The sequence below is a fragment of the Solanum verrucosum genome, unplaced genomic scaffold (genome assembly GCF_900185275.1).
Source record: "Solanum verrucosum unplaced genomic scaffold, falcon-dt-bn FXZP01000261.1, whole genome shotgun sequence".
Lineage (NCBI taxonomy): Eukaryota > Viridiplantae > Streptophyta > Magnoliopsida > Solanales > Solanaceae > Solanum > Solanum verrucosum.
This window is the reverse complement of record NW_026019969.1, coordinates 15811037-15955215: the sequence shown is the minus strand read 5'-3', so window position 1 is coordinate 15955215 and position 144179 is coordinate 15811037. Positions and strand designations below refer to the sequence as shown.

At 32.7% G+C, this 144179-nt stretch overlaps 10 protein-coding genes and 1 pseudogene across 13 annotated transcripts in view; 10 read left to right on the top strand and 1 right to left on the bottom strand.

Moving 5' to 3' along the window:
• LOC125815407 (transcriptional elongation regulator MINIYO) overlaps positions 1-11800 on the top strand; it is an 11856-nt gene extending 56 nt beyond the window's left edge. The window contains exons 1-10 of the mRNA XM_049494868.1: positions 1-159; positions 725-1724; positions 3000-3118; positions 3231-3415; positions 6050-6155; positions 6233-6490; positions 6639-6827; positions 6932-9136; positions 10257-10466; positions 11476-11800. The exon at positions 1-159 is cut by the window's left edge and continues 56 nt beyond it. Of these exons, the coding sequence (XP_049350825.1) occupies positions 1-159; positions 725-1724; positions 3000-3118; positions 3231-3415; positions 6050-6155; positions 6233-6490; positions 6639-6827; positions 6932-9136; positions 10257-10466; positions 11476-11679 (4635 nt within the window). The 3' untranslated portion in view covers positions 11680-11800. The remainder of the gene's footprint in view (positions 160-724; positions 1725-2999; positions 3119-3230; positions 3416-6049; positions 6156-6232; positions 6491-6638; positions 6828-6931; positions 9137-10256; positions 10467-11475) is intronic.
• A 1653-nt stretch (positions 11801-13453) lies between these two features.
• On the top strand, positions 13454-14719 carry LOC125815844 (acetylserotonin O-methyltransferase-like). The gene is made up of 3 exons (XM_049495401.1): positions 13454-13880; positions 13952-14304; positions 14417-14719. The coding sequence occupies exons 1-3, from the start codon at positions 13454-13456 to the stop codon at positions 14717-14719; spliced, it is 1083 nt and encodes a 360-aa protein (XP_049351358.1).
• Positions 14720-21203: 6484 nt separating this feature from the next.
• On the top strand, positions 21204-24051 carry LOC125815117 (sugar carrier protein C-like; annotated as a pseudogene).
• Positions 24052-33995: 9944 nt separating this feature from the next.
• LOC125815845 (acetylserotonin O-methyltransferase-like) lies at positions 33996-35241 on the top strand. Its single transcript, XM_049495402.1, has 3 exons — positions 33996-34404; positions 34467-34819; positions 34939-35241. Exons 1-3 carry the CDS (start codon positions 33996-33998, stop codon positions 35239-35241), a joined length of 1065 nt encoding a protein of 354 aa, XP_049351359.1.
• Positions 35242-47966: 12725 nt separating this feature from the next.
• Positions 47967-53909, top strand: LOC125815598 (F-box/LRR-repeat protein 10). The gene is made up of 4 exons (XM_049495105.1): positions 47967-48168; positions 48663-48868; positions 49077-49170; positions 52229-53909. The coding sequence occupies exons 1-4, from the start codon at positions 47983-47985 to the stop codon at positions 53672-53674; spliced, it is 1932 nt and encodes a 643-aa protein (XP_049351062.1). The 5' UTR covers positions 47967-47982; the 3' UTR covers positions 53675-53909.
• A 7034-nt stretch (positions 53910-60943) lies between these two features.
• On the top strand, positions 60944-69077 carry LOC125815583 (serine/threonine-protein kinase STY46-like). The gene is made up of 16 exons (XM_049495087.1): positions 60944-61413; positions 61844-61958; positions 62237-62310; positions 62443-62559; positions 63066-63120; positions 63594-63704; positions 63908-63958; positions 64954-65120; positions 65199-65306; positions 65500-65573; positions 65716-65891; positions 67347-67442; positions 68122-68202; positions 68297-68350; positions 68477-68611; positions 68987-69077. The coding sequence occupies exons 1-16, from the start codon at positions 61214-61216 to the stop codon at positions 69065-69067; spliced, it is 1695 nt and encodes a 564-aa protein (XP_049351044.1). The 5' UTR covers positions 60944-61213; the 3' UTR covers positions 69068-69077.
• A 6003-nt stretch (positions 69078-75080) lies between these two features.
• On the top strand, positions 75081-90974 carry LOC125815623 (serine/threonine-protein kinase ATR). 2 transcript variants are annotated; one of them, XM_049495142.1, is made up of 15 exons: positions 75081-75248; positions 75344-75488; positions 76213-76325; positions 76828-77165; positions 77295-77419; positions 78615-78759; positions 78902-79462; positions 79538-79613; positions 80439-80751; positions 81023-82285; positions 83777-87164; positions 87246-87812; positions 88910-89533; positions 89674-89868; positions 90716-90974. In XM_049495142.1, exons 1-15 carry the CDS (start codon positions 75092-75094, stop codon positions 90881-90883), a joined length of 8178 nt encoding a protein of 2725 aa, XP_049351099.1. In that variant the 5' UTR covers positions 75081-75091; the 3' UTR covers positions 90884-90974. The 2 variants fall into 2 exon arrangements, with proteins under 2 accessions (XP_049351099.1, XP_049351100.1); XM_049495143.1 differs by lacking the exon at positions 75081-75248 and having other exon boundaries at positions 75342-75488; positions 76219-76325.
• Positions 90975-93650: 2676 nt separating this feature from the next.
• LOC125815830 (uncharacterized) lies at positions 93651-101503 on the top strand. Of its 3 annotated transcripts, none has more exons than XM_049495388.1 (5): positions 93651-93982; positions 95290-95541; positions 95794-95937; positions 96897-97646; positions 101190-101503. In XM_049495388.1, exons 1-5 carry the CDS (start codon positions 93872-93874, stop codon positions 101334-101336), a joined length of 1404 nt encoding a protein of 467 aa, XP_049351345.1. In that variant the 5' UTR covers positions 93651-93871; the 3' UTR covers positions 101337-101503. The 3 variants fall into 3 exon arrangements, with proteins under 3 accessions (XP_049351345.1, XP_049351344.1, XP_049351343.1); XM_049495387.1 differs by having other exon boundaries at positions 100747-101308; XM_049495386.1 differs by having other exon boundaries at positions 93653-93982; positions 100698-101362.
• A 1479-nt stretch (positions 101504-102982) lies between these two features.
• Positions 102983-103966, top strand: LOC125816202 (protein ASPARTIC PROTEASE IN GUARD CELL 1-like). The gene has a single exon (XM_049495787.1). The coding sequence runs from the start codon at positions 102983-102985 to the stop codon at positions 103964-103966; it is 984 nt and encodes a 327-aa protein (XP_049351744.1).
• Positions 103967-105073: 1107 nt separating this feature from the next.
• Positions 105074-108800, bottom strand: LOC125816613 (uncharacterized). The gene is made up of 12 exons (XM_049496227.1): positions 108636-108800; positions 108441-108552; positions 108214-108326; positions 108025-108147; positions 107740-107951; positions 106478-106553; positions 106296-106382; positions 106089-106169; positions 105843-105875; positions 105680-105733; positions 105546-105587; positions 105074-105148 (listed from the first exon to the last, which is right to left on the bottom strand). Exons 1-12 carry the CDS (start codon positions 108798-108800, stop codon positions 105074-105076), a joined length of 1173 nt encoding a protein of 390 aa, XP_049352184.1.
• A 13286-nt stretch (positions 108801-122086) lies between these two features.
• Positions 122087-123461, top strand: LOC125816611 (24-methylenesterol C-methyltransferase 2-like). The gene has a single exon (XM_049496224.1). The coding sequence runs from the start codon at positions 122185-122187 to the stop codon at positions 123259-123261; it is 1077 nt and encodes a 358-aa protein (XP_049352181.1). The 5' UTR covers positions 122087-122184; the 3' UTR covers positions 123262-123461.
• Positions 123462-144179: the final 20718 nt, after the last annotated feature.

The window sequence follows — 144179 nt, the reverse complement described above, 5'->3', positions numbered from 1 at the left end:
GGAACTGTTATCAATGAAGATGATGCCTCCCACCTGGTGGGCGGCATAGTTGAAAAGGGGTTTTCAGAACAACCATTAAAACCACCTACAAGTTGGTCTTCTGCACCTCGTCCTACTGTTCTTCCTTTTCCTGTGGCCCGTCACCGCGCTCATGGTCCAGTAAGTTCCTCCTCCTCGTTAATTTGAGACAAATCGTTATTGTCATTACAAGAGTTGGTGAATCTTTCTCCTTTGTATTTGAGTAATTTCTATTTAGCAGTAACAGCAACAACAACTAATTATGGCGCCCTATGAAAATTGAAAAATATAATTCTTGTTTTCAAAGTGAAATATGATATTTGGAAATTGAAAATGGAAGTAAATGTACTAACGATCCTAAAACATGCTACCAACTGGAGTATCTGGTATCTCCCATATAAAGCCAAGCCAAGAGAGATACAAATATGGAAGCATTAGACATTGAATGTGTTACATACTCGTATGCATTAATAGAAAAATACGCTTTTGTTTTGGCACATCATAGTATTAAAGTAACATTTGTTCTTTTTAGTTATATATTGTGATGTTATGGATCCGTGTGAAGTTAGGATAGGATCTTGATGAACACGTTCAAAACTACTTTTTGATAGTCATATGTGTAGAAGAAACCATGAACCTTTTTGTTTATCTGGGTGTAGTTTTGTTACTTGTACTAATATGTGCATCTCTCTGCATATTTGTATAGCATTGGACCCCAAAAGTTGGAGTCGTTCGTGGTAACAATGATTGCGATGGTGAAGAGAATGAGGAAGATTTCACTGGAATGGACCAGATTGGAGCTTTTGCTAAGCCTATGGAAAGAAAAGAGAATAAAGGGCTGGATTTTAGTCGGTGGCGGGAGATAGTGGCTAGTGATAATAGTTCTGTACCATCCAAGAGGGAAGAAAGTGCTCGCAAGTTGACGTCAACATCAAAAGAGCGAAAGGCTGTTGCCAAAGTATCTCGAAACAAAAGCAACTTAGATGAATGTACTCCGGATAAATATGGAAAGGGTGCTATTTTATCTGTAGAAGATGGTGCAAAATCTCAGGATATCAGCATGGAGGATGAGCATATGGTTCAAGAGCAAGAGGAAGACATGGCAATGGACATCGAGCAGGGAGGCATGGAACAGAGTGCTTACCGTTCTGTCTTACCAGAGCAGAGATGTGGAAATGGTATCACTGAGCAGGCGGAAGAAATAATTGAGGATATGCATCCTACCTTACAGGTTAACGCACAGAAACATAACATTTCTGCAAACAAAACTGATGCTAGCTTTGACTCCCAGGAAGTGGAAGGAAGGCAGAATGCCAGCAGTCTTGAGAGTCAAATTGATGCTGAGAATCAAGCTCAATTAGCGAGAATGTCAGCTGATGAAATTGCTGAAGCGCAGGCAGAATTAATGGCAAAATTTAGTCCAGCAATGTTGGCAGCACTGAAGAGGAAAGGCCAAGAGAAGTTGAAAAGAGGAAAATCGAGTAAATCTGGTTCTCATCACAGTGGCGAAAAGGGTAATTTGCTGGGTCAGATGAACAATGCAACCTCACAAGGCACATTGAAAAATGTAAAAGATGATACACCAAAGTTGAGTGCATGCACCAGTGTGTGGGATGATTGGAGTAAAAGAGTTGAGAGTGTCCGTGAATTAAGATTTTCCTTGGATGGCAATATTGTGAAGAGAGAATTTGATGTCTCAAAGCGTGGTAAGCCTAATTTTGTTTATACCTTAAAAGCTCTTACTTTCCAGTACTGCAGGTTCTTTTTTTTAATCTTTTCCTTCTAGTGTATGATTCATCTGAGGAAGAAATAAATTTACCAAGCATCATTAGTGAACAGTGGAAATCACGAGTTCACTGGCAGGCGTACTTAAGCTGGTCGAAACAGTAAAAAATGCCTAGTTAGATCAATCTTATGTCTAGTATGAGCTACATTTCTGTGGTTTGCTCAGTTGCATCCACTGATAAGTTCTGATTTGTATGCTCAATCACCAGTTTAGTGGCAGGCGTACTTGAGCTGGTCGAAGCAGTCAAAGATGACTAGTTAGATCAATCTTTTGTCTAATATAAGTTATATTTATGTGGTTTTGCTCAGTTGCAGCCACTGATAAGTTCTGATTCATATGCTTATGTGTATTTCCTTTTATAATTCTAGTTTGTAGCAAGGATAAGGGTGCTGAACTTCTCTGGTATAGTTGAAGATACACTTTGTGCGCACATTTATTACTTTGTCATATACCAATAGAAATAAGACAGGTCAATTCCAAGAGCGATAGGAGCTCTTCAAGTTTTTCACTAAGTAGAGATAGATGTGCCTGGACTATCTTCATGATGGATACTACTTTGTTGTAGTGGTATCTTATTATTATTTTTATTTTCTTATTTTTGGCAAAATCTGTTTCTTTGTACTACTGGAGAATTTCCAAAGGAACTTCCTTTTACAGGTCAATTCTTTCTGCTTTCATTGCTCGCCAGTTGCCAAGTTGTCAAATATATTTTTCCGCAGGAAATCTTATCCAGTTTAACATGTCTATTGGGATTGATTTTATGTGGGATCGGACACATCTTAGTTTCTTAGATCCCGTGATGTTTTTGTTTTAGGGAGGATAGTGTTGCTCTTGTCAACTGTCAAAGTTGAGAACTGACCTTGTGTATTTGTACCCTAACTAGACATGTATCAAGAAATGAAAAATAAACTGACCTTCCCTTTGTAGATTAGGCAGGTTTTTTCCTCCCCGAGCACTCTCCCATTCTCATTTCCTCATATCCATTTAGCAATCTGGTCATCGAGTGGGTTGATAATACGACATAACATCTGATTATTCTACTTAATAGGTGATGCTCTAAATCAACTTCCTATAGGTTCGTAGAGTGCCTCTCGTGTTTGTGTCTCACCTGATTTGGCATTTTCTGAATCTTCCACTTGTTAGGAATGCCTCAACCAATGAAATATTTTGATGGATATGCCTCATTTTGTTGCAGGTAATACATCATCTTATGCTGAGAAAAATCTTTCCGAGCGTGACTATCTACGAACTGAAGGTGATCCTGGCGCGGCTGGTTACACCATCAAAGAAGCAGTTGCTCTTGCAAGAAGTATGGTTAGTATATTTAATTTTGAATCCTTTGGATATTCAGTTTCATGCTTTTTTGTGACTGAATTCCGTGCTAGTCTAATTGTGTTTTTTAAGTATTTGAGCTCCTTGTCTACAGGTACCTGGACAACGGACATTTGCGTTCCATCTTATTGCATCTGTGCTTGATAGAGCAATGCACAATATTCAGCAGAATCAGCTGGGGTGTATCTTAAGATCTCAGGACAGAGATGGACTTACTGACTGGGAGGCCATTTGGGCTTTTACACTAGGCCCAGAACCCGAGCTTGCCCTATTATTGAGGTAAGTGTTTCCTCTTTGTTTTTTCTTTGCCTTCTCTTGTGATATGCTAAATAATGGTTTGTCCATGAGATAGTGCCATGTTTGTTCATTTCGGTGAAATAGATAATGCCTGTTTTTTGTCCCCAAAAATGTTCTCCTTCAAGATGTAATGGTTTTTTTGTTTGTTTGATATAGACATCAGTAATACTGCATTTATGTTCATGCATAGCCAATTATTCATTTTTTTCTCCATTTGTCCACAATCTTCTTTGTATTTAGATTTCCTTTCACTTGTTTCTTTTGCGCCTCCACTTGGAGTGGAAGTAGGGAGGCTGTTGTGGTGGAAGGGAAAGTTGTTACCTGCATTAGAAGGCAAAAACATTAAACAAAGTGTTAGTCTTATTTCCTAGGTGTAAGGGAAAAACCTTTGGGTAATTGAATTTGTTTACTCCTCAAAATTATTTGGAAAAACAACTAAAAAAGAATATAGTGGGGAAATAGGTGGAAATTGTGAAGTACTTTTGAGAAAAGGAGGATAGTTGGGTTAAAACTATTAAGTGTATAGTTTTTTTTTTTGAAAATGGTAACGATGTATTATATCACAAGAGTACATGGGTTGTACTCAAACCTTATATACAGATGCACTCTAGACACTCCTACTCTATTTCTATATTGAGTCTAAAACATCAACTATAGAGGCAGTGTCATTTGAGTATAATTGATTACACCAAAAACATAACAACAAAATGCAGTTTAGTTTAACATCCTGCACACTATTTTCTATGCCTTCAAAACATCTGGAATTCCTTTCTTTCCAGATTGCCCACCATATTGAAGCAGGGATAATTCTCCATCTAGTTCTGTCTTTTGCAAGGGCACCTGCCTCCTCCCAGCTGTACAATGCCTCAGTAACTCTCCTAGGCATAGTCCAGGATATGCCTTCAAGACTCAAGAAAATCCTCCAAAGCTGCCGAGTGTATTTGCAGTGTAGAAATAGATGGTTTACAGTTTCTAAGGTTTCCCCACATAGGAAACACCTAGAGCATAAGGTTATCCCCCTTTTCATTACATTATCCTGAGTCAGGGCAGCTTCCTTAGCTAGCAGCCAAATAAAGCATGAGACTTTGTGTGGGATTCTACACTTCCATATTTGTTTCCAGGGCCAGATGGGACTCTGCTGGCTTGATTGATCCATCCGCCTGTAAGCTGAATGCACTTTGAACTCTCCTTTATTGTTGCCTTTCCACCAAAGCATATCCTCATATGCTTGAAGTCCAGTAAAGTTTCCAACCAAGTTGAGGAATTCTGCCAACCTCATCACTTCCCAGTCATTTGGTTCTCTCCTGAAGATGAAATTCCACCCTTGTGGTGTCCATAGTTCTGCAATAGTTCTTTGTTGGAACATTGCCAGATTGTAAATATCAGGGAAAAGAGTTTCCAGGTTACCTTTCTCATGCCATTCATCCTTCCAGAATTTGATCTTGTTCCCATTCCCCACTTTCATCTTGAATTTGGGTTTAACTTCCTCCCATAATGCTCTTATGGACCTCCATAAACTGATCCCATAAGGTGTGGTCACAATCTTAATCATCCAACTATCTTCATTCTCATATTTGGCACCTATCACTCTTCTCCAAAGTGTTTGGTTTTCATAATGCACAACCACTTCATTAAGAGTGTTTTGCCATGTAGCTCCATATTCTTTATTCCCAGACCACCATTCTTCTTTCCAGTTGTCACTGCATTCCATTTAACTAGATGAAAGCCTCTATTCTCTTTGTTTCCTTGCCACAAGAACTTCCTTCTTATGCTGTCTAGTCTTTTAGTGATCCCTGGTGGGATGGGGAATAGAGATAGCATGTAAGTTGGGAGAGCATCCAGGACTGAGTTAATGAGGGTCAGTCTGCCCCCTCTTGACAAGTACTGAGTTTTCCATCTGGCCAGCTTCTTCTCACACTTCACTATCACACCATTCCAAATTTCTAAGGACTTGGATTTTGCTCCCAATGGCATACCCAAATATGTTGTAGGTAGAGTACCTACTTCACCCCCTAGAATTGAAGCTAACAAGTCTATGTTGTTGACCTCATTGATAGTATACATAGAACTGCGGAACTTGCAAGTAACAAAATTATTTCTCTCAGTTTTTGTTTTTCTTGAATGTCTTTGTAGAGATTCTCAGTTTCTGCAGTACTAGATTCCTCTCCCCATCCCACCCGCCCACCTTGGACTTATCACTTCACAAGAATTTGAGATATACTCTGATCTCTTTACTGCTTTGCGACCTGAACTACTCAGCTTAGTAGTTGGGTCAAAACCTTGGGTTTGTAGACTAAACTACATGCATATCTCTTTGTTTCTGTCCCTTAATAAAATATGAAACCCGAAATGATTGTGGTTTGTTTCAAGTAAATAAAATTGATTGCATTTGCCTTATTTGTAATTCCGACCTTATAGTTAAAGGATATGGACCAGGACTAGTTGGATGACAGCACTTCAATCTGAAAATAATGTACTTCAGTATCTCTTGTGTTAAATTAGGATTCCTGGAAATGCTGAACTTTGCTATGCATGGAACAAGATCAATTTTCTTTGAGACAACAGTTTTGCATTCTTTCCTACTCAAAAGAAGTGTTATGCATTTTTTACTTGTAGGATGTATCTGGATGACAACCACAATTCCGTAGTTCTGGCGTGTGCTAGAGCCATTCAGTGTGCTCTTACCTTTGAGATCAATGAGGAGTTTTTTGAAATTGTGGAGGTAAGACTATAATTTTGCTGTCTCTATGAGCTGTATATTGGGAGATGGTTTATTCTTGACCTCTGTGTTTTTATCAGAGGATACCAACTCTTCAGAGGGAGGCACCCACTGCTCCTGTCTTTAGAAGTCGACCTGAAATCGAAGATGGTTTTCTCCATGGTGGTTTCTGGAAATACAATGCAAAACCTTCCAATATACTTCCTTTTGCCCGGGATTATCTGGATAATGACGAAAGTGGACACACTATTCAGGATGATGTTGTTGTTGCTGGCCAAGATATAGCTGCAGGATTGATTAGGATGGGGATTCTTCAAAGGATTCAATATCTCTTGGAGGTATGTTTCTTCTGATGGACCATGTTTCTTTTGTATTCTAGCTTGTGATTGTGAGCAACTTGTCCAATATATAACTCTGACTCATAAATGATGACTGCTGGTTGTGTACTGTAGCATGACATGTTATCTTCTTCTTTTTTTCTGCCAGACTGAGCCTTCAACAGCTTTGGAAGAATGCCTGATTTCCATATTAATTGCGATAGCTAGGCATTCGCCAACATGTGCAGCTGCAGTTATGAAGTGTCAACAGCTGGTTGAAACAATCATCAACAGATTCACCAGTAAGGATCAAATGGAGATTAGTACCTCAAAGATCAAGTCAGTTACACTCCTGAAAGTAAGCGCATCAAGAATCCATGCTTGAAACACTTGTGCCTGTAATAAATCTATCCAAATTTTAAGTTCATTCCCGTGTTTAAATTTTGTTCTTTAATGTGACAGCTTTTGGCTCGATTTGACAAGAAGAACTGCCTAGAATTTGTCAAGACTGGAATTGTTCAAAAGATGACTTGGCACTTGTATCGGTATACCTCTTTTGACCATTGGGTAAAGTCTGGAAAAGAGGCTTGTAAGCTTTCATCAGCCCTTCTGGTTGAACAGTTACGGTTGTGGAAGGTCTGTGTGCAACATGGATACTGTGTGTCATTCTTTGATGATCTATTTCCTGCCTTATGCATTTGGTTGAATGTGCCTGCATTTGGAAAGCTGATTGAGAACAGTGTCCTCAGCGAATATACTGCCATTGCCAAGGAAGCATACCTTGTACTGGGTGCTTTAACTAGAAGATTGCCAACTTTTTATTCCCACATGCAACATTTGGATGGGGGTACTACAAAAGAAGCAGAGAGCTGGTGTTGGGCCCAGGTTGGTCCTATGATTGATTCCGCCCTAGAGTCTATTAGGATCAAGGAGATTCCACTCCTATCTCGTCTATTTGAGGGGGAAAATGAGGAGAAATTGAATGGTGATATGCAGGATACAGCAGTTCCTCCTTTGTTGTGGTTGATATCTTCAATTATGGACATGCTTTCTGCAGTGCTTGAAGCTGTAATCCCAGAAGATAATGCAGAGTTGTGCCATGGGACTCTTCCATGGCTGCCAGACTTTGTCCCTAAGATTGGACTAGCAATTTTGAAAAATGGACTTATGAGTTTTTCAAGTATAAGTAGTACAAGCCACGATGCTGCTTCTGGCAGCAGTTCGTTCCTTGAGAGGTTGTGTTATTTGAGAAAAATAAACCAACAAGAAACATCAATAGCATCCAATAGTTGCCTTCAGGGATTGTTGCGAGTTGCTTGGTGTGTTGATAAGCTGATCTTACTAGCTAACAATGAACCTCGGAATCCATTGCCATACCAGGGTTCCACAAGAGAGGAAAAAACTCTTGCTGCTGGGATTCTCCACTCTTCTCTTCCTGAACTAAGAGCTTTGATGACAAGTGTAATGGAATCAAATAGTTCTGAATGGCGTCATATGCAATCAATTGAGACGTTTGGTAGAGGTGGTCCAGCACCAGGAATTGGTGTAGGCTGGGGTGCCCCTGGTGGGGGATTTTGGTCTAAAAATATTTTATCAGCGCAAGTAGCTGCACGATTATTCATTTACTTGCTTGATGTGCTTCCCATTGTATCTGTCAAAGATCAGTTTACAGCTGAACGGATGAACTCTATAATACAAAAAATAAATTCTGTCATGGGAGCATGTTTATTGCTGGGGCCAATGGATAGTTCTGCTGTAGATAAGCTGCTTGATTTCTTGTTTCAAGTTCCCACTCTAAAGTACATTGATTTCAGTATCCGCCAATTTCTTAATCTTAATCAAGGTTTTCAGTCTTTCGAGCTGGTGTATCAAGAAGAGGACTATTTACTGTTGAGTGATGTCTTAGCTTCTCACTTTAAGAAGAAATGGTTGTCTGCAAAACAGAAGCGTAAATCTGCTGCTGGAAATGAGCAAGCATTCCATAAGAACTCTAAAAAAAGAACTGTCTTACTGGACACCATTCCTGAGGAAAATTCTGAATCAAACCCTGCCAGCCAAGAGCCTAAATGTTTGGTGGCTGAGTGGGCTCACCAAAGATTGCCTCTTCCCTTGCATTGGTTTCTCAGTCCACTCTCAGTTCTTTGTTCTACCAGTCATGAGTCTCTGGATTTTCTCAAAGTTGCAAAAGGTGGACTCTTCTTTCTCTTGGGGATTGAATTGATGTCCACATTCCTTCCTGCTGAGTTGCAAACACCAGTTCGAAATGTGCCTGTAGTATGGAAATTGCACGCATTGTCTGCGACTTTACTTTCTGGAATGAGCATTTTTGAGGAGGACAATAGCAGGGATCTCTACAAAGCTTTGCAAGATGTCTATGGACAGCTTCTTGATAGGGAAGAAAAAGTTAATGCAAAGAGCCTGAAATTTAAGACGGACATACATGAGAACTACTCCACATTCATTGACAATCTAGTAGAGCAATTTGCTGCTGTTTCTTATGGTGACATGATATTTGGTCGTCAAGTAGGAGTCTATCTGCATCAATTTGTTGAAGCTCCTGTAAGGCTTGCTGCATGGAATGCACTGTCTAACGCTTGTGCTCTCGAGCTTTTGCCTCCTTTGGAGAAGTGCATTGCTGCAACTTATGGATATCTTGAACCTGTTGAGGTATTGCTTACTTAAACACTATCAGTAAATACACTTACACTTGACAATCACATAATTATTAGGTTGACCTTTAATATAGAGAAAGCTATATGAATTCCTTTGGGTAAACCAGGATTCTGGAAAGTTGCCCATAGCCCCATACTGGAAAATTTGTTTTCTGTTTAAGGATAATAATATAATTTCGTTTTGATCCAAAAACAATGGGGTATCCAATACCAGTTGAAAAATATCCTCTCACCATTCTAAATTAAGTTTGATGTGTTTCTCTTAGATGGATGTTCTGAGGAACTTACTGATGGTATTGAAGACTCACTTGAGAATACTTAAGTTTGACACTGGTCTAGATCTGTCATTGTCTACGAGTGTGCTTACAGGGGCGGTGCAGCTAAAATGAGATATATTTCATGTTGTTTGTCCACTTCATGTTTTGTTTGGAATTTGGGAGGAAAAAGAATAGCCCAGACTTCTCTGTGCTTTGCCTCCCTCTTGCACTTCATATTCTTAAACAAAAAGAAAATGGGAAAGAAAGACACAGGAAAAAGGAAAGGGAAATGAAAATTGCTGTTTGAGGGGAGGGGCTGCATCTGTCCATGTTACAGTTTTAAAATAACGTGTAAGTTCTGGAGGTACACTGGGTATGTTGTTGTTGTTATGGATGGTTAATCAGGTTAACACAAGATTTATTGGTACTTTTTGAGCCGAGGGTCTATCCGAAACAACCTCTCTACCCCACAAGGGTAGGGGTAAGGTCTGTGTACATCTTAACCTTAACAGACCCTGGGCGTGTTGTTGTTGTATTAGTTGTTCAGGATGTCATATATAAATAGTGATAATTAATCTTGTTCAGTATCCTGCCTTGTACTACAAGACACTGCCGCCTAAGAGCAAGGTATTATGGCAACAAAAAGTTACAAGGTAAAAGGGAAGGATATTGGAAATATGATGATAACTATGGCATTACTAAACATTGTTTGGAAAAGAGTGAATTGAGAGAATGATTGCTTGTGTTGTCCGATTTTTGGCCAAGTCAAGTTGAGGAAAGCTCTTTTAATTTTTTTTTCTGTAAGCAAAGACATAATTATACTTTGCTTACTTGTGGGTGATTAATACTTTGATGCAGGATGATGAGAGGATATTGGAAGCTTACTGTAAATCATGGGTTTCAGGAGCTCTAGACAAAGCAGCACGTCGAGGATCTGCTTCGTTCACTTTGGCCTTGCACCATCTATCATCATTTATTTTCCAGACTTGCTCTGGGAATATGATTCCTTTGCGAAACAAGCTTGTCAAATCTCTGCTACGAGACTACTCCCGTAAGAAGCAACATGAGGTATGCAAATTTGTTACTTAACTGCTTAGTGAATCCCTTTTTTTGTTGTAAAAGGCCCCCTCTTGAGGTGTGCTTTAAGGTCTGAAGCCAATGCATATAGCAGGATGTGTGCTTTGCAGTTTGCGCTGCTTACATGCACATTAGTGAATATGTCAAAGGCTCTAAGACGTGTGCCTCAGCAAATTCCTGCCAACCAATAGTTTTTAAAAAAAATATTTACTAGTTAGGTTAATCTCTAAGGCTTATGGTTTCTATCTTGAAGAGGACGCCGCTAACAGATTGATATAGCCGGATATATCACTAATTATTAAGAAGACACATACATTATAATTAGGAAATAGAAACTAGAAATCTAAATTAAGCATACTAATTCATCTTGATTTAAAAACTTAAATGCTCTCTGTATTTGATTCAAAATTTAAAATGGGTTCTGAACTCGATTTACATGGATTTTCTCCATATAAACTTAATCTCAGTTCTTCTGTATTTTTTTTCTTAATTTTGTGTCATTATTCACCAATGCTTGATTGAGCTTGTCTGTAAGCCGAGAAAGAAGTCGACACTTTCATGTCTTTTCGCATTTAACAATGCTCCCTTTTGCTGATTTAATTTGCCCGTTCAGAAATTTGTTGTCATGCACATTAACAATGAATTAGAGCAAATGATTTTGAGATTGGGCAATTTTATTGTCATGTTTGTTCTCTCCATGACTCGGTTATGTAATCTGGTAGTTTGAGAAAACAATTGACAGTATCACAGAGAGAAAATGACAAAAATGGTCCCTTATGTTTTGAGGGGTTGGTCCAAAAAAGTCTTTTAAGTATCTAGTTTTAGTCATTTACGTTTGCCACAAATTAACAAAACTGGTCCTGCAAGCATGCACTTAACAGTTTAGATCCTTTTAAGTTTGCAAAAAGTTCACACTTTTCAGTCCCCAGCAAAATATTATCTGGAAATTTTGTGTCTTGTTCTGTAATTCTCATTCGTACTTTTTTTTATCTAATTACAGGTCTTTTTTATTAACTTACTCGAGTACCAAAGGCCGGATACCAGATCTGAGCCATTCCATAAGGAATGTATGCCCCTTCAAAGTTGTGATGTGGTAAATAGATTACAGATTTTGAACGAAGCATGTGAAGGAAATTCTTCATTGTTGAATGAGGTTGAGAAGCTCAACTCTGTGATTACTAGGAAACAACATGTAGACAGCTAAAATTTTCTACATGGTGGGATCTTATACCAGATATGTATATATGAACTCATTTGATCTATTACGAAGTTCTGTACATCTAACTTATCTCACTCTGTTGTTTAAGGCGCATTTAAGCCTTGGTAAAGTCCTGGTTGAGCGTTTTGCCTCTCTTTATATGCGTTCTTCCGATGTCTGGTTAATTTTCTAGATGAATATTTGCTCTTTTTTTTAATGCTTCATCTGGCCGTTGTGATCTGTATCTTTTGTTGCCACTCTTCATGGTAGTGATTGATTTTTTTCTTTTGGTTGAAATTATAGGGTATGTGACAATACAATATAAGTAGCAATTTGACGTACTTATCGATAACTGACACTGTGCCTCATTGGCATCCTATCATGTATCTGGCTTTTTGGAAGCAAACAATAAACTTTTTCTATTGAGAATCTTATTAGAGAAAATTAAAACGTACCAAATGAAAATAAGGTTATCATCTTGATCATGTATTGTCCTGTTGATTTTCCAAGTAGACCATAATTCACGACATTAATGTCTCCATCAATCCATTTCCAATTTTCCAAGTAGACCATAATTCACGACATTAATGTCTCCATCAATCCATTTCCAACTACTAAATAAATGTCATTAGTTGGAAGGAGACAAAATATCCTTGCTGAGGTTGCCTCGATAATGGAGAATAAATTATTGAACATGTAATGCACACCAGAAACAAATTAGGAATTTTAAGTTATATATGAGAATTAAAAATTAAAAAAAAACTCATCCAACTTAATTTAAAAATAGTTGATGGATATATATCCTATAATATATGCATAATTAATATATACCTGCTAATAAGAGCAATCAAGGACCACCAGACCTATTATTTGTGTAAAGATCGGGAATTAAACGGTTATAGAAGTTTGTTTCCATTGCTTGTTATTCTTCTTGCACGTCAAAAGTTAACTCAAGGCTACAAACAACTATTCTCTGTCAATGAACTTGAAATTAAACTCAAATGTTGGAATATATAGAGACGTATTCAAGACTTTGAGAGGATAAGTGTATTATTATGAAAAGGTGAATTTAACATATAAATTTTATCTTTAGATTTTTATCATTGAACCCGTTAAAATTTTAAAGTTATAGGTCTAAAATTAATTCTTATTAATACAAATAAACTTATATATATAGTTATAGTTATATTCTATATTGAAGGTATTGAGGTCGATTCAATCCATTGACTATATGTTATATCACTACTATTTTTTAAAATACATATTTGGTTTAATTATATAAAATATTTACAGTGCTAAATTTTCTTTTAGGAATTTCCAATGTGACAGACTTGAAATATTTTGAAAGATTAAAGCAAAAATAAAATAATATATCAATTAAAACGTCAAAAAGTTTTATCAATAACCACATAGAGCTAGAGGGGTATTAACCAATTTTAGAAGAAGAAAAAAAGATATAGATTTAAATTTATAACTTTACTCATAGTTACAACCAATCATCATCGTATTATATATTTATATTATACTTTGAAGGTAGGTTGACACATCTATGTATTATTTTTAAAAATATAACACTACAGTATATGATATAGAATAAGCATTCGTTTATGTGAACCGAGCATGGTTGGGGACATACACCTTTGTGCTTACTATTCCAACTTCTGGCCAGTGTAAGATGTAATTCTATAAATAGCTGAATCACTTAATTATCTAACACCACTTAATAATAATAGCAAATTAAACTCTTTTAGCTTTCTCACGTACAGCCATTGGTATATATATGGCGAAAGAAACAAATGGATTTGCAAGATTAAACCATGTAGGAGAGGATGAAGAGTCTCAAGTTCAAGCGGACATATGGAGATGCATATCTGGTTTCTCTGAAATGGCTGTCGCCAAATGTGCTATTGAATTGGGGATTTCTGATTTCTTGGAAACCCATCAAGAACCTGTTCCCTTAAACCAATTGTCCTCTGCACTAGGCTGCTCTGCTTCTTCCCTGCATCGGATCCTGAGGTTTTTGATAAACAGGGGAATATTCAAATTGGTGCCAATTGAAAATGGCGAAATGGGTTATGTACAAACACCTGTTTCTCGTCTGCTGAAAAGAGATGGAGAAAATAGCATGGCTGCACTTGTCTTACTTGAAAGTAGCCCAATTATGCTTGCCCCATGGCACTACCTCAGTGCCCGCGTTTTGTCAAATGGTACGTTGTTGAATTGTGTGATCACCTTATTTATAATTTTTAATTATTTAATTATATTATATCTCGGACAGAAAATAGTGGAGCATTTAGTGCGGCTCACGGAAAGGACTTGTGGGAGTATGCGAAAACCAATCCGGAGCATAGCAAGCTGATCAACGACGCACTGGCATGTCATGCGAGGGTGACAATGCATGCGATTATCAATAATTGTGTGGAGATATTCAAAGGGATAGAGTCACTGGTGGATGTTGGTGGAGGTAATGGAACAACTCTTGGTATGTTGGTAAAGGCATTTCCATGGATAAATGGGATTAACTTTGATCTCCCTCATGTTGCGTCTGTTGCTCCTCCTTGTCATGGTGTTGTACATGTTGAAGGGGATATGTTTCATTCTGTTCCCAAAGCTCAGGCTGTTTTCCTCATGGTAAGTTGGGTAAATTAATTAAAATATTTATCTTATAATAAGCTGATCAAACTAACTTATAACATATTTCGATTTTTTTTTTTTTTTTCTTGGGGTGGTTGGTGAATATTAGTCGGTCTTACATGATTGGGGTGATGAGGAATGCATTCAAATCTTGAAAAAGTGCATGGAGGCTATTCCAAAAGACTCAGGAAAAGTTATAATTGTGGAGGCAGTTCTTGATGAAAAAATAGACAAAGGAAAAAGCCTCAAGGATGTTGGTATCATGTTAGATATGATAATGATGGCTCACACAACTAATGGAAAAGAGAGAACTGCAAAAGAATGGGATCATATTCTGAGTGCGGCTGGATTCAGTAGGCACACTATTCTGCAAATTCCTGCTATTGAACCTGTTATTGTGGCTTATCCTTGAGTTGGATCTTCTCTTTTGTTTTATTGTTATTTTGTGTTGTTGTTGAATATTGTCGTGTCAGTCAATCTATCAAATTGCTTGTCCAATGTTATTATTTGAACCAATCTCCATTTTTAATATCCGAACCCAAAATCTCATGAAAAATCTTGTTATTATAATAATCAAAATGCTTAACAAACATGTCAAAGAAAAAGCATACAAGGTTCTTTTTGAGTCACTTACTATTTACTAATGAAACAAAAATAGCGATGTATATGTAAACCCTTAGGGTGTGTTTGGTACAAAGAAAAACATTTCTAATTTTCTTATTTTGGTTGGGTAAAATGTTTTGGAAAATATTTTCCAAATCAGTCATTTTCCTCAAATTTAAGGAAAATGACGTCCCTTCAAAAATTAAGGAAACCATTTTCCAAAATTTTCCTCCAACTTCAAATTACAATGTTTTTGTTGAAAAAATAAATTTAAAGCTTGTTTTAAAAAATATTTTTCAACTTTAATTTTTTTTACCCCACCCTCGACCCGCCCCCCACCCCCACCCAAAAAATAATAATTTAAGTTTGATTTTAAAAATTATTTCCAATTTCAAATTTTTATTTTTTCACCCCACCTCCCCCCCGCCCCACCCTCAACCCCCCCCCCCCACCCAAAAAAATAATAATTAAAAGTTTGTTTATAAAAACACCTCAAAAAAAATTTCGACTTGCACCAATAACTTTAAAATATCAAAAATAATGGTTTTCGAAAAAAAAATCAAAGTTTTATTTTTTTTCGTAAATGACCGAAAAATATAAAAAAAATTCCGACTTGCACCAATGACTTTAAAATATCAAAAATAATGGTCCCCCCCTCCCCCCCCCCCCCCCCCAAAAAAATAAAAATAAATAAATTAAGTTTATCTTTAAAACGAATTGTAATAGAAGTGTAGTTTCAAATTGAACTTCATCACTCTAGTATGTTGGTTTTATAAAAACATCCAACAAACTGAATAGTTTTGTGTAATATTTTTCCCTTTCAAGTATATATAAATTTAGGGTTGTTCATGGTTATGGTTATAAAACCAAATCGAACCGCAATCCGAACAAAATCGATTAAAAAGATTGATATTTGGTTTGGTTTGGTTAGGTTTGGTTTTAAATTATGAAAAACCAATATTATTTGGTTTGGTTTTACTAAAGATTAATTGCAAAAATAACCAAACCGAACCGAAAAGTTACATGTATAAATTTTATAATTATTTATAAATAAAATATAAGTATTTTGATAAATTTTAATTAACTTAAGTCTTTAATTTTACTATTTTCTGAAGCCCGACACTTAAATTTTAGCCCAACTATTAAAACCTTAAGTCTAAATCTCTCAATATTCATTACTTTAAAGATCACACTTTCTCTGTCTTTATAAAATTTTCTAACTCGACATTAAATTATTTAAAGCTCAAGCTAAAGAAGATGGTAATTGATTAGTTTTGACTATGAATTATTGGTTGTTTTTTTAGAAGTAATTTCTCAATATTTCAAGGTGTAATTTTATTGAAAAATCTATTGATAAGATGTTGAGATCTCTACAATATTAAACCAACTTTATGCTATTAATAATGGGTTTTTTAGTTTCTGAAACTTGGTACATTGGATGAATCCTTTTGTTTGTGTAATAGCTTATTTGTGAATTATTCATGTACTAAGTGTTTGTGTCTATTGAGATGCGTATGTCCTCAACAAACTTAGTACTTTCGAACCGGAAAAACCTAACCAAACTGACGATAACCAAACGACGGTTATTTTTTTTATTTGGTTTGGTTTGATTTTAGAAATTTAAAAATCGATTTCAATTGGTTTGGTTTTGATTTTAACTAATAACCGATCCAAACCGAACCATGAACACCCCTATATATAATAAGTTGAATTGTTGTCCAAGATGATACATTTTCCCTTTAATTTTCCATTTTAATAATTACTTATGATACATTTAAATAGAGAACTTTAAAATGATATATGTAAAGCAAAGGTTAGGGTTAAACTTTCTATACGTTAGAATTAGAATATTTGTTCACCTTTTTCAGCCTTTTAAAATTTATTTATCCCTGCACCAACGATTATTTATTTATTAGAAAATTTAATATCTCATATTGTTGATGTTCGTTTGATTCCCCAAAAATATCAAATAGTAAACACTTCCTGGAAGCAAAAGGATAAATTATAAAATCAAATGAAAGATGATTGATTGAAGGATAAATGATAATCTGCTATAATTATCATTTTCCTTTACATTATTAATGTTCATTACTATGTAATCTTTTATGTAAGATAATATAGTGTTTTAGTTTTAATGACTGATATGTTTTAAGTATTATTTTATAAATTATGTGATATTAAATTCTCACGCGAGGAGCAGGTAATTTTACTAGTAGCAATGTACTCCCTCTGTCCCTAATTACTTGTTCACTTTTGAATTGACACAACTATTAAGAAAACAATGATTGATATAGTGAGTTTACTATTTTACCCCTATTAATTATGAAGTAGATGAATTAAAAACTTAAGATTTCAAAAAATTCTACCTTTTTCAAAGTAATTAATTGAGGGTATAATAGGTAAAAAGAATTATCATTTCTTCATTTGTCAAAATGGACAAGTAATTAGAAACAACTAAAAATGAAAAATGAACGAGATATAGGGACAGAGGGAATACATGTAAACCCTTAAGCATGAATTTTACTCGTCGGCGGGTCCAATACGACTGATTACAAATTTTAGATTAATTATTTGCATATAGAGAAAATTAAGTTTTCATTACTATTTTGCTTATTTTCTTTTAAAAAAATATTTACAAGAATATTATATAGCATTTTGACCAAACATTTTGTTTGTCTCAACTAAATATTTTGCATAAATAAAATACTCTAATAAAGTTACTTTAACTCAGAAATATTTTCAAATATTATTTTTATCATTCGTGGGGATATTCTTTTTTTTGTAAGTTGTAAGACAATTGAGATCTAATATTTGATTTATTTTCCACTATGGTATGATGGCATAAATTTATTAGGATTCATATATACTTTATTTGTTTGATCGAATTGAACCAAGTGGAATACTCATTTTTTAAGGGAGTTAGAAATCATATCGTACCTCTTGTATGTTTTTTTTTTTTTTCAATCTCTTCTTAACCCAAGTAATTCAAAGTTACAATCACTCTTGTACATCTAATTAAGGAACTGTTTCCAACAGTCCCTGTCTCTATCATTGTGTCTACTCTTTTTCAATGAATCTACATTCTACTGCATCAATTTAGTTTCGTTACAACACAAAGTAACACCCACTATAATCAACTAAGAACGTAAAAATCTTGTACTGAAATCACGCAAATAAACTAACTATTATATATAACTTAAGAACGGTATAGATAAGCTACGAAAGTCCAACATATATATATATTTTTTCTATTATATAGAAATGTGAAGATGTGACGATCAAGGGTAGAGTAGTAATTTCACACTATTGAAATTTTTTTTACTGAGCAACCCAGACAAGGACATATCTTGACTAGACTAGAAACATCCATACCTCTGTTCTCTCTTTTCTTACTCTCAACCTCAAGCCCAACTCTCAAAAATGGTCTCTTACTCTTCACAACGGATTACACTTCATGTTTGCCCAATTCTTCATTTGTTTTTTACTTCGGTTCATCTCAAAAAACTTTATTCTTTATTCAAAGTTCAGGTTTGCCCAATTCAAGATTTAGTAATAAAATGAAAAATATAGAAACATCCATATGTAGCCGCTTCTTCTTGCTTTATTTGTTCAGAATATCAAAAAATACTCACTTTTCTTCATACGTTCAACTTCTTACAAGTCGGATATTCTCCTCTTAATTTCGTTCACTAAACGTTCTGTTTGATTTTTTCCTATCATTTTCTGCATTTTTTTAATTATTTATTCCGTCTTTTTAAGTTCTCTTTGAATTTTTCAATTTTGGAGCTGAATTTCATGGTTGCTCGGGTTGAATTGAACTCTTAGTGAAAACATATTATGATTGTAATTTCACTTGTTTTAGAATTCTTTTCAAATTCTAAATTATGTGTGTTGATGTTCATGTCCAATCTGATTGCTCTTTTTTTTTCAGCCACAAAAAAAATCACTTTTCGTTTCCATCTCCTGTCAAGTTTTTCTATTTTCATCATTTGCACTTATTTGTGGAGGTATACTGTGTTAATACTTGAGTTCTTGAACTAATTTTTATGTCGACTCATTCTTAAGTTCATTGAGAGTTTCTATGCCTATTGTAGATCTCTAACTCATTTGATTCATGATTGGAGTTAAGGTTTGGAGGACAATTATTTTATTCTCTAGCATTCATTTTCTACTCTCAACTTCAAAATTCAGCACAAGACTATCAAAGAATTGAGTTGAAGGTTTGAAGAAAAAAATCCTAAGAGGCAAAAGGTAAGGTCAATCAACTCAATGAATCTTTCAATTCTGTTTATATTTTCCAAATATAATAAATTTTAATGTTCTTTTAAGAACCTAATAATAGCATAAGTATACTGTCATCAGGGTGATTAGTTTTCCTTAATTGAACATCGATCGATGATTCATGTATTAAGATATTGGTACAATTTTCTCATCCTAACTCCTCTCTCTTTTACGTTTCTTATGGTTGCATATAAATGATTTTTATATCCATGGGTGTGTAAAGAACTCTAAATACATAATTTTGGATCTTGACCTTACTATTTTAAAACTTTACAAGCAACTTAATTAATACGTACTAAATAATATACACTTATACTTGTTGATGTGTGGAGGTCATGAAAGTTTCCTACAAAAGATTGAGATTTTTCTTTTTTGCTCAGTGAACTATACATACAAATATAGTTCATAACTTCAACATCTCCATTCTAAGTTATCAAAAACTTGACGGGGTGATGCTTTCAGAATTGAGACGCAAATGTCTAACTCTATAAATGCATGTAACAAAGTATAGTATGTATGGAGTAGTCAGCCTTTTGCGAACCTCGCCTCTTTTAGAGTCACTCAACATACACATCAAATTCGAGTTCTACGAACCCCTTGCCAGCTTGAGCTAAGATATTTCACCAAAGTAGATAATATCATTTTGCCGAGTTGAATTCCAAACACTATTATCCAATTTCAAGAATGTTAAGATTGTCGGCTTTCAAATGACACGTTTGAAGACGTTTGTAAGATTTTCAAACCTTTGAAGAAGTAAATACATCACATGATAGTACCAAGCAAACAATTGGTATGTAGTAGACATATCCTTTTTCTGTTGTTTTGTGTGATAAGTTTTTATTAACTGTGCCTCTAAAATTGAAGATAAAATTTTGATCAAATGCTAGCTTAATCTAAAGTTTTTTTGAGCATGGGACATGTCATTACTGGTGGCCACCACAAGAGATAAATTTCCTTACTTGATTATCTTAAAACATCATTTGGAACTTGTTACTCTCCGACACAACTTCTCTAATTCTTCTTTGGATCTCTTCTTCTATTTGTCGTCTTCTCTTCCAGCTTGCATGAAGGACCAATTTCATTTATATTTTATCACCATGCCAACTAAAGAAATTAAGAGATCCGGCATCGATCAATGTTTGGCGTACTAAATAATTTGATAGTTTGGAACATGTGATTCTTTTGTTATTTTAAGTCCTCATCTTTTGGTGATACATTTGACAATCAGAGCCTTTTTCTTGCACTATAGTTCTACCAAATATAAGCTATAGATTGTAGTAGAGAGGTTGATTTTGATAGAACATCGACTTAATAAAAAAATAAAAAATTCAAAGCAGATTGAAAAAGGAAGGGCTATATTAATTAAAATTTTCTTCTTTCACTATTTCATCACCTAAGATTGTCACAACTACTAAAATGCCAATATATTTTTTTTGTTTATGGGTATTTGAATTTTGGACAAATTTATTGGAAAAGGAAGACAGTTCAGTGAATACTCACTATGAATTGTGATAGTGTAAATTTTGAGTTCTCGAGGAGTGTACGTTATTTTGATTGAAAATATTTTTATTTGATCGTGAAGGCACTTAGTTGTGGAGAAGAACAGGACAATTTTCCAGGACAATTTTGTTTGGCCAATTGAAGTTTCCTTAATTGGAAGATTTTGTCTACCAAAGAGTCGTTGCATTGTAGAGACAGTAAGAAAATGTCAGCTTGTCTATTATGCCTACAATTACAAGAAAGTAGATGAACAAGGTTTCAAGGTGAGTGCTTTACCTCCGTTAAGCTTTTTATGTTTACTTTGAATATATAATATGTGCTTGAGTATATATTTGTGCTGCAAGAATAATTACTATTGATAAGAGAAGGCATAAGCTAAAGAAATATCTTGTATCTTGTAGCACAATGATACAAATTCATAGTTTTGACTATTATCGGAGAGGAAAGAGTTGGAAGAAAGAACTAGAGAAGCTAATGTGAAAACAAGTCATTCATAAGTTCTCGCTTCGGTCATGGAGGTACTTCTATTTTGAAAAGTTTTTGAACTTTTAGTAATTTTGAATATTTCAGTACATTTATGTTATTTTTCAAAATTTTATTACACTTCTGCGCATAGGCCTTAATGTACATGTGTTTTATTGTAGTACAAATGAAAATTGAAGCAATTCTGATTTTCATCTGACAATGAATTCATAAACTCCTCTATCAGGATGTCACTTTGTAGTATGGGCTAAGCAAATACCAAATCGAACTACCACTAAAATCTATGAGCTATTTCAGCAAATGAATATCATCTTATGACTGTTGTGTATGACTGCCGAGTATGACTTTATAATATAGCTTATATACATTTTTGATTTGTAGCTCACTCTCTTGCAAGTGCTCATGTATCAACCTCGCCTTGATCTCAAATTCTACCAGGGAGCATCGTCAGTTGAGCATAAGAGAAATTAAGACAAAGAAAATATAAATTTGATATGAATTCTAGAAAAAACTATTAACTCTATATCATTCTACACGAGAAAAGAATATAAAGAAAATAGTGTGTCATACTAATTACTAATCATTTTTCTGTTATTATTTAAGATAAATTACACGTTGAACTTCATGTAATAATGAGATGCGCTTCTTAATTCTAATTTTTACTTGTGAACAGTAAATTAAAAATATAGGCATTTAAGAAAATAACATATAACAATTTAATATAAAAATAAATTATTTTTAAAATCTATAAATTTATATCAGTATGCAATAGTAAAAAGAAAATTTATTTTATATCATGAGTATTACCAAAATAACAAATATTCCCAAAATTAATACCGACAATACCTGAAATTTGTTTTTGAATTAATCTATGTTATTACATTATTTTATTTATGCAAAGAGTTTGATTGGGGAAAAAAATATTGATCAAATTCGATTTAATATTTTTGTCAACAAATTTATTCTTTAAAACTAATAAAAAAATAATAGTAAACACTTAAAATTTCTCTATGAAGAATTGATATTAAATTTGTAAGTGATTATATTGGGCCCGTATACGGGCCTTCAGTTATCTAGTATTTTGTTATAGAAAGATGAAGAGCAGGACGACCACAACATAGTTTGATTGTACATTGTGTAGCCAAAGTTGGACATAGGTCTATTCTTTGTTATTTAGAACAAAACCAAGGGTATTTTCGTATTTTTCACATGTTCTTTCTTCAATTACTCTGCTTCTCGATGATTCTCCAATTTTCTTTAACCATCCCTTTCAGTCTCCCCTATTTTTCCAAACCAAATCATTTGATTAGCTTTCAAAATTCAGGAGAAGCTTCTCAAATAGCTTATCAACCATACTTTGAAACACCCACTCGAATTAATCAGCAAAAAATTCATCCCTATATCGAAGATTCAAGTTTTCTTTACTAGGTGGTACATACATTCGACTTGTAAAAAGTTAAGAGAAAAAGACAAATAGTTCTGGAAAAAATTGATATATTCCACCAGTAATGCGCAAAAAGACCTTGCAGAATCTTTGCTCCTTAGTTTTCTGTTTTAGTAAACCTAATTCAATTAATTCTACAACTTTGAAGATGTGTAGGAAGTTTAGAAACAAGAAGATTCAGATTTTCTCAAGTATCCAACGCCACCCGCGTTAGAGGTAATTAACGGCTAGACCCTTTTCTGTAATTATTTCTTTGTGTGCATTTTTCTGAAATAGTAAGATGTTATTTCATAAAGGAGAAACAATTTTGGATGTCAGATGAAGAGTTTGTAAGAAAGATGTTAGCTGGATTAACTTCTGAGTGCATTTTGTGCTTATTTTTATTTAAGCAACAAAAAATCTAAATTTTGGTTCAACATATTGTTCAAATGCCTCAATTGTCTTATTTGGCCAAGTTTGAGAAGTACTGATTTTTATAACAATAAATTTGTGATATGCATACTACAAGTCTAACAAACTGTTACAGTTGAACATACATCTTAAATTAAAGATGTGTATAATGTATCAAAATACTATCTTAATCTTGACGTATTAAACATGTTAGGTAGAATGTTAAAATTAGAGAGTCATCCTATGTAGAAAGAAAGAGACATTCTCTTTTAATCAGAGCAAAAACGATGACAATAAGACACTAAAAAATTGAAATAGAGGACTAATTATTTGTCGTTTTCTTCTTTTAGTTTCAGTTAAGCTTGATATCTTTGTTGCATGGTGATTAACATTGTTTTTGTTTCATTGAATTGGAGTTTGTTCCACTATAACTATCTGTAATGGCTCCATAAAAGTACATAGGAGCACTCAACATTGGTTTTCAACTGTCCATCATAATTGGTATACTTGGAGCCCATGTCTCTATTTCTTTGCCAAGATTCATGGGGGGTGAGATTGAGCTTAGGAGGTACCATGGTACCTGTATTAATCATCACAGTAGGCTCATTATTCCTCCCCGAGACCTAAATTCCATGATAGAACGTGGTAATCACAACAAAGCCAAGTTTAAGCTGAAGAGAATCAGGGGAATTGAAGATATAGATGAAGAGTTCAATGATTTAGTTGTGGCAAATGAAATCTCTAGGAAAATAGAACACCCTTGGAGGAATTTGTTGCAAAAGAAATATACGCCACATCTCACCATGGCAATTATGATTCCATTTTTCTAGCAACTTACTAGAATCAATGTGATTATGTTTTCTATGAATCAGTGTTGTTTAAGGCTATTGGTTTTGGTGCTGATACTTCAGCTTTGTCTATTGTTATCACTGGTGGAGTCAATATCATTGCCATTGTAGTTTCTATTTACTACTATATATGTTGATAAATTGGGAAGGAGATTCTTGTTTCTTCAAGTGGGATTTCAAATGCACTTTTTCTAAGTAAGTTAATTTTATTCATTTCATGTTCTTGGAATTTTTCATAGTGAAACTTTCGTTGGTTCTATTACATGACTGATCCCCTCTATTTGACATATCGTAAGAATGGATTCTACTTAGAATGACTCTATTCCGTCGTAGTTAGCCAAATATATTTAGATCCATAAGGATATAGTTGACTAAAAACTATGAGGTATTTTGAGGACAACATTAATTTGTGACTGAGATACCGACATTGATGAATCGAACCTAGAGATCTCAAGCTCAAGTCGATGTGGAATTCACGGCAAAATAATAAGAAATAGAAGAAGCAAGTTATGTACACAATTAATGTTTGGTTAAAGGTTGTACCTTTACCTTCTATAGTTTTGCACTCATCTTGATCAAAGACTGTACTTTATTAACTCAATTGACTTCTCCCAAACTCATAAAAAGAAGAATTTTTAGCTTAGAACTAAATCACTATGAAGTTGGACTAATGGAAAATAGTATAATTTGAGGGACACAATTGGGATCCATTTAGAATCTGTAAAGGTCAAGCTTAGTTGTTCCCTTTTTGTCTTCTTTGTCTCTTTGCTATTCCACTATATTAATCTTTAAAATTCTTTTTTTCTTTAGTCATTATTTATTCTCCCCCCCCCCTTTTGGCTTACTACCAGTCTACCACTACTCTATTTCTTCTACAATAAATTTTGAGAACAAAAACGAAGATCGAAACTTTCTTGAAGATATTATTAACGAATTTGACAAAACTTTTACAAAGACAACTTTTTTAACGATTTTTAGGTTTATATTGAAAGGCAGTTTGATTTTTTTATGTTGTTTTTGCACCCTCTTGTCCAACTATAAAGATTCACAAACCAAACTTGTTTGTCCTTTTTTTGAGAAGAGAAATCTTTATTACTGCTGAGTAACTCCAATTTAAAATGGTTAAGAAAATACTTTTTCTATACCTCTTGAGTTTTGAATATATAGTGACTGGCTCGACCACTTTTGAGTTTCCTTTCTCTAATCGAATTCATTCCTCTAAAGGTACTATCCTTTCTACTTTGGATCCATCAATTTACTGTTTTTAGACTTGTTAGTGTTAATGACTACTTTCATATGATTTTAGTTTTTGTCAAGAATTGTTTATTTTTTCACCAATGACAATATTGCAGTCTGATATAGTTAAAGCCTAAAAGTGTGAAGTTAAATTTGTGATTTTAGTGACAATTGAGTTTTAAGTGTTCTTGATTTACAGGTATAACTCAAAATTTGATTGACTTGTGTGGAAGTTGATGATTCGACACTGCATATTCAGTTATGGATATATCTCATTGGAACCTTTGTGTTGTGTATATATATATATTCATTTTTTCTTTGAAGTGGATGAATAAAAGGTATTTTACAATTCTGTTGGCATGTCTTTGGCAGCATTTTTATCCTAAAATGCTCGGACTCTTCACTTTTGGTACCGCACCCGTGTCGACACGACATGGGTATGGGTGTGGGATTCGGGTTCGATTTGGTCAACGGATTTTGGGTACTTTGACTAAAATCGATAGGGAAAGTTTGGACAATTTTAATGATTCCCATAATCAATACAAAAGCTAAGTGAAATTGAAGAAAATGAAATATCTTTTATATAGAAATTTCTATGTCACTCATTTTCCTTCAATCTCCTTCCAAGATTGTCCTTAAGTTCTCCATATAATATAGGCAAAATGGTCTGGTGGACCCTTGTACTTGTATCTGTTTGTATTGTGAACCCTTCTACTAACCCTTTTGTCATCTGGACCCCTGAACCCATCCAAACCCAACATTTTAAATACTTTTTTTGATGTGGCATCCTATGTGGAAAGACTCCACAAGGAGCGTGTGATACACATAAGGTAAGAGCGTGAGACGCCTTAAAAAGGCACTAACAGTCAGATTTTGACCTTTAAAGGCCATCTCTTCTTCTTTATTTTCACTCAAACACCATTGTTGGACAAATTTGAGCTTTTTTCTCCTTTTTTTCTCAATTTTGTCTCTTCAAATTTTTTTCTCTTTTATTTTTGGTGCCTTTATTTTTTCCTTCGATCTACTCATCCTTTTTTTGTGTGTGATTCTATTGTATTTTTGTTTCATCTTTTTTTTGTGTGGTTCTATTGTATTTTTGTTGGTTTGATTTTGTTGGTCTTCACAATGACGGTTCGATGTTGCTACTGTGGAATATATGCTGAACTAAAGACATCAAGAACACCAACTAATCCTGGAAGAATGTTTTGGGGTTGCCAAAAATATTCATCCGGTAATGGGTGTGGATTCTTCCGATGGGCTGATGCAAATGATTCAACATGCCAAGAACAATACAACATTAAGAATCCATCAACGAGTTCAGGGCAAGGAAGACAAGCAAGCCAAGGAAAACAAGCAAGGCAAGGAAGACAAGGATCAAACACTAGTATTGATATCACTGTTATTGTGATTGTTGTTATTTGGTTTGTAGCCGTTTTTTTTTAAGATATATTAATTTGTACTAGGTGTTATTTGATAATGAAATGGACTGCAATTGCTTCAGAAATCTAAATAGCAACTTCATTTAAACACAAATTCATACAGAAAAACAAAGTCTTCCTAATAGCAACATAACACAAATTCATGTAGGCGCCATTTATATACAAAAACAAAATCTTCCTAATAGCATAACCAAAACAATTGGGATCAAGTTATTAATCAAAATAAAGTTAGTTGGGATCAAGTCATTAAGCTAAATCAAGTGAAATCTAATGTGTGCCTTGAGTGCTTCTGTAACTCTCCTCCCGTAGCTGCCTTTAAGTAATTGCAGCTCTTCTCTTCCACCTTAGTCCATTGGGTTTGTAACCAAGATCAATATTGGCAGGAGTTGAACTTGACAATGTAGCACTATGTAATACCCTATCAGTATTTCCAGACTGAGAGAACAACAAAAATCTTAACTTAAAGATGAACTAATATCAATTAAAGTAATTTAATGTGTTTAAATGATAAAATACATACCCTCGCAGTTACACTGCCACCTGATCCAAATAAGAGACCATAACCAGTTGTCTTTGCTTTTTTTGGTCTTGGTTTCTTATATGCAAGAGTTGCACCACCTCTCAAAGTTGTGCTAGTCTTTCTTTTTTGGCGAAGTTGATTGTTGAGTACTTAATTGTCTCACATCACTTGATGTAGCACTGGTAGGCCTTCCACCAGATGCCAAGGCAGTTGCAGGCCTCACACCACTTGATAAATCATTTGTAGGCTTTGTAGCACTAATTAGACCTGCACTTAGAGTGCAACCTGCACTTGGACCTGCACTTGGAGTGCAACCTGCGCTTGGACATGCACTTGCAGTGCAACCTGCACTTGGACATGCACTTGGACCTGCACTTGGAGTGCAACCTGCACTTGGACCTGCATTTACACTTGACTGGCTTCCAGCAGTTGCAGCACTTGCAACACTTGTTCCAGCAACAACATTTGAAGTTGCAGCACTTGTTCCAGCAGCAACATTTTTCTACAAACATATTTTAAAGTCAAAAGTATAACAAGAGTAAAATTCAGTAACAAAGAGACATTAAAGCACAACTTACCAGAGTTGGACATCCTTTCTTGTTATGTCCGAAAGTCTTACACATAGAACATTTCATTTTTCTCCCCTTCCTTGTAGCCTTTCCAAACTTTTTCTTAACTGGTTCATCACTATCTTTTCTTCTATTTTTACCTGGTCTTCCTGGCATAGCTGTAATTTCAGGTGGTTCAATGGCTGGTCTATCACTTTTTGGCCACATCTTTATGTTTGTCATAGGTTGAATAAACCTAGTATATGCTTTCAGGTATATTTCCTTCTTATACCAGTGATCAACAAATGTATCAACAACCCAATCCTTATAATGAATTGTTGTAAGTGCATGGCCACAAGGAATTCCCTTTAATTGCCATGACCTACAACTACACACATTTTTTTTTAGGTCAATAACATGTTTATATGGTGGATCATGAATCTCAAAGCCAAGATCACCATTAAACTTTACCTTACAATTATCTGCAATTTCAGCATTTTTTCTAAGAATATCCATTGCCATTGGTGCTACCTCAGTAATCCATTTTTCTGAAAATTCTCTCATGTGATTCATTCTTTCCATAACTTTGACTCTTATTTCCTCTAGCATAGTGATTATTGATTTGAACCTAGCACCTAAAATCCAACTGTTGAAAGTCTCACACATGTTGTTCTCAACCACATCACACTATATTCTTTAAAATATGCCATACACCATGCTTCTTTGTTATACTTTAACAAAGCTTCTACCATGCCTACTCCTAACTAACTCAAGTCATCAAGTTTGGACTGTAAAAGTACCTCAAATGATGCCCTAGCAACCTGCCAGAATTTTCTTCTCCTTTCTTCACCCCTCCAGTCTTTCTTCCAGTTTGCCCATATATGCCTAGCACACCATCTAATTTCAGCATTTGGCAATACATCAATAAGTGCAAAATGAAGACCATGTCGAACAAAGAACATTTGACATACAACAATGTTAAATATTAATTACTCCAAAAATGAAGAAATAAATTTAACAAATAATATAGTAATACCTTTTGCATATCAGACATCACTGTTAGTCCTTCACCTTCTGTAAGCTCCAAATCATGTTTGATGCACTTGAGAAACCAAGACCATGTGTCCTTGGTTTCTTTATCAACTACTGCCCATGCTATAAGGTACATCTGATTATTTCCATCTTTGGAAATGCAAGATAACAGTTCACCTTTACATACACTTTTAAGAAATGCACCATCTAAACCAATAATCCTTCTACACTCTTATTTCCATCCAATTTTTAAGAAACCAAGACAAATATAGATGCTCATAAACACCTCTTTTCCTGGAATTGTGTTCTTGGATGTCCCAATAGATACAGTAGTTCCAGGATTTGTGGTCTTTAATTGCTCAGCATAATCATACAACCTAGCAAACTCCTCTCTGAAATCTCTCATATGTTCATTCATAACTCTCAGTTTTGCCTTTCTACAACTTGTCTTACTAACATACAAACCATATTGCTTTTGTATCAAAGACTGAATCTGATGTAGTATGTAGTTTGATGGTAGGTTCACTAATAATCCTCTCCTTGTAATGTTTACTAATCCAAATGGGGGTACACAGTTTGTTTCTTGTTCTTTTAAAACACTTATGAACAGGAAAATATGTTTTAACACTGAAATTTCCAGTGTTACCATCAATACTTCCAAGAATATGCCAAGGACAACCTTTTTTATTACACTTTGCCCTTATCCTTTCCTTCTCATTAGGTTTCAACTTAATATTAACACCCTTCTGAATAGAGTAAGTTTGCAGTGCCTCCCTGAACTCAATGTGATTTAAAAATACCATATACAATTGAAATAAAACATTTTTAGCAGTTGGATCAAAGTAGATCTTTGTACTTTCCTTCCTAGGTGTTGGATCTACCACTTCATCATCTCAACAGGATCCCCTTCATCTTCATTAATGTCACTACCAGGATCTGAGCTATCAAAATAAGGGTCATCACCACCCAAATTGCCTTCAAATCTCCCCCTCTTCTCTTTATAAATGTCTTCAAAACTAGCATCTATACCTACAGGACCAGATGGTATCTCATCTAGATTTACTCTAGCAGTCTTTTCTTTAACTTGTTCTTGAATATTAGACTGTCTAGCTTGAAGCAACTCTTCATCCAAATCACTCAAATCATCAATAGTTTCATCAATATCATAAAGTGAATCAGAATCAGAATGTTCTTGAACTCTAGGGGCAGGGGCTTGTTCATCAAACTAAAGGGGACTGCTCTTCAACTAAAGGGGGTTGATTTTGGTTTAAATCCCTATTTTCATTTTCATCAAATGGTTGAGATGAAGACACATCAGCCATATCTATTTGTGGGGAGGATGACAGATCAACCCTATTTTTGTGTGGGGAGGAGGACACATCAGCATTATCTTGTTGTGGAGATGAGGACACATCAGCATTAGTGTTAGGCAATACAAGTATCTCATCTACAACTAAAGGTATACTAATGGGATGTACAATATATACATCAACAAAATCAGCACCTTTCAAACCATTAAGAAAGTTTAAAACATCAGAATCAGTATTTAACATGTAAAAAGTACCCTTCTTGTTGACTCTACATCCAAATGTCTCAACATTTTCAACACTTAATTTCATTGCTTTTTTATGAAACAACATAATATGCAACTCATCTACATCTATATTAATCTTTTCAACACTAGTGATTCCATTGACATACCTTAAAGTAGGATTAGATACAAAACAGCCCCCATAGTGAAATTGAAGTGTCACTATAGTTAAAGTCATTACCTTACGATGCCTGTAAAGGCAAAAATAAATAAATAACTACAATTAAACCATAAACTTACCATGACTGTAACACAAAAATCCCTAATTTTTTTAAGGAAATAATGAATTGTTGTAACAGTTAAAGCCATTAACTTACCATGACTGTAATTGTTGTAATAATGCTCCACTAACACTATCAATACCCAAGACAATTGACCAGAAATAAAATATTAATTTTAGTCAAAATTGGGATTTTACGAATAAACCCTAGAATCTACTCGAATTCACAAAATATACTATTGAAGTCACTCAAAGTCATACATCAACTAAGAAAGCATATTACACTAATATTACACCCAAACCAAAGTAGAATCCTCAAAAAATTTCAAAAAATCGAATGACAATCGACCCTTAAATCAAATAGATTCGCACGAGAAAATGAAAAAGATCAGAACTAACACAAAAAACAAGAACTTACAACGAAAATCGGAGTGGAATTGAGCTTCAACTGAGCGAAGGTTTGGAAAATCACAGATGAACGTTGCGGAGAGGAGAAGAAGAGAAGTGTAAAAGTCGCGAAGGTTTGGAAAATTTCGCCAGAGTTAGGACTATTCTTAGTTTAAGGTGAGTCATTTGCCACGTGGAATATAATATCATACGTGAATTAATTTTTTTTTCTTTTTGGCCAATGTGTACGTGTTTGTGCAACACGCTCCATACCACATCAAAAAAAGTGTTTAAAATGTTGGGTTTTGATGGGTTCAGGGGTCCAGATGACAAAATGGTAAGTAGAAGGGTTCACAATACAAACAGATACAAGTACAAGGGTCCACCAGACCATTCTGCCTATAATATATCATAATTTAGGTTTTACAATTCTATTTTTAGATATTGAATTATTTTTAGGCGAATCCCCACACCCGTATCCATACATGGATCCATATCCCATCCGCACCCTTATATCAGACACCCACACCCGAGTTCGAGAAACTTATTTTTTTATATGCAGTTAACCTTTCCCTAATTTAAACCTTTTTCTTTTCTCGATATGTCAATGGTGACGTGCCATTGTCTAAATGTTGTATGTTGTAGAAGAGTATTCTTGGTTTTGTTGTAGTTTACTAACCTTTCAATTGTAGACGACTTTTTTTTTTTTTTTTGTTAATTTTATGTTTCAAGGTTCATTTCTTTTTATTGAGGTACATGATGTTAATATAGATTTCTATTTTAACAAAGTGAACATGACTAATGACTAGCTTGTTGATTATAGGTCCGGAGACTTGTAGTTGTTACTTCTCTACCAATTAGATTATAGGTCAAAGGCGAGACTTGCTTATTCATACACCATCAAACTGTATCCATTCTGAAATATCTAAATTGAGATTTCAATATCTATGAGGTATTTCATGCAATAGCCTAAAATCGATCCACCTTTTGGAAAAAAGAAACAACAGTTCTTACGACTCTATTTCCTCTATACATTTGTACTTCCAATAAGTTTGATAAGTTGAGCCACATTCATAGAGGCAAAATGAATGCGGCCAAAATTAAATTCTTAGTGGGTAATCTACTCACCTACCGAACTTAACCATGCATAGAGCTTAATCTTACATTTTCTTTCTGATTCTTGGATTATAGAGGAACTGAAACTTTATACTACAAGCTTTGAGCATTTTTTGAGTTTTCAATGGTCGGTGTTTTATCAGGTGTAACGCTTATATACCTCACTTTCCACAGTTGAATCATCTTTTTTTGGTTGGTAATTTGAATAAACATTTGGAATTCTTAGTGGGTTTTTTTTTTACATTGTTTAGCAATATGTGTTGTGATTGGTAAGACACTTTTTCTTTCTTCTCCATTGTTGTAAATATAAGGAATATTATTCGTATAAGTTACAAAACTTTCAGAATAGTTTGGAATCCATTCTAATATTTTAATTGATTGATATATTTGTCTTTTGCAAGTATTCATCTTAAACTTCTCCATATGTTGGTTTTTTTATAATAAAAAGGTTGTCTACTAAGTTGATGACATCACTTACGTACTCATAGAAAATGATGAATTCAAATGTGCCTATATATATGCATAACGATCTATATAGAACTCTATCGTTATGCACAAATTGTAGATAAAAGAATCCTATTATATATGCATAACAATCTATATAGAGAACCAATAGTATGTCATTCATAAAACATATACCGAACATATTTGACAACTATACTATTTTCAAAATAGCAATATTTTTATTTCCTTTATATAATGGTGTTTAAATGTTATTTGATTATTTATAGAGCAACTTTCACATATAGCAAACACAAAAATCATATTTGTATGTTATAGCTATAGTTTGCATAATTGCGCTCCATAGCAAACTTTATGTTTGCTATGGCTATTTTGCTATACATATATACAAAAAAAAGCAATCGTATAATCTGTTTCGGTATACATATACAAAAGAATCAATTGTATAATCTGTGATTGTATAAAGCGAGAAAGACAATAGAAATCTGGGCAGGGGAAGATCGTATTTGTATAGTCATAAGTGTATAGGTCGAAAATATATGCATTTGTATTTGTATATACAATTTTCTCTCGTTTTATACAAACACAAACGCAATGTATACATTGGTGTTTGTATAAAGTGAGAGTGGCGAGCGAGATCTAGGAGAGGGTAGAGAGGGGAACGAAAATAGCAACAATTTGTTATGTGGTACAATTAAATCAAACTATGTTTATAGCATTTAATTTGAACTAATAGTTTGCTATTATATACAATTTTCCCTTATTTATATTAGTCAAATTTAGACCATGAATAAAACTAGGATAAATTTTAGGAATCACATAGTTTTAATATGAAATTACAATCTATAGCTCTTTAGTTTTTAATTACATTAATCCCTTAAAAAACAATACAAACCGGATACATAATATGTAGCTCGAGTATATTAAAGAGTATCTTTGATACATTATAACATAAACCGGATACATAATATGTAGCTTGAATACATTAAAGAGTATCTTGGATACATTATAACATAAATCGGATACATAATATGTAGCTCGGATACATTAAAAACTAGCTCGAATACATTATAAAATAAATTAGATACATAATATGTAACTCGGATACATTAATATGTAGCTCGGATGCATTAAAGAAATAAGGGATTTTAGAGGTTTTTAGAAATAGAAAGGGATATTGGAAATAAGGGAAACATAAAATGTGCATTTCAGTATTTTTTTCATAAAACTACATGTTGGGCCCGTGTTGCACGGGCAGTACTTTTCTAGTATATATAAAAAAGCTAAAGAGGTCCCCTCCTCCTAATAAATGGGAGAGGTCCCTCCTATCTATAAATACAATTGACTTCCAAGTTCCAAGTTTTGAATTCAAGAAAAAGAATATCAGCCGAGTAAATTGGCACGTGAAAATTCAATTTTCCTCCGGACCTTGTCAATAGGAAAAAAAATCAGCAAGTAAATTGGCACCTTTCTACTTACTATTCCAACTTGTAGCTAGTGAACATAATTCTATAAAGAGCTAAATTATCTTACAGCATGCATGCACTAAATGGCAATTTCTTTGAGCTTTCTCACAGCAATTTAGTATATGGCGAAAGAAACAAATGAATTAATCCAAGAAGGAGAGTCTCAAGTTCAAGCGGATATATGGAGATGCATATCTGGTTTCACTGAAATGGCGGTCGCCAAATGTGCTATTGAATTGGGGATTTCTGATTTCTTGGAAAACCATCAAGAACCTGTTCCCTTAAGCCAATTGTCCTCTGCACTAGGCTGCTCTGCTTCTTCCCTGCATCGGATCCTGAGGTTCTTAATAAACAGGGGAATATTCAAATTGGTGTCAACTGGAAATGGCGAAATGGGTTATGTACAAACACCTGTTTCTCGTCTGCTGAAAAGAGATGGAGAAAATAGCATGGCTGCACTTGTCTTACTTGAAAGTAGCCCAGTTATGCTTGCCCCATGGCACTACCTCAGTGCCCGTGTTTTGTCAAATGGTACGTTGTTGAATTGTGTGATCAACTTATTTACAACTTTTAATTATTTAATTATACGACAGAAAATACTGGAGCATTTAGTGCGGCTCACGGAAAGGACGTGTGGGAGTATGCGAAAACCAATCCGGAGCATAGCAAGCTGATCAACGACGCACTGGCATGTCATGCGAGGGTGACAATGCATGCGATTATTGATAATTGTGCGGAAATATTCAAAGGGATAGACTCATTGGTGGATGTTGGTGGAGGTAATGGAACAACTCTTGGTAGGTTGGTGAAGGCATTTCCATGGATAAATGGGATTAACTTTGATCTCCCTCATGTTGTGTCTGTTGCTCCTCCTTGTCATGGTGTTGTACATGTTGAAGGGGATATGTTTCATTCTGTTCCCAAAGCTCAGGCTGTTTTCCTCATGGTAAGTTGGGTAAATTAATTAAAATATTTATCTTATAATAATAAGCTGATCAAACTAACTTATAACATATTTCAATTTATTTATATATTTTTTTTCTTGGGGTGATTGGTGAATATTAGTCGGTCTTACATGATTGGGGTGATGAGGAATGCATTCAAATCTTGAAAAAGTGCATGGAGGCAATTCCAAAAGACACAGGAAAAGTTATAATTGTGGAGGCAGTTCTTGATGAAAAAATAGACAAAGGAAAAAGCCTCAAGGATGTTGGTATCATGTTAGATATGATAATGATGGCTCACACAACTAATGGGAAAGAGAGAACTGCAAAAGAATGGGCTCATATTCTGAGTGCAGCTGGATTCAGTAGGCACACTATTCTGCAAATTCCTGCTATTGAACCTGTTATTCTGGCATATCCTTGAGTTGGATCTTCTCTTTTTTTTTTCTTTGGTAACTTCTCTTTTGTTTTATCGTTATTTCGTGTTGTTGTTGAATAATGTTGTGTCAGTCAATCTATCTTATCGCTTGTCGAATGTTATTATTTGAACCAACTTAAGAAATCTCCATTTTTAATATCCGAACCCAAAATCTAGTTATTATAATAATCAAAATGCTTAACAAACACGTCAAGAAAAAGCATAGGAGGTTCTTTTTGAGTCACTTACTAATGAAACAAAAATAGCAATGTATATGTAAACCCTTGTGTGTGTGGTATAAATGAAAAATGTTTTCCAATTTTCTCATGTTTGGTTGGGTAAAATGTTTTTTCCAAATCAATTCATTTTCCTCAAATTTAAGGAAAATAAATTCCCTTAAAAAATTAAGGACATTTTTCAAAACTTTCCTCCAGCTTCAAATTACAATGTTTTTGTTGAAAAAATCAATTATTTTTGTTGAAAAAATATATTTAATGTTTATTTTTAAAAATATTTTTCAACTTTAATTTTCTTACCCCAACCTCGACCCCCTCCCCCCACCACCCAAAAAAAAATAATTTAAAGTTTGATTTAAAAAATTATTACCAATTTCAAATTTTTATTTTTTCACCCCACTTCCACTCCCGCTCCACCCTCGACCCCCCCCCCCCCCCAAAAAATAATAATTAAAAGTGTGTTCATAAAAACACCTCAAAAAAAATTCGACTTGCACCAATAACTTTAAAATGTCAAAAATAATGATTTTCGAAAAAAAAGTCAGATTTTTTTTTTCATAAATGACCGAAAAATATAAAATCAAGAAAAATATAAAAACACTTTTAAAAAATTCCGACTTGCACCAATGCCTTTATCAAAAATAATGGTCCCACCCTAGGACCCCCCCACCCCAAAAAAAATAATTTAAAGTTTGTTTTTAAAAAATATTTCAATTTTTTATTTTTTCACCCCCCCCCCCTCTATCCCTCTACCAGCTCCCCACCCCCCCCCCCCCAAAAAAAATTTAAGTTTGTTTTTTTAAAATATTTTTTTTAATTTTATATTTTTACCCCATCTCATCCCGACCCAGCCCCACCCTCCACCACACCACCCTCCCCAAAAAAAATTAAGTTTATTTTAAAAAATATATTTTCAATTTCAATTCAAAAATCATTTTCTACTCTCTAATAAAATTAAAATATATTTTCTTAAAAATAGTTTTCATTCATAAATCAAACACTTAAAAAAAAATGGAAAATATTTTCTACTCACCAACCAAATATGAGAAAATAAGTCAAAAATCTACTTATTTTCCAAAAAAACATTTTCCATGAAAACATTTTCTTTCATTCCAAAACACACCCTTAAAGCATGAATTTTACTTGTGCGCGTCCAATACGACTGATAACAAAATTTGGATTAATTAATTGCAAATAGAGAAAATTAAGTTTTCATTGCTATTTTGCTTATTTTTAAAAAAAATATTTACAAGAATATTATATATATATAGCATTTTGACCAACATATTTTTTGTCTCAACTAAAAATTTGCATAAATAAAATACTGTAATAAAGTTACTTAACTCAGAAATATTTTCAAATATTATTTTTATCATTTGTGGGGATATTCCTTTTTTCCTAAGTTGTAAGACACTCGAGATCTAATATTTAATTTATTTTCCACTATCGTATGATGACATAAATTTATTACGATTCATATATATTTTATTTGTTAGATCGAATTGAAGTATGTGGAATACTCATTTTTTAAGGGAGTTAGAAATCATATGGTACCTCTTGTACAGGGCCGTCTTAACTCCTAGGCCATTAAAGCCATCGTTTGATGCTCCATAATTTTGGGGCCCCATTTTTAAAAAAAAAAAGAGTATTTATACATATTTAAAAAAAATAAAAATTTATATGCACTTCTCAATTTCTTTAAAACAAAACGGGTAAGAGGTAATTATTCAAAGTGGTTAATTTCCACTTTCCTAAGGGAATGGAATGAATTTTGGGAATTATTTCCTTACGTGGGAAAAGGAGATTGTACTTCCTTATTATTTGCTAATAATTTGATTACTTACCATATATTCATCTTTTTATTTTCTATTTTATTTTTTTACTGTTAATATTGAACTCTCTCCTATAAAACTTATTGAGTTATTGTTGCTTACAAGTTACAAAAGAACAAAAAGAATTTTGGTGTCTTCTTCAAAATTTCAAAAAGTGCAACAATCATTATGTTGAATGAACACAACACTATTTTGATATTTTTATATCAACTTATGAAATTGTTGAGCTAGGTTTTGTTATTTTAACTTTATTTTATAGTTTTTCTTGAAAATTTGTAATTGTTGATGTTGACACACAATTTTGGACCTCCACATTGTATATTAATCATCGAGCTTCTTCAATTGCAAACGATTTGAAATATTAATTTTATAAAATTCAAAATATTTTTCAAGTTATTTTTAAAGTAATTTTGTCATTTTTGATAATTTTAAATCATAAATATCTATATTTTTACAATTATGTATATAATTATGTCATTTTATGAATATTCAAAAATCATCGTAAAAGATTTTCTTTTTTTTTAGTTAAATATTTTATTAAAGTAGTTTAATTTAAATTATGGTTTTAATTTTGAGTCATTTAAGTTCAATTACTTTATTTCGTTGAGATTAAGAAGCTCGTTAGTTGATTATATTAATTCGTCTTATTTAAATTTTAGCCAAATTTACTAATTAAATTTGATTTGACTAATTTCTTAAATTGGCTACAATTGCAATCCTTAACCATCTTCTAAAATCAATTCCAACCTATATTTAAGATCAGTTTTGGGCCATTTCAAAGTGACCCAATTCAGCAATTCCAGCAGCCTACTGCTTTCAAAAAGAAATCCAACCGGCCCAGGTTTCCCTTCCAATTCTTCTAACAAGACCAACAATACAATACCACAACAACTACAATACAACAATACAAACGCATACCAAATCAGTAACCCGACCCAGCCCACTATTCAATCTGCAAAGACCCAGCCCACAAATCCAATTCAATACCAACAACAATTCCTTAATACAATACAATTCCAAAAGACCCTATAGCAAACCGACCCGACCCCTGTATGTTTCTTCCTAGCGAGAAACTGCAAACCCGTAAATCGAAACCCAGAACAACAGCAGCAAATCGCGACCTCGAGCCCAGCGCGTCCCTCTTCCTTGTCCGTTCGTTCAAAGAGCCGTTGAAGAATCCAGGTGTCTCAATCTCATATGTTCTCCGTCCTTCCTCCAAGATCGGACGACCATCCTTTACAAGCCGTTGAGAGTACGTACCAACCTGATCTCTTAAGAACCCTAAAAAAATCTGTCCCTTCACCCTCTATAAATAGCCTCCTCCCTTTTCATTGAAAGGGTGTAGAAATTGATAGAGAGAAAAATATATACGTTGGAGGAAGAAGTGGGAAAAAAGATAGAAGTAAGAACAGCTCGTTAAAGGATTTAGGAACGGGAGTAGATACCGAAATACATTCGAGCTTTTAGATCGTTCATCTAAACTCTCGGAAGTTCTTGTGTGGTAGTGGAGTCGCTTCAAAGTCGTCGTCATAGTCTCGCTTCTCCAAAGAAGGTAACTTCCTCTTTTCTCCTATCTCATATTGGTTGATTTTACATTCAATGCATTAGCTGTGTATTTGTTATGTTTGACTTCGGGTTAATCTGGTTATATGTGAAATAGGGCAGAAGTGGCAATGAACATGTTTTCGTTTTGAGTTTCTAATCACTGATGCATTTTCTTATATGTATAATTGATGACTTTGCTATATTATTGCTATATATAATCATTCATTGTCTTTTATGTCTTATGTATGCTATTCCATATTCATTCATGAAGGTATTCCATTCATCTTATATGTCTAGATCTATTCGGAAAAGAGTCGGTCCGAACTTACATTTTGGTTTAAATCTTCTAGACATGTTGTTTCCTTTAAAGTTATGTTTCCTGTTGGAATTTATATACTCCATGTCATAGTCTCTGCATAATTTCCTTTCTCATTCACTCATCACCATTGGATTTTCAATTGGTAAGCTCTTTGTTACATTTCCATCACTGCTACTTTGGGATATTGGGTCATTAAAGTCTCATGCTACTGTTATCACTACGCTTGCTATTACTACAACAGATTTGGTGATACATGTTTAGAATTATCAATTGAGAGATAACTGCTCTTAATTCTATCATTTGTTTTTGTTCTCATATATTAATTGAGCTGGACTACTTTTATATTTTTTTGATAAGTTTGTGCCTTCAAGATGTGTGTCTTGTTGTGAATATGTATTTGAGATAAAATGTCTCCACGGAATTCCCTTACTACTGTTTTCTGAAACATCATATTAATTTGAGCATTTAAATGATTTTAATCCGTATTCCAACTTGTTAGGCCGTAGGTGGATTATGCATTCTCATGGGTATATGTAGTTACTAGATGGAAATGCCCGTGCTAGCACGGGCCCAATATAGACAAATGAGAAACATCATATCAGTATTACAACATTTCCTTAGAAGTACGTATAGAAAACTTGTTGAGTTCATTACATGTCAGGTATTTATTCCGACAGTCATTGCATGTTGTCTTCTCTTCCAAGACATAACATGCTCCTTTACAACCTATTAAAGATCAAGCTTTGGTAATTCAAGAGTCATATAAATAATTCTGTTCTTACCACTATTTTGGCTAGGTTTGCTCATTCAAATAATGGGACATCAATAGCATAATTTTCTGGGGTTGTCCCGCATCATCACCAAAGCAAGATATGTTGTTTCCTGTTTAGATTTAGCAAAATCAAAGGACAACTTGTGAAATGAATCTGTGTGCTAGAGTTGAACCATTAGCTGCAACTCTATGTTCTCCTCTAATATAATCAATATTTTCTTAAACCACTCTTACAGTTAACTCAAACATCACAAAAACGCAAGGACACATCTGAGAAGGCATTGAGGTATTATGGCACCTAAATTTAAAAAGAACACCCTGTGTTTGTTTGAAATGAACTCAAAATTGGAAACCCACAACCTATAAAGAGAACACAAGTAAGAATTAATATTGTTACGTTGCAATAATTAACCACCACAAAGCGTATGCTACAAGATTACATGTGTATGAAGTAACAACCATAAGATGTCTGCTGCAAGAATATAAAGTTTCATCTCCAGGTCTACATGATTTCAAACAGCTGAAAAATTAAATGAAATTTTAAAAAATCTGAAAAGTAGAAATAGAAGTTGAGTGAGATAGATGTAGCTGAAAAAAGTAAAGGAAGAAGATTACAGCCTTTGTTGGTAGATTCACTAATTTACTAAATCTAAATAGATGAAGATGTACCAATTACGATAGTTTTAGCTAAATGAAATTTTAATTAGCCCGAGAATGGAAATGAGCATAAATTAGGCCAAAGTTTGAGAAAACTTAGCTTGAGGATAAAAATGCAAACTTCAGGTAAAGTTGAGAGAAATAGAAAACATCAATACCACATATGAAGTCCTATTTCATTCAAATTCATCACAAATCAAAGTTGAGAGAAATAGAAAACATCAATACCACATATGAAGTCCTATTTCATTCAAATTCATCACAAATCAAAAGCTAAGGATCCTTTCACTTCATATAAGATTTAAATGATAAATTGTTCGTCAGTTTGCTATTAGAACCTGTCTATCACATTCATCCTATATAAGGCTAATTAAATTGTGTCTTGAGTTTCAATTATCCTCAAAACAAAACAGCTACAAGAAAAGGAAAGAAATTATCACAAGTACGGAGCCCCAATTGATTGGATACACAAGTTATTCTTAAAAGAAGAAGATATCTTCAGCTCCTTAGAGAACTGTCCATTGAATTCAATAAAAGAAGAAAGTGAAAACTTAAAGAACAACAATCCTTCAAGATTGAATTTTCATAGCAAAGGTTGATGAGTCCTATGTACACAAGTTATTCTTAAAAGAAGAAGATATCTTCAGCTCCTTAGAGAACTGTCCATTGAATTCAATAAAAGAAGAAAGTGAAAACTTAAAGAACAACAATCCTTCAAGATTGAATTTTCATAGCAAAGGTTGATGAGTCTATGCTAATAATGTCTTAAATTGAAATAAACTAGGAATAAATAGTAATCATGAACAAAGAGAGTTCACAAAATGGTTATTTTTCCAGCAACCTCATAGAAGATATAGAAACCAATCAATGTGGAATATATGAGTACAACTTGAAATAATTCTTAGCTTATAATATCTTGAACATGTGGGTTTTTATGATTCAAACAAACAGGACATTTCATGAGCTTGTGGATTCTCATGATTCAAACAAACAATATTGCACATTTTCTTGTATTGAATTCATATAAGGGGGATTGAATTAGAAATTTTACGCCTAAGAATTTAACTTTATTTTGTCAAAAGGTTCTCGATTACAAGAAACAATAGTTAAGCAAAGATAGATTAAGATAGACATTTCGAAGAGAGATTTGATATTGAAAGAGTGAAGGAGAAAGATCCTTAACCACCAGTACCAGTAAAAACAACGAATAAAAACACCAGAGCAATTAAAATGAAAAACTTAGAAACTTACCAAAAGTAGATTTGAAGCAGTCAAAGAAAATAAGATGGGAAAGAGTTTAAAGCAGATTCGAAGTGAGAGCTCTGCTTGTTGTTATTCAACTTTTGAGCACACCTGGACACTCGGTAAAATCACCACAAAAACCACCATAGATGCACTCTGTACATCAAAGTTGTATACATTTATTTCTATTTTCAAACATGCATAGGAAACTTACATATAGTTTATGATACACAACCTAAGAATCCAAAGAATAATGGAAAAAAACTACCATTTATAGGTTCTTTTTAAGAGACATAACCGAAAAATTGGGGGAGAAGGGGGAACTAAAACTTATTGTAACCAAAGATTAGAGCAACATCAAAAAAACAGTGATAGAACAAATCTAGAGCATACGGTAGATTCTACCGATGAACAATGAAAGAAAGCATAAATAGTGGATACACATGTGAAAAGTTAGTTTACAAATGTACCCCAAAGTTAACATTAGAATTACCTAAATAAGAGTAATGTATAAGTTTTTTTAAATTTTGTTTAACCTGTCTTGCTAAGACTATGATCCGTGTTAAGTCATTGTATCCTTGATTTTTAGTTTTGCCTCTTTTCTAATTCTTATTTTTTTATTTTTCATGTGACACCAATTTCGAGTTCACTTTGGACTCATCCCTTGCTTGTCGGATTGTTTCGAGTTCAAATGGAGAAGAAGCGAATTGGGTCTAAGGAAGCTGAATTGTAGGGATTGGAAGCAAATATCCCGATTTTGAAAGTTGAAAAATGGGTTGTATACAAGAACGAAAAAAATGGGTCAAAACCCAAGACGATCAGCAGCTGAAGGTCCAAAGTCGGTCCAGGCAAACAGAACCTGACCTTTGGGCACAAAACAGTCCTCTTTGGACATTTTTGGCTTTAAATATTGAATTGTTATTTTGTTTGAATGCTTTATTTGAATATTTAAAACTTAATCAAACCCCCCTAAAGATGAACCATTTAGTTATGAAGAGTCATTTTATTTGAATGATTTTATTTAATTAACTTTCTCTACGCAATCATTTTGACAAGGTTATCTTTTTTTAAAAAAAATAAAATTATTTCAAGTATCTTTTGAAGGGTTTATGTCTTGATTACTTTTTACTTTTCACAAAGAGTTGGTCAAAAAATATTTTAGTCAAGTTGTAGGAGAACTGCGTGTTAGTGGACAATTCTAATGCTTAAAAATCTTTTTTAACCGTAAATGTCTCCTTGTACCCTTTTTCTCTAAAATTTTGAAGACTTAAATTTGTTAGAGTCTTTTAAATTAAGTTTTTTTAATTTCTTTAAAAATCTAGTAGCAACTCTTTTTCTAAGTATTTTTCTCAAATTGTTTTTTATATTTCGAACATTTCAAAGAGTAATTTTTCTAAAGATAGTAAAATTACGACTTAATAGTTGATGTTCTTAGTTTATAAGTATATTGTTTTAGTTATTATTAAAATTTCATTAATTTAATATGTCAACTAGAAAATATGATTTCGTTCTTACAAAAAAAAGAAAATGAAAAAAATTGTAAAATTAAATAAATCTCAAAAAAGAGCACTTGATTGATGATAATAACACCCAAGAAGAAAATCTAGAAGTATTGGTGAAAAATGTCGCATTATTAAAATCAACCTGGGATCTGGTGAGGCAGAAGCAGGAAAAGAGGGAGGAGGATAGCCACGGATGACAGTCTGAAGAGAATGAAGATCAATATTGTGTCCAGATGGTGGTGTTGTGAGAAAAAGACAAAAGAAACCATGACACATTTATTTCTAACAGCACCCATAGCTATGGAGGCAATTTGCTATTTGTGCAGGAATTGACATAGAAGAAATGACTTTGAAACACCTCATAAATACTTGGTGGAGCATGCAAACAACCATTCCAACAATCATAATGTGGACTCTATGGAAGAGGAGGAATGTGATTAAACATGGAGGAAAGGTGACTTTCAGTCACATGATATACCAAGTGCAGGAAATGATTAGGAAGCATGTCAAAACTTTGTACCCCTTGGATTAAAATAGGCAATGAAAGTTGGCCTCACATTGCTACAATTTTGAAGGAGTACAAACCAAGATTACATTATTATAGTGTTACTTGGAAGTTTCCCGACAGAGGCAAGGTATAATGCAACACTGATGGGGTGTGTGTAGGGGTAATCCGGCGAAGAGCTAGTTGGCTTTCTGTGCAAGGGATGAGAGGTGGGACCTGATTTATGCAGCTGCTAGAGGAGTGACCTCCAATACAGAAGCAGAATCATTGGCAATTAAGGGAGTTTTGGAATTCTGTCAGTCTTATAGTCTAAAAGAAATGACGATCGAAACAGATTCTTTAGCACTCAAGAAAATGATTAAAAGGTAATGAATGGAAGTTCTCATGGGAACTAATAGAGCTAATAGAAGATATAAGGGTCAAACTCCATTCAGTGCAAGGACAAGTAATTCATACATTCAGGGAAGGTAACACAGTTGTAGATGCTTTGGCGAATGAAGTCATAGACTCACAAGAGAAGAAGGAGTATCACAGCTTTAACAAGTTACCAACAAATATAAGGAAATGCATAAACATTGACAAAGCACAAATTCTTAACCTCAGAATTAGGACGAGGAAAATAAATATACAATGATACAGATCAGAAATAACAGCAGAAGAGGAAAAAACAGGCACGCAACAGTGATAAACATAAAACAAGTCTCATATTACACAAGCTCAAATTTAACAGCACAAGCATTATTGCCAAAGAGAGGACAACGAAAATATGTAACTTAGCTAGTGGTCCTAGTTACCAGCAAGTTACACCAAAAAGAAGATGGAGCCTCCCAACACAGCAGCCCGAACCAAACGTCAACATTGAAGAACACGAAGATCTACATCGGCACGGTAGACGATTGGTTACAATGATAAATAGAAGGGAAGGGAAGGAAAATAGAGGGAGGGTGAACTTACGAAGATGGATCTTCAACTCATCAAGGATGAACTCAGCCCACCTGAAGTCAAGGCAAGTCAGATCGGAGGAGATCAGGATGAAGGAAAGAAAGAGTAGAAACTTACCTTGGAAAGATGGCGCCCACAACCATGGATGGAGTTGGAAATTCCAAGCGGAGCTTCAGCTTCTCGTATGATAGCAAGCTTGAGAAAGTCTGGAACACTTCTTTGAACAATGTCTAAATTAGGAAACGTTGATTCCTTGATTTGTTTTTGGAAGGACCATTTGGGCCTAAACTGTAAGGAATTAGTTTCCTCTGTTTTTTAGTTAATAAAATAGGTCCAGCTGTGGACCAAAAATGGTTTTTTTAAAAAAAATAAAAAAATGTCGCATTATTCCCGACAATCAAGAACTCATAAATATTTTATTTAATATTTTTTCTTTTCATTGTTGATTGGTTATGGAATTTTTAAAACTATAACTACACATTTGTGATATTTCCCACTGTTCTTTAAATAGTATCCGTTTAAATTTATTTACTAATCTAACTATGATCAACCATGTTCAATGTGATAGCTCGTTTTCTGTAGATGTAAATTAATTTTAAAAATACTCATTTATGTTGACAAAAATTTCGATAACTACAAAATTAAATTTAAAACTTACAATAGTTATCATGCATATTAAAAATAATTATTTTAAAGTAATTGTCCATTCTAAATATCAGAAGAGAAGTAATTATTTTGATTTTTCCAAAACTTTAAAGATCACTATGTATTCGATAGAAATAACTTCTTATGGCTTTTCTACCTCACTATTGCATCATTCACACTTTTAATTTTCTCACACATTATTTTATAAATCCTATCTATTATGACTAAGAGTTGTTTGATAATATCGCTAAAAATTGTTTATTTTTAAGAACACTGTTTTAAAATAGCTTTTCAAAAGAGTACTTTTGAAAAAAAATTGTATTTGGTCAATTCATTTGAAAAGTGCTTTGGATAAACAAAGTGTTTGACTAATTTTATAAAAAAAAAAAACTTTTGAGAGTCAAATTACTAAAAATGATAAATATCAATGCACTTTTAATATTAAGATAACATAGTCAAATTTTCAATTAATATTATATATAGATGAATAAAATATAAATTAAATATTGATATAATATTAACATGATGATTTAAATATAATTAAAAATATCAAGCAAAGTAAATTTAAAAATCATTTCACAAATTAAATTATTACTATTATATTTGTATTCAATAAAATATGAACAATAGACACTGTTATAAATCAACTTAAAGATGAAAGAATAAAATCGACCCACTAAATTTATTGTGTGTCCTTAATAACACTATTGTTATTTAGGATTTGTTTCTTCTGTTTTTATTGTTTTATTGTGAGTATTTGGATTTAGTTTGGGACCATTGTTTGGATTAATGTGGGGTAATTTGTTTTGAATATTGTTGTGTGCATTATATATGAGATTATATTAAGTTTGTTATTGTTTTTAAATGTTATTGTGTGCTCTATTTTATTGCTTGTCTAATGTAATTATTTGAAATAATTTTCAGCTTGTTAACCATTTGATATTTGAGACTTATTGATTTAGAGTTGCATTTTACATCTCCATTGAAGAAGAAACATTTTTTATTTGGGATTTTTCCATTTTAAAATTTAAATCCAAAATATCGTAACCAAAACGAGAGAGATACTATTATGATAAATTGATAATTAATCAAAACACTTAACAAAACTGTCAAAAGGAGTACAATAAGGATTTTTTGCGTCATTTACTAATGAAACAAAAAATACAATGTATATGTAAACCTTAAACATGCATTTTACTCTCAGTAACGAAGGATATTGAGTATTTGCAAAATTTATTCAATACATTATAAAACCATCCTCTCAAAATTTAATAGTATATTTTGTTTTTAATATTGATTAATAGTTATTTATATGTAATTGATTGAAAAATATCAAAGTATTATATTCTAGAATTAAAAATATATAAATAGGCAAATTTAAAAATTAATAAAAAGTAAAGTACATTAGTTACTCCATCCATCCACTTTTATTTGTCATGTTGCGGTTCGAAAGTCAATATGACTAATTTTCAAAGTTAAATTAGATTACATGAATTCGATATTTTAAATAAAAAATTTAGATATTCAAAAATTATAAGAAAAATACTATAAATTGTAATATGACTAATTTTCAAAGTTAAATTAGATTACATGAATTCGATATTTTAAATAAAAATTTATATATTAAAAAATTTAAAAAAAAAACTATAAATTGTAATTTCTTGTATATCTATAGGATCGAAAAAATATTTACTACTTATTAAGGTTGTCACTTGTCGCAAGTTAAGAAGATGTGTCCATTTGCATCAAAGAGAGGTTAAATAGCATCAATCGCCTCACTCATCTCCGACTCCACCGGCGCCTCAAACTCCACAATTCGGTGACAATTTTCTCTATCTATCTTCTCCGGCGAAGTTATCTGGTAAAATTTATATTTTTTCCTTCTCTGCCTCTTTCGTGCTTTATTTCTCCCACCAGATTGTAAATTCTATGTGTATTTCCAACTGAATAACTTCAGATTCTTAACTTGCGATGGTTTATTGGAAACTATGTGTGTGTTAGAGATTAGTCAGTGGATCTTGTTGTAAATTTAGCATTAGAATCTGCATGTTAACATCTTATTAGCTAATTTGGTTGTGAAATCACTAAACTGAAATAATCCTGTTTGGTTGACTTTAAATATCAGGTGTGTTTGTTCTGCTTCCCGACTCGTGAAGTTAGGGTAATTTTCTATTTATCAGAAAAGCTAAACTTATTTTGTGTGTACGCTAAGAGTGAGAAATGGACTCTTCTTCCTTTGGGGATTGAGCCATTTTTGGGTCTTTTGAAATTTGATAGGAGCTTCTCATAAATGGAGGTTACAGTATATATAATTATTTCTCTGTAGATTTTGTGCATTTTTTCTAGTAACTAAACAGAAGAGAAACACAACTAATGTTGCTTTGTTTGTCCTGAGAAAGAGTATCTGACATCCTCTTTCCATTGCCAGTAACAAAGTGATTGGAGCAACTGACATTGTCAAGTTTCGAGCCCTTATCCACAAGTTACATCTCATCTGCACATTAACTCAATTTGTTGCCTTCTCGGAGTCCAGTCTGGCAAAGAGGAAAAATGGCTAAGTCTTCAGGTTCTGGTGCACACCAGCAGATGAGCCTGGACCTTCTTCCATCAGCACTATTGGCCACTGTGATGACGAAGCTGGACATAGCTTCCATTCGTTCCCTGGCATGCACTTGCAAGGCCTTCCATTCATGTGCCTCACACATGCTTTGCTTCATTCCTAGTTTTCATCTCCTCGTAAGTCTATTTCTAATGTTCTTCTACATGACTTATCATCAATTCTTGTTCTCTAAGTTTATTTCAAAGGCTTATCCAAGATTTCGGGATGATGGGTGCACTATTATGAAAATGTGGATCTAATCGGTTTAAGATTTAAGTTGTTATCATTGAAAACAGTTAAAATTTAAAATCATAGGTCCAAAATCGAAATGCTTAATTAATTAAAATGCCAAAAGTGCTATCAATAGTCACTTAGAGAGGTGTTATCCAATTTTAGAAAGAAAAATAAAACAAGATAGATATAAAATTCAAATTTCTAACCTCACTAAGAGGTGCACCCAATCATTGTCACATTACATGATACTTCGAGTGTGCGTTCACACATCTATATTTAACGCAAAATTATAAATATAACACTATTATATATGATTTTAGGAGGGGAACATGGGTTCACGTGAACCTGGTGACCCCCTCCTACATACGACTCTTCTAAGTTAGCGTGTTCTTATCAGGATATTGCTCCGCCTGCTGAATATATAAGGCCGTTGCTACCTCCCAATCCTTACCTTCGTAGCTTGAAGGTAGATTGCATGCGACTTGATGATTCATCCCTTGATTGTCTTCTTCAGCCGACTTTACAAGAGCTTTGCCTTCATAACTGCGCTGATTTCAGTGGAAGGCTTCTGTCTCAGGTCGGCCAGTACTGTAAAGACCTCAGGTTATTTCTCTCTAAAGCTTTTCTTATTTTCTCTTTCTAAATCCATGTATGAAACTTTTTTTGGTTTCTCTTTATTGTGGAATGAAATGGAGTCTAGTTTAAGCTTGTATAATGAATCATGAAAAAAAAAAAGAAAAACAGAAAACTCATTTGATGATTTGTTCAGTTGGTCATTAGCTTGTTTGTTATCTTTAATTTTTCTCCTCAGGTTTCTTTATTTGAGCTCTTTGGCGGAGAAGAGAGGCAGATCAATTGATGTATCTGATCTAGAGGTCTTATTTGGCGGATGCACTCAGCTGGAAGTAAGGCTTCTTGAAAGTGTGGCATAGTAAAAATTTAAGTTATTAGGATAATAAATAGGCTAAGCCATTACCTCACAATACAAAGAAATGGGTTAATCAACATTTTTTTTAAATTGAAAAACATTAGCTAAGATATTGTTTGAACAGCCTATCAAACAAATGAAAAAATTGAACCCAAGCATAGCATTTAAAGTGGTACTACTGTAACTCTAACTTAGATGGGAAATATCAATGGTGTAACCGTCCTAAAGAAAATATTCCATTTTGCCAAGGTTCTTCCCTTTCACGGTTTCTATCACAGCCTTTATGCCAGGGTGGATTCTGGATGAGTTTCTCTGTTTTAGTTCTCTCACTTCACATTGTTTGTGCTAATAGTAACCAATGGTGCACATACCTTATCCAAACTCATAATAGTAATTTGCTAGATCAGAAAAGGTTAGGGGGTGGGGAATCAGTCCAGCGTTTCACTATTGGAATTTTGAGATTTCTTTTGCTTTTTCTTTCTTTCTTCAGGTTTTAAGAAAGACTGAAGCATTTCGAACTTCCGCCTAACTTATTTCTTGAGGGATAAGGGGAATAGATCATAATCTTTTTAATAAATTTAATAGATGGGTCTAGCAATTTTTAACGGCTAGGACTACTGGGTATCTAATCCCGATTCGCTCCTCTAGTTTTCTTAAATGAAGCTATTGGCTTATTGCCAAATTTGTTCAGATGAAAATCAGACAATGTGTATGCTTGTAATTTGGAGGAAGTAGCATATCAAGTTAAGCAAATAAATTATCACATGACAATGCTAGTCCTCTACACTTTTTGTTTATGAATACATTTGGACTACTTTCTTCATTTATATTGACAATGTTTAATTGAGCATTGAATCTCGAGTCTAACTCAACCCAAAAGTTAGCTCATGAGGTGAAGATTGTTCTAGACCAGGTAAGCAGACTTACAACCAATTCTTCCACCATTGTAAGACTCTTAACATCACCCACATGCTCAGGCCTTCCTTCTTCTAAATGTCCAACTGGAGAGTGCCTTCTCCCCTGTGCCCGACATAATCCATTGCAGCTCAAACCATCTCAAAATCGCACTGTAAACTAGTTCCACTTGACAATTTAGGAGAAGGTGGTCCACATCTTTGCCTGAACATTTCCACATTAAGCGTCATAGAATAGAAAATGTCAAAATCAAAGAGTTTTTAAATATTGAATGTCTGACAGTCTCTGATTCCTATTTTAAGTTGGTGGAGTTAGATCCATATTTGCAGACTTTCGTCTTTGCATGTCCGCTTCATCATCCTCCTCTCACAGTATGTGCACAACCCTTCACATGTGATTCCACCCCAAGTAGTGGAGGTTGATGAAAAGTTGGTATTTGAAGAAGTTTCTATCGTCATACTTGATAGACAAGTTCATAGTGTGTTACATCTCTTAACATAATTTGATATTATTCTCAACTATGTTTAATACCTTATTAACATCCAACCATGCTTAAGTTTGGTATTTGAATGCTTTGTTTCATCATCAAGAATTTGACAAAAACGAAGTGTCGTTAAAATGGAACAAAAAAATTATCAATTATAGATCTAGCTTGCTCTCCTACATCTGCTTTTTAATAAAGAGTGGTAGATCCTGACAAAAAAAATAAAGAGTGGTAGATATGGTGGGACTTTGTGAAGGCTGCCTCATTTTTAACCTTTTGCAAAATAACTCTGTAACTCCACTGTGGATACATTGGAAAGGTCAACTAGGTCATTGTATTATTAGTAAGGAGTTATTATTTTGTTCCACTCTCCTCTTTCATCACCCATTGTTCCACTGTATTTAGGGAAATAAGTATCTCATATAACTACAATTTTTTCACCCAAGGATGTAGCCCGGTGGTTACTGAAGTAGGTTGAGAATCATGAGATTTCAAGTTCAAATCACAGTGGAGGCAAAAATGCTTGGTGATTTCTTCCAATCTGTCTCTGCCTAGACAGCCTTGGTGGACAGAATTGCTCAGCACCTCTGCGGGAGTTAGCACATACCCTGTGGAATTAGTCGAGACGCATACAAACTGTCACAAATACTAGCTTTGATCTTCTTAGGCACCACAAATTAAATGCAGTTACATTATTTTGGTTTTTGGCGTTTTAACTCTCCCACTTGCCAAAACCTTGAGGGAGGGACGGACACATAAACTGGCAAGTTTATGTAGAGTAGTATGGATCTTTTGTTTTCTGTTCCTCCATAAACAGGCAAATGGTGAAGTTATTGGCAGCTTTCTGATTGATAATTTTGCTAGATCTTTTAGATAACATAGGCTTCAAAATGACTCATATTGGAAATAATACCTAGGTTGTTTTCTAGGATTACCGCTGATTTTGATGAATCTCGGGCTTACACTTAGGAGTAATGAGATTCCTTCATAAATCTGTTTAACCTCAGATTTCTCTGAAACTGAAGAGCAACTCCATATCCATTTCGTTTATCTCAAAAAAAAAAAACTCCATATCCATTTCGTTGCCAATTATTTTATCAAGGATTTGGTCCCTCTCTCTTTGAACCTCCAGCCTACTATCACCATCGAAATCTCTATGTTGTACTTCACTTAAGCCTGTGATTTCCCCTTCTGTTGATTCATAAGTTGATCTGATATGGTCCTTACTTCCTTCATCACAACTCTTTTTTGTTTCGGATCCATTTTCCTGTTAGCTAATCAAAATTTGTGTTCTAATTTTTGGTTTATATGGATGTCGCATGCAGTTTTGACCATTGGCTTATTCGTAGAGATTTGAGTGGGAATGGTGCATACATTCCTTCTGTTTCTAAATAGTTTTCCGCAAATTTACAAGTTCAAACAACAAATGAAAAAACTGATACTTGAAAGTACTCACACAGAAAGCAAATGGCAAAAGTTCCCTGAACCATCCTTTATTTTCATCAACTGGTCTTTGTTTATTATCCACCTCTTCTTGCAACTAGGATGGTAGATTTAGGAGGGTCTGAGTTTATTGCAGTTCCTGTTATGCTTCTAATGATACAGTTTGTGCTAACTGTGTTCTTTTGCTTTGTAGACACTGATCCTGATGTTTGATGTCTCAATGTTTTTGCGGCACAATTTTGCCCGTGTTTGGTCTATTGCCCCTACAACACTGGTATCTCTTGAAATGGGCTACATTTCTTCGGTAATGGTGACAGAATTGCTTAGCCCGCCTGTGGCACCATATCAGTCAATTGAGCATATTCGGCCATCCATATTACCAGGAATACAGAAGTTGTGTCTTTCAGTGGATTATATTACTGACACCATGATCAGCACAATAACTAATAATATCAACTGTTTGACACATTTGGACCTTCGAGACTCGCCAATTATGGAACCAAGATTGGCGTTTGATCTTACCAATGCAGGTATACAACAAATTAATCTGCACGGGAGATTGAAACATTTGTCGTTGGTGAGAAGTCAAGAGATTTTCCCAGCTTACTTCAAGCGAGTTAATGATCTTGGTATTCTTCTTATGGCTGATAGATGCTCTGACATGGAAAGTATTTGTCTTGGTGGTTTTTGTCAGGTTACAGACACAGGTTTTAGAACAATTTTGCATTCATGTTCAAAAATTTTCAAGCTGAGGATCTATCATGGACCCCACTTGACTGATCTTGTATTTCATGACATTGCTGCAACTTCACTTACTTTGACACATGTCAGTTTAAGATGGTGTAATCTTTTGACGAACCATGGCGTTGCACGACTGGTTTCCAATGGAAATCTTAGTGTGCTTGACTTGAGGGACTGTAGGAATATTGGAGATGATGCCCTTCGAACCATAAGCAACCTTTCTGAATTGAAGGCTTTACTGATTGATGGTTCTGATATTAGTGATATGGGATTGTCCCATTTATCAAAAGGAGCAATGCGTTCGCTGGTATCATTGTCCATACGAGGGTGCAAGAGACTAACTGACAATTGTATTTCCTTTCTCTTTGATGAATCTTCTAATTGTGAATTGAGAGAATTGGACTTGTCAAACATTCCAAACCTATCTGATGCTGGTATACTTTTGCTTGCAAAAAGACGTATTCCACTACTGGAGCTTAGAATGCGTCAATGTCCGTTGATAAGTGATACTTCAATTATGGTGTTAGCATCAATGAAGGTTGATGAAGAAGGATGGTACGGAAGCAGTTTACGGCTGTTGGATCTCTATAATTGTGGAGGTATAACTCAGCTTTCATTCCAATGGTTAAAGAAACCTTATTTCCCGAGATTGAGATGGTTAGGAGTATCTAGTAGTGTCAGCAGGGATGTGCTGGACGCTTTATCCAGGAATAGACCATTTCTGCATATAGTTTTTCATGGGGAGGAGCTGGGGATGACTGGCCAATGGGATAATTCAGATGATCTCTATATGCATGACTATGATGAAGTTGATGAGTTGGAACAATGGCTTGAAGGAGAAAATGAGGGAGATGAAGACATTCAAGAAGCAGAAAACAACGCAGATCCCATGCTGTAAGATGGCAACTGTTTTATATAAATGTGTTATAAATCTAGTTTTGTATAAATTGTTATGATTTACGTCCCTACTTAGCTCTACTGTTATAATATTGTATGACAAATCTTGATTCCTGAGTGTTGTATAGATTGTCATAATTTGCCTGTTATGTATGTGGCTTGGCCTACCCTTGTAACAATCAGTTTTCCGAGTAAATGTTAGTGTTGTTGTATATCAGTTTGACTGATTAGTTCAATTGATCAAATAAAAAACAAGCTGTGACTCTTTGCATACATTTGCTGAGCATCATCTACTACACTGCTGCAAGGTAAGAATGTGAAACTATGCACAAGTACATCTATCTTGTTTTGTTTCACATTTTGGCCATATCTGCTTATCCGTGTATTTGTTGCTTGCTTTGGTTCCTGTCCATACAAAGTGGATTTTAGCAGAAAGACTGGCATTTTGATGATAACATGGTTGGCAGGGTATCCTGTTCTTCACGAGGTTATGACACTGGAAAACAGTGGAACCTTGTCCTCCTGCATGTTTCTTATGGACCCTATCACATGGCAAGTACCTATTTGATGGTTGCATGGATATCCCAAGTGGCATTTTCAAGCCCAAAAATATAATAAAAAGTTGACGGTCAATAAGTGGAAGGAGAGTATTTTTTTTTGCCAAATTCAATAGGTTAGGGATGTTTTTGGTCCTTTTTCGTTGGGTAAATTAAGTATAGAATTTTTAAACATATAACGTAAAGTCTGCCCAACACAACATAACTTTTCAAGATGAACTTAATATGGTAATGTGAAATAATCAATAAAAACTTACCAGCCCAGTTATGTGTTTGTATAGAAATTCTTAGTACTCATGGTTAATTAATACTTATTTTCACATCATAAAATCATAAATTTACATAGTTTGGTGTAAACACTCTGGGCTTGTGCTAATTAGTTATAATTAATTAAATTGCAATGACAATGTCAAAAACTTTTTTACAATGTTAACAGATATAACGTAGATACAGTTGTATGTTATTCCTTATTTGCTTCTACATCTACTCCAAGTTCTTATTTCTTAGCTTGCTAACAGCTTTGTAGCGCGACCTTTGTTTAATAAGTACTACACCACTAAATACAATAGTTTCGATTTTTCTAAAATTTTAACTACTAAATAGAAATGGTGTGTTCGGTACATAGAAGAAATATTGTCCAATTTTTTCGTATTCAGTTAATTAAAAATATAGGAAGATAAGTTACTTAAAAATAGTGAGAATGACTTGCCTAATAGAAGTAGGAAAAACAAGTTCCACAAATGATATTCCACATAGATTGTATCCTCCTCATATTCACCACCGCACACACCCAACCCCTACCCCCACCTCTTCTACTATTTCTCTAGATTATATATAAATATTTTTGGGATACTTTTTTTACTTACACTAACACAAGTAAAAAATCCACATATTTTTCTAAAAACATTTTCGATGAAAAATATTTGATTTTATACCAAACATAGGGAGACTCCGATTAGAGATGGTACATTGTACCAAGTTGAGGCTCAAAGTTTAACCAGTTATCGTTCGAAAACAAGTACATTGACCTCTCAAGATTATACCAACTCTATTTTAATGTATTATTTAATTTGAGCAGAGCACTTGTCATTTCAGATAATCTAAAATAAAGAAAAGGAAGATATCTCATATTATTTTTAAACAATAGTTAATTCCATTTTCCTATATTATCCTACTAAAGAAATAGCTACATGTCCAGATTCAGAAAAAAGACAAATATTAGATGTAGACACTATTCGTTAACTCTACTTGGTCTCTCAATATTTGTCATACGAACAGTGCAAAATAAATAAACAAAATAAACTGTTTACTTCCATTTTTTTTTGCATTGATTTGATATTATTTTTTCGGGAGAATCTTAATTATTCAGTTGGTTGACAATTGAAACTTATAATGCCCTCTCCATTTCCCTTACCCTTATCTAAAAAAAAATTAAGTAGCTTTCAGACTCTTTCTTAAGTCACGAATTGGTGAATCTAAAGTTTGTGGACCAAAAAAAAAAAATACTCCACAAGATTTGGATTTACTAATTTGTCCAATAAAAAAAAATCTCACACAATTTGTGATACTATTATAGTATAAAGAGACATTTAGTTATAAGCAGGATTTTGGATTCCTTTGTCGACTACAACTAGTAGTAAGTTAATAATAATGTGAATAATTGTAAATAAAATGATAGTTGTAGTAATAATGTCTAAATTCAATGAACTTAAGAAAATCGTCTAGATTCAATGAACTTAAGAAAATCGTCTAGATTCAATGAACAACACGATCTACATCCTTCTTGTTATGTTCAGGGTGTCGGGCCATGACATAATTGTACACACAATGGAAATAATTAACTACAAATTGTTACATTGGCTTTAATTGATTGAGATAGAGAAAGCACCGTAAAAAATAATTAACGGGGTTTTGAGTTTATATACATCCAAATTGTTATCTTAGCTGCAAGGAAGGAATGCCCAAGGCAGGGTGACAAGAGTGAAATAGTAACTTATTAATCCTTTTGACAAAAAAAAAGAAAGTAAAACCTATTTGGTTTAAGAAATAAAGGAAGAAAACTAGATCTACAAATAGTAATTATTGAAAAACTTTTTTGTTTCAATGTCTAATTTTGTCAAAGAACATTTCCTTTTAATATTGATATAATCTATTCTTCCCATATGTGGGACAAGAAAAAGTAAATTAAAGAGAACAAGCTTGCTCCAAACGTGTATGTTTTTTTATAAAAAAATATCTAGTTCTTTATTTTTTTAATGAATTATTTATTTGAAAGATTAGGTCAAAATTTTCAAGGTGGAACCAAGCTAGCTTCCAAAATTTGATCACCTTATGACTTTGGTTTCTTTCATTGATTGATATATATCTATGCAAAATCAATGAAAACAATTGAATTTAGAGGGACCATTTATAAGCGCAAGAGACATGTGACCCTGCAATAAATTACTAGAAAAATTTCCATTCTTATAATCTTATCAAGATTGTCCAAAGCATATGAAACTAAAATTTAATTTATTGGTGGTGCGTTTCCAATAATCTGGTGAAATCAATGTGTGGACAATATATGACTGCCCACAAAGAAACATGACAATAAAATGTGGAGAATAACTCAGAGGATATATATATATATATATATATATACATATAATGTGGTCCTTGTTTCCGTTTGTTTTATTACAGCTCAAACATACACATTGAAAATCTATAATACCATCTCCATGCATGCCCAGCTTGTTTCAACTGAGCATTTAAACACATAATAATGTATTCTTATAAAATACTTTCATCTTAAGGCACATGTTATTAAATAGGTAAATTAATCATATAAAATATGTCATTTTTAATTATTTAATTATATACACCGGTCTCAATTAGAAGAGCTTGAAGTTTTACAACTATTTGGTGTTAATTAATTTGTATAGTTAAAGAAGGAAACATATTTTGATAGTTAACTTGTTTCAAAAGTTTTTAAAAATCTTAAACTGAAAGTGTCTAGTATAAATACCTCACTATGTGATCATTTGCAATAAACAATATTTAAAGTATCAAAGTGAAATATATTGACAAGTTTAAAAGTTCATCAATATATTAAGCCTAGCTACAATTAAAATATGAAAATCAAGGGTGTGACATAGTGATCTATGAAATAAATTGAAATTCATAAGTCTCAAATTCAAATTATCATCACAATAGATACTAATATACTAGATAATTTCTTCTTATTTATTCTAGTATTGATGGTCACACACCACAGTTATAAAAAATAATACAAAAGATTGATAATTAAGTGCTTATTTGGTCATGAATATATTCACGACAAGATTATTTTATAAAACTTTTGAACATAAATTTTTTGAAATTCAAATACGAAACAACTATTTTTCTTCAAATTTCATAATTTTTATATCCAAACATCTGGTTAATTGCATTATTAATCGTAGGGTCGTATTTGTGGGAGAGTTGGAGCAGCCAGCTAATTGATAGCACGTTGGAAAAACATCAAGTTGAGTTTTAATGGAAGTAAAAGAGGATGGTCATATATAATTAAAGCTCATGAATGAATATGTGACTCTATTCCACGTAAGCATATGGATATATTAATTGAGTAGATAAGATTAATTCGGTTTGAAGCATTACTTGGGGAAGCCGCTATTCCGCCCGGCTGCAGGTCTCCGCTTATAGTACAACTAAAAATGACCTTTCGTTATTCCCAAAGGTCACCACCACATTAGGCTGCACGTGCTCTTCTCTTGACATTGTATGTTGGCCACGTATTCTCCTTCACCCATCCACGTGCTCACCTCCCTCTTAATCACCAATTAACCTCTCTTCTTAAACCTTAATTTGGACAACTCACCATTTCATTATATTAATGTTACTTCCTCCCTTTTATTATTGAAATTCGATTTATGATATACTGTTTAGCTATCCTTTTAATTAGTTAGTTATAATTATTTGTATAACCAAAAAACATCATCACTTTCAAATACTCTTTCATCTTCATTCTTTTTCTTGTTGATCGATCTTGAGGAACAAAGAAATGATAAAAGAATAAACAAAATGAACTAATATTACTTCTGTTTTATTCAAAAAATGAAAAAGAAAAAGTTCATGAACTTTATCTGATCTTATATATATATACATGAGAAATGGCATTCAAAATAATGTGTTTTTTCTTTGGTAAATACATTGTGTTTACGATAATAAAATTATGTCAATTGTCATACAAGGTAACGAGTAATTTTAAATATATATGATTAAATTACACCCGCTCAACTAAGTACGTAAAAAAAAGTTAAAACTATATTATTTGTCACGCTTTTATATATATATTTTATTAAATATTATGTAACTATTATGACGGAGACGGACTGATAAGTTAAACTAATCAATGAATTGGTACTTTGTAGTAGTGTCAATAATATTGATATTAGAATTTTTCATTTGGTTAATCTATAACTAGGGTTTATTCTACTTGTTTATGCGCATCTATAGTTAGAGCAATCAGGTCGGCCACTTTATTGGCATGGGATTCTGAATTATTCTAATTATAATATAATATATACTTCTCATAAGTCATAATGATATGATTAATTAAGACTAAAGACCACACATATCACGGTTCCTTTATATTTTATACAAAACAAAAATTGCAAGTTGATTGTAAATCTCATAGTATATATCGAGACATTGCTTCCTTTTTTTTTCTTTTTATCTCTAATAACTTTGCACTTGATTTTTCAAATTAAAGATGTTAAAGAAATTCAAAAAGTAGATAATTAAAAAAAAAAAAGAGTATTGGACTCGTTAATGGAGGATCTTAGACTTTTAACAAATCACAATGGAGTATCTGAAATAGGCATTTTGCCTAATTTGATCGTCAAAAGGATAATTATGACGTGTATGTTGGTGGAGAGCCAAATTAATCAACAAATAAGAAAAAGTAAAACAAAAAAAATAACAATAATTAAGGTAGGTGCATGCATGGATATCAAATGCAATTAATCCCTCAATCAGGAAAATCATAAATCCTTAATATTAATTCCATAAACAAACTTATTTATGGAGTACCATTCTCCTTGAGCCAAAAGTCAACAATGAAATATTGAGTACAATTCAGGCACTTTGTTTTTGAAAGTCAGTTTTTATTTTTATTTTAAATAAAAAAGAAATTAATCTCGTCATTAGAAGGAGATTTTAGTACGTCTGTATTGCAATTTAAAATTTGATCTAAAGGCTAAGTATGAACAAATGCACTTCAACTTTAAATTAGATCAGCTTGATAGTATAACGATAATTACTAAGCTTAAATCTCAAGGTAGCTAAAGTTGCACTCCAAAAAACATAAATATAATATGAGTTATACAATTACACATTTGATAAAATTGATCAATATAATGACTTGATATATGTATTTGCACGAGTTATGCTTATGTTTTGATGACTAGATAGAAATTATTGAGAAATAAACTTTCAAATTAAGTAGAACAACAATTTGTTAATGATCATTAAGGATCCCTGGCTTTCTCATAGCTACATTTCATAATTTTAATTTGCTATGAACGTAAACAACAAGGCAGACTCGTTTTCAACCCAAAAGTTCACGAGTAAAAAGAAGCTCTAACATTGACTTTATAAAGTCTCTTATACAAGACTAAAACAATTATTTAATAGGTGACTTTTTCTTGATAAGATTAGTGATAAAGTTTTAAATGTCACTCATGATTTGCTAATTCTTGTAACTAGTAGTATAAAGTATAAATTTAGTACAACCATACAAATCCCTATAACAATGTTTACTATATAATAATTCATGTATTACTGAAACTGATATGATATATTATCGAAATGATTAATTTCCTTTACAAAAGATTTATCAAATTATTTAATGAAATGGAATAAATTTTTAAAGGATCTACATAGTTCTTTTAATCAATATAGTTATATCAGAAGCATCCTTTTTAATATAAGATAATTTTTTCTCTGATTGTAGAAACGAGCTCTATATTACTATCCAAACAAACCATAAATATCGTATAAATTAGTTGTACTCTTTTAGATAAAGTGCACTTACTTATATACTATTCTTTCGAAAAGACTATTATACACTGACATTATTATGCAATTATTGTAGTGAGCTCTGGCTTAACATCCCAACTAATATACAACAAGTCAACAACAATAACATAAGTATAATTTTTAAAAAATAGGGTTCGTACATGCACAAATTTTATTTCTATTTTAAATATAAACTATAATATTTTTGATAGATTTACAATTCAAGTGAAAAAATAATAATTTAAAACAATTCTTAAAAAAGTACAACAGGTAAATAATACTAACAAAAACAAGACATAATAATGAAATACAAATAACTTAACTGGCCAGCTAATATTCCGGGGAATATCCATAATCTGTTCCGTTTTATTTTCTAGTAATCACTCCCTCCCACACTTTTGATGTGTTCCTATATTTATTAGTAAAGATTTACTAACTTTCAGTTTTTATTTTATTTTATAATACATATATCTTATTTTTGTTTTGAAAGATAGTCTATCTAATAAATTAAAAGGGAAGTATTACCACTTGCTGTGGGTGGGTTTAATGATGAGTGAGTTAAGACACCTAAATAAACTTTATATTGCAAAAGGTGAGAATATTAAGGAAGATTATATAAAGGAAGGTATTTAAGACGCAAAAAAGGCGAAGATAAAGCAAATCCACGTCAAGTTGAGTGTACATGCGCCGCGGTTACATCCATCTTTTCGAAAAAACACGAAACCCCTCTCTCCGCCTCCGGGTCAGGTCAAAAAGGAACCACCTACACACACACATAGAGAGAAACGCCAATGGAATGAAAAAAACCACTCCAACAAACATGCATATACCCATTCATTCATAAACTAAAATTCTGGAATTTTCATCTCCATAACGAAGATTCACTTTACGTAAACTGCACCCGCCATTGTTAAGACTCAGGTGAAATGGCAATAAAGGATAACGAGAGTTGTGGCAGTAGAGTGGTGGATTCGGCGACTACCTGCAGTGGTCGTTTTCATAGGAAAAAATTGGAGGTTTACAATGAGGTTCTTCGGAGGCTTAAAGAAGAATCTGACAACAACGACGCTTTACAATCTGCCTTTGACGATGAACTTTGGGCTCATTTCAATCGCCTTCCTACTCGGTAATATTTTACCTTTTATTCTCTCTCTTCGCATTACTCCGTTCATCATTTACGGTTTACACTGTTTTTTTTTATAGACGATAATATTTTGACATATGATCTTCAATGTATATGTGTTTATTTGAACATAATTGAGTGCAGTTGTCCATTCCCATATGTTTTGTTGTGCTTTTAAGAGATTTGAGGAATTTTGTTCGTTAGTTTCAATCTTCTTATCATATTTATTCATCAAGTTTTACAAGTTGAAAAATATCACTTATTGTTTCGTTTAAGATTTCGTTGAACCAAATGAATTCGATAATCAGTTCAGTACTGTTCGCCTTCAGGCCTTCAGGCCTTCAGATGAACAATGTTGCGAAATACTAAATACTAGAGCCACAGCCAAAATTGATTGATCAATTAATTGATTTTCTTTTTTTTTGAACTTAAGGTACGCATTGGATGTGAATGTTGAAAGGGCAGAAGATGTACTCACACACAAGCGATTACTACATCTTGCACATGATCCAGCTAATAGACCTGCCTTTGAAGTCCGGTTGGTGCAGGTAAGCTGCCCGTGGAGATTGAGACTTCACAAGCTTGCAAATAACACCTTATATATTGCTGTTTTTGCTTTTGATATGGTGTACATTAAAATATGCCTTTTTTGGATTTAAGGAGGGTGTATTAGATGTTCTTTCTCTCTAAGTAGTTCACCAGGACAATGCATCTCCATGATATCTTGGGCCGGGCCTTTGTATTTTATTTTATGGTTGCTTGTTCAGTATCTAATTAATCCCAGTTTATGCTAGTTGTGGATTGAATCGAACTTGGCATCACGCAGGTTGCTCCCATTCCTGATGAAAACTCAGTAGATTCTGTTTATTCGAGCTCTGCAAAGAAGGAAGTTAGCAGAAGGTAATTATACTTTTTTGACTATCTAGTGATTAATTGAACCCCTTTTCCATTGTTTGAATCTCCTTCAGTATAATTTTGAATTCTTAGTTGTCATTAACTATGCTAAATAATTACCTCCCTTTTTATATGTAGCGTCCATCCTCCACCTGCCTTTGGTTCTTCTCCTAATCTCGAAGCCCTAGCTTGCGAAGTTATCAAATCTGAAGTTCAAGATGAGGATACTGCTCCTACTTGTGCAAATATTTCACGGTAAAATTTTGATATCTTTAGCACCCAAGGGTGTGGCCTAGTGGTCAATGAAGTGGTTGAGAACCATAAGGTCTCAAGTTCAAATCCAAGCGGAGACAAAAACAATAGGTGATTTTCTTTCCATCTGATACCTGTAGCTGGTGGGAGGTGGCAGGTATCTAGTGGAATTAGTTGAGGTGCGTGCAAGTTTGCCCAGACACAACGGTTATCGATGCTTTAATTATATTTTGAGATTTTACACTTTTTCTTGGTTTGTTTAACTACATTTATCCTTAGCACCCATTTTAGGGTAACCAGAGAGGACGCCTATAACACTACTTGAAAAAACTACCCAATTTACACCAAAATATATGTATCTCTTGTCATTACTGTGATGTCCAAGTATGATTATATCACAAAATTGACAATTTTGGCATTAAAACCATCAAGCACTTTCACTTCATTCCCTTTTCTTTCTACATGCTGCTTTGATGAGTATGAAGCATAAAATTTAATTAACTATGCAGGCCAATGCATGAAATAACATACTCAACGGTTGACAAGCCGAAACTTCTCAGCCAGGTAATTGATGCATTTAATTTATTCAATACATTATGTGCTTGATAGAAATATATTACATTTGTTGGTAGACGTTGGATACAGTAAACATTTGATTTGACATAAAAAAAGGTCTATTTATTATTGAAACCAATTGTTGACCAGTGAACATGTATCGTTTTTAATTCTTCATGTAGAGATATAATTCAGGGATCTTGATTTATGAAGGGCATGGCTTTGTGTGTTCCCTTGATTCATGAAACAGACAATTCTCATCTTAATACAGATTTCAAAATGTTACATGATCTGGAATGCACAAGTAAAGGAGATATAATCATATTTGATTGCGCACTAGAATTCATAAAAAATGGCTTTGGTATTGTTAGGTTGTGCGGTGAGAAAAGATTGGTGTTTCTAGAAAACGAGTAGTGTTTCTTATTAGTTTATATCTGATGAAGAAGAAATCTCAGACGATGATGAACCTTTGAATATGACAGTTAACTTCATTACTAGCTGAGCTTGGGCTGAACATCCAGGAAGCACATGTCTTTTCCACTGTGGATGGCTACTCCCTAGATGTCTTTGTTGTTGATGGTTGGCCCTATGAGGTATATCTCCAACATTATATCCTCATTTTGCTGACTAGGTCGCTTTGATCTGGATTCATCCCGGTTATTTTTTGTGACCTAATATCAGGAAGTGACAGATTATGTATGCATGGTTTAAAGTTCTGTTTCCATTATTATCTTCCATGGTTTTTAGGGCATGGTTGGGGCTGTCTGTTATTCCTTCTGATCTCATTTCTTATCAGGAAGTTGTGCAACTTCGAGCTGCATTGGAGAGGGAAATCTCGAGAAAGGAGGTACTTTCCTGTTATTTTGTTTTATACAATGACATTGATATTCTGAGATTTCTGTATACGTGTTTTTTCATTACACTAATTAAATCCAACTAATGTATGATGGATGATTCTTTGAAAATCGAAGTATCATTCTCCAATTATAATGACTTCTGGAACCTTAGACTTTCTTAAAGCTGTTTAGCGCCTGGGTCCTTCATTTTCAAATGTTCTTTCCTAGCGATCAAGTGTTGTATCATGCTGGATAGAATTTGTGTGGTCAAACGTGCTGTTACTCCTTCGGACTAAAGCATTCTGTTGTTTTTTACTAATGTTTTATGGTTAATTTTTTTCTTTGCTGAGACAATTGTTATCAGGTCCTAAGTAATGTATGCTTCTAAATTAGGCTTTCAATGTAGTTCCATCTAGAAAAGTTTGGTTACACAAGACAAATCAATTATAAAATAATGAGAAGATAGATCCACAATTGCATTTTGCTCCCCGTTAAATTGTGAAATGCTAGCTTACAAGCTCCCTGCTTTTAGTACTTCCATATATTTGGGTCCAATAAGAGAGAAAATACCAGATTTCTTGCTAGAGGCACCCTCATGATCTTATGGGACATCTACTTAAAAGACGTTGAGTAATAGATAAAGAGTGGCTTGTACATGATTGGAGTCCCCAGAATCAACAGTCAGGTTCAATTTTATGTTTGTGTCCAAACCTATCGGCTTCTGGATGCTGCCATGAAATCCTGGAACAGGGAAAGGAGCAATCATGAGTTTACTGTCTTATTTATAGATCTGTGTTGTAGATAATTTTTTAATTATCGTTCCTATCTCTTGGGAATATACTAGAAGCTGTACTAAGAACGGATCTCTTGCCATTTGCATAATGATGATACTTCCTCAGTTACTAGCATAAGTCGCTCCTTGTTTTCCTTCCTGAGCAATATATTTCTTTGTCAGTTGTCTGTAAGGTTTGTGTACTTACCATTTAACAAGGGTAGCTCCATGCAGAAATCATGGCCTACCCCATCACAATCACTAAAAAAGCAGGAGCAAGACTTGATCAAATCTGAATTTGACCATTTGACAATACCTTTTGATGGCATTGATGTCTGGGAAATTGATCATCAGCTTCTAAAATTTGAATACAAGATTGCGTCTGGTTCATATGGTGACTTGTAAGTTTGTTATGAGATAAACATTCCTCTGACCATTTTGGTTTCCTGGAGACTTAATTAATTAGGTAATTGTTTCAGATATAAAGGTACATACTGCAGTCAAGAAGTAGCTATCAAAATCCTAAAATCTGAGCGCTTGAACGCAGAATTGCAGACGGAGTTCGCCCAAGAAGTGTATATCATGAGGTCTGTCCGATTACCTCCCTATGAAGCTCATGGCTATTATCTTTGATGTATTTCTCTGTGCTTAAACTGTGTTCAGACAATGTGGTATATTGTCACTTTCCAATATCCTTTACTTTTCAGGACAAATAGAAGATTATGCACCATGTCAAATCGTTATCTTTCCTCTGATACTGTGTTTCATTTGTACTTGCAGAAAAGTCCGTCACAAGAACGTTGTGCAATTCATAGGGGCTTGTACTAGGCCTCCCAACTTGTGTATAGTAACAGGTATCAAATGTCGAATTAAGGCACTCAACTGGCAGAATTGTTTCAAAATTGCCAATTGTTACTGTTTCCAAGACCATTTCACCATATCTATTTCGGTCTGAGTTTCTTATTTAGATATTTATTTACATCTCTTTGGTTGTAGAGTACATGTCTGGGGGAAGCGTATATGACTATTTACACAAACAAAGGGGCAGTTTTAAACTACCTACTCTGCTTAAAGTAGCAATTGATGTATCCAAAGGGATGAACTACCTGCATCAAAATAATATTATACATAGGGACCTGAAGGCTGCCAATCTACTGATGGATGAAAATGAAGTAAGATGCTATTTTCAGTTAAGACTGAAAACCATATACTTTGTGTGCTGTATTATTGCTAAATGTTTTTAGTTGCTGTGGTATATGAATGATTGATCAATTTGTACTAGTCTATTTGATCATGTGTAACTAAGTTTGCTTACAAATATTGATATCCTATTTTGTTTTGTGCAAATGTATAACCGTGGGCTAGTACTCGAGGGCCAAAAACATGATAGAGGCTTATGTCACTAAGGATACAGAAAGCTGCTTATTTTAAATACCTCTGATTACATTTTGTTATTCACTCTTGTGCTAAGCAATAATGGCCCACTTGAACTTGGGACATTCAAGTTTTTATTATCAGCCTACAGTAAATCTGCTCTAGGCGAATCATTGTGGTCACAGTAGATATATGAATCAGTGATATACCTCTGTTTACTTCAAGTTTTTTTCATGAAAAATATATCGCTTTTCTAGAAAGTATTTGAGAACACAAGCAAGTTTTGAGGCTATTTTTGTTATTAAATGCTATGACGGAACAAAGTAATAAAACATTTGTGAGTCCAAAAAGCCTCCTTGAATTAAAAAAACTAGCGGTCTAAAAGGCTGAAATGCTGTAATTGAACATGTAGTTTCAGTTACCTCCATGACTGCAGTTGTAGAAGGACTCCACTTCTCCCTATAGACATAGTCTAATGTTGGAGACAGTGTGCAAAATGAACTAATGATGCAATTGCTTCCTTTGGCTTATCCAGACTTCCAATTGTTACATTGTAATTATTAATCAAGCTTCACCTTGAAATTCAGTTCATAACATTCGATTCAAAAGTGCCAAATTAAGGCGGTGATCTTTCATTTATCCTGTAACCTTTCACTTATATTTTTGTTTTCAACTAATTTTACCGTGAAATTCCTTTTAATTTGAGTTAAAACATTTGGTCAGTGTGCCTAGGCTTAATAAAATATGTGTTTTGGGCATGCATGGTTTTATTATAGATATAATTTGTTGGCTTGAAATTAGTGCTTCATCTTTCGAAAACAGACTCTCTACCTCCATGAGGTAGAGGTAAGGTTTGTGTACACTCTACCCTCCCCAGACCCCACTTGTGGGATTTCATTGGGTATATTGTTGTTGTTGTAATTAGTGCTTCATCCACCTTGCAATCTTCTGAATTCAGTTGGTGGAATATTTTTAGTCTAAAATTAGATGACAGTTGTTTGTAAACAATAATTTGCTAGAAGTTCTTGGAAAATATGTGGATCATGTTATATTTTCAACTGAAAGAATCACTCCGTGATGATTGTCTAAGTGTTAAATTACCCAATATACCTTTTTTATCAGCTTTATATTTCAAAAGTGGGTGGCCAAAAATAATTATATTCAGGCTGTATCTTTTGTTAGTTTAGTCAAGGTCAATATAACCCAAATTAGTCAGTTGCTTATCATATTTTACCTAATGTTTTTTTTTTCAGGTCGTTAAAGTGGCTGATTTTGGTGTTGCCAGAGTAAAGGCACAAACCGGTGTCATGACAGCAGAGACCGGTACTTATAGATGGATGGCCCCTGAGGTAAGCCTATAGTTACAAACTAACCTTAAATGCTTAAATTGGGAAGAAAACACAGTTTATTATGGAGCATAAGTTTTGTTATATTTTCATCATTGGAATTAGAGGAGGTTGAAACTATGCAGTACCTATCAGTTTTTTTTTGTTTAATCGGAGTGGTGTGGTTACAAGCACTGGATATCAACTCTCTGCGCAGTTGATTGATGAATTCAAACTCTAATGTTGACTATAATCTCTGCGCAGTTGATTGATGAATTCAAACTCTAATGTTGGCTGTATAAGTGTGAGGTATTGGTTGTTACTAGCCAAGAAGTTCAGCATTTGTTAGGTATAGCTTCCTAGGTGTGAGTAGTGGTTGATGAAACTTAACGAGGTTGTGGTTAGTGGGTACATGCAGTGATGATCAAGGATTAAGGCTGCTCGAGGAAAGCCCATGGTGTTAAGGACTCCATTTTATTTGGTATAACATTTGTGTCATTGTAAGTCACTGAAGTTGCTTAAATAGTACTCCTTAAACTAGATGGAGCATGGGAAGGGTTATAGAAACTCGGCCGAAAAAACCCAATTAGTTATTTGTGGCACTTGTGAGATCTTTTTAATTCGGGAGTTTCTCCAAAATAGGAAAACTAGTTGGATGGTTAGACTAGCTGCATTGGCTTATTTCAGATCTTTCTTCTTGAAGGTAATAGAACACAAGCCCTATGATCACAAAGCAGACGTATTCAGTTTTGGGGTTGTGCTATGGGAGTTGCTGACAGGAAAGGTACTAATATGTGATTGGAAAATTTTGAATTAGCCTTTGTTTGTTGTGTGTATTCTTGGTTTATACTTATGTTTACTTGCTTTGGTTTACCCAGATTCCATATGAGTACTTAACCCCATTGCAAGCTGCTATTGGAGTGGTCCAGAAGGTAATGTTTCTTTTATTTGTCGTCATATGACTATACTAGTTGATTGCACATTGCTTTCTCATCACATGCATGAGGAAACACATATTCACAAATGGTATGGTATTAATTAGTTTCTACTGCTTCCAGGGTTTGCGACCAACTATACCCAAGCACACTCCTCTCAAACTTGCTGAGCTGCTTGAGACATGTTGGCAGCAAGACCCAACATCCAGACCTGACTTTTCTGCAATAGTCGATATTTTGCAGCAAATAGCAAAAGAGGTATGTGTTTTCTGCTCTGGCATTGACCAGTTAACAATTATTTGTTGTCGTTAATGATAAATGTACAGTACATATCTTGATTTGGATTTATTGGGAGGTGAAAGATTATTTTCTGTCAATCACCAACTCATGCTTGATATTTGATAATATAAATTGTAGTCCATTAAAGAGTTAAAGTCTCTTTGAACTCCTTCAGAGTTGGCAGTCCCCTGCTTCAATAACAATCCTCATTTGCGCACATGCTTCTTCATTTTATCATACTGCTGTTCTTTTTTTTCAACTTTCATAATTTTTCCAAAGTCCCTCCACACTAAGACATTTTTAATAATTTAGCTGTCGATATGTTATCTCGATAACACTTGACATGTCAATCAGGTTGGACATGAAAAGGCAGATCGTTGCAAGGAGAAGGCGTCTGGAGGATTCTTTTCAGCGCTTAGACGTGGGCATCACTGAGTAGATACAACACATACATAATATTGATAATATTTTTAGTTACACCTAATTTAAACATGTTTTTGCCTTATTTATTCTTAGTGTACAGATTATTATTTGTAAACCTTCCTATCCCTACTCTTTCACAAATTACAAAAATCCCATCTTTTTAATAAGTATCGGATACATCATTACGCCGTGTGATACATTATATTTGATGTATGATTATCAGTTTATTGCGTGAGGTAAGAGATTAGAAACTGAAAATTTAATTACATCCCCCCAAATACGCTACCGTTATTAAGTCCCTCAAAATATGGATAAATTTATTTGTTTCAAACATTCAGTTTCAGTCTATATGAAACACTAAAATAATTAGAAAATACAAATTTTGAATTGTTTATCTCTGTTCGTCCAAAAAAAACTTCTGAAACGTGGTGCATAATTTTTCAGTCACAAAATTTCATTAATGTAATTATTATCATACTTATCAGATACAAAAATGTCATTATTATCACACATATCAGATACATAATTTCAGAAGTCCTAACTGAACTAAACATAAAATTAAAAGCGAAAATAAACATTTTTAAACCTCAAAACTCTTCCAAAATCAAAACTATATTATTATAAGGGCAATAAATACTCCAAAACACTAAGGGCCCGTTTGGCCATGCGATATGATATCATGATATGGTATCATGATATGGAATCATGAGATGAAATTGAAGGTTTGTTTGGACATGCGATATGAAATTTTTGTGTTGTATATTTTCTCATAAACATAAAAATCCCATAAGTTGTAAAACTATTAAAATAACCCCAATTGTTTATTCAATCTTATCAAATAAACAAAAATTATAAAATCGCATAATAAATGATTACAAAGTTATTTGTTCTTCAGTTAAATAATTGTTTCATCTAACTTTAATTTAATTAAAAAAAATTGAACATAAATTGTACTTGATATGTTCATATCTCTCAACTACTCTTACAAATAACCTATAAAGTAGAAAAAAAAACATACATTAGTGAGTAAATATTAACTTAGAAGTTAAATGCACTAAGATAAAAATTAACAAACATCACTAACTTCTAACTATTTACAAGAAAAATCAATAGTTAAATATTATTGAATAACGAAATTTTAAAAAGTTACCACAAGTTTGAGTCAAAAACACTTCTAATAAAATTTAATCAAAAAAATTATAACTAGTCCACTTGACTAAATATTAATAACTAATTGATCAAATTTTCCTAAGTCCTCAATCAATTGGACTTGATATCCTTCAATCATGTGAACGAACATTTTGCAAATACTAAGATTAAGAAAGTGCGGCACCGCCAATGAAAATTGTCTTTTATCAATATTATGCTTAGTCATAAGATTAAGACGTTTTTTTTTATTATGAAAAATAAAAAAAGTATTACTCCCTTTGTTCTCATTTATATTCACCAAATAAATTTCTACTTTATCATTTATATTCACCAAATTTAAAGTGATAATAAATTTTATATTGGTGAGAATAATAAATTTTTAAAAGTAATGATGTCATTATAAATTTTATTTACATATGAAACAAATGGTTAGTAGATATAAATGTGGGTTGTTTTAACAAAATATAAACTCATGGATCAATTATTGTATTAAAATATCTCAAATCATGATATGAAATCACATGGTGATTCCATATCATGGTTTTTGGAGAATATGATATCACCTCTCATGATATGAAATCGTGAGATGAAATCAGCGTAAAATCGCATGTCCAAACGTTGATTTCATCTCACGACATCATATCGTGATATGATATCGCATGGCCAAATGCCTACTAATTAATATACCTTAAAAAATAAAAAACATTGCATATGTCTGTGAACAGTAACATAGAAAACTAACTAGCCTACATTAACAAGTTCATTTTCTGCTACTGGGTTTAAGACACTCTTCAGCCTTGGAGGGTCATCATTGTCGCTAACATATCCAACATTTGCCTTGTTGAGACCATACTTCCATAATAGCGTTGCATATTTTTTTGCGAAGATAATCACTTCGAAAGCTATCATATGACATGTTGATTCATCACTCAAGAATTCAGCAAAAATGCTACGAACATTCCGCAATCACTAAAAAAAAAAGATTAACATAATAATGTTGATACTTAATAGAAACAATAAGCTTACAGATGATACATAAGAATGTAAAAGTGTACTTGATACGTAATTCTAACTACAAATTATAAATATGATGTTGAAACTCAATAGAAACAATAAGCTTTCAGATGATACATAGGAAGGTAAAATTGTACTTGAAACATAATTATAACTACAGATTATAAATATGATGTTGATACTTAATAGAAACAATACGCTTTCAGATGATACATAAGAATGTAAAATTGTACTTGATACATAATACTAACTACAGATTATGAATTAGTCAACTTGATACTTAATAGAAACAATAAGCTTTCAGATGATACATAAGAATTTAAAATTGTACTTGATACATAATACTAACTACAGATTATGAATTAGTCAACTTGATACTTAATAGAAACATAAGAATTTAAAATTGTACTTGATGCATAATACTAACTACAGATTATGAATTAGTCAACTTGATACTTAATAGAAACAATAAGCTTTCAGATGATACATAAAAATGTAAAATTGTACTTGATACATAATACTAACTACAAATTATGAATTAGTCAACTTGATACTTAATAGAAACAATAAGCTTTCAGATGATACATAAAAATGTAAAATTGTACTTGATACATAATACTAACTACAGATTATGAATTAGTCAACTCGATATTAATAGAAACAATAAGCCAAATTATGAAACATTATGTTGTTTTGCAACATACATGTAATCCTCTAATTTGAACTTTAAACTTTCATACACTTTTGAGAACAAAAAAATGACCAATAATACTTTTTCTGGTAAAATGAATAAATGACACACAAAACAACCATTTGATAAATTAATAATAACTATCAACAGTTCTATCTCATTATTTGAATTTTAACTTTTTGATACATTAGTCGTAATAAATAAACAAATATATCAAAAATTAGGGTTTTGTGTAACAAATGAAGAATTTAATCAATATACATAATAATTTTTAATTAACAATAATGTATCTACTATTACACAAAACTCATTACATGTTAATACAAAAAATTACAAAAAAAAAAAGAAAAAAAATTAAAATACATACCGTTGGTAGTGCAAATCTGGATATGGCAGGGGCGACCTTTCTACCCCTTTTCTTGGGCGTTTTTGCATGTGCCTCCTTTTTAGTTTTTGACTATTTGGGTAATCCCCAAACCAAAAGACAGATGATCCATGAATTATTAGAAAATTAAAAAAAAACGAAAAAAAAAAGTTGAAGATGAAGAGACTACCTATTTCAAATTCTGAAATTGGTTGAATGGAGTGCGAAATAGTTTGAAATTCTAACTTGGAATATGAATCTGTTGAGAAGATGGAGGAGAATTTTTTGGAAGGGAAGTGTTCGTGAACAGTAAAGTGGGAGAAATTAGAGGAGAGTAAATTTAGAGGTGGTAACTAATGGTTTGAAATTTTTAATAATAATGTATTTACTGTAGTTTAGTTTTTGGGAAAATAGGAATTTTAGAAATTTTTTAAAATAGTAGGGAGTTATTGTGAATACACTAACTAAGATTGTGTATTCTAGTTATTTTTCCTTATTATTTTTTCACTGATCAATGCCCCAATAGTCGAATAAAATTTTGTTTTCAATTATTTGAACAAGTTATTCGACTGCTTGGAAATTTTTAGAAGGGGTTTTTATTCATATGCTTCTCGGATGCTTAATGCAGGGCGACTAAAGGGGAGGCTAGTAATTTCAAATTTGTTTTAGGCCCCCAAAAGTTAGAGGAAAAATATGTTTTTAGTCATACATTCTTGGTTGATTAATGCAAGGGCAACGTGAGGTGTGCGTAAAGTAGTGCTATTAGTTTGTTTTACGCCTTCAAAATTTGGATTGAGAAATTAAGTAAGATAGTCAAGCAATTAAAATCTCAAAAATTTTAACATGGTAGAGGCACAACCAACCAATGTTGTGTGAGGCTCCATTGATATTTTGACACTTGAATTGTGGGTTATTTATGTACTTTGCCAATGAAAAATATAAAATAGAACTCTATATAGTACAATAAAAATGGAGTGAAAAAGGGTATTATTTCCTAATCTTAATTAAGATTTTTGCAATCACATCTAAAGCCAAATAAAGTGAAATTTTCAAAGCTAAAATAAGTCATTGTTGATCTCTCACTTTCAATGAGACGTCCAGATCTTTACGATATATTTATGATAAATTATAGTGTGTGTAGTACAAAAAAATATATGAAAAATAAAGAAAAATTATATTTGAAAATCACAAAGAGATAAAAATGGCAGAAAAAGATGCAAAAAGATTCACCCAATCTTTATTTTCTTTAGCATCAAGTATCAACCTTTTCCTTTAACATTAACAAAAACGTCCACCAAAATTAAAAGACAACCCTTCAAAATAGATCTGGCTTCTTTCCATTATACTTTGTCTTATTTAATTTTTAAAGATCATTATTATATTACATTAACAAGTATCATAATTCATAATCGTTGTCTTATAGTACATAAATACTCTTCAAATTTATTAAAAAGAAAAATTCCAACAAATTTTGAAGACCCGTTAATATCATTAATTTAATTATTATATTATTCAAATACTAAAATTTCTAAACATGAATTTAACAGGTTTAATTAGCCTGATAAGTAATCTTCGAAAATATTTTGGCTTTAGGACATCCAAAAATGTTTTGGTCTTAGAACAATGTTTTCTTTTATTTCACACACACACAAAAAATAATATTTTTTTTAAAAAAAATCATTTTTTCTCCCTAACATGCATATATATATATATATATATATATATAAATTGGGTAAGTAATGAATTTAACAGGTTTAATTAGCCTGGTAAGTAATCTTCTAAAATATTTTGGCTTTAGGACATCCAAAAATGTTTTGGTCTTAGAACAATGTTTTCTTTTATTTCACATACACAAAAATAAAAAAATAAAAAAATCATTTATATATATATATATAAATTGGGGAAGTAATTTTTTCTTGCCAAAATTGATTTTTTTTTTTTCAAAACGTAACGTATATACTTAATTATTGTAATAATACTTGTTATTTTAATATAATTTTGATCTTTAAAAATTATCTCTCAAAAAATATAAAGAAAAATAACTGAACGGATTTAAATACGTGGACCCATAATTCACTTTAGTTGTATCTTTAGTATAATTTTGGATCATTTTTTTTTTCATTTTATTTTATTTGCAAAGTAGATAATGGCCCACAATTCAAGTGTCAAAATATTAATGGAGCCTCACACAACTTTCATTGGTTGTACCTCTACCATGTTAAAATTTGGATTACCACCCTTAGACTTTTCGATTGACCCTTTAGAGTAATAAAAAAGAAAGAATTGGATAGTTGGTAATTCAGTATTCAAAAGAGAATAAATTAGGGTGACATGATTTTTTTTTTCAATATATAGATAATTATTTAAATTTTTAAATAAATATTATTACTTAAATATTTGAATTAGCATCTGTTTGAATTAAGCACTTGGACAAAGTATTCCTATTAGATGCTTTCAAAATATTTTTTAAAAATTATTTTTGCACATTATCTTAAATATCTATTAAGTAGTTAAGTTAATAGTATAAATTATGTTATTTTATTTAATTATACACATCAATCTCAATTGAAACATATTTGATATATTATAACTTGTTAAAACTTAAAAGACTAATATAATTAAAAATATAACATATTTTAAGTGACAGATACTTGAAAATATGCAAACAAGTTTAAAACTGTCGATATGAGTTTCCCTCCAAATCCGACAAACTCAGGCAACCCGGAAAAACGAATCGGGTCAATCCGATTGAATTAGGGGAGACAGAACCAGAAGAGTTTGAAAAAGGAGGGAAGCAAGTGAGTGCAGCAAAGAGTCCATGGCGAATCTGTCTAGTTTAGTCCACGAACTTCGAGAACGCATAGCAGCTTCATCATCCACACCTCCAAACATCCGAAACGACGATGCATTGGAGGTCCGATTTCGTGCCGTACTTCCCAATCTTCTTAATGCATATGTCGTTCCGTCTGCATCAGGTCTCTCTTTTTCTTCTAGAATTTTCTCTTGCTACTCTAAATGTATGTATCTGTAAGTAATTTTGATTTTTCCTTTTTGTTTGAATATCTTGTAGCGAATGAGAGAGAGGTTTTTGCAGTGCTAAAGCTCATAGCACATACCGCTAAAAACTTTCCTGGAGTATTTTATCATGGCAAGGCTGGTGCTGTCCTTCCGGTGATAGGACGCATATTGCCATTTTTGGCAGAACCTGCTTTCTGGTGAGTTGCTTTGCAACATTACATTTTCATATTTGAGTAGCTGGAGATGTTAGGTTTGAATAGTGACTATAACTCTGAAAGCATTTACCCCAGCCTTGGTTGGAGGCGACTATGTTCTTGTGGTATTGGAAGGTTGCCAAGTGAATTAGTGGAGGGATGCCCAAGCTGGTCTGGACATAACTGATAGGAAAGAGCTCACTTGAGTTTGTTAGTCTTGCCTTGTGATAAACTCTCAATATATATTGCTAAGAAACACGTAGCCTCTTTAGTCATTGGAATTTGGATCTTTGATGAGAGCCATTTTTCCTTTCTTGCATATTTCAACTGAAGACATAGGGAGTTAGAATTGATTATGAGAGACATCATTTTTGTTAAAAGCGAGCTTGCTTGAGTTTGTTACTCTGTGTCTGATTTTCCCAACTCTAGACACACAGACGTCACCTCTATTAAAAAAGAAATGCTCACTTGAATCTGTTAGTCAGGCCTTTAGATATAAGAGCTTTAGTTATCTGCTACTAAAGAAACATGTAGAATGGTAGAAGTGCTGTCAGCCTCTTTGCTCAGTGGAGTTCCGACCCTTGATGAGAGTGATGAGTGCCTATTTGTCTCTTTTTGCATGTGTCAAGATGCTGATGAGATAAGGAGTTTGAATTGAAATTTTATGAGAGTTACCTCAGATTAATTTCATGTAGCTAAGAGTAACATCCCATTCTGATTTTTCCAGCTCCAGACATGCAGTGATTATTGAAACAGTTGGAGCCCTATTATCTACACTTCGTACCGGAGATCGAGATGCTTATCGACAATTCTTTATGGACACTTTATTGGTGGTTGAAGGTACACATTGAAAATGTTTTCAAATAGTTCCAGTAGATCCATGAATTGCAATGTGGATTGGTGGTAGACAATCAAACAAAAGTTTCAGTGTGACTAGAGTCAGCAAATTGCTAAAGTAGTACCTTTGGGGGATAAACTATTCATATGTACATTAAGATTATTTCGATCAGGATAATGGGAGCTTAAAGAAACACATCAATGCAAATAATGACTGATGAGGAATGCCAGATAACATGGGAAGAGATTAGTCGAACCATGTTTTTACTTGTCTAAGATAGTTAAATGGAAACAGAAAAGTAGATTACTAAATGATTTTTTTATTTGGCTTCTATCATAATTTAGTGAGATGCGTGTTTTACGTTTCTGGATTATGATTATGCTCCAACTGTCATGAAATTTCTCTAGAATTTCACTTGCACAACAAATATGTTGATGTTATGGCAGACAGCTTTCCTCCTCAATTGATTGCTATTACCAGATGACTTGTTTTTTCTTCATATAGATCTTCTTCATGTTGCTTCACTATGTGATAAACAAAGCTCTACAGAATCACAAGAAGTATCTTTGAGGTGTTTCAGCGTATCATTCGGTGGAGGTTGGAGCAACCATGAAACAACGATATTAAGTGATCTTCCCTTGTGTTGTAAACCTTCCGATGGCAATGGCATTCTGATTAATGTCAAAGGCAAAGAAAGGTGGCAGCCTTTTGCTTCTTCTTCCATCAAGATTCTCTGTAAATGTTTAACTGAAGGAACTCTATATGTTGAAGGACTCCTTGAGACCTCATCTGTTTTGTCTGCATGTACACTTCTGTGTTTCGGAGATGTTGATGTGCACATGGTTGGTACTTCCATAGCAAGCTATCTTGCTATCTTCATAACATGCTTTGTAGTTATTCATAGCTTGAGCCTTATTCTCTGTTCTTTGCTTTTTTAGTCTGATATTTTCCTTGTCAAAATTTCAATCAAGGCATGTTTTGACTTTCTACGAATCACTGGAGCAGCTATGAATCCTGAAATCATTCCTGCTGAGAGATTGATTCAATTGATTACGGCCATATTACGTGGAGATGAGGCTGGGCTTCCAGTCTTCAGGTACCGTTACTTAACTTTGACTTTGGAGTTCTGACGCTGCAGGGGAAAAGGACCAACCTCCTCTAAATTTTGAGTAACATTGCTATTCCTCTCCTCCGCATTTGGTTTAGTGAATATGGATACCAACAAAATGTGCCACTTATGTTGAAAAAAAAGGAAAGGAAGGAGATGCGCCAATTTGATTTCTGTGCTTAGTACAAATTCAAAATCCTTTTGTGTATTTTTTCCCCATTCAATCCAGGGATATAGGATATTTGTTTTGCTAGTTTGTGCACTTAAGCATATGAGAAGTGTTTCTTGATCTAGGTTGAGGTTATTATCCGACACACTTTTTTTTTTGAAACTGGTAACTTTTTTAATTCCTCAGCATTAAGGCTATGCTGGCCACCTCCAAAAACTGTTACAAGAAAGGAAAAGACTAAAAAAAATACTTACAGAGAACCTATGAAGTCCACTAATTGGAACTCCTCTTCTATATCCTGTTCTTTACACCAAAAGCCTAGAGTAGTAATTACTTTCCATTTGATCTGCTGTATTGTACATTCCTTTCCTTAAAAAATACTCTGATTCCTTTCTTTCCATATAATCCACAAGATACATGCTGGAACTTTTCTCTACCATCTTTTCTGACTCTTGCTGCCTCCCCTTTTGATCCAGCAGCTAAGGAGGTCAGAAGTGTGTTCTGGCATAGTCCAATAATCATTGGCTATGCTTGTAAACAGAGCCCACACTTGAGCAGTTACCTTACAATGCATGAATAGATGTTTAGTCTCCAGAGCCTCTTTACAGAGGAGGCATTTGGATACTATGTTGATACCCCTCTTCTGCATTGCCTTATGAGTCACATATTTTTTCCTAGAAACCAATCAAGTGAAGCACTTCACCTTGGCAGGAGCCACACTTTTCCATAGCAACACACTTTATCAATCACATAGCAACTTCATGGAAACTTCTTCCAGAAATGGTTAAGAACATCTCTTAAATTTGCAGTAGAAATGGTTATGGCTCCAAGCAAGTCTGTTGAAGAGCAGCATCAGCATTTAGCAAAATCTTGAAGCCATCACTGTCCCATTTTCTGAAGAGATAGGGAGTTAGAATTGAAATTTTAAGACTTAAATCCCATTTGCTTTGTTTATTCTAAATCTCTCCTTGCTTGATTGTTTGCTTCTGCACATAATCCCTTGTTTCACTGCAGCAATACAGCTTATGATTCGTCCATTGGCGGATGCCTTCATGTATTATACACCAATTGTCCTGATGACATCGTTAGATCGACATCTGCTGATTTAGTAAATATATTTCCCCATTCGTTGCTTAAAACAAGAAGTCTTGACCTGAAGGTGCACTGAACCTTCTTCCTTCTTCCTTCTGTTTGTATATCTGTCTTTAGCAAGTAAACTTCTTCTCTGTATAGTCGCAGTCTAAATGAATTGATTTTTGCCCTCTGATTTAATTGTTTTAATAGTTAAAAACTTTTTTCAGGATGCTCTATGTCTTGCCTATACTCGTATTGCAAAGAGTTGTCCTCCTCATATCTGGAGACCTGAATCTCTTATACATTTGCTTTACTCACCCACACCCATCATGCCTTTAATTGAGTGCTTTCAAGTGGCTTTATCTAGGATCTTTCCTGATCTTACTAGAGGTGAAAGTGTTAATAATGGTGGAAAAGGTTTATCTGACGTGCATGAAAATCCAAGGGCTGCAGAGAAAAGACCAGGTGAAGACCTGGAGAGTTCAAATGCCAAACATCAGAAAATTGATGATGAAAATCGATATTCCAGTATGAAATATGAAGATGTGATTAGCTATGGATTTGGCTCTTTGGGGGAGAAACAATATGCTGATCATATGCATAACTCATTGACTCTGTTTATTAAACTTCTAAAGCCTCCTAGTCAGGAATCCAGTTCTTTGGTTCCAGAAATTGCATTGACAGCTCTTAGTACACTCTGTATTGTTTTCTGTAGATATCCTCAAGCGGAACTTTCAATTCAAATATTCCGCCAGATGTATGAATGGATCCCTTGGGTGTGTGAAGAGGTTGGTGGTCAGTTATGCATGTTCATTTGAATTATGCACTCCTTCGTCCCATTAATTATGGTCATTGTCATGCAGGCAAATCAGAAATTTCCAAACCCTATTGATTTACATTTCTTTTTAGAAGCAATTCACAACCTATTGATCATAGCAGGTAAATGCTAGATCTATGCTAATTCATTCAGCACTTCCCGTAACTTTTCATTGTTTATAATCTATCAGGAAAAAAAAATCATTGCCTCTAAAACCAAGGTCGAGTGAAGAAATAAGAGAGTTCCAACATATTTTGTTAACAACTTCATGTCTATTCAATTTGTTACTCTATGTCCGTGAGTCAATCATTTGCCCTAATTGGCTATTTTGATTGATGTGGTTCTGTTAGTTTGTACTATTCTGGGAAATTGGAATGACTGACATTTTTTGACTTGCTTGCTCTTTCGATGCTGATATTTCTCGAAGATGACATATCATCGTTTGTTGGTTATTAAGGCAGCAGCATATTTTGCACTAATTCTTTAACTTCTGCCAGAACAAATATTACTTCCCAGTCCAAATTCTAAAGCAATATCATCCCTGTGAAGGAATTGCAGTGGGTATCGGTTTTTAATTTAGGTCGTGACATCTTGGCTGTTTGCAGATAAGAGTTATCGGTTTAGTATTTGATAATTCTTTCCCGTTGCTTCTTCTCATTGTGTTCCATTTATTGAATTAGCTAGTGCTACTGCACATATCAACATAAGTGGTCGTTATGGTCATTATCAACATAACTGGGGATACCTTTGTTTTCTAAATGTGAATTGTTGCAGCTGAAATCTACTTGCTTTGTTTCATAGCAATTAAATTTGTATGGCTATTTGTGATATCCACTAAGAAGGTGTGTCTGAGTCAATGAAAAGATAAGTATCAACCTTCCATTAACTGCATTTTTTCTTTCTTTGTTTTGTTTGTCTTCCCTTTTTAATATGTAAAATCTATTTAGGCTCCCTTCCCAGTGAGAGCGAATATTTCAAGACCAAGGGTGGCAACTTAGCACTTATACAGTCATTGCTAAGGCATCCATGGACCAGATCTCAATCTACTGATACCTACTCATCATCGAAGGCAAAGATCCTTTCTCTGTGTGTGCTGTCTAAAATTGGGCCTTTACTGCAAGGTGGAAATGATCTTGATATATTGGACTTGGGACTCCATGATACAGCCGAGGATGTTAAAATTGAAGCTGTCATTTCCATGCCAGTGATATTAATGTGGTCTGGTTTTGGTTTACTGAATCACATTTTCAAGAGGCTTGAGTAAGTGAGAAAAAGCTCTTTATTTTATTTTTTAATGTATATTTGTATGAACAAGACTGCTCTATATAACAGTCAAAAGTGGTCTTTTAATTTGGTAAGTTATATGTTGTCACGTGGTTTTGTACTTATCTGCTCATATCAAATTTGACATACGAGCTTATGCATATGGATGTGCAAAATATTGTCATAAATTTTCTGCTCTCCGTCTCTATAATGTCAAGCAATCTTGCCATATCATTAATGTATTAGTTATTTTTATATTGGTTTGCAGGATCCTGGAGAAAGAGGCACATGGTCGAATTAACAAAGTAATCCCGGGGTGTCTTGGTTATTTGGCGTGCCTTTATGGATCCTGTACAACTGGTGTACTAAGGAAAGGCCAATGCAAATTTTACTTGCCAAAGGGTAATATAAGACTAAATATGACAATGGATGACCTTGTGGGAGGATTTTGGTGTTCAAAGTGTGACATGCATGCTGGACTTGTAAACCGATCAAATTCAACTGTTTTGCATCTTCCTGACATACACAAGAAAGAGCCTACTACAGACCATGATTATGTTCATTTACAATCCATCTTCTTCCGTCTTCTTTTTGATGAATCATCTGAAGATGTTCAATTAGCTTGTGTAGGCGTGCTTCAGAGAATACTCCTCCATGGAACTGAAAGTATTCTTCTTAAAACAAGATCTGAATGGTTAAAATGTGTTGATTTCCTACTCCTTCATGGGAAAAAGGCCATTCGAGAATCCTTTTCTAAACAGATTAGTTTCTTCATTGAGGAACCTATTCTGAATTGTTTGTTCTTGGATGAGGATGGCCACGAGGCTGCTAACAGATCCAAAGAACAAAAGTTCATTGGCAAAATAAAATATGCTATGGAAACAGCGGATGATCCTCTGGTTTTCGCAACTCTTCTAGAAGCTACAGCTGAGATTATGAAAGTGGTTGATGTGCAGAGTCAGTCTTTTATGTTCTCTCTTCTTTTATTGATTGATCAGCTTGATAGTCCCCATGTGACAGTTAGAATAATTGCATCAAGGTTGATAATAAAGTCTTGCTACTTTCATCTTAGAGGAGGATTTGAATTAATCCTGTCTCGATTTCTTCATATTCGAAATGACTTATTTGATTACCTGTCTATAAGGCTTGCTAGCCGACCAAAACTGGTTGAAGAGTTTGCGGCAGCTATTCTTGGCACTGATACTGAGGAACTTGTGAAGAGAATGGTTCCTGTTGTCCTCCCAAAGTTGGTTCTTACTCAGCAGGATAATCAACAAGCAATTTTCACTTTATATGAGCTCGCTAAGCGCTTAAATACAGATATGGTGCAACTAATTGTTAATTGGTTACCTAAAGTACTTGCGTATGCTCTTCATCGAGCCGATGGCCAAGAATTGCTCTCTGTTCTGCAGTTCTACCACGAGCAGACTGGTTCTGACAAACAGGAAATTTTTGCTGCTGCACTTCCTGCTCTTTTGGATGAACTTGTATGCTTCACAGATGAAGATGAGTCAATGGAGATAAGTAAAAGGTAATATAGCTTCAGAAACCACAAAGAAGCTTACATTGTTGAGTTTCTTGAAGCATAAATTCTAGTTTCTGCTAAAGAGACAGTTTTTGGCCTTTGTTCTTTATTTCTCAATTTTTCTATTTTGCTGTTCTTTTCTTTATTTCACTTATTTTAGCTTTTCTCTCGGGATGGCGGGAGCAGCTGAGGTGAGGTAGGATTAGTTCTGAACTTTTACCTTTTTCTAGTGGGTTATTCTTTCTGGAGATGGAATCACAAATTGGTAGTATCTAAAGCAGGTAGAGGTCCTAGTTTCTAGTATTACTATCATGGTGTCATTAGTTAATTGCACTATGCCATTCTGCTTGGCCCCCCAAAAGGAATTGAGTTGCAAATAATGGATGATGTTAAAGACGGATTTACAACTCCTTCCTGACTACTTCTTCCTCTTTCGATTTGAGCCTTTGGGGTCGTGTGTGGCGTGGGGGTAAAGAAAGTAAGGATATAACTAACAAAACCAGCAGTTGAGGTAGTGCTTGTTATTTATGATGTTAAAATCAAAGGGAACTAGTAAAGTGTAGCAACATATGTACAATTATAACATCTACAGTACACGGAAAAAAGAAGAGTTGTTCAACATTTTAGTTTAAATATTTGCTTTGATCAGCTACTCTCAAGGCACCTCTGGTTCCTTTACCTGCATAAATCCCAAAGATGCAGAGTTGCCTAGTATGCAATATCTTTCAAATGAACTTTCTGGATCTAGGAATAGCTTGCTGTATCCCAGAAATAGTTAACAACATATCCCACAACCCATTGCCACCATGTAATGTAAGGAAAGATGATTATGATCCTCCAATTAATGTAAGAAGCATCTTCTTCACGACATAAACCCCTTTTCAACAGCTCTATTTCTCTAGAAAAAATGCCAAGACCAAGGCTTAGAGAAACTCTTCATTTTAAGCAAGTTCTGATAACAAGCCTTAAAACTATGTTCCCTCTTCTGTCACCTTTTTGTTTTAGTAGAATCAGCTTTTGAGAAACCTTCTGGTCCATTTTCTAGAGCAAAGAAGTCAGACTCTCAAGCTCCTTATCTTGACGGCAGCTGCTGAAAGTGACTTTCCAGATTCCATTGTTCTGTTGGGCTATAGTAGTGTCTGGATAAGTGGAAAATATGAAAAGATCATGAAATTACTTCTTCCTACACAGGAATGTGACCGAGCAAGTATCCTTCCAAAATTGTCTTTTTTCCATCTCCCTATTCAAGGGATACATACGTCTGTTCGGAAATCTTCCCATAAATTCCTGATAACTCCCACTTTATATGTACTAGAAACAACTTCAGGGCACTATATGTAGCATCAATAACCTTTCTCCACTAGGCACAATGCATCTTATTCATTTACAAAAATACTATCAAGATTATTTAAAATGAAAAGTAGCTAACTGTATCCCAGAAGTCATGAAAATAGCTGTCAGCTTTACATTGTATGAATGATGTTGCTAATTTCACAGGTTAATGAAGGTGCCTCAGGTGATAAAAGAAGTTTCTGGGATTCTAACTGGTGAAGAAGATATTCCTGCGTTTTTAAGGAATCATTTTGTTGGTCTCCTAAACAGCATTGATAGGAAAATGCTGCATGCTGAGGATATATCACTGCAAAGACAAGCTATCAAGCGCATTGCGATGCTGATAAGTATGATGGGTTCCCATCTTAGCACTTACGTACCAAAACTTATGGTTCTTCTCATGCAGGCTATTAATAAGGAATCACTTCAGGGCGATGGTCTTTCTGTTTTACATTTTTTCATCAAGCAGATAGCACAGATATCACCATCTAGCACGAAGCACGTGATTTCTCAAGTTTTTGCAGCTCTGGTTCCCTTCCTGGAGAGAGAAAGTGAAAGTTCCTCCTCTCATTTGAATAAAATTGTGGAGATCTTGGAAGAACTCGTACTTCAGAATAAATCAATTCTAAAGGAACACATTGGGGAGTTTCCTCCTTTGCCTTCTATTCCTGCTTTAGATAGGGTGAACAGAATGATAAGTGCAGGACGTGGTATGATGACCTTGAATGATCAGTTGCGGGATATTATTGATGGTTTGGATCATGAAAATTTGAATGTCAGGTATATGGTTGCATCTGAGTTGAGTAAATTACTCAATCTTAGGAGGGAGGATATCATGGCTTTAATTACTAAGGTAGGAGATGCAAACATGGATGTAATGAGTGCTTTGATCACATCTCTGCTTAGAGGATGTGCAGAGCAATCAAGAACAATGGTTGGTCAGCGTCTGAAGTTGATATGTGCAGATTGTCTTGGAGCACTTGGTGCAATAGATCCTTCAAAAGTCAAGGGATTTTCAAGCATGCGGTTCCAAATTGCTTGTTCAGATGATGATTTAATTTTTGAGTTGATTCATAAGCATCTGGCCCGGTCTTTCAGGGCTGCTCCTGACACCATTATTCAAGATTCTGCAGCCTTGGCGATTCAGGAACTACTAAAGATTGCAGGCTGTGAGGCATCTCTTGATGACAATGTTGTAGCTTCTACCTCACAGACAAGAGGGAAACGACTGGTGAAGTTGCCTGTATCCGTGGTGGATGGTAAGTACACTGAATTGCAGGGAAGGGGTCAGAGATTGTGGAATCGTTTCTCTAGTTACGTGAAGGAGATTATAGCCCCTTGCTTAACCTCCAGATTTCAGCTTCCAAGTGTGTCAGATTCCACATCTTCTGGTCCAATCTATCGCCCTTCAATGTCATTTAGAAGATGGATATTTTTCTGGATTAGGAAACTGACTGCACATGCAACAGGTTCTCGAGCAAGTATTTTCTATGCCTGTCGTGGTATAGTCCGTCATGATATGCAAATAGCAATGTATCTTCTTCCATATTTGGTCCTCAATGCAGTATGTGATGGTACTGAAGAGGCACGCTGTGGCATAACAGAGGAGATTTTATCTGTTCTGAATGCTGCTGCATCAGAGAATAGCACTGATGTTGTTAAAGGTATAAGTTCAGGGCACAACGAAGTTTGCATTCAAGCTGTATTCACTCTTCTTGATAATCTTGGTCAATGGGTGGATGATGTACAACAGGAACTTTCACTTTCCCTGTCTATTCAAACTTCCAGTTCGAGGCAACAAGCTCTCAAGTTGAAGGAGAAGACCATCAATCTGTCAAGTGATTCTGACCAGGTGCTTATTCAATGTAAACATGTTTCAGAACTCTTGGCTGCAATTCATAAAATGACTCTTGCAAGGGCATCTTTCAGATGCCAAGCTTATGCAAGGTCCCTTTTGTACTTTGAATCTCATGTGCGGGAGAAGTCAGGATCATTTAATCCTGCCTCTGAGAAGAGTGGCCTCTTTGAGGATGAAGACATCTCATTTCTGATGGAAATATATAGTGGGTTGGATGAGCCAGATGGCTTATGTGGATTTGCTTCCTTACGCAAGTCAAAGAGCTTGCAAGATCATCTATTGATAAATAAGAAGGCAGGAAACTGGGCCGAAGTATTGACTTCTTGTGAGCAGGCTTTGCAGATGGAACCAACTTCTGTCCAGAGACATTCAGATGTTGTCAACTGCTTGCTAAACATGTGTCATTTACAGGCCACAGTCACCCATGTTGATGGATTAATATCTAGAATACCTAAATACCAGAAAACTTGGTGTATGCAAGGTGTTCAGGCTGCATGGAGGCTTGGAAGGTGGGACTTGATGGATGAATACCTTAATGGGGCTGATGAAGAAGGTTTAGTATGTAGCAGTTCTGAGAGTAATGCTTTATTTGACATGGATGTCGCTAAGATTCTTCAAGCAATAATGAAGAGAGATCAGTTCTCCGTTGCTAAGAAAATTACTTTGTCGAAACAAGCTCTGATTGCTCCTTTGGCTGCTGCGGGCATGGATTCTTATGCTAGAGCTTACCCCTTTGTAGTCAAGCTCCACATGCTGCGGGAGTTAGAGGATTATAGCTCTCTCCTTGGTGGTGAGTCTTTCTTAGAAAAATCATTTGTACTATGTGATTCAGATTTCTCAAAACTAATGGAAAGCTGGGAAGATCGGCTCAAACTCACTCAACCATCTCTCTGGGCTAGGGAACCACTCTTGGCTTTTCGGAGATTAGTTTTTGGTGCAAGTGGTCTTAATGCTCAAGTTGGGGAGTGCTGGATTCAATATGCAAAGCTCTGTCGTTCTGCTGGTCATTACGAGACAGCAAGTCGAGCAATTCTAGAAGCCAAGGCCTCAGGTGCATCTAATGTTCACATGGAAAAGGCTAAGCTTCTGTGGAGCACCAGACGAGCTGATGGTGCCATTGCTGAGCTGCAACAGACCCTTCTGAATATGCCTGTTGAGGTTGTAGGCTCTGCAGCATTATCATCAATCACTAGCCTCTCATTGGTTCCATTGAACCCACAACCTCTAATTTGTGGTACTCAGTCTTCCAACGAGAATAGGGGCGTTGCCAAAACTCTCCTACTCTATTCAAGGTGGATACATTACACTGGTCAAAAGCAGAAGGAAGATGTGATTAGTCTGTACTCTAGGGTGAAGGAATTACAGCCCAAGTGGGAAAAAGGGTACTTTTACTTGGCAAAATACTGTGATGAACTACTTGTTGATGCTCGAAAACGGCAGGATGATAAGGAGACATGTTCAAAAGCAGTCCCAACGAATTCGGCCCTTGTTACTGCCACCAATATGAACACTGAGAGAAGTTGGTGGTCATATCTTCCTGATGTGCTCTTATTTTATGCAAAGGGCCTTCACAGGGGTCATAGGAATCTTTTCCAAGCCCTTCCTAGATTGTTGACACTGTGGTTTGATTTTGGTAGTGTTTATCATATAAGCAGCTCTCGAGCCAATAAAGAGTTAAAAACAATCCATGGGAAGGTGGTGTACACATATATGCTTTCTTTTGTGTTGTGATGCTGATATTTTTGGATTCTATTCTTAACTCTTCCTCATTTGCAGGTTTTGAGTATCATGCGAGGTTGTTTAAATGATTTTCCAACATATCAGTGGCTAACTGTTCTCCCTCAACTGGTTTCCAGAATTTGCCATCAGAATGAAGAAATTGTTCGGTTGGTGAAATACATAATAACAAGTGTTCTCCAGAAATACCCTCAACAGGCCCTTTGGACAATGGCAGCTGTTACAAAATCTACGGTTCCTTCAAGAAGGGAGGCTGCTGCCGAGATTATAAATGCTGCAAGAAGAAAATCCAATGAAGCAAGTGTTAGTTCTTTATTTGCGCAGTTTGCTATGCTCATTGATCATCTAATCAAGCTATGTTTCCATCCTGGTCAAACAAAGGCAAGAACAATCAACATTTCAACTGAATTTAGTGCTTTGAAGCGGATGATGCCAGTGGAAATCATAATGCCAACCCAACAGTCCCTTACTGTCAATCTACCTACATATGATGTGAATACACCTGAGAACATTACATCTGAAATCTTCTATTCAGCAGACCTTCCTACAATTACAGGAATTGCAGATGAGGCTGATATTCTTTCCTCGCTTCAGAGACCAAAGAAAGTAAGGCTTTCTCTTCTTGATGCCTTTACATCTAATTTTCTCTGACGATATTCTTCCTTCTAAGAAATTTCAATGTTCTATCTACTTTCATTCCAAAAATCCATAAGAGAGACATTTGTAGTTTATGTATGTTTTCAACTTTGCTTTCGAAGCTTATTAGATTCCTTACCTTCCAGTCTGGAGGACTTCACATCGGAAAAGGGAAGCTTGGTGCACTAAGCTCCTGCTATGCGCAGGGTCCGGGGAAGGGCCAAACAACAAGGGTCTATTGTATGCAGTCTTACCCTGCATTTCTGCAAGAGGCTGCATGGTAAGGCTGCGTACAATAGATCCTTTTGGTCTGGCCCTTCCCCGGACACCGTGCATAGTGGGAGCTTAGTGCACCGGGCTGCCCTTTTATGATGTGAAGTCCTCTAGACTGGAAACAGAGGAATCTAAGAAGCTTCGAAAACAAAGTTGAGAACATACACAAATGTCTCTCTTATGGCTTTTTGGTGATAATGTAAATGAAAGTAAGAATATTGGAATTTCTTAGTCACTTTACATTGTGAAGAAGATGATCACTACAGCACTACTGTTCGCACCACCTGGGTGTTGCTTTTTTCCAGTAATAAGATTCTTCACTTACCTATCAAAATAAAAAGTTTGCCAGTCTTCTTTAATGTTCTATTGTAATGTTTCAACCCCAAAGAGTAATTTCTCTTTAATTATAGCATAGCTAACTTAGTATAAATACTTAATGTGATGCCCTATAAAGTTTATACACCAAAGCTGTTAGATAATAGCTAATAAAGTTTAAATTGGGTAAGGAGCTCATAAAGTCTCACATTTTTTTCCATCTAACTAAGTCTAACAGTTGATATATACTATTTGTATCCTTTTGTTTATACCAAAAAGAAGAAACAGATATACTAAAGTTGATGCTTGGTCTCATGCTTCCTTAGCAATTTCTCTCCATAGCACCAAGAGTATGCCCTGTGGGGTTGTGCAGAGCATATATTATGAATAGGTGGATCTTTTTGTTGTTCATATTTGAGCAAATCCTCTTTTTCCTTTTTTTTTTTTTTTTTTTTTTTTTTTTTTTTTGTGTTTTGCAGATTATTCTTTTGGGAAGTGATGGAATTGAGCGCCCATTCCTTTGCAAGCCCAAGGATGATCTCAGGAAAGATGCACGTATGATGGAATTCAATGCTATGGTTAATCGTCTGCTATCTAAGTGCTCTGAAAGTCGCAGGAGGAAGCTTTATATTCGCACATTTGCAGTGATACCACTGACAGAAGATTGTGGTATGGTTGAGTGGGTTCCTCAGACCCGTGGGCTTCGACAAATACTCCAAGACATCTACATAAGCTGTGGAAAATTTGATAGACAAAAAACAAATCCTCAAGTTAAGCGTATTTATGATCAGTGCCTGGGTAAAATGCCAGAAGATGAAATGTTGAAGAACAAAATCCTTCCAATGTTCCCTCCAGCTTTCCATAAATGGTTCTTGAACATGTTTTCGGAACCAGCTGCTTGGTTCAGGGCTCGGGTTGCATATGCTCATACTACTGCTGTTTGGTCAATGGTTGGTCATATAGTGGGCCTTGGAGATAGGCATGGCGAAAATATCCTCTTTGATTCAACCACTGGTGACTGTGTTCATGTTGATTTCAGCTGTTTATTTGACAAAGGTTTGCAGTTAGAGAAACCTGAACTGGTGCCTTTCAGGCTAACACAGGTAAGAAGAAGAGAACAACCATCTTTTGCCATATTAGCATTGGTGAAAAGTTTGAAATTTATCTTGGTAATCAGATTGGATTTGAATTTGGTAGGAATATTCATGTTTTATGACTTACTCGTTACATTGACCACATGCAGAACATGATTGATGGCTTGGGCATTACTGGTTATGAAGGAATCTTCCTAAAGGTTTGCGAGATCACGCTTTCTGTATTACGGGCACATAGAGAGACACTAATGAGTGTCCTTGAAACTTTCATCCACGATCCTCTGGTGGAATGGACTAAATCTCATAAATCTAGTGGGGTGGAGGTCCAAAATCCTCATGCACAGGTTGGAGCTTTTATCACCTGTCCTTAATAATTGTGCTACAGTTTCCGTTATGCTTTTATCTCTGGTAAATGAATTAATGAGTTTTGATAGGCGAAATTGACTTTCGTTTCCTTTTGTATTGTGGGTAACATTCTTATACATTATCTTCCTAATGTATATGCAGTATGCATATGGTGTATATAGCTTTAGATTTCCTTGGTTATCTTTCGAAGTAGACTAGTTAGGAACTGAGTTTTTGTAAGATATCTGAATATGGATTGTGATACTTTTGTTAGAACCTGATGTGTAACCCACTGCAGAATCTGTTTTTTTGTTTTTGTCTTTATAGAAGTGCCCGCTAATGAAAAAAAAGAGGTTCATAAAACTGTACAAAAATGATCCTCATTTCCCTTAAAGGCCGTCATATTTTTCTCTTTGAACAACCCGCATAAGCGCTGACAGGGAAATATCCCACGCCGTGCTTCATCCTATGTCTTCTAAAGGCCCAGCTGAATCGAGCATCCATCACTGTAGCTGGCACATTATCCCAAACCATCTTAAAATCTTCTCCCACTAAAGTCGTGATGCTGCCGGACAATGCAGAAGAAAGTGGTCCATGTCCTCCCACCACAGCCATCTTCTGCTAGTTAATCTAAGTGTTGTCCTTTTTGTGTTGAAGTTAGTAAGACAACAATTTCTTGTGGTGTGATGCCTTCAAAAGATGACAAGAAAAAACTGGGTTGAGTGGACAAATTGCATTAGTTGCCTTAAGCACAAGGATTCTTTCTACTAAGTATTGCTCTAATTGTACTTTTCTCTTGTAATATTTTTGACATAACTGCTAATTTGATTTAGTTGAAATTTGCAGCGAGCAATCAGTAACATAGAAGCACGGTTGCAAGGAATTGTTGTTGGTGTTGGAGCTGCACCATCTTTACCTCTTGCTGTGGAAGGGCAAGCTCGTCGTCTGATTGCTGAAGCTGTTTCACATAAAAATCTTGGCAAGATGTATATATGGTGGATGCCGTGGTTTTAAACCTCTGTGATGCCAATTATTTGCAAAACGTATATCTATGTTCTCCTTGAATTCTGCAAAATTGGTTAAAACCTGCAGCATCGAGTTCTGCAAAATTTGTTGTGACCTTGTCAGGCATCTCTGGGAAGATACAGTCTGTAAGTAAACCATTTACTTTTTCGAAAATAAAAAAAGGTACATGCTCTGCCCTTTCAAATGTTCTGTGTAGTGCTCTTCATGTCCATGTGGATCATTCAATGAGCATGTATGTGCATAAAATGATACATTTTGGAGGCACCTCACATTTTATTTTATTTTTTGTTGATGAAGTAAAAATGTAGTGCTTAGGATTTGAACAAAGAACCTTAAGGTGAATTTTGAACCATCTCCTCACATGGTTCTATCAGCACTTTTGTACTTCCAGTTTTCACAAATCTGCTTGAGAATTGTTAGACTGCTTAACTTCTGGTTATCTGATTTTTGTTTGCACCGGTAATTGATCCGACTGATTGCTTTTGGGAGCTTTAACGGAAAGTTGAATTTTTCTACTGCCTAGTGTCTGAAAGTGAATGATCCAACTCATTCAGTCATAAGTACAAGAAGTTCACACCCTAGGGCGTAAACATAATAAATTAGTTAAGAAACAAGATTTAAGGCCACACATTTCAGTTATTTGAGGAGGAAGTGGTAATAGTTCTGCAGGAAGTGCTTGGAATTTGCATTTTTCGTTTTTATGCATTTGATCTAGTATAGCTTTATTATAGGTAACCTGCAATTAATGGATTTATGGTGCATTAGGTTGTTTGCGTGATTTACTACTATTTTACTTTTTTTTTTTTTTTTTTTTTTGTGTGTTGGGTGTGTGTGTGTGGGGTGGGGGTGGGGGGGGGGGGTACTGAAAGACAGCAGTTGCATAAGTAATTGATGTTGGTCATTTTTTTTGTGAAGTAACTTTCTGGATAATATATGAGAAACTAGTTGAAGTGGCTTGTCACCCTTATTGCCCTGAAAATCTTGAATACACTTATGAAATTCTGCTGATGGATCTCACCTTTCTTGCACACAGGAGGATTGGTTGAATAGTGGCTGGCAGGCTGTAATACACTTTCAGTAGACAGTATGACTATATTCTTGTAAAAAGATCCTCCAGTCTTCTTTGGAATATGCTCGCGTGCACTGTGTAAATTTTCTAGCACAAGTAGAAATCTTGGTTGATTGGTTGGGTAAGAGCAATCTATGCTGCAACTTGGTTTTGCCTGTCTTTGTTTTACTTGATAATGCTTCATTCACATTAGGAGCTCAATGACTTTGGTTTGCTTATGAAGCCATCAAGACTCAAAGAGACAGGACTTGTGTCACATATTTGCTTGATATCTTGCAAATCTTTCTGATTGATTTGCTCAGTGGGACTTACAATTGCTGAAGTTGATGACCGTCCGCTTGGAACCCGGAGATTCATATGATAACCAAGTACTAGTACTAGGTGCATGAATAGCTCTTGAAGAATGATTATTCAGCAAAAATGCTGATGGTTCAATGGCCGAAGATGATATTCCACACAAGTTGCATACTTAACCTATGTTGTCTAATTCAACGATATAAGGCAGTTGAGGGGTATTAGGGAATTGGTGAGGATTAACAAAATGAATTCGAAGCTACCCTGTTTTCCAATTAGGCGTGGATGATGGGATCAGCCATTTGTGCAAGTCAAAGATCTTGCTCCTATACCCTGTGAAGATAAAAAGATGAAAAGAGGCTGAAACACAAGCATCCAATTAACTTGAATTGACCAATGGTGCGAATAAAACCCAATTTGAGGATGTAATACTTGATTTCTTCGAATGGGATATTTTGAATTTGGCCTGTGTAAAATGTCCTTAGTGTCCTTTTGCAAATGTAAGTTTGTTCCGTTGTTACTTGGCTTAAATTTGGTAAATTATAAACACGTGTCACCTCGACTGACATAGTTCCATTGACTAAAGCTTCACAAACTATTTTTATATTTGTGAGTCATGGCAGATCTCGAGAATTTAACCAATGTCCATCAGTAAATTGGCATTATGTGGAAACGATTTCTTTCATTACTATTTTGTCAATGATGTAGTGGATATAGGCATGCGTAAAAATGAATATGAGAGTTCAAAGATTTTATTTTTTTGTTATTTCTTCAAATAATAATGTTCTTACACTAAATGATATTATGTATTAATACTTCTTCAATTTTATTTATGTTTTAGTTAACATTTTTAAAATCATTCTAAAAAATTAACATAAAACAAAAATTGTGGAATTTTTGAATTCTTGAAATTGATTTCATTGGTCATAGCTTTACATAAGAACACAGAATTAAATCTACTTTAATGAAAATAAAATAAAATAAATATATATAATAGTGAAAAAACAATTCAAGTCTTTAGGATTAAAAATAATTTATCTGAAATTTCAAAGATATTATTTAATATAAAATAAATTAATATATAAATAAAAAATCTTTATAAAGTACGAAAAAAAATGATCACAACCTCTCATATTAATTTGTGGGTATATCCCACGTCCATTACACCATTAAACAATAATGAAGGGGATTTTTTCCGGCATTACCATGTTGCTCGGACGTAATATTAAAATCCGAGGACCTAATATCCTATTAAAAAAATAGGGTACAAATAAAAAAAAAAAATGTATATACAAATACCAAAGGACTCAAAATCGTATTGAGGAGTTAAAAGAGGGAAAAAATAAATATGGTATAAATTGGGTGAGATGTAAAAGGGAGTGCAGTGTGTTCGTTTCCCTTGTCGCAGTTGCAAAATACAATCAGTAAGAACCAAAGCGTATAGTAGCGGCGAGATCGTTTGATTACGATTTCAAGTTAATCCTATACAATCTCAATCAATCAATTCGATTGCCATTGTCCGTGTCTACATACATGTAGAATTTGACTCCCCAGTAATTTATTTATATACACAGTAGAAGAACCATCAAATTCACTCTATTCTGATCGTGACGATGAGGAAAACGACCAGAAGTAGCATCGATTGTGCAGTTGTTGATGTTTGGAAACGGGCAGTCGGTGAACTCTCTACCAGAAATTTCGCCCACCGTCTCGGTGCCTCTGAGGTACTTTCTTCTCATTCCTTGTTCATTAGTATTTTTCTGCAATTCTATTCATTAGTGTTTTTCATGATGAAATTCTATTCATTACTGTTTCTCTTGAAAGTTTTGATGCAATTCTATTCATTACTACTTTTCTTCTAAGTTTTGATGCAATTCTATTCATTAGTATTTTTCTTGAAAGTATTGATGCAATTCTATGTATTGTTAGGTGTAGTTGTATGATAAAGTGAATTTTCTGATCGTCTCTGCATTAGTTGTTTATTGTTACATGAGTTTATGATCATTGGATGATGTCAAGGTGAACTAGTCACAATTTATTTTCGGCTGGTTATTCGTAAATTTTACTCCTGGCTATATGATATACCAGGATTTTTTTGGTTATTATCCTTTCACTGTTTTTTCTTGTTCTTCAATTTAGATTATCACTTGTGTTTTTTGTGCTTTGATTATCACATTATTTTGTTGTCATTATTGTACTTTCCTCTTTGTGTTGTTTACTGGTCCTATTTCACATTATACTGCTCTCATTTATGTATTCCCCTTTTTCAAACTGTTTGGGAAAACTTTATGTTAAACCGAGGGTTATGGAAACCTCTCTATCTCTACAAGGTAGGGATAAAGTCTGCGTACAAACTCTACCTTCCTCTCCAGACCCCACTTGTGGGATTGGTATGTTGTTGTTGTTATTCTTTTACTTATTGTTTGGATGAGTTTGGGATCCTTGAAATATGTTAAGGTGAAAAGTGTTTTCCCCTATATTTATCACTTTTATTGCTGTTAAAACAATAACATTGTATCATTATAGATTTATAGTTATTGTTGCTGCTGCTGCTTTGCATCAATCCATGCATATATCCTTAGTTTAGTTGACCATATTATTATTAGGGATATAGATTATGCAGCATTTGTTATTACACAGACTGAAGCTTAGGACAAAGGCAGAGTAGGTTGTTTTGCATTCTCTTAGCTCTTACCTTATTTCCTTTCTTTAGTTTTGCGCTCTTAAGAAAATTTGAAGTATCCATTTCATCAGGAAATAGAAAGAGAGAGAACTGTAAATTTGATACAGAATCAATTTGCTTAATTGTTGCATTGACTTAGATGGTGACCATAAATTTGTTCAGGTGTACTTGGCCAAGGGTGGAGTGGTTGTTAAGTGCTCTCCCCTTCTCCATTTGTGTCCTTAATTATTCTGAATATGACCTCAGCGGAAGAGCTTATTTTCATTTCTATATAGATTCTTTTTGATGTGTTCTATTTATGTTCCAAGTTATGTCTCAGAACCCAGGCCGTGGTAACTTTTATTTCAGGATCTTGTGCTCCGGCTTGATGTCTTCCGGAAGCTGGAGAAGCACCGGGGCTGTGTGAATACGGTTAGCTTCAATGCTGATGGTGATATAGTCATATCAGGTTCTGATGACCGAAGGATCATACTCTGGGACTGGGAAACTGGGAAAATTGCACTTTCATTCCATTCAGGTCATCATAACAATGTCTTTCAAGCAAAAATCATGCCATACACTGATGATCGAAGCATTGTTACCTGTGCTGCCGATGGACAGGTAGCTACTTTTTGTTGGTTTCTTTTCATCAAGGTGTTTCATGTAGGTCATCGTTTTCCTATATGGTATGCCATCTTTGCCTTGCATTTAATTATTCTTTCCTTGTTCCTCCTGAAAAGGGGCACTTATTTCTTTCTTAGGGGTTGCCGATGTACTTTGAAACCACAAAAGGATTATAGTTCACTTCTGCCACTACATCCAGTGAGAAAAAAGACATTGTTATTTTACACTTAAATGATAACAATCATGCAGGTGAGACAAGCACAGATTCTAGAACATGGGAAGGTGGAAACAAAGTTGCTGGCCAAACATCAAGGGCGAGCTCACAAATTGGCAATTGAACCAGCAAGCCCCCATATTGTTTACACTTGTGGAGAAGATGGATTAGTTCAACATGTGAGTTACCGGTAGTTCTATAGTCCTTCCCGTATATGAGACTTTCATCTCGTACAGCTCAAGCAAAAACACCCAAATACTAAGTTCTGATCCCATCTTCTCTGGAAAATCCGAAAGCTCTTCTTTACGGCGATAATACCAAAATATCAAGTTGGCGCAGTCGTCTTTAAAGTTTTTTTCTTTGCTTTTTTTGGGTTAGGAAGACTTGGATAGTGTGGCGCAGGGAGAGTGTATGAAGATATGGATTAAGCTCTCTTGAAAACTCGCATTTTGTGAAAATAATTTGCATTCATGTGTGCACATGGTAAAAATAGAGCACAACAAAATTAAATAATTGAACTTTTTTCTCAGAATCATTTATAAATGTGGATTTATTGTATTTAATTGCCTCATTTTGAAAAATTGTAGAGGATTGCTTCTTTTTTTCCTATCTCTCATATACAGAACAACCGCATCCTTCTTCTGTTTGGGAATCATATATATGTTAACATTAGTTGAGGTAAAAACACTAGGTCGTCCTTTTCAACACCCCCCTCCCCAGGCAAAAACTCCAGGTGCCTTATGTCCAAACTTTGGTGGATAGAGTTATCCGATACTTGTGTTTGGAAGGGGTACTTGTACTGGTGGGATGTAGTAGGTATCTCATGGACTTAGTGAGGTGAGGTGTGCAAGCTAGCCTGGACACCAATGGTTATATGAAAAAACATAGTTATAAATCAAACTCATAAGGAGTAATATGTTGCAGGAAATTAGATATAATCTCCTTTATATTGTTGTAAGTGATTACTCAAAAAAAAACGGTTTGATGGGAATAAAGAATTAAAAGAGAAAAACTAGAACACTGAAATACCAAGAGATTGAGACTTTGACAAGTAGGTATGGACATTGTTAAGGTTTCCCACAGATTCTTTCGTCTGAGCGTTATATGGCTAATGGTTTGATTTAATGTGTTCTGACAGATAGATTTGAGAACAGACACTGCTACAGAGCTTTTTACTTGCCAACCCCTGCGGATGAGGAGATATATGTCTGTACTTCATCTAAATGCAATTACGATAGATCCAAGAAAACCCTATTTGTTTGCTGTTGCTGGATCAGATGAATTTGCTAGAATTTTCGACATTCGCAAATATAAGTGGGATGGATCCACTGATTTTGGCCAGCCAGTTGACTATTTCTGTCCCCCACATCTAGTTGGTGATGAGAATGTGGGGATAACAGGCTTGGCTTTCTCTGACCAGAGTGAGCTTCTTGTTTCATATAATGAAGAGCTCATTTATCTTTTCACAAAGGACATGGGGCTGGGACCTGATCCATCCCCTACATCGCCATTGTACAATGAAAGTGATGAGAGCGAAATGGGCCAAGAACCCGAATCTGATGCATCTGCAGTTGTCATGGAGTCTGGAGCAAACATTGGTCCACAAGTCTACAAGGGGCACAGAAACTCTGAAACAGTTAAGGGCGTGAACTTTTTTGGGCCCAAGTGTGAATATGTTGTGAGTGGATCAGATTGTGGTAGAATTTTTATATGGAAGAAAAGGGGTGGGGATCTTGTTCGTGTTATGGAAGCAGATAAGCATGTAGTGAACTGCATTGAGTCCCATCCTCATACCGCGATGCTTGCCAGCAGTGGAATTGAGAATGACATAAAAATATGGACTCCAAAAGCCACTGAAAGAGCTATTTTACCTACAAATATTCAAAAGGTATGTGATATCACAATAAAGATTCAATTATGAAGCACATAAGTTTATTTATTGTAGGTTCTTTAGCTTGTCCGTCTCAACAATTTTGTTGGAAATAATACAAGAGTCACTTCTGTTGATGCACGCTCGAAGGGGGAGATGTTTTAATTGCCCTCAATATCTCATGATTTTATCATTGGGTAAGAGTATCCGAAGGGTTACTTCACCTTTGGTGATCACACACCGACCCGGGCAATCACTAGCTACAATCGATGGAATTTTGATTGAAACTTTATAAATTTGGTTCACCTTTTCAGGAATTTCCCGGGACAGTAGGGGTAAATAAGTTATACATTAGCAAGTCCTCCTTGACTTCAGCTGCCTTACATATCCTGATCATCTAAAGCTAAGCTAGTAATTGGACAACATTTAGTTAGATTGCTACTACTTATTTAGAATATTACGATACGACAAATGGTTGATAATTATATATTCAAACATCGTACCTAATAGATACCTAAACACAAAATTAGTAGAAATATCAAATCCTGAAATTTGAATGGTTCTTTTTCAGTTGCATCCCTTATTAAACTTCACTTAGGTCTCATTTGTTTTCATTAAGATTAAGACGTATAATTTGAATGCACATGATGTGCATTCAGATTTTGAGGTTTGAATCTAAAGACACATCTAAAAACTAAATAATTAAACTATTTGTTTTCTCACCATCTGAATGTATAAAATTTGTCTTTGTTTGAAAAATAATAAATATAAAATTTAAATAAAATACTAAATTGATTTAATAGTATATCAATAAAATATTTTAAAATTTGTACATGACAATTGGTGTTGGTGATGATTACGATGGTGATTGTGTGTGTCGATTTTGGATGGTGTTGACTGATAGGGTGGTTGTGGATAGTATTATATGGTATAGTGGTTGACAGTAGTGATTAACATTGGTGGTTTTTGATGGCGGCTAATAATTAGCCGTGGAACAATAGTGATAGCTAATGGCGGTGGTGAGTGATGATAACGGTTAACGATATATAATGTCGACCAATGATAGTAATTGTCGGTTGTGATTAGTGGATGTAATAATGATTGATCGTAATGATTGCAAATGATTGCTAATGGTGATGATGATTGGTTTTGGTGATTGAGGGTAGTGGTGGTTGTGGTTGAGCTGAGGATAGTGGTTGTGGGATGGTAGGTGGTGGGAAGTGTTTGGGTAATTCAAAAAGTGTTTTTAAGCACTTCTTAAGGCTTAAAAAGTACCAAAAAAGGTGAAAAGTCAAAAGTTGGGCTTACAAGTCACTTTCAAAAAGCCCATCCAAACACCCCCTAAGACTTTGTTATAGATTAAGATCTTGTTTGACATTGCTGTTAAAAACTGCTTATTTGTAGAGTTACTTTTTAAAAATGACTTTTCTTAAAAGTGCTTTTGAAAAAAAACAATTTGTGTTTGGTTAATTCTTTTTAGTGTTTTTTCATAAGCAAATTACGTTTGATTAATCTTTTTCAAAAAGTGTTTTTGAGAGTCAAATTACGAAAAAGGATAAGTTTTAATGTACTTTTTTAATATTAAGATTATTTTATAGAAAGAAAATATTTTAAAAATTTTAATACATTTTTATTTTTATTAAATTAGAATGTACATGTTCAATTTTCAATCAAAATTATACCTTCTTTTAGAAGGGTTGAAATTTTTGATTGTTCTTTTATTTTTCTTTCTAATCTTGCAAAAATATTGTTGTTACCTTTTTTTTTTAGTTTTGCAAAATAATACGTAAAATAATAATATATAAACATAAATTAAAATAAAAAGTTTATTATATAAAAATAAAAAATAAAAACTTTAAATGTGTTAATTAATTAATAAGAGATATATTGGTAAATATGTATGTATTGAAGGGATATTTTAGTCTTGAAAAAGAAAAATTCTCTTTGTGTTTCTGCTTTTTTCAAGAAAGAATTTTTTAGCTTCTTTCCTACAATAGAAAAAACTTCTTCTGCTTCCATTTAAAAGCACTTATATTGATTTGCCAAATGCTTAATTTTTTTAAAAAAAAGTGATTTTGCTCAAAATAAGTGTTTTTGGCCTCCCAGCAACAATGCCAAACAGGCTGCAAGATCTGAATAATTAAGATTTAGACTTTGAAAACAAACCAACTTAATGAATGAGATCTAAATGATTAAATATAAGACATTCATTAAGCGCATTGAACCTAAGTTATAAACGAATTGGATTTTACCCGCACACTTGACTGTAAAGGTGTCAAAGCATTGAACTAAGACACTTATTATAGTAAACTTATTTCCATCTCGTTCTGATCATTCTAATAAGAGATGAATGTAAGGCTGTTTTCAACCCTTGTGCTCTGGGAATTTTCCTGCAACGTTACTAGAATTTATCTCCTTATCATGAAAAGAAAGCCACAAAAGTAAATGAGGTCTCCTTTAACCGGAAAAAAGAACAAGATATATGCAATTTCACTGAAGTATCTTACTGCGAAATGATCTTGTCTTACTTGGGGAAAAAAGAAGAAAAGAACCTAAGTAAAGGTACTTGGAAAGTATTTAAGAATGGCGAAGCAGGATCAGGTGAATCTGGAAACCAGAAATTTTAAAAAGATTTGGGTAGTTCAGTCATCAGGGGAGCTGGGAAAGAAAGATTGTTTTCCTTATTTATTTTATTCCACTAGCTAATTTGTTGTATTTCTGGTGTGTAGTCCTGATCCGTATGTGTGCATTGTTCCATCATTATCTTTATGCCATCACTCTTATATTGACATTTTGTATGTCATAGAAAAAACTTGGAACATGTATATTTTTGTTAATACCTTAACTGTGTTCCACTGTAGAGTCAAATATCCCAAAAAAGGTCTATCTTGAACTGACACAGTCGTTTGTTACTTATTGTGGTCCTGATCCCTTTCTTGGGTGTGATAAATTTCATGCATGTGGTAAGGATATTATCCAAGAAACTGATATTAGATCGCTAATCTGTGCTATTGATCTTATGGAAGCATAAGTAGCTCTATTTAACTGCTAATATTTCTATTAATTAAGGGTTCAACACCTCATCAATTTCATTTATTCAATTATGGCGGTGCGGAAGATAATGGCATCTACTTCTTTGGTACCGGAAGTGACGATGAGTATGGTGGTAGTAGTGACAATGAGGATGAAGATGATAGTGATATGGATGAAGATGATGAAGATTTCTCCGATGGTATGGATGATAATGATGATGACGATGACGACGATAGTGATGATGATGATGACGACGACAACGATGATGATGGTTTTGATTTTTTAGATACACACGAAGATGGAAATGGTGTTGAGTTCTTTGAAACTGTTGGGGACCCTGATTTTGACGATTCCTCAGATAATGACCAAGATGCTCCTAGTGATTCATGCTGTGATGATGATGACTCCAATGAAAATGACATTGATGAATGATGATGTTGCAACAGTAACATGGATTATGTTACTTCTCGTGAAAGATGATATTATGCCTGTTACATGTGCTGATGATTTTGCACTTTGTGTTTCCAGCAGAGACCTAAAGCAAGGGGCTGGATGCATCACATGGCTTCTCCAGAGGACCTAATGTTGCAATTACTTTCCCAGCAAAGACAAAGAACAAACCTGGGGAGCATTGAAGAAAATTCAGAGGTTGGTGCAACGCATTTTGACATTTAATGCAAATAGTGATAATTCTTCTGATGATGGTGAAGCTACTACAAGTGGTCAAGACTCTTTTGACTGAGTGGTTTGGTTGCAACTTTAATTCAATACATGTTTAGGAAGTGTACATATATAAGATACTGAATAAATCAAAATCTTTTAACTTTTGATATTTGTTTTTACTTTGCAAGTTTCTTTTTAATTGAGCCGGTATCAATTGTTGTCTATTCCTTGGATTATGCTTCTCTTTGTTGGGTACGATGGAATATGCTGCAAACAAGCGCTAACGCAGTGTATTCCTCAGAAAACTATTAATTTACTTAATGTGACAAATAAGATATTTTCCATACATCTACTGCATTTTACTGCTGGGATGGTGTGTTAAGTATTAGAAGAACATCTGGATATCTCTCTTTTAAACTTTTTTTCTTATTGATTTTTGTTTTTGGATAGAGGGAGAGATTTGATCCAGTTTCATGTTTATATTTGTGCTTAAGAGGGGATGGGGCTACAGTGTTTTTACCCTTTTCAGGTCTAATCTTCGCTCTTTGAAAGATGAGGATTATACTTGGTGGAGAGCCGAACTTTCACCAGTCAACCAACTTGACATGAAAGAAGTTAGTTTTTTGTTTAATTATGTACTCTGTTAATAGAAAAACTAAATGTGCTATGCCGCCTCGTGTTGAAAAGAAAAAAAATGGGCAAGAGCTTTGCTGCGAGCCTCTATAATTCATAGATAGAATTAATATAAGCAAATCTGAAGAAATTATTAGTTTATATAACTGCTAAAAAAAATAAAGCAGATAATGTGCAATCAAAGTTTCAAACATGGGGAATTTATTATCATTCATCTTCTTATAATGTTCCTCTTTACCATCGGATATATTTGAAAATCGGAATTTAAGGATTGACTCATTACTCAATGCTCATCTTGCTTCATTATTGTTAGAGTTCTTAAAAGCTTGAAAACTCACAAATTGGTTTTGAATTATTATTTTTTTACAAAATGATGATTGTGGTTTGTTGGGGTGTCATTTCAATTTTAGTTGTAGTTCAAAATTTGAAGTAATTCGAGAAGAAATGGACCCATTTCAAATGTTGAAGTTCATAGGAGACCAAGCACAATTTTGTATAAATTAGCATTTACATTTCAAAAGTGTGTATATGCATCTCTTATACACTTCTATATAAATTTATATTTATATTTTGTGTACTGTAATTGTATAATGTTGTATTAGCACTATTGCAACAAAAAAAAGAGTCGTACGGGTGAATGCAAAATATATGCTATGTATATGTAATTATTATTTGTACGTATTAGAATGTACTTATATTTTTTGTACGGCTTCTTATTCCAATTAATTGTATTAGAATGGATATTTTCTTTTGTAAGAATCCCTGTTATAAATGTATCATTTATATTTTCATTAATTTTTTCCCTAACTTACTCCTTTCATCAGATTTCAAAAAGAACGAAAAAGGATAAACTCTTATTAGTTAACTATATAAGTTTTGGCATTATCCTCTCTATCAATGTTTTCCTAGTTTAGGAGATTTAATAGAATTAATACAAGCAAATCAAAAAAAATTATTTCTCTATATAACTGCTAAAAAATTATGCACATAATATACAACAACAACAACAACAAAAAGTTTCAAACATGGAAAATTTCCTCTATGTGACACTATTACTTGTCCTATTCTCAAACATCTCAGTTTCAACAAATGTAAACTTTCATCTTTCTCTCAATTACACATCCATTTTGCAAGCCAGAAAAAATTTCATGTCTCTTGATACCTCTAATCTTTCTTATCATTCACCATATTCTTACAGTCTTCCCATTTACCATCGCGATGTATTTGAAAAATCAGACTTCAAGGATTATGACTCATTACTCGATGCTCGTCTTGCTCGATGCATGGAGAGATCAGTGAATTTATTTTCATATGATCAAAATTCTACTAGTAGTAGACATTTTGCACAAGTTAACCCTATAAAAACAGTAATCTATCCTTTACATGGTGAAGCTGTAGTCCCCCTTTGGATTGGCTCTAAATTACGACGTGAACTTTTACTTGTTGATACTGGAAGTCGTCACGTTTGGTGGCAATGTGGTCCATGTGAACCAAAAAAATGTTACAAACAAAGGAACGATGAATTATATTATTCAACTGAATCCACTACTTTTGAACAAATTAATTGTGTCAAAGAGAGTGCAAGTTGTGTCGAGGGACGTAGTAGAGTTCATTGCTCTAAAGAAGAAACAAAATGTTTTTATGAAGTAAGATATGGATATCATGGAAGTACAATTACTTCTGGATTTATGGCTTATGAAATCATAACATTTTCTAATATACTAGATTATGCAAGAATTATATTTGGTTGTGGAAAAAATCAATTTAAGGGGGATACAAAATTCCCAAGATTATTTAGTGGAATTGCTGGTGTTGGTGGTGGTTTATATACAAATGGATTTGAGACATATTCATTACCATCACAAGTTGGTGCAATTGTATTTGCTTTTTGCATTCCTACTCCAACCTCAGGGAAGTCCTCTACACTTACTTTTCACGAAACCCCATGGAAAACAGGTCAGTATTGTCTCGTTTTTTTTTTTAACTTAACACGTAGTTTAAGAAACTAAAAAAAAACTTTGATCAATAATAAGTAGTAATAGATGAAGTAATTTTGACAACAGGTGTAACGGCAACGCTGATGAGGAACGACAAGTTTCCTTCATTTTACTACATATCGAACTTGGAAAAAATTATGATTAATAATAGGGAAGTTCCAATTGATCCATCTCATTGGGATTTGGGCCCAGATAAATATGGTGGCATATTTGTTGATACAGGAGCCTATGTTACCTCATTTCCTGATGATGTTTATGTCAAATTTAGGGACATATTTATGTCACAAGTTAAAAATATGCAATTGGATCCAAGTTCACCAACTTCATTTGATACTTGTTATATGGCTGGTGAATTTGTTAATTGGGACAATTTTCCAGTTGTGAAGTTTTATTTTAAAGGTAGTGCAATACCTCTTGTAGTGAAACAACAACAAGTGATGATACTATATAGGAAAAAATATTGTTTGGGGTTTCAAAGTTCAGGTCGTAAGAGGTCTGTAATAGGTGCTAATATGTTACAAACTTTAGGATTGACATTTGATCTTGAAATGTGGAAGTTGACTTTTTCCCCAGATGCTTGTGAATGAATAAAATACTACTTACTAGTATAATCTTTGGTTGACTTGGAGTATTGATCAAATGTCAAATGATGTTGCTCAAGAAAACAAAGAAGGAAATTTTTGATACTCTATTTTTCTAAGGAAACAATCTCTCTATCCATACAAAGATAGGAGTAAGGTCATATACATCATATTTCTCAAATTCCACCCGTGACACAAAAACACTCATACAAATATATCATTTGAAAATTGTGTATAAAATGGATTTTAGATGTACAAATTAATAGAGTTTGTTGAATTATTTTCCTTCAAGCCTCCTAGCAAAGGACATCCCTGATTTTGTGTCTTGAATTATAGGTACCAAACCAGCTTATCATCATACTAGGTATAATTGCTATTAACTGCGCAAAACATTTGACGAAATCATCATTAGCGTTGCACAATTTCTAATGCATGTGTCGATAATATTAAAAATCAGATCACTTAAATAAAGAATCGGAGTTAAAATGAACAAGAAAAAGGTTAACATATGTTGAACTAAATTAATAAGTATAATTGCTTACCCAAGCAAGGCCGCTGCAAAATATACTAAAACCAGGATAATCAAATGGAGCTCTCTCAGATAAGAAAAGATCTATAAACATATGAATTGAATATTGTTAGCTTGACATCAAATATTAAAAATTCAGATAAAATTAGCAAAATTAATTTAATATAGTTGAACAGCAACTTAATTACCTGTCAAAGGACTAAATATAAATGGAGAGAGAATGTTTGCAAAGGAGCTTACGCCAGAAATGCACCCTTGAGCAATTCCCTATCAAGTTGAAACAAAAAAAAATCATATATGTGTATATTAACGTGTTGTAGCAGGTTACTTGTCTTATTTTTCTGGTCACTAATTCCACTTATGTGAATAGTTACATATAATTATCTTTTAAGTAATTTGATATTTGTATAATTCTTTTATAATGTTAATGTCTAGAAGTTTAAACTTGTATACCACAATAATACATATGTATGTTGATTACCTGCTCGTTTGGCGCAACTTGTTTTGAAACAATGGTTTGTAACTAAAACAGATAAAGCGTTTATCATTAATATTCAACTATATGATAAAATCAATCATCAACTAATCGACTCTTTTTTTTTAAAGAAAACTTACAGCTGGTTTTGCTAGGAAGAGAAACATAGGAAACAAAGCACCTACATAAGGAACCTGAAATATATCATGAAAAATTGTGATAAATGTAAAAAAAAAAAAAAGATATCTTTGAATTGGAAAATATGCTAAAACTATCATATGTGAAGTTCAAGCTTTAGCTTACCCAAGCTGCCCATGCAATGCTATCTATTAGCATCTGCAAAATATAAATAGAAATATCGATCAATTACTTGTACTCCATAGTTTCGAATTAGTTTGGATAGACTATATAATCATTTGAGTTTAGGTATGTTTGGTACGATAAAAGTTCATTTCTATTGAAAATATTCTCTTTTTTAAAAAAAATATTGGAAAATATTTTCAGGAAAAAAAAAAAAGAAACTACACAAATTCGTAAAAAAATGCATACATTGCTAAAACCAGCTATGAGTGCCAAGGAAAGTATTGTCTCTTCTCTGACTATATGAGCCAACTTAGGCAATACGATTAACTGCTCCAAAAAATTGACAAGGAAAGACAAAATTATTATAAGAACAATTAAAATTTAGTACATGAAATTAATTAAGTTGATTTACTTTTTTTTTTTTTAAAATGAATAATAAATTTGAACATGTACTTGAGAAAATGTTGTCCCGCCGTAGCAAATAAGCATTAGAACAGAAAAATTGTCTTTGTTGTATTGAAATCGAGCCCTTAAGAAGTACTACAAAATAATAATACAAAAAAAAAATGTTAGTTGTAAGGTAATTAATTATTAAATTATATATTCAATCGACAATTTTAGAGAGCTAGAGTTACCAGAAGGGAAGTTTGTATTCCACCCTCACCAAGACCATATAAGAATAAAATAAATGTTGCCAATAAAAGTGTGGTACTGCAAAAATAAAAATTTAATTAAATGAATATGAGAAAAATGCACAAGTAAATTAATACTTTGTTAAATTCGTGATATGTTGCGTGTTTATTTCTTTTCTTCTTTCTCAATTTTATAGATATAGATATAGATATGTACACTTTAATTTAATTTCTACTATAGTCATCAATTTAAAAACATAAAGAAGAATGTCATAACTAATAATAATTAGTCTTATATATGTCAATTATAAAATTTTCTCTTCAATTATTTTGGAATTAAGCTACAGTTGATTAATTAATTGAATCTTTTATTTAAATATTTTGAAGAAACAAGCAACAGATAATTCATGATGGGCCGAACTATTAATATGTCTCTTGTAACAAAACAAAAAATCAGAGGAAATAAATATATATTTTCGTATATATCATAACATTTTCAAGTTATGTTCTTTAACACTTTGAGGGCCATTCGTGCAGTCTTTTTCAAACTTTTTATCAATCGTCTTTTTCAAACTTTTTAGGAGATAAAATAGCCATAGCCCATTAGTACATAAACAAGTAACATCGTAAATCTTTGTGTCTTTAGCTATATCATATACATAATTTAAAGTTAGAATGAAAACTTTATGACTTTTTCAACAACAATATCATAATTCATAAGATACCAAAAGATGGTGCTAAGCATTATCATTCATTAATGGGAAAAAGGATAAATATACCCCAACTATCCTAAATGGTATGCAGATACCCTTCATCATACTTTTGGGACATTGGTGCCCCTACTGTCCAAAAACTAGAGCATATATGTCCTTTACTCTAACGGAAGATTAAATAGGGACATGTGGCGCAATCTTATCCTTCGATCCGATATTTAATAAATGACAGGTCGGTGGATAAGATTATGACACGGGTGCGTCTGTTAGTATAAAGGGTATATATGCTCTAATTTTTGGACGGCAAGGGCACTAATGTCCCAAAAGTATGACGGATGGTATCTACATACCATTTACGATAGTTTGGGGGATATATTTGTCGTTTTTCCCTTTATTAATGCCTAACGAAAGTCTTTTCTTTTAAAAAAATTTAGGCACTCTTCCCATGTGTTTAGGTTGAATTATTTTTAACTACCAAATGATTGAATTTGAATAAATAAGAAAAAGAAAAGGTAGCGTAGTAATTTATAGGTATAAGAGCAGCCATATTACCTACTCTTGAGCAAGCTAATAATATGGTAAAATGATGGAATATTTATAGGACTGGGCGTTCCCTCGGATGAGTCACTTTCAGATTTATCATCGTCGTTGGCTAATATGGGTTGATTCAGAGCATCGTAGTTGATCTTATTAATGTGACGAGTTGTGTCCTTTAGGAATATTGTCATGTATAATACCGCGGCTGATGAAGAAATTGATGATACCTTCATTCCAATAAAATTAGTATAACATATACTCCCTTACTAACTAGACATTATATATAAGAGTGAACCATACCAGAAATATTTGTTCAGTCGAGAGGAAACGAACAACAAAGGTAGAGCATAAAAATGCAGCAGAGCCTACACCCGCCACAGTTGCGATAGCAGAAGCGCGATTCTCCTCTGACATGCAATCAGCCTGAAGCGGATTCAAAATTTATATTTCATCAAATTTAAGTGAGCTAAAACTAGGTTCATATATTACCGCATAAGCAATGGGAATGCATTGAATGCCAGTATCACTGATCATGCCAGTCAAGGTCCTTATCACATAGTAAGCATAAAAATAGTTTGTTGTCCTCCTGTACGCCATTATTACTTGAAAAATCGAAAAAAAAAAAAAAAAACAGGTACTATTAGTTGTTTGTTCAAAAATGTACCAAACATATTTTGATAGATATAATTTATTTATTTTAATTTGAATTTCAGAACCTGAAGGAAAAATCAAGAGTGCGACGGGAATTGTGAGCAAAGCTTTCCTTCCATATACATCAGATAGATTTCCAATTAGGGGCATCAGCAACATTGATCCCAATCCCGTAATCTGCAATCAATCATCACGAATTAATCATAGTATAGTAGTATATTTTTCAATATTAATGAAAATAGAAGAATTGGTGTACTTACAGCTTGTTGGAAACCAGAAAGATAAATAGCAAGAGAGCACTTGTCTTGAGAAGGACAAATTGCATCCATAGTGATATCAGTAATTGCTGGAATCACCACATAAAAAGCAAAATTTGAGAGGAACACTGTCACAAATAAGTGTTTCAAACTGCTAATCTTTTCCATATTATGTTCTGTTTTTGCTCTGCTTCAAGTGCTCATCTGTCTAATAGAATGTTGTGCTGCTACCTTTATATTTCTACAAACAATATAGAGTTGACAATTTGTTTTGTTGCTTCTCTGGGAAATTCAATTATTATGCCTTACTGGTATAGTTGGTGAAAAAGATAATGGATTAAGCTCTATCCCAGTGACAATTATATATAGTATTCAATACATTCCGATTGTTAATACTTTAATCCAAAAATGCTCATGTGATTACTTAATTGGGTCGGGAATTAGCGATATATGAACCATCTTGTGCATAGTATCTTTATACGTATACTACCAACCTCTAACTAACACAGCATCTAACTACATTATACATGGATGAATTAGGTCATGTTCTACACTATAATGGAACCTTTTGAACTACCCATTATTAAATGACTAGAATAATAGTATATTGGAATTTGGAACATCCATTCCGCATGTTTGCTTACTTTATTTGATTACGTGGGAACTACTTAGTATCAAATCTTATTAGTTGAATTATTCATGCTTTCCCAGAATATAAATTACAGAAACTCCAACTGTTTGGGTGCTAAGTTACATTATATCCCGAAAGTTTTCCAAATTCTAATAATCCCGATTTTTTCAAAACTCACGAATACATTACTCTTTCGTCGGTAAATATCAAATGATACATGAGTTATGTATTAGATAAAATGTAAGGACTTTCCTCGTGCTCGTTGCCTTCTTTTGAAGTTGGTTTTTGGGCTTCTTCAAATAGGATTTTCATCCTCTTTGGAATTGGACCTTTGCCAGTAGCTTATTGGAAGTCCAGTTCATTTTTCCATTTACATAATAATCTTGTGGGGACCTAAATACTGGAACACATAGTAATGGTGGAGAAAAAATCTTTTTAGTCATTTCAGCGGAGGTGGCAAAATTAGCCCAATCTATTGTGGTTTTGGACAGGCAAATAATACGCTTATTTCATAAAGGGTAAAAAATATCCCTAAAGGGGAAACTAATTAATTATATAGGTATTTTACCGATTATCTCTATTGAAGAATAAGTATTTAATGCTGATGATAAAACATGAAAAGAAATAATTTTTTTTTTTTATGATATGTCAAAAGTAACAAGTAAAAATGAAAATCTATTTTAGGAATAAGTGACAAGGAAAAGTGAACTGAAAAAGTATTCCCTCCGCTCATTATTTCTAAAATAGATATTTTTTTTACTTGTCACTTTTGACATATCAAGAAAAGATAATATTTTTTTCATGTTTTACCCTCAATATTAAATACTTACTCCCTCCATTCCTATTTATATGCCACTTTTTTATTCATGTGCATTAAGAAATTTAGTAAGTTTACCATTCTATCCTTATTTAATTTTTTTAAGTCAACTTTTCAATCAATGAATACGAATTAATTTATTTTGATTAATTAATTTTACGAATGAACATGAATTATTCACTTGATTTTTCTATGTTGGTTAAATGTATATTTTCAAGGCTAATAACTCACAAGGGTAAAATAGGAAGAATATTGTAATTTATGTATTGATTTTATGAAATAACAAATATTATGGACCAATTATTTATAGTAAGGATGACATATAAAAAAGAACGGGAAAAATATTATTTTCAAAATCACTTTTCGAGACATCATTTAATAGAGATAGTTTGGTAAAATACAAATCCAATACTCCTTCCGTCCCATTTTATGTGGCACTTTTCGAATATCGAGATTCAAACAAGTCTATCTTTGACCGTAAATTTTTCATAGATCTTTTAAACGTTTTAAATTTTTAATTATTGTAACTTATAGTACTTTTTACGTAGTTTACAAATATATAAATTTCATTTCAAAAAAATTGAAGATTTCATGCGCAAATTTCTGGTCAAACTTAAATAGTTTGACTGTTGAAAACGAAAAGTGTCATATAAATTGCAACAGAGGGAGTAATTATTTTCTTAATGAATGTGTCAATTCAAAGTATGACAAGTAAAATTGAATGGGGTGAGTATTAAATTTGGCCAAACTTATAGACTCAGCACTCTACCTCGGTACCTCCGCCCATTTTTGCATAATTAGCATAATATGAGTAATAATGATGATTGTTTGGTCCCCTATAGAGTGATAGGCAAAGGAAAAACATTGTTCTTGAGGTTCTAATTATTCATCAATAACCGTTATTGACCATAGTTCGAACTTTTTTTGTTATAAAAAAAGAGAAGAATAATTAATTGGGAAAATTGTATGAAATAGCAAATTATTAATTCAAATTAACTGTTATAGTTATAGTTTATTTTAATTGTAATTCGCAGCAAACATTCCCTTTTTTTTTGCTATTTGATTCGGTATACAATTAGTCATTTTCGGTATACAATTAGTCATTTTATACATTTCGGTATAAAATGCATTTGTGTTTGTATAAAGCGAGAGAAAAGTGTATATACAAATATAAATATATATATTTTTGTCATATACACTTATAATTATACAAATACAAATTTTATTAAACAATTTACAATGTATAAATGAATTTATACAAAACTAAACTATTTGTATAAAATTGGATGTTTTTAGCGAATTATACATATCAAAAGCTCAATAGCAAACAGAAAATTTGCTATGGAGCGCAATTATGCAAACTATACCTATAACATACAAATATGATTTTTATGTTTGCTATATGTGAAAGTTGCTCAAATTAATTAGGGTAAGTAAAAGAAAATGAGAAAGATTAACAGATGGAGAATCAAAACTGTTATTAAAAAAAAGTCCAGATAATCAACTAATTAAACTATTAAAATTCACTAATTTGCAACTCACAACTCATAAGAGCATATAAACTTCATTAGATCACTAATTAAGATTAGAGTTGTCAATATGGGCTAGCCCATCCCATTCGGGCAAATCCATACAGGCTTTGACACTTTACGAGCCAGGCCAGACTAGCCCATTTTTTGTGTGGGCCAGAAAACGGTCGACCCAACCCACAAGTACGTGGGCTACAGGTTTGTCGGGTTAGCCCACTTTTTTAAAAGTTATATTTATTTTTTTTATAATTATTAAATTAAATTATAATTTATAATTTATAATTTAAAAATATTATCATAAATATCAACGAAACAATATTACATGGTGTTAGTGTTACTACTTGTTAATCAAATCCACAAATAAATTATCTTTATAATATTTATTAAGTTTTTTTTCAAGTAAAAGTATAAATATCTTAAATAGAAATATTAACTTAACTGTTTTGAACCCTGAGGGGTAGCTCAGCTGGTAAAGGCCTGGGACAAAGTCCTTCAGGTCGCTGGTTCGAGCCCCAGCAGGGCCACTGGAGACATTACAAACCGGCCGCGTCTCCAGGGCCCCGTGGAACTAACCGTGGTGGACCCGCCTTGAAACAGCGGGACCCGGTGGGTACAGCTAGTCGGGTTCGCAAAGCGACGCCCGGAAACCACGGTAAAAAAAAAAAAAAACTTAACTGTTTTGCAATGATCACAATAAAACACAAAAAATATGACAATATTTCAACCATAAAAAAGTAAAAAATAAACTCCTTTAAAAATCATGAAACTTATGGCGTATTTAACACTTCATGAAACCTATGGCGTATCTAACACTTCATGATCATCTTCATCAAGCATATCTGAATCAACTTGTGGGAAGGTTGTCTTAATATCTTCATTTTCATCTGCAATTTATATGTTGTTTCAATTAGTTAAATATTAAAAAATAACAAAATTGAGAATTATAATATTTAAATGTACGCAAAAATATATTACCAGTTTGAGAAAAAAATCATGTAACCAGTTTCGAGTAGCAACAAGTGTTTGGACATTTTCATGGTGGATGCAACTTCTATATAGTTAGTGATTTTCTAAAAAACTTTAAATAGATTTTGAGTTTGGATCTCTTTAATTTTAAATTTTTATATTATATTATATTATATTTTTTAATTAATTTTTATTGATCCACGGGTTGGCCCTACCTATATTTCTCAAGTCCCATAAATTAACAGGTTTATTCAAGCCGGAATAAAAAATCCTTTTTTTAAATGAACTCCAAAAAATCTAGCCCAACCTTATTAAATACCGGGTTAAACCAGACCGACCCAATATAACTAACCTATATTGACGGCTCTAATTAAGATGATCTAAATATACATCATCTTAATTAAACTTCACTATATTATTATAATAATATTATGCCAATAAAGAAGATGTGTTCCCGGCAACTTGGCCGTACAATCAAGATAAATACCAAAAGTACAAAAGCACTATAAAATTGCTTTAATTAAAGTCTTAATTCATATGTGGCCTCTTAAAAACGTACGCATAATTTATGTAGACACTTCAACTGAGGCTAGTACCTATTGAACACTTTTATCTATTTAAACCTTGTTTCTATTAGACATTTTTCGATAATCAGCAACAAAATATAAAGTGTGTGTGATACACTCTCGATGACATGGTAAAATGATTAATGAAAAGATGACATGTGGCAAGTGGGCCCCAAAAATTATAGAAAATAAATTTTAAATTTTAAAAAATAAAATTTATTTCAAATACATTTTCAATCTTTTTTTCTTACGTATAAAATATTGGAAATAATTTCACATACTATTCAGCCCTATGCTACCCCACCTCCTTTCTTCTTCCCTGCAACATTCATTTCCCAAACCACTAAATTCAATATCTTATCAAATTACTTATCGATTCAGTTGTTTTAAAAAATATATTTTTCTTACCTAATACGTGAAAGAGATATATAGAAAGAGACACGTACAAGAGTGATGAAGAAGTCGAGTTTGTTAAAGATAATTAATTTAAAATTGATTGCAAAAGAAAAATCAAGAGGACCCAATTTAATTTTCAAATTATTTGATATTATTTTTTATAAGTTAAATTGTATTTTAATTTGAGTGGCAGTGTTTGTTTGAAGGTGGGCGGAAATGAAGCTATCGGCTAAAGTTTTAACTCCAATATCCAAAAATCTTCTTTCTTCTTTCGTTTTTAAAGATCCAATGCAGCTGGCTTTGAAAACCTAGTTGAGGTGAGGAAGATGACGGAAAGTGGGGGTGTGGGGCTTTTTCTTCTTGCCATTAAAAAATTATTGTTTTCAAAAATATTTTAAAAAATCTTTCAAGTTACTCACAATGCTAAGAATCAAAGGAAGAAGAAAAAAATGAAGTTTTCTTGAAAAAATATAAAATAAAATATGATTTTAGATATCTACACGCGCCAAAGGAAAGTGAAAACACACTTTTTCTGCCATATCAATATTTTGTGTTTAATAGGTATATATTTTGAATAATTTAGGTGTTCAATAGGTACTAGCCCTAGTTAAAATGTCTAAGTGAAATATACGAACAACTTTAAAGAGTTGTAGTTGACTTCAGCCTTCATTAAAATAGAATAAAAGAAAAAAGTTTGGAATAAGAAAAAGTAAAAACAAAAAGATAGTGGATCTACTTTATAATTTTGCTTGAAAAAAGTTAACAAAGTATATTAACAGTTGTCAATCTTACATTTTATAAAGACAGATCACATATTTGTCTTTCCGTCGAATATTCGAACATAATTTATTATTCTCACCGTCCAACAATATTTGTTTACTATTGACTTTGCACATTTCTTAAAAACTATAATTAAAAAGGTAATTTTATTAATTATTCATTGATTTTATAAAGTGGACTAGTATTGTTAGACATCCCAAAATAGTATAGTTGGCCAAAGGGAGTAATTTCTCTTTTTCTGTTTAAATTTATATAACACTTTTCATTTTTCAAAAGTCAAACAGTGTAAGTTTGACCAAAATTTTATGCATGTGATCTTCATATTTTTTTAAATGAAATTTATATATTTGTAAATTATGTAAAAAAATACTATAAATTATTATAGTTAATAATTCAAAATATTTAAAAGATATATGAAAATTACGGTTAAAGATAAATTTATTTAAATCTCAAAATTCAAAATATGCCACATAAATTGAAATCGGGAGAATATTTATTTTCTCACAAAATAATTGTCATATCCTCCTTGTAGGTATTTCATCTTCAATTTTTGTGGGACGGTTTAATCTAATATGAAATTTAGAAACAAGAAATTTTTTTGGTTTGTTTACCAAATTGCCTGTTAGTGTTTACTTTTAATTGATTTTTCTTCTTATAAAATGTTGATTGAGATTCAATAACGATAAAATGGAGATAGTGTTATAAAATAGTTATCAAAATATCTTTTTTTAAAAATATATTACATAAATTGGAACAAAAAGAATAATCTCTGTAAATTTTAAATACTTATCTGTACACATAATTATTCACTTTATTTGAAAAATTAGTATTTGATAAAAAAAAACTATATTACAAAAACTGTAACAGCTTATATTTACTCGCTTTCATATTCCTTCCCTGTCAAAATATTTCTCGATATTTGCTTCTCTAGATTTTCAACTACTTGAACTTTGATGACTATTATTTTAAATTGTACTTTTTCATGATATTATTGATATGAAAAGAATTATAATTTATAAAACTTCTTAAATAATTTTTTAAATATTCAAATTTTAATTTCTAATGTATTTTATTAATTTAATTTATGAATTTTGTTTCAAAATATACAAAAGCTAAAATATGGCATAGAATATTTCTTGCCTAAATAATGTTGGAAAATGGTAAATCAAAATTTCACAATCGACAAGTTGGGTTGAGAGAACACTTACCTCTCCACATCAACAAGCTGTCACCCATTTCGATATGGAGCCATCTCCACTTTGAATTTTCCATTAAAAAGTACAACAAATAGAGTAATCCTTATAGGATAAGTGCAAAAATTGAAAATCCCACTAGACTTGAGATATTTCATTTTATTTATAAATATTAAATGTCATAAAAAATACTCTCAAAACTTTTACAAACGGATACTAAATAATACGATTATTTATATAAATAATATAATTTATTTGATTAATTACACTTGTAAGTGTTACTTTATTTTTATTATCATATATGACATAATTTTAGCTTTAATAACCATTTGATATAAATCTATATTAAAATTATGTATTAGGTGAGTTCTTAAATTTTTTATTAAAATCATATCAAGACTGTATAAATATAAATAATCGATGGTCTGATGGTGGTGATTACGAAAAAGAGCTCTGAAATCTGTATTAAAATTGTATATAAATATAAACAATAGTTATAATACAATTCAAATTTGATATTATACATTACTATAAATTCGAAAGTTATTATTCCCTATAATACATTTCTAACAATGTAAATTAATTTAAATAGAACCGAAATATTTAAAATTCACATATAATACTTATACTATTTTATTTTATTTTATTTTAATTTAAAGAGGGCCAAGGGCCCTTAGTTTATTAATAAAAACAAAAGAAGAGTCCGTACAACTCTTAAACAAAAACCAAAAAGAAAAACAATACCCAGCACCTAGACACAAACACAAAACGGAAAGAGGAAGAAAGACACCAAAGGAAAAGAGAAAACGGAGAGTTAATATCTTAAAATTTCACTCAATTTTGAGAAATTATCTTGTAAAGTAATTAAATTTTGTTTTGTATCAATAAAATCAGTCAACTTAGTTGTTTGTATCAATAAAATCACTAACTTAGATATTTGTATCAATAAAATCACTTAACTAAATTTTATTATTTAAATCAATTTAACATGACAAAATAAATTATTTTTTTATGTCACATTCATTATTAAAATAATAAAAAACCATCGATTCCAACATTCACATTGAGGATCAATCGAAATTTATCCCGAACCTCACTAATTTACACATTGAGGTTTTCAGTCAAAACTCACATGAAAGTTGAAACCACAACTATGCATGTGGATTGTTATTGCAGTAGTTTTTTTTTTCATTTGCATATATGAGAAAACGCAAACAGAAAAATGAAATAATCCCTACCGCAGTTTGACGTCGGTGCAGAATGCAGATAAAAAAAGCATATAAAATGCATAAGTAGTAATATAATAGGTATAATTAAAAAAAATAAATGGAAACAAACAAAGTTGAGGTGGTGGGGTTTTACTTTTTAGGAAAAATAACTAGAATACACGACCTTAGTTAATGTATTCACAATAACTCCCTACTATTTTAAAAAATTTCAAAAATTCCTATTTTTCCAAAAACTAAACTACAGTAAATATATTATTATTAAAAATTCCAAACCATTAGTTACCACCCCTAAATTTACTCTCCTCTAATTTCTCCCACTTAACTGTTCACGAACCCTTCCCTTCCAAAAAAAATTCTCCTCCATCTTCTCAACAGATTCATATTCCAAGTTTGAGTTTCAAACTATTTCGCACTCCATTCAACCAATTTCAAAATTTGAAATAGGTAGTCTCTTCATCTTCAACTTTTTTTTTTTCCGTTTAATTCATGGATCATCCGTCTTTTAGTATGGGGATTACCCAAATAGTCAAAAACTAAAAAGGAGGCACATGCAAAAACGCCCAAGAAAAGGGGTAGAAAGATCACCCTTGCCATATTCAGATCTGCACTACCAACGGTATGTATTTTAATTTTTTTTTTCTTTTTTTTGTAATTTTCTGTATTAACATGTAATGAGTTTTGTGTAATAGTAGATACATTATTGTTAATTAAAAATTATTATGTATATTGATTAAATTCTTCATTTGTTACACAAAACCCTAATTTTTGATATATTTGTTTATTTATTACGACTAGTGTATCAAAAAGTTAAAATTCAAATAATGAGATAGAACTGTTGATATTTATTATTAATTTATCAAATGGTTGTTTTGTGTGTCATTAATTCATTTTACCTGGAAAGGCATTATTGGCCATTTTTTTGTTCTCAAAAGTGTATGAAAGTTTAAAGTTCAAATTAGAGGATTACATGTATATATGTTGCAGAACAACATAATGTTTCATAATTTGGCTTATTGTTTCTATTAAGTATCAAGTTGACTAATTCATAATCTGTAGTTAGTATTATGTATCAAGTACAATTTTACATTTTTATGTATCATCTGAAAGATGATTGTTTCTATTAAGTATCAGGTTGACTAATTCATAATTTGTAGTTAGTATTACGTATCAAGTACAATTTAACATTCTTATGTATCATCTAAAAGCTTATTGTTTCTATTAAGTATCAAGTTGACTAATTCATAATCTGTAGTTAGTATTATGTATCAAGTACAATTTTACATTCTTATGTATCATCTGAAAGGATATTGTTTCTATTAAGTATCAACATCATATTTATAATCTGTAGTTAGAATTATGTTTCAAGTACAATTTTACCTTCATATGTATCATCTGAAAGCTTATTGTTTCTATCTATTAAGTATCAACATCATATTTATAATCTGCAGTTAGAATTATGTATCAAGTACACTTTTACATTCTTATGTATCATCTGTAAGCTTATTGTTTCTATTAAGTATCAACATCATTATGTTAATCTTTTTTTTTAGTGATTGCGGAATGTTCGTAGCTGCATTTGCTGAATTATTAAGTGACGAAATCGACATGTCATATGATAGTTTTCGAAGTGATTATCTTCGCAAAAGATATGCAACGCTGTTATGGAAGTATGGTCTCGACAAGGCCAATGCTGGATATGTTAGTGACAATGATAACCCTCCAAGGCTGAAGAGTGTCTTAAACCCAGTAGCAAAAAATGAACTTGTTAATGTAGGCTAGTTAGTTTTCTATGTTACTATTCACAAATATATGCAATGCTTTTTATTTTTTAAGATATATTAATTAGTGTTTTGGAGTATTTATTGCCCTTATAATAATATAGTTTTGATTTTGGAAGAGTTTTGAGGTTTAAAAAATATTGAACATGTTTATGTTTAGTTCAGTTAGGACTTCAGAAAATTATGTATCTGATACGTGTGATAATAATGACATTTTTGTATCTGATAAGTATGATAATAATTACATTAATGAAATTTTGTGACTGAAAAATTATGCACCACATTTCTCAAGCTTTTTTTTGGATGAACAGAGATAAACAATTCAAAATTTGTATTTTCTAATTATTTTAGTGTTTCATATAGACTGAAACTGAATGTTTGAAACAAATAAATTTAGCCATATTTTGAGGGACTTAATAACGATAGCGTAATTGGGGGGATGTAATTAAATTTTCAGTTTCTAATCCTTTACCTCACACAACAAACCGATAATCATACATCAAATATAATGTACCACACAACGTAATGATGTATCCGATACTTATTAAAAAAATGATATTTTTGTAATTTGTGAAAGAGTAGGAATAGGAGGTAATTTCTGTTTAACACTATGTGGTTTGCATAATTTTTACTAATTTTTAATCTTAGAAATGAGAGTTGTAGAGCGATTAAAAATATGTAGAGTTGAGCCATTTCTTTATTTTTTAATAATGAATATGTGATAAAAATAATTTATTTAAATAATAAGAGTTCTGGTTTATGTACTTATTATTTTAATAATGAACATGATATAATAAAATAATTTATTTTATCATGCCAAATTTAATTATTTTAATAATAAATTTAGGTGAGTAATTTTATTGATATAAATGTCTCAGTTGAGTGATTTAATTAATACAAAACAAAGTTTAATGACTTTGTTAGATAAATTCTCCAAGTTGAGTGACCTTTTGAGATATTAACTCGAAAACGAAAAGCATAGAATTGTATTAAAATTGTATCAAACTGTCTTAAATATAAACATTGTTTTTCCTCCGTTTTAAAGGGACGCGCGTGGTGTCCTTTTCTCCTTTTTAACAAAATTGAGATATTGTTTTATTAATTTTACTCTTATTTGACATAAATTATGAAAAAATCAAAATTTGAAAATATTAGAAAAAAACATAATAATGTTGAGTAGAATTTTACTATGAGTTTTCTGTATAAATATATATGATTATATATATATATATATGAGATTACTCTCCGAAGTTAGTTTCAATTATAAATTGTAATAATAGTTTGTATAAATTATAAGTTGTAATAATAGTTTTTGTATACAAATCAATGGTATTTCATTTTTGTTTTTGCCTCTCTTTTTATAGATTTCTATTAGTTATGTTTACTGTCATAATTTTTCACATAACATATTCATTATAATAATATAAATTTATGAGCACTTTCAATAGATTTTGAAAATTATTGATAAAAATTATATCTCTTTTTTAAAAAAAACAATATTTTTCTAATAAGGGAAAAGGGTCAAATATACCCCTAAACTGTTCGAAAAGGTTTAGTTATACCCTCCGTTTAAAGTTTGGCTCACTCATGCCCTCGTCGTCCAACTTTTCGCATAGATATGCCCTTATGGGCATTAGTTGGTCGGCTGGACATATCCAGCTCATTTTCCATTTCTTTAAATGCAACATGGAATTGCCATGTCATTTTGACCTTACCACATGACATTTATATGAAAATAGAAAGGGATCAATTATTCCCCTAAAAAATTCGGATCCATAAACACCTAATCCGACCCATAAATCAACCCCTCTTTTAAATAAACCACCCGATCCGTTTTCAACAATTTTGTTAAAAAAATTATTTTTTTAGGTAAATTACGAAAAGGAGTAATTGATTAATAAAAAATAAGAAAATATTAAAAAATATAAAATTAAGGTAAAAAATTCATAAATAAATATTGTAACCTTAAATTCAATATTTCAACAAATTTTTTTAAATTTTTTTTTCGATAAATCTCGAAAATGAGTAATTGATTAATAAAAAAAATGGAAAAAAAATATGAAAAAAATATAAAATTTACGCCAAAAATTCACAAATAAATAGAGTAACCTTAAATTCAATAATTTCAACAAATTTTTTTAATTTCATTATTTTCCGGTAAATCTCGAAAATGAGTAATTGATTAATAAAAAAATAAAAAATTAAAGAAAACGTTGAAATTGTTGAATTTAAGGTTACTCTATTTATTTGTGAATTTTATATTTTTTTCATATTTTTCCTAATTTTTATTAATCAATTACTCATATTCGAGATTTACCAAAAAAATTTAAAAATAAAAAAATTGTTGAATTTAAGGTTACTATATTAATTTGTGAATTTTTGGCGTAAATTTTATATATTTTTTCAATATATTTTCCTTTTTTATTAATAAATTACTCAATTCGGGATTACCCAAAAAAAATAAAAATTAAAAAAAATTGTTGAATTTAAGGTTACTATATTTATTTGTGAATTTTTAGCGTTAATTTTATATTTTTTTCATACTTTTCATATTTTTTATTAATAAATTGCTCATTTTCGGGATTTACTGAAATTTTTTTTAAAAATTATTGAAATAGTTGAATTTAAAATTACTATATTTATTTGTAATTTTTGACGTTAATTATATATATATTTTTTCATATTTTCCTATTTTTTATTAATCAATTACTCATTTTCGGGATTTATCGAAAAAAATAAAAATTAAATAAAATTGTTGAAAACGGGTCAGATAGTTTATTTAAAAGGGGGGTTGATTTATGGGTCGGATTAGGTGTTTATGGGTCCGAATTTTTTAGTGGCATAATTGATCCCTTTTCATTTTCATATAAATGTCATGTTGTAAGGTTAAAATGACATGACAATTCCATGTGGCATTTAAAGAAATGGAAAATGAGTTGGATATGTCCAGCAGACCAACTAACGTCCATAAGGGCATATCTATGCGAAAAGTTGGACGGTGATAGCATGAGTGAGCCAAACTTTAAACGGAGGATATATTTAGACCTTTTCTAATAATTTAGGGGCATATTTGACCCTTTTCCCTTATTAAAAAAATATTTATTTTAAAAAAAGAAATATAATTTATATCAATAAGTTTCAAAAACTATTTAAAGTGTTCATCAATTTATATTATTATAATGAACATGTTATGTGAAAAATTATGAGTACTTTTAAAATGTGATCATATTTTTTTCAAAAATAATGGTCAAATGCATAGTCAAAAAAACGAAGAAGAGAGAGATCTAGAAAATAATAGAAAGAAATATTACTCCTTCTGTTTTTGAGTGATATGATTTGACTTGACATAAAATTTAAAAAATGAAAAAGATTTTTAAATCGTGTGATCCTAAATCATAGTTATGTCAAATGTATTAAATTCCCCTTTAATTTTATGGCTTTAAACATATCACATAGAAAGCTGAAATTAAAAAATTACCAAAAGGGAAAAGGTAATTTTTTTTTTAAACAGACTAAAAAGGACAGGAGGGTTTTTTTTTTAAACGGAGGGAGTACTTGTTTGTGTATGAAACTCCGCACATTGTTTCCATAAAAAGAGGCCACTCCTTTAATACGCTCCACTTTGCTCTCTCACTTTTCTTCTTTTCGCTTCCCCCACCCCATCCCAATGGATTCTCTCACTCTCATTTGTACCGCCGCTCTTCTCGCCGCCGGCGGACTTTACTGGTTCGTTTGCTTTTTTGGCTCCGCCGAGGTTAAGGGTAAACGGGCCGTCCAACTTACCGGCGGCTCCATCGATAAAGAGAATGTCCAAGACAACTATAAACAGTACTGGTCTTTCTTCCGAAGCCCTAAGGAAATCGAAACCGCCGAAAAAGTCCCTGTATTCGTAGATACTTTCTATAATCTCGTTACTGATATTTACGAATGGGGTTGGGGTCAGTCTTTTCACTTTTCCCCTTCTCTCCCTGGTAAATCTAACCGTGAGGCTACTCGTATTCACGAGGAAATGGCCGTCGATCTATTAGGTGTGAAGCCCGGGTCCCGCATTCTGGATGCTGGTTGTGGTGTGGGCGGGCCGATGCGGGCTATTGCGGCCCATTCTAAAGCTAATGTGGTTGGAATCACCATTAATGAGTATCAGGTGAAACGAGCCAGGATGCACAACAAAAAAGCAGGGCTCGATTCACTTTGCGAAGTTGTTTGTGGGAATTTCCTGCAAATGCCTTTTGCAGACAACAGTTTTGACGGAGTTTATTCAATTGAAGCTACATGCCATGCTCCTAACCTTGAAGAAGTGTACCAGGAGATCTACCGGGTGTTAAAACCTGGATCCCTGTACATTTCTTATGAATGGGTTACAACGGAATTGTACAAAGCCGAAGACCCGGAACATGTAGAGATTATCCATGGGATTGAAAGGGGTGATGCTCTGCCAGGGCTGAGAACCTACAAGGATATTGCTCAAGTTGCTAAGAAAGTTGGTTTTGAAGTGGTGAAAGAGAAGGATTTAGCAAAGCCCCCATCACATCCATGGTGGACAAGGCTGAAAATGGGGAGAATGGCCTACTGGAGAAATCACATTTTGGTCACAATTCTTGCATTTCTTGGAATTGCACCAAAAGGAACGGTTGATGTTCACGAGATGCTGTTCGTGACTGCTGATTATTTAGCTCAAGGTGGTGAAAAGGGCATTTTCTCTCCAATGCATATGATTCTCTGTAGAAAGCCTGCAGCAGAGTAAAAACCCAAATCCAAATTATTGCTCTAGAGATTGACCATGGAGGTTAATTTCACTCTGTTGTCCCTTCCTTCCATTTTAGTTTTTGTTTTCTTATCGAACGAATTGTTGTTATTTTCCTTTGTTACTTGTAGTTTCGATCTATCTCTTTTTGTTCTTGTTTCAATCTATAAACTAGAAAAAGAACCATCTTTATTTGTTAATCACTTGACTTAATTACTAATCAATTATTACGCTTTCTGTTGATGCGTGGATTTGATCAGACATTTTTTTCTTAGTCTCTGATCAGATTGTTGTCGTATGTTTTGGAACTTCTGTGGCACTTAATTATTTGACAGGACATCGCATGTGATGTTGTTAGCTGTATGATCTACTTTTTCATTATTCCCTCTAGCTTGTGGTCCTTCCACGCCAAATATGATTCATCAAAAACAATATTTTTACAAATTATCGATATGAAGTAATAAGAGACATTGCGTACATATTACTTCCTCTCCTCCGTTTCAAAAAGAAAGTCCTCCTTTTGTGTTTAAAAAAAAAAATAATTTTTTTTTTTGATAATATTTTAATTTTAGCTTTTCACGTGACATATTTAAGGCCATAAAATTAAAGGGTAATTTTGTATATTTGATATAACTTTAATTTAAAATCACAAAATTCAAAAATCTTCTTTATTTTTTTAAACTCCATATCAAATTAAACTAGGTCATTCTTTGTGAAACGGAGAAAGTATCTTTTTGAGAAACTCGATCATGGCTATAGTGTGGGTCAAGTGCAGCTGTCTATAGTTTTTAGATTGCGAGATGTCGAGTGGACGGAGACTTCCAGATCAATATGGAAATTTGAATATGATTCTGAAATTGCTGAATCTGGGGTCCACAAAACAAAGTGGGTTCAAACTTAGGAATCAAAATTTTATAAGTTGATTTTTTGTTTCACTTAAAATCTGAAAGGTTTCGATCAACTATTTTACCTTTTTTATTCTTTCTTCAGTTTGTTTAAAAAGAATAGGCTTTTTCTAAGAAAAATTGCTTTAGAGAGAAGATTTATATCTTAAACAAAAATATCTTCAAATGAGTTAAGAGACTTAGCATCATGCAGCTGTCTTATTAATTAAAATTAATACAACGCTAGCCCACTCTAAAAGACTAACTAAATCTATCTACTTAGGCTCGTTGGTTCATATCACCCACTCTAAAAGTCTAACTAAATCTATCTACTTAGGCTCATTGGTTCATATCATATGATGTGACATTAAAATTTTGTTGAATATTTAGATTTTAAATTGTAATTTTATATAAATATAAAAATCTCATAAGTTACGAAAAATATAAATATTATCACAAATTTTTAATACAATCTTACCAAAAATAAAGAAAAGTTCATAACAAAATATAATATATATTCACAAAAAAAAGTTTTAAAAACACAATATTTATTAAAATAAAAAGGTAAAATTGAAAATCAATTTAAATGTATTACTCTTTGATAAAATTGAACATAGTCAATATTGTTTGTAATTATGTTATCATATTCATATTATGTGAATATTTTATCACACCTTTGATATTATCGCAAAAAAATGTAGTTAATAAAGAGTTTTTTTTATAAAATATAAACTTGTGGAATAATTGTGAAATTTCCAAATCAATTTTTTTAAAAAAATTTGAAATTTCATCTCATGATTTAAAATTATAAGATGAAATCACATATTCAAATGGTTACTCATATAATTAATAGATAGATTTCTTTTTGTATTGTGGTAGGAGTTACTTCCTCGGTTTTGAAATAAATGATTTTTTAGACTGTGGTGTATTCTTTTAAGAAAGTTCACTAAAACATTAATCAAAAGTAAATTAGTCAATATTGATTCATTTGCTTCTTTTCAGTTTTTTCTTCATTTTAGCTAATCAATCTTCACTCATCAAAGAGAATAGTACTTTTGTTTAGAAAACAATTAAGATATTTGAAACATCAAAAAATCATTTAATTTTATATTGAAATATAAAGAGCATTTGTTTGTTTCCATTTAAATTTTAATGAAGAGAATTGTCTGATATTTCCACTTATTAAAGTCTGATTTGATCGGAATACTTTTTTCTTTGAATGTACCCGAATATCACCTTTATTTTTTTAAAAATGCTAATAAAATAAAAAGGGCACGTTACGCATGAACGTTTGCAGGCACTAGACGCATTCTTTTGCCCATATTGTTTGTATTTATGTGCTACATAAAGTTGGAATATTTGTTGAGTAATATTAATTTCACTTTCATCAACTAGTAATAAGTTAATACTATAATATTGGTGGCATGTGCCTCCGATTTTGTATTGGACGGGGTTAATTTAATTATTAAACTATTTTCAAATCTCGATCTACTCTTGTTAATTGTAAAGCTAAGTGTGATCGATTCATTCATATATACTTTGATTAATTAAATAGTGAATTATTAATTACTGTGTCTGGGTTCATTGCCTCAATATGTAAAAATATCTATAGAAATTCACGCACCGTTGAATTAATGTATATAATGTTTTTCGACTTAGAATATTCAATTAATCATCCTTCAACGCAGTCAAATATTTTATTGCTCCATCTATGAACATAATTTTACAAGAATTATATTTATCATACGTTTGTGTTCGTGCTCTTTCCTTTTTTCGGGGGTGTTAGTGTTGGTGTTGGCACAACTTTTAACTTAACGTCGTGCTTCGTGAATTTAAGGAAAATTCCAAAACGTGCCAGCTTTCATATATATTTACATCTCTCTCGTGAAATCCCATGAAAATAAACGTACAAGCAAAGTGGTCTACTTGTCAATCCAATTACTGTTACATTTGGATGGATGCACAATGTATATAGTTATATATAAAAAAAATTTAAATGATAGAATGAACGTTCATTTTGACTGGATATGTTTGAATCAGTTTGTGCGCATAGTCAATACAAGTACCAGTCAATTTCGGCAGAAAAAACTTGGATTAGTGGGAAGACATCATCAACAAGATAGGAGTATTTCTTATTACAATCAACGTTTAAGTTTTAATCACCAAAATTTGCATGAAAAGCATTTATTTTAATTTATTGAAACAAACATAGTGGCTTGATGGTCAAATTGAATTGTAGTAGTTATTTTTGTGTTTTGAAATAGTAATAAGAATAACAGCTATTATGTCTTGTCAGTATTACAAGCTGTTAAAAAAAACTCATATTATCAATTAAATGAGATGTGAACGTATAATAGTGTATGTTTTGTCTGCAACTATACGGAATAATTATATATTGATAATAGTAAAATAATTAAAATTTCATATTTGCACACATAAAAAATTAAATATAAATATAATTGATAATATTTGTAAATAGTTGGGCGTTATAACTTATACGGTGACATCCTTCGGGATGACTCAGTTGGTTTGGAGGGTGGTTATCCACACGAATGACCCGGGATCGATCCCCCCTCAATGTCTTCTGAGCCGAGCATGTCGCATAGGATTTGCCTAGTGTGGTTTACATCCCCTGTATAATTTGTAGGTTATTACACAATGAGAGGTTTATCCAGTGCCTCACCCAAAGGGCAGAGGCTGTGACAGTGATTATAACGGCCGTGAGTTATCCTTGGGTTCCAAAAAAAAAAAATTATACGGTGACACAACAAGTCAGTAATCCCAATTCCCAAGTCGAATGATGAATGTAGGGGCATAAGAGCATTTCACGTTACATCTATCCTTTTAAAGTTGTGTCATTAAAAACAAGAATCAATATAAATAAAAAATTATGGAATGAACAGATTCTGACAGAATGTTAGCAGGATATTTTTATTCATTTAATTGTAACTTTAAATAGATTAATTTTTTTGTTTTAAATAAATTAAATTTATTTTTTATTACCAGAGATTGAATTTATGATTAGACATAAATATTTTGAAAGCACGAATTTAGGGGTGTGTAAAAACCGAATTGATCGATAAATCGAACTGAAAAAGTGTTATTGGTTTATTGTTATTGATTTATTGGGTTAACAATTATTTAATGGTTTTATAAAAATAAATTATTGTGTTATCGGTTTGATATTGATTTTTTAATAGGATAAACTACCTTATTAGACATGCATCACTACTATATATACTAATATTATCTTTACTTTCAAACAATTGCATATATGACCACTTTTAATATTTTATACTATATATTAATATATTATTTGAAGATACAATTAGATTATTAGATACCCACATACCTTAAAACTAGGATTGATTAATTATCTGTTTAATTAACTCTTTCACTCCAAATCAACCACTATCTCTTAATTATCCCCTCCCATATTTATCACTCAATTATGTCCCCTCCTTTATGATTCAAGAATTTCATCGTACAATTTCATTCCAACAATAGCTAATCTACTCTGTTCTTCTCAAGATATCATCCACATGGCCGACAAATTCTCCTGAACTCAAATATTATTTTGTATTGTTCATTTATAACTAGATCAAATCAAAGTAACTGCTACAGAGAAAACTTTAATTCAGAGTGTGTCTTGATTGTTTGTCTCCGAAAGAAATAGATCTTGGTTTTGATTATGTTATGCCACAACGCAAAAGGATCAAAGGGAGTATTGTAGAGAGTTTTTGTTTGCTGGTGTTCTTCTAAGGCTTTCTTTGGTTATCGTGGCATGGATTTGATAGTACCAATATTACTTTGATATAACCCTTGAAACATGTGTATCCAATAAGTAGTAATCTTAATTAAGATCTGAGTTGTATTTTTAGTAATGGGGTGTCTGATCATGTATATGTATCCACCATTAAATTTCGGATACATGATTTTTAAGAACACGATGATATTAATGATACGACAGATACTCTACAGTCGTGATTTGTTCCTAAATTCATGTGTTTCAGCTACATTTCATATTTAGATACACATAATTAAATGTATATGCTTATTATGTATTCGAGATACATGTTTTTGGATATAACGTATGAAATTTAAATACACATAATTAGATGTATATGCTTACTATGTATTTGAGATACGAGTTTTTGGATATAACATATGCAATTGATACTTGATACATCAAATTAATACTAGATACATATAAAAGATACATGAAATTAATATTATATATATATATATATATATATATATATATATATATATATATATATATATATATATATATATAGCTAGATAGATAGATAGATAGATACATAAAATCAATACTAGATACCTATAACAAATACATGAAATTAATGCTAGATACTTCTATGATACATATGAATGTACTTGCAGGACACTCATGTATCTAAGTGTTTAGTTTGTTGGATACATCATATATTGATAATAGATACATCAAATTAATGAATTTATTATTTTAAGAGTAATATTTTGAAATTAATCAAATTGCATTACCAAGATATACATGTTTTTATCTTATATTAATAATATTAATGAATTTACTATTTTAAAGAATAATAAAATGAAATATGTATTTTGAAATCCTCAATTACTCCTCTAATTAAGGAAATCAGTTCCAACCAATTAATTTTAATAAATAAATTTTGTATCTCAATTTTAAAATTCGGCAGATACATGTATCTCATGGATTCAAACTCATGTATCCTAAGCATAAAATATGGTACATGAAGTAATATTTGAAACTATTGGGAATCTTAATAATTAAGACCTAAACTAGTGGGATTTATGTGGTTTGGAGTTATTGAGTTAACCGATAACCCATTAAGAATATAATAATTTACTATTTTAATTTTTAGTCATACATAAATATCAAACAAACAATATTAGTATAATCACTATATTAGACTATAACTATAAGGACCCTACACATTTAACATTACTTAATTAACTTGCTCTCTCCATTTACCCTTTAGGTTTTAGTATTACTTTAATCTTTAGGTTCACAACATCAAAAACCTAAAGAACTAAGAACGACGACGTCTAGGGTTGCAACGACGACGGCAAGGGTTAGACAATGACTAGGGTTGTGAATTGTGAGTATTTGCTATACTTTTACTACACTAAGGAGAATTTTTGCACTCAATGAGTAATTAGATTTCTCTCTTTTTTATTTCGCGTTAAATTGTTGGACAAAATCATATATTTATTTTGAAATCATTTTCTTATTGATTAAATAAAAAATCAAACCGTTAAAGACCAAAATCGATGACAAATATCTTATTGGTTTGATTATCGGTTTAGCATATTTCAAAACCGAAAATCGATAAACCGAACCGATAATACTTAAAACAGAATCAAACCGATCGATACACAACCTTAAGCACGACACATAACTTATGTAATATTGTAAATTTGTGTTGCGAAAACAACACAATATTTGATTTGAGGGTGAGGGTGAGGGTGAGGGTAGAAATAAGTCATATATATACTAGTATTTTGCAGTATGACAGCCAAAGGAAAGAGGGTAGTGGAGGTATAATAAGTTGTAGACATTACTAGTTACTACTGCATGCTTCTTAAACGAGACCAGCCTTTTCCAATTCTAATTATTGACAAGGGGTCGTTTGGTAACTCTTTTTGTATTAGTAATGTATAAGTTAGGTAGAAATTAATTGTTTATTACTCCCTCCATCTCATTTTATGTGGCAATATTTGACCGGACACGGAGTTTAAGAAATAAATGAAGATTTTGAAATGTTTACCAAATTGCCTTTTAAAAAGTAAACTCACTTTTCTCTCTCCTCATAAATGTATTAGAGTATTATTTTAAGATTAAGTTGGACCAACAAGGGTAAAAGAAGAATTGTTACCTTTAAATACTTACCATATAAGGAAATGTGACATTCTTTTTGGCACTGACCAAAAAGGAAATGGTGTCACATAAAATGGGACAGAGGGAGTATCTTATACATGTATTAGTTATGCTGATTTCTAAATTGTCAACCAAATATTATATTAGTTTTATACATAAATAACTTATTTTTTTATGTCCTATCAAAAATCGTAATAGTTGTATGAAAATTAATACATAAATAATATGTTTCATATCAAACTACAAACAATCACTTAGAGATGAACTGTCACGATCCAGACCGTCGTGATTGACACCCACACCAACCCTCCGATGGGAGAACCATTACTACAGCCCAACTAAGCAAACTAACCCAAAATCTAACATTTAAAAATACGGAAACAGGTTTAAATGCAAAAATTATATAGAGTTCCCATAAACTCCAAAGGTTTAAATAAATAACTAATAAAACTAATGCGGAAGTTTAATCCCTAGAACCTGAAAGTCATTGTACCAAAACATCTAAAGTGCAACAAGTCTAAGAAAAAGAGGTACAACCCCAACTAACATAAGAAATATCTAATTAGTCTAAGTCCGAAGAAAATTGACTAAACAATAGGAAGGACTACGTGGCAGCCTGAAAGAACTGACTCACCCTTGAAATCCAGTCTCGATCACTAATCTCCTAACTGAGGTCTATCAATAGCCGCCTGAAGATGTCTTGTACTCAACAAAGAACGAGTAACTGCAATATCAGTACACAACCACAATATACTAGTAGGATCACGTGGCTACTCCAGTAAGCGAAATACATACCAGCAATCACAACACAGTAACCAAACATATACATAATATATATAATCAATTATCATTTCATGAGCAATGTACAATTTCACATTCTCAATAGCAAATAAATAAGATAATACAATGGTCATTCCAAACTGTTAGTGTGTCGGGACGTGACACCCGATCCAATGTATATGTCAAAACGTGACACCCGGTACAATCAACACAACCACAATCACATTCATACTTATAATGTACATACTTATAATAATACAATCAAGTGTTGATTCATGGCGTACAATTGTTCAGTCATACTCATTTCATTAGGTTTGATCAATAGTGCCTCATTTGCATACATGCATGCATTACAATGAAACAATTACCAACATATATTACAAAAATATGTAATCAAACCATCACCTACCTCGAAACCAAGCTTGAATCTCCTTAAGGCATTGAATCTTCCCTTTCCGAATCTTTTTGCTTGTTTTTGGTCTAAAAACATACAAATAATGCAAGGATCAACAATTAAGGTCTAATTTACCCGGATTATGACAAACCCCATAACCCAAGACAAAATCCATGATCCTAAGGTGCAACTAGGGCTTTTTCCCACCATCAACTTCAGGTCAAAACCCTCCCCCAATGATAATTACCCACTAAGTTCTACGAATCGAAAAACGGATTATTGGAGTAAAATCCTTACCTTTAGCACCAAAAGTCGTGAAAAACTGTCGAGAAATCGCCTGGGGTCATCTCCTAACTCTTAAGAACGAAGTTTGCAGAAAAATAACGAAATTGGAATTTTTTCCCGACTTAATTCGTGACTGGCCCACTACGGCGCTCCCCATCCCGTCACAGCGGCCCCGCCCTGGCGGCTTACATTAGGACAAAACCTCAGAATTTGAGTTTCAAATTCCCATTTCACAACACACATTCAACTCTTGACGTTCAAAACTACTTATTCATGCTAAGATCAGTTTCGGGAGTTCTACTCGCCTGAATTCGATTCCATAAAGTCGTACGGGTTGGTTAACGTCTTAGTTATCTACTCATGTAATCAAATTCATTATTAAATCTCTCATTCATTACCAGATTTCCCTAGCCCTCACTGACTCATATTTCGTCCAAATCTGGACTAGGCTAAGAATTCTCAAGTTATTACTCAAAAGTTTTCTGGCCAAATTCTTTCCCCATTGGCTTTTTCCTAACGACGGAAACAGGTTGTTCCATGAACATGCATGGTATGGTATATATTGAACTTTAAAATATCAAACTATACCTCATTAAATTGGTATGATAGTTATGTAATATTTTTATAAATCAATATATCAAAATTACCAAGTAGTAATTTGTGGAATAAAGAAAACAGAATAGGAAAAATGGTGAAGGCCCTAAAATACCTTTGAAGTATTGGAAATGGTACAAAACTACCCTTCATTCACCTGTTGGCTCCAAAATACTTTTATCATCCATCTTTGGGTCCAAAATTGACCACTTATTTAACGATTTTAAATTTAAACTATTTAATTTTTCTTTTAAATACGTGACGCTCAACTATTGATTATACTTTAATTAATCTATATAATTTATAAACCGATCCATTACTAATTAAATCCGACCCAATTAATGAATCCGACCCAAATTATTATTATTTCCCACCTATTAAACAAAACCCTTCACCCTTCCTTTCCAACGTCTTCTTCTTCCCAGTCAATTTCTTTCTAGGTTTATAAGAAGACCACGCGCAAGCTCCCCGGATAAGAGATTTTGATTTGGACGCATCAGTTCTTTTTCATGCCTAAACTTCAAAAAAAAAATTAGTTTGCCTGATATATTAGCTATATCTAATATTCACTGATCCACATAATGCAACATATGGAGATTTATCAGACTACTTGAAACTGTAAAGGACAGAGCAATTGATTATCATTTGCGAGTTTAAAGTCCTTCTATGATATGAGACACTTCCACAGGTTGATTAGCTAAACTTGAAAAATATGTCGATCTAACTTTTTTTAAAACTGATGTCCCAACCTTCATTCAAACCAAATTCATATAGGAATATTCCTCTTGTTATCATGCAGTTTTTCAATATGGAAAAAAACCTCTTCCATCCCCAATTGGACCAAGCGTTCCCTACCAAAGGTGACTCTATTTCCGGGGCATAAACCTCTTCCATCGCCAACTGAAGCAGAAAATTGATCTTATAAACCTAGGAGGAAATTGACTGGGAAGAAGACAACATTGGAAAAGAAGGGTGAAGGGTTTTGTTTAATAGGTGGACAATTATAATTTGGGGCGGGTTTAATTAGTAATGGATGGGTAATGAGTGGGTGTATAAGTTATATTAATTACTTAAATTATAACCAATAATTAAGCGTCACGTACTTAAAAATAATAATTTAAATAGTTTAAATTTAAAGCGATTAAATAAATGTTCAATTTTGGACCCAAAGATGGATGATAAAGATATTGTGGAGCCAATAGGTGGATGAAGGATACTTTAGGCCGTTTTCCGTAATAAAAATACATGTGGAAAAAACCCAACTCGTAAAGATGAAAAAATTACATCTACTCCTCTATAGAATATAATCCAAACTTTGATCTATTTTGGTGCATTCTATATATTTTTAAATAACAATCACACTATTTAAAAATCTTTTACTAAAATTTTGTAAATTCGATATCGAATTTAAATTATTTAAATAAATTAGAACTTAAGGAGAATTAGTTCGTATAAAAGAGTAGTTTATGAGAACCATATATTATTCATAACAGACTTAGCGGTTCAAGTTAAGTAAAAGGTAGGGCGGGCTGCCGCGTTCTTCTGTAATGATTAATTGGTAGCTGCTCCGCCATATCAGGATTTGCATGTGAGGCCTTGCTTACAATTACATTATTAATTCAAACAAATTAGGATAACAACCCATCCCATCAATAATATTTATTTTTCTCATAACTTGTCCTACTCTCTCTCTCTTTTTGGTTCAACAACATATTGGTTTCTTGAATTTTGTTTTACCCTTTGATTAATATATTCATATTACTAAACTTACATGGTGTTGCAGTGGAATGATTGGGATCCTTCATCTTTAATCAAAAGTCACGAATTTGCGTTTTTGTATATTGTGAACACCAAATACAGTAAATTCGGTTAACAACCGTCAAATTAGGGGATATCCAATTATTCATACTTTGTTCGTATTCTACATACACTTGTTTAATTTAAACATCAAATTAAGCTGTGCTTCAGCTTCTTTTTGCAACAAATATCATAACTTTTTTTTTTTGAAAAAAAATAAAAATAAAAATTCAACATATCTTTAGTTTAAGATCTTTTTTTAAACAACTTTTGGCAGGTTTTTTTATCAATGAAAATTCAAAAAATCTTTAGCTTAAGATCATATAAAAAAAAATTCTGTAAAAAACCTCCGTGCCAAATCAAAATCAAACAAATAAATTGAAACAAATGGAGTAATATTATTTTCAACGAGTAGCATCTTATGATTCACATTATTGGCGTTTGAGAATATTTGGCATAACACGTAATGGACTTTGTACCCGTTTGACAGATCGATGATCATTTCCAAAGTCAAATACATTTGGATATCTCAGAATGTGCTGTACTTATATAACATAATATTAAACTCTATCGACTTCGCGTTTTTGAATATTTCTGTTTATTCCTATCAAATCGTCACGTTATATATAAGTTGCACAACTTAATCATATTCATCACAAAAATGGAAGTGAAATTTGGAGAAGATAGATGCGTGTGGCCAAGGAGAAAATCATCAGAATCAAAAATTTCAAGAACAAGAAGCCAAAAAGCTAATAATATGATGAGCAATATTTTGGATGCAATTGCAAAAGTTAATAAAAGTAGAGATTTTTCAAGTCAAGAAAATGAAGGGGAGGTGGTGAGGATGAAAATTGTGGTGAAAAAAGAAGATTTAAAGCAAATTGTTGAAGCATTAGGAAATGGTAATAATAATATGAATGAAAATAGATCAAGCCAAATTTCTTCTTCTTTGGAACAACGCTTGAATTTCATGAGGACAAGGCAGTTAATTAGAAAAGCCAATCAAATCAAGCTGAGAAATAATTCTTCTTGGATGCCTATGCTTCAAAGCATCCCTGAGGAATTTTAATCCTTAATTAATTCTTCTACTTTTTGGAAGTCTTAGAGTAACAGTAAAGTTGTCTTTATTTACTATAGGTCACGGATTTGAGTAGTGGAAGCAACAACTTATGTTTGCATTATGGTAGGTTGTCTACATCATATTCTTTCCTCAGAGCTCAGACTTGTTAACGCGAAATGTTTTATGCACTGGGTGGCGTTTCCTTTAATTCTTTTTTTTTTTGATTATTCATTTTTTATCTCTATTCTTTTTTGTACTTATATCATATGACTTACTTTCTACAATTACTGACTAAAAAAGAGTTGCAATTTTTTTTGTAGAGCTCTTTTTTTGTGTGTTTCTTTTTTCCCTGATATTAATTTTCTTTGCACCTAATTAAATTTGCTACGTATCATTGTATTTATCTTCTCATTAAGTAGAATGTTTAGCAGGATATTCATTTTCTTTAGTTTTCAGCATGTCGAAGGACGAAGAAAGATTTAATTTGTGTTTCCTTCTTCTGATTCCTTAATTGATCTTAATTTAATATATATTTCATTGACTAGTAAAAATATACAAATTTCCGAAGGAATAATATCTTGTGAAATATTGGATCATGAAAATATTAGATTTCCGATGGTTTCCCTTCTAAAGTTTCATCATAATTCAAATTACGTTGCTATTGATGCTATTCATTTTATAACATTAACATTAACATTAAACGAGTTAGTTTTTCGAAAATTTTCTAAACAACGTTGCATAACCGATTAGTCGAAAGATCTTTATAATTCAATTGGATATTTAGATTTTCACTTTATCGATAAAAAATAGATTTTTGTAATCTCCTACCTCATATTTTGTTTTATTTAAAAAAGGTGACTAGTCCTTGGTCTGGTTAAAGTTGTATAAATAAATGGACTTTTGGTTGATACTTTGAGTCATTACTTTATCTCCATAATTAGGCATATACTACTATGGGCAAATTACAGAAATCACATACTTTTAAGGCAAAATTACAATTTATCCCTTAAAAGTTTATAATTACAGAAATACCTCAAACGGATACAATAATATAAGTGTTGATACATTAATCTGATGCGCGAGATACATTAATCGTTAAGTAAGATACATTACATTTTATACATGATACACTAATCTGATGTACATTTTATACATGATACACTAATCTGATGCGCGAGATACACTAATCTGATGCGTTGATACATTAATCTGATGCGCGAGATACACTAATCTAATGCGTGAAAATGAGGGATTTTGGAGATTTGTAAACCTTATAGGGGATAATGGTAATAAGTAAACTAAAAGGTGGGATTTCTGTAATTAATCCTACTATTATATATTATATGGGTTAATTGTGGGCTTGAATCATTCCATTTACTTTATAAAATATGTAGAAAATGTATATAAATAATATATACTTTATATTAAATATCTATATACTAGTAATACACAACAAATATACGGATTGGTCAAATGATTAATATATACTGTAACATTCCCGAATTCATTGTGCAATTCACTTTTTGGTTGTAGTCTTATTCTTTTAATTAGTCATTAAACCGGGATTACAATTTTCTAATCCCGATAACCAAATAACTCCTTAATATGCACAAAGATTAGTTAAATTTCACTTCAAGAGACAACATTGGGTAATTAACTAGAAAACTATTTTTCGTAAGGTATTTAAATTATTTTTGCAAATAAGAGATACCGGCGAAAAGTGGAAAAACATATTGGTACCAATTTCTAGAATATCCAGATGTGTATATATATGGCTGAAGCGCAGACACCTAAAAGACATAGAGCTGCCTCTGCGGACAAATTCTTGTCCTCTCAAGCTCATTTGTTATGCAGGATAAAATAGAATATATCAATATATGAAGATTTATCATTAATAAAAAAAAATGGTAGTAAGTAGCTATTTTAAAATATAATCTTTTCATATTCCATGAATAATTTTTTCACGACAAATATGTATTTTTAGATTAATAATTAAATAATCGTAAAGGGTAGAGAGAAATTAGTTGGGGTCATAAATAGATGAGTTTTTTTTTTTTTATAAAATACAAACGTAGTGTAAGTTTTAAAATTTTAAAAAAAATTCAAAAAAAAAATTTGGATCAATAACAAGTTTTTAGTAGATTTTGGAATTTGGTGTTTAATATTTCACAAAATGTCAATAAATTATATGGCTAAATTAAACATATATTGCAAAGAAAATTCGAAAAGTACTTACGATATCTATGGCTAATAAACCAGCTTTGATCGAACCTCTTGACTTGAGGCAGCACAAAATTGAGGAGTTGATTTCTTTGATGATCTTATAGTTATTACTTATCTCAGAAAATCACTTTCTTTAATTTATTAAAAAAATTGAAATAAAAAATAAACTTTATGGGATTATAACTATTCATTGAGTGATCATCCATTATATCAAGGTTCCCAATTCATCAAGGAGCCAATGGACAATGGTATGTAAGATTCCCTCATCCATGAAAACATCAACATTGGTCGAACACAACGTAACCAATGAGTTTATCTTACTAAACATAGCATTTTCAACGCAAAATATATATGAATGTCTGGGTGTGGACATGAAAAATCATCGAAATTTGAATCCATAATCGTAATGAGTTCAATAAAAAAAAAACCTAAAGGTTGAACTATCAAATTTAAATTTAGAATTCGTCTCACCACATGATGTGTCAAAATTACCAAATGGCAATGAAGAAAGATACTCTACAAATATCAATTATTATAGATATTTAATACTGTAGTACTAGCCAGACGGATCTAAGATTTTCATTAAGGGGGTTTGAAAAATAATAAAATAAATGTGTGAATAAGTCAACAAAATACAATTCCAAGGAAGTACTAGTACATAGTTTATAAGTAAAAAAAGTTAGTTATGTGATAAGAGACCTTTTAGCACGTTTGAATTTTTTTGGCTTTAAATTTACTTTTTTTTGAAAGAAAAAACAAAAAACGTGAAAGATCGGTTAAATAAAATGACTACAATGGGATTCGAATCATAGACATGTGGGCCAATCTAAAAAGAGATCTACTACTACACTACAACTTACTTCTGGTTCATGAGAAGGTTCAAATTTATTATATCTACATAAATTTAGAAAATTTACCTTATAATAAGAATGTAATTTTTTGTCGAGGGCGTTCGGGTGAACCCCTAAAGACCACGTGGGTCCGCCCCTGCTAGCCAGTAATGATCCAAAGTTATCACTGTGTTAGGATTAAGGAATAAGGTTGGTGTGAGAACCATATGTAAAAAAAAAAGTGACAATAATGTCTTCAGATAATACAATGATTTTGCTATTACTAATAATTGTATCTTGTCATTTTGCATTGTTCTGTCCATCAGGGACTATATGCATTTGTCGTTTAACATTATAAGAACGGACCCATTGGGTGGAGAGGAATTCCTGGTTAAATTAGGAGCAATACATCCAAGTGTGTCACTATCCATTTTTGTAAATAGAACCAATATTCATTATTGATATTGATGCAAAACCAATTTGTGACAAACATTAAATTTAGCCAAATGAAATTATTATATTACTAAATGGAACTGTTGGTGAGAATGATCCACATCGAATTTTGGGATCTTTGTAACGCTTGAACGATCTTCCTCTGTTTAAGTTGAGTTGGACTCAAAACCTAATATGATATGGTATTAGATTAAATAAAGTTTGAGCAATCCTCTCGATCCTACGAACTAGTTTATTTTGGATAATGAATTACGCCCAAAGCCTAATACGACAAAAACATATATGAATTAGGCCCAAAGGGACGGAACATAATATATGGGATTGAGTTTATGTGAAAGAAAATACAAATATTAGTGACAAGGATACATGTGCAAAAATATCGTTGAATTTGAATTATGTGATAGACAAACATAAGTCATTTAATAGAGAAAGTATAATAACTGGCTAAAGCTGGTTTCCAGCTCCCAGCCTGGCCATTTTCCCAATCCATTTCTATTCTTTGGTTATAATTTACAAGCCAGCCTGGTTGAGGAGAACCAACAGTTTGCAGATTAAAGGAATTTTAATTAATTTGCATTTATACTGGCTGACACTTTACACTTATTTCTCTACAAGATAAGACTCTAGATTGAAGGATACAAAATGTGTATTAACAAATGAAAAGAAATTACCAGTACTGTTTTGTTTATTTCTAGCTAGTTGGCATGGAATTTTAGCTCTGGTCTTCAAGGTTAAAAAAATATATACAAAAACTGAAACGACCCTAAGCTCAAATAATACATAACAAAGCAATTATTTGAGCGTAATATATATTTCAGATACTTTCAGACATAAGTTTACGTTTGTCATTGCAACATTGAATGTTCCAACAATGGAAAATGATAAATTAATTTATCCATAAAAAAAAAAGCAACATTGCTATATATCTTTTGAATTGAAAAAACAAAAATATACACATGGTGTGTCCAAAACAAAACCCCTAGTTCAATTTATTTGATTAAAACATATAGAAATGTCCAAACTGGAACGTCTTAATTGCTAAGATAGAATTGATGACACGAAATCAAGAAAAAAAAAAACAATATCATATATTATGTCACCATATCGCTGTGTATACATAATATATAATGTCATTTTCTGCAACACATATATATTTTATCATATTAAAGTAACGAACAACCTATTTGTTCAACTGAAGAAGAAAACTGAAACCTACTTCTGTCACTTTTCTATTCAAACCAAATAACAACACTTGGCTTCCACAAATAATTAACTACGTTAAAGTATATAAACTCATTTTCTTCTCCTTTTAATGTCATGATGACAGTCTATCTAACCAGAAATAATAAACACATTATCTGTTTCAAAACCTTTAAAGCACAAGAAACAATATACACTAGATCAATTTGCCTAGTAAGCACTAGATTTTTATTTTTTAAAGAATTCAGACATATTTGACAAAATCGTGTAAGAAGGAAGAAACAGTCTCTGTGCTTTTTATTTGATAAATTCATTTGAACATAAACTTCGTTTGACTTGTGGCATAGTTATATTTCCATTTATTGAGATGCAACATTCATCAATCAATCATTAATCATATTTCAATTTCATACTAATCTAGATTGACTATATAAATTATATTTGTATTCATTTTAATTTTCAAATTGGCCTGGGGAAAGGAAAATGATAAACAGAAGAGATTTAATTCGAATCCTCATCAATAAATAAATGGAAAGCTTACGAATCAATCAACCGAATTTCTAAATAGCCACAATCATCTCCCAGTAAAGTAATGCTGTGATCTTTTCAAAAAACCAAAGTTTTAGAGAAGAAGGTATATACATGAATTAAGCAACCAGTCACACATAAAATGCCGATTTTTTGCTAAATCAAAATCTGTTGTCCGTCAACTGTATCTTCTTCATTCCGATTCTCCGATTCCATCGCCGGTGAAAAGATAGCTCTAAACATGGCGAAAATGACATCACTGAAGCAATCAAACAAGCCAAAACACTTCTCCTTCATTTTTTCAGAGAAACATTGATCGGCCTCCGCTACCGCCGTGGGCTGAAGATATGCCCATGCCGCGTGCTGTAATAGCGGGTCCTTCATCGGAATTTCTCGCCAGCTGTCTTTACGGCCATTTGTCGGAGACAAAATCGACGGTGGTGAGCCAGGCAAGAGATCCTTCAAGCTGGTGTAGGTTAGGGACTCCATAGTCACCATTTCTACGTCACAAAACTGGAATTGGAGAATGCCTCTTTCTATAGGATCATACATGTACTTAATTAAAGTACCTTCCATATTATCAACAGATTATGTTTTCCATATAAAACACAATTCTAATTAGGAAAAATATTTAGATGAGTGTGTATCCATTCGTTTTTTATTTTGGTGTGTAGAGAGAATTTTTTTATAGGTATGAAAGAAAAAATCTAAAATGAAAGTCCAAACTAGAATATTCTAAATTATTAACACTTTTATTTATTCATGCTCTTGGCATCATCAAAACATTTCTTTATAAGTTATTATTATTATTATTATTTAGGGGTGAGATGCGGATAATAATTATGAGATTATTTTAGTTCGCAATAATAATGAATATTAGTTAGTTTATTTTATATTAAAAAAAAGATAAAATAATCTTAAGAATATCCTTATTTATTTCATTCTACCCATCAAACAATTTATAAGATAAACTCAATGTATTTAAATTTTCAAACAAAATATGTTTTTTATTGGAACTTGTACTTTTATTACTTCTACGGTTAAAAGTCAAGATCATATTTTTTAAAAGGAATTTATTAAATATTAAAGTTTGATTAAACTTAAATTTTTATTAAAAAAATCATAATCACAATTAATCATTTTTTTGCTAAAAGATATTGCGGCTTTTACTTATTAAAATAACAAGAAACGAGTATGGAACGAGTAAAGGGATTGAGGTAGCATAGTGTTTTAGGTGACATGGGGCCTACCGTACAATGTGAAAGGGTAAATTTAAAGAGGACAGGTGGTGACTGACCAATGGAGTAAATTCTTGTCTTTTTTGGCCAATTATGCCACATCAGCTCTTGTTGGTTGACAAATTTAGACCACTTTAATTAAGTAAATGACTAATTTTTAAGTTAATAATTTAATCTATTTATTACTATAAAAGTTACAGGTGTGAATAACCAATTAAGAAAATAGATAAATGAGTTGAGCAGGGGTCGTGTCATTAATTTAATTATTTAAATTAGTTGGTCATTTTAGGAAGGGAGTTCAAATAAGGATAGCTCAATAAAACTAGTTATTTAAAATTAAATTACAATAAAAGACTTTAAATAATAACACATATACATAAAAATAATATTAATTTAAAATTGTCTTTTTTATTCTTATATATGAGTTGTTCTTAATTAGTGTTATTAAATGACCGAAAACATTAGTAATATTATTTATAAAAGTAAAGATTATTCTAATTAATAAAAGGCTAGTCGTTTGTTTCCACTACTAACCTTGGATGTTGTTATAAAAAAAATTATATATTGATATAAATATTTGGGTTGTTTAATTTAAAGTTGTAAAAGATTTATGACAAAAAAGTTGATGGTACTTTTTTAAAAAATAAATAAATAAATAAATATATATATATATATATATATATAAATATATATATAATGTTCAATATTATTACAAGAGATTAAAATCTTTGAAGGCCTAAAACAAAACGTTTTACTAGACTCATCAATGAGCTACCTTTAATAATAAAATAAGAATTCGAATACGCACTAACAAGATGAAAGTCCAAGTAGATAACCAACTAAACTACTAAGAATCTCAAGACTCTTCCTATCTTAAACTATCATTTTATAGGTTCAATACAAAATAAATTATTTCGATATCATTTTATCCTTAATAGTTGTTCTTAGAGGGTGCAAACACCTCAATAGAAAAAAAAAATCAATGACGAGAGATTGTATATTAAAATATTAATATAGGTAAAATATTGAAAAATCCCTCTCAATTAACGTTTTCATAAAGGGCATGTAATAGAGAAATACGGAAGATAATTAAGACAAAGGAAATAGTATTTATGATTCTTTATTTAGTTTATTAATAAATTCTAATTTTAGTTTGTTGTCTTTATTGGTGAATATTCATAAATTTATCGTAATTATAATTGTTTCATCACATAGTTATTTCTCTGTTATGTTTAATACTCCCTCTGTTCCTAATTACTTGTCTACTTTTGAATTGACACACCTATTAAAAAAATAATTTATGACATAGTGAGTTTACTATTTTACCCCTATTAATTATGAAGTGGATGAAAAGTTTTACAATTTTCAAAATAGTTAGTCATTTATTTGAGGGTATAATAGGTAAAAAGAATTTGTCCTTTCTTGATTTGTCAAAATTGACAAGTAATTAGGGACAACTATAAAAGGAAAAGTGGACAAGTAATTAGGGTCAAAGAGAGTATAAACTACAAATTTGAGGATAATATAGTTCTATAAATAGTCAAATATAATATATTTCCACAAAAAGAAATCAAAATACATATTTAAATAATAAAAATTTAAATGTGCTAAATTCATATACTACAGGGATTCAAAATAAAATTTACTAGTAATATTTTAAGGAACAAAAGTGCAATTATACCTTTTGAGAATATAATGTACCAATTTTTGAGAACATGATTTGTATAATAAAAACCAGTCCTACAAAGTGAAGTATGAAAATGATTGAGTATATACAGATTTTATTTTTACCTCAAAAATAAAAATGATATTTTCAATATATCCTCAACTCAAAAGATATTAAAGCAAATCAAAATTAAAATTAGATGTATAACTGAAAGAATCAACTATTTGAGTAATGCTTTACTCTTATGCGATTCTACTTCAATTCTTATAGATCCCCTTTATTCCAGTATTTTGATCTTATGCATTTCCTTTTAACTAAAGATTGAATCATAATTTCCTAACTTATGGTTTTAAATTCGAACCTTCCAAATAAAATTGCCTATGAGTGACAAATGAATTTTCGATGCAAATAAAATTAATCAAAACTTTAAAATAAGAATCAAGCACCTCTCTTATTAATAAATTAAACATTTAGTGCTTATGCTCTTTCTCTCTGAGCTAGACTCTATCAAGAAGTATGGATCTCATCTCCTCATTGAGTCAAGCAATCAAAATCAAACAAGAAAAACATATTTGAACAACTTTAAACCAAAACAAGATTGTTTTGTAATTTATTCACTCACCGAAGGTCTTTCTATTTGTATCAAGAACCAAAAAGTTAAGTTTGTTTTTTGAATTGGTTGTTATTGTGGTACCTCTACTTTTTAAAAAAAATTATTTTAAGACAACGGACACACACAATTCATCGAAAGTCCTACTTTATAGAAAAAAGTTAGAAGTTAAATATGCAATCTATGAAGTATAAGTTCTATTTAATATAGTATATGATCTGCTAATGGCACTCATAATTTGATGCTCTATACAGAGCTCAATCAGCGCGAAAAAGTGATCAAATGATCTTAATGTTGAAGATACTGTCGGTCCATTTTTAGCACTTGTTGGCTATTTAATCTTTCTTTCCTATTATATGGAGCATTGCAGAATTATCCTCCCGAAAACAGAGGATATGTTGTTTGGGTTACCAAATCATATTTGGGGATTTCAATTAGGATGGGTGAAATGGATGAGTGGTGTAGTAAGTTGAT

Coding starts and splice junctions, on each gene's coding strand:
- LOC125816202 (XM_049495787.1), top strand. CDS start 102,983: ATGGAAAATTTCCTCTATGTGACACTATTACTTGTCCTATTCTCAAAC.
- LOC125815583 (XM_049495087.1), top strand. CDS start 61,214: ATGGCAATAAAGGATAACGAGAGTTGTGGCAGTAGAGTGGTGGATTCG. Junction 65,307..65,499: donor CAAGAAGTGTATATCATGAG/GTCTGTCCGATT, acceptor TTGTACTTGCAG/AAAAGTCCGTCACAAGAACG. Junction 68,612..68,986: donor TGCAGCAAATAGCAAAAGAG/GTATGTGTTTTC, acceptor CATGTCAATCAG/GTTGGACATGAAAAGGCAGA.
- LOC125816613 (XM_049496227.1), bottom strand. CDS start 108,800: ATGGAAAAGATTAGCAGTTTGAAACACTTATTTGTGACAGTGTTCCTC. Junction 108,148..108,213: donor GCATTCCCATTGCTTATGCG/GTAATATATGAA, acceptor AATCCGCTTCAG/GCTGATTGCATGTCAGAGGA. Junction 106,170..106,295: donor GCGGGACAACATTTTCTCAA/GTACATGTTCAA, acceptor TTTTTGGAGCAG/TTAATCGTATTGCCTAAGTT.
- LOC125815844 (XM_049495401.1), top strand. CDS start 13,454: ATGGCGAAAGAAACAAATGGATTTGCAAGATTAAACCATGTAGGAGAG. Junction 13,881..13,951: donor TGCCCGCGTTTTGTCAAATG/GTACGTTGTTGA, acceptor TATCTCGGACAG/AAAATAGTGGAGCATTTAGT. Junction 14,305..14,416: donor CTCAGGCTGTTTTCCTCATG/GTAAGTTGGGTA, acceptor GGTGAATATTAG/TCGGTCTTACATGATTGGGG.
- LOC125815845 (XM_049495402.1), top strand. CDS start 33,996: ATGGCGAAAGAAACAAATGAATTAATCCAAGAAGGAGAGTCTCAAGTT. Junction 34,405..34,466: donor TGCCCGTGTTTTGTCAAATG/GTACGTTGTTGA, acceptor ATTATACGACAG/AAAATACTGGAGCATTTAGT. Junction 34,820..34,938: donor CTCAGGCTGTTTTCCTCATG/GTAAGTTGGGTA, acceptor GGTGAATATTAG/TCGGTCTTACATGATTGGGG.
- LOC125815598 (XM_049495105.1), top strand. CDS start 47,983: ATGGCTAAGTCTTCAGGTTCTGGTGCACACCAGCAGATGAGCCTGGAC. Junction 48,869..49,076: donor CAGTACTGTAAAGACCTCAG/GTTATTTCTCTC, acceptor TTTTCTCCTCAG/GTTTCTTTATTTGAGCTCTT. Junction 49,171..52,228: donor GCGGATGCACTCAGCTGGAA/GTAAGGCTTCTT, acceptor TTTGCTTTGTAG/ACACTGATCCTGATGTTTGA.
- LOC125815830 (XM_049495386.1), top strand. CDS start 93,872: ATGAGGAAAACGACCAGAAGTAGCATCGATTGTGCAGTTGTTGATGTT. Junction 95,542..95,793: donor CCTGTGCTGCCGATGGACAG/GTAGCTACTTTT, acceptor ACAATCATGCAG/GTGAGACAAGCACAGATTCT. Junction 97,647..100,697: donor TACCTACAAATATTCAAAAG/GTATGTGATATC, acceptor CTATTAATTAAG/GGTTCAACACCTCATCAATT.
- LOC125815623 (XM_049495142.1), top strand. CDS start 75,092: ATGGCGAATCTGTCTAGTTTAGTCCACGAACTTCGAGAACGCATAGCA. Junction 76,326..76,827: donor CACTTTATTGGTGGTTGAAG/GTACACATTGAA, acceptor TTCTTCATATAG/ATCTTCTTCATGTTGCTTCA. Junction 77,420..78,614: donor GCTGGGCTTCCAGTCTTCAG/GTACCGTTACTT, acceptor GTTTCACTGCAG/CAATACAGCTTATGATTCGT.
- LOC125816611 (XM_049496224.1), top strand. CDS start 122,185: ATGGATTCTCTCACTCTCATTTGTACCGCCGCTCTTCTCGCCGCCGGC.